At 45.5% G+C, this 124781-nt stretch overlaps 3 protein-coding genes across 3 annotated transcripts; 1 reads left to right on the top strand and 2 right to left on the bottom strand.

Moving 5' to 3' along the window:
• Positions 1-19742: 19742 nt before the first annotated feature.
• Positions 19743-41529, bottom strand: NDUFA9 (NADH:ubiquinone oxidoreductase subunit A9). The gene is made up of 11 exons (XM_052640218.1): positions 41410-41529; positions 35193-35363; positions 34213-34310; positions 32776-32867; positions 31419-31560; positions 28411-28513; positions 27881-27948; positions 26410-26486; positions 24618-24713; positions 22609-22675; positions 19743-20029 (listed from the first exon to the last, which is right to left on the bottom strand). Exons 1-11 carry the CDS (start codon positions 41456-41458, stop codon positions 19850-19852), a joined length of 1143 nt encoding a protein of 380 aa, XP_052496178.1. The 5' UTR covers positions 41459-41529; the 3' UTR covers positions 19743-19849.
• A 10029-nt stretch (positions 41530-51558) lies between these two features.
• Positions 51559-68953, top strand: AKAP3 (A-kinase anchoring protein 3). Its single transcript, XM_052641499.1, has 3 exons — positions 51559-51654; positions 59610-61940; positions 68798-68953. Exons 1-3 carry the CDS (start codon positions 51559-51561, stop codon positions 68951-68953), a joined length of 2583 nt encoding a protein of 860 aa, XP_052497459.1.
• A 3643-nt stretch (positions 68954-72596) lies between these two features.
• Positions 72597-117682, bottom strand: DYRK4 (dual specificity tyrosine phosphorylation regulated kinase 4). Its single transcript, XM_052640633.1, has 15 exons — positions 115884-117682; positions 111744-111837; positions 100388-100468; positions 99216-99332; positions 97784-97925; positions 96111-96274; positions 94146-94282; positions 93288-93428; positions 90149-90287; positions 86983-87064; positions 82546-82718; positions 80360-80420; positions 76376-76505; positions 73980-74155; positions 72597-72841 (listed from the first exon to the last, which is right to left on the bottom strand). The coding sequence occupies exons 1-15, from the start codon at positions 117680-117682 to the stop codon at positions 72597-72599; spliced, it is 3681 nt and encodes a 1226-aa protein (XP_052496593.1).
• Positions 117683-124781: the final 7099 nt, after the last annotated feature.

Consider the following 124781-nt stretch of genomic DNA (forward strand, 5'->3'; position numbering starts at 1 on the left):
CTGTTTCCACTATTTTTAAGTTCATGGTGTTCTCTGGTGGCCATCCTACTCCCACAGGGGGCCATTCGACCTCAGAGTATGTGGAGACAGTTAGGCTTCAACTTCACCCCATAGTCTCCTCCAAATCCCGTCTTTAAATTTTTAATCATGCTCTCTGATACAGCTGCCTTAGATTCACTTCCCCCCATCTTGTTTACCTTGTCGAACCTTCTTCTGTTTTTCCTTTTCGTTCTGTCTCTGAAGTTCTCAGTACCTTATGTACTTCTGATATTTCCACTCAATGAAACACTTAAATTGCCATTCCGCCTCCTTCCTAATTGGGGTGAGAAGAGCCTTACCTGCCAGATCCCAGAGGGAGAAGGGGGAGCGGCATGTCTTCACCTGCCAGTCAGCCAAACAAGAACACCACGTGGTCCAAGACTGTTTCTCCCTTAACTTATAAAGTCCATTCTGCCTTGGTAGGCTTGATCAGGTGCAGATGAAAACACAGATGGGTTAACTATCCCATATCTCAGGCCATCTCTGGAAAAACCAATTCGTACTCACTTACATATCCCCCTCCTTCCAGCCTGACAATTCCGAGGGGGTCAAGAATTTCGCAGCAAAGGGGACACCTCCTTGGCGAGGGCAGAATACGAGCACACAAAGACCAAGTTTCTTCTCCTAAAAATCCCCTGGCGATTGGTTGGTAATAATTTTCCCCAAGATGGCATGGACACCACCTCCTGAATGACATTCACAAATTTCCTTCCTAAGCCCTAACAAGCTCGTCGACATGCATACCAAGCAATCACTGCCACCTGCCTATTCCAGGTTCCTGTGGGTCAGTGCCCCTTTTAGTCCATCCCAGGGAGGTGATCAGGGCCCCTCTTCCCCCTTGCCGGGTGGGTTCCTCCTCACCTGAGCGCTCAGTTCCCCTGCTGCCATCCACTACCTGCAAACATGAAAGGTCTGGGCGTTGAGAAGCAGAATCCTTCCAGAAGGGCGAGGCGCCTCCCCACCTCTAGAAGATTCAAGCTGCAAGGCCTCGGAGTCCCAAATGGGACTTGTCTCCTCAAAGTGAGGAGTTTCCCAGCCCGTGCACCAAATGTTGTAGCCACGCGTTCCGGGAAACAAACTCACTCAGAAGGAAAACGCAGAGAGTGGAGTGCACTTTATTACACTGGCGGGCCCAAGGCAGAGTCTCCTCTTAGCCAAGTTTTTGTGAAAACCTTATATACCCTAAGTTTACGGGCTCAAACCCATCTCCCCAAATTCTCTGAAACTAGTCTGAACAAAGGAAAAGAAAGATACAATCAAAGTTAACCTGTGATTCATATGCCTTAAGCCTAGGTAGTTAACAGTGGACAATTATCAATAGGCCTATGGTCATACCCCAATAAGCATAATAGAATTTACGATTCTATTCGGTTACACAGATAATTAGGGTATTTTTTTTAGGTGACGGACAGTCTAGGTACGAGCCCTGGGGCTCTTCCATGGTGGGGGTGGTCTGATTTTCCAGTTTGTATGTCGTTTCCATGGATACAGGACATATAGCTCAAAGTCCACAGTCCGGCCGAAGATGGAGTCCTGCTTTCAAGATGGAACCTGTTGTGTCTGTTTCCTCCTTCAGAAGGACTTCACGGGTTTGTGGTGGTGGTGGCGGTGGTGGTGGTGGTGTGCGTGACCTCCTGTGTGATGGAATGAGTGGACATTGCTATTGAAACCAGGCCAGACCCTCCGGTGCCTTCCACTGGACCAAAGCCCCTCTGGGTCCCATTTCTTGTTTGTGGAAAAAGGCTTTAGTCTCCTAAGGCTTCTCTGAGTTCGAGAGCAGTCTCAAGCAATTACTGATTAGGGAAATGAGGGGACACAGAAACAAAGGGAAAGCAGTTAAGCAACTAAAGTAATGAGAGCCTAAACAATAGTCCCAGGGTAAAAGAGAGCCCTGGTGCCTCCCCATGGGATGTGCATAGCCACTTGACACCCATCTTTCAGTTGTCCTGAGACTGCTGCCCCCCACCCAGGTGGAAGATGCTAACTACATGCGGACCACCAGCACGGTGACCCCAGATTGGTTGGGACCAGACGTCTGATGATTAAGATTCTCAAAACGTCACCTTGTCAACCCTCCAGCAACCAATCAGAAGAAAGACTGCAAACTGCAACGCTCACCCAAAATAATGCCTTAAAAAACCCTTCACTGAGGACTTCCCTGGTGGTCCAGTGGTTAAGACTCTGCGCTCCCAAGGCAGGGGGCATGAGTTTGATCCCTGGTCAGGGAACTAAGATCCCACATGTCTCTTGGTGTGACCAACAAATTAATTGATTAAAAGAAACCCACCTCTGAAAGCCATCAGGGACTTTGGGTCTTTTGAGCATGAGTTGCCCATTCTGCTTGCTTGGTGCCCTGCAGTAAACACCTTTTTTTCCTTCACCACAACCCCTGTCAGTAGACTGACTTTACTGCAGTGCGGGGGAGGAGACTCCAGGTTTGGTAACACTGTTTCCATGACTCTGGGGAGGCAGCTGCTTCTGGGACAGCTGTTGCTAATGACTATTAACTATTGCTGGACTTCCCTGGTGGCTCAGGCGGTAAAGCGTCTGTCTACAATGCAGGAGGCCTGGGTTCGATCCCTGGGTCAGGAAGATCCCCTGGGGAAGGAAATGGCAATCCACTCCAGTACTATTGCCTGGAAAATCCCATGGACAGAGGAGCTTGGTAGGCTACAGTGCATGTGGTCGCAAAGAGTCGGACACGCCTGAGCGACTTCACTACTCACTACTAGTGATTTCTCTAAGCCATCTGTAATGTTGCCATGATGGGATTATCCTTGGTGGGAGGGGGCGGGCGGTGGGGAGGAAAGGCAATGTTTGAAAAAACTTTATTAGGGATTTTGTCCTATTTCTAGTTCTTTAGGAACAGACTCTCCCTCCATCTCTCAGGAGCTACAAAATAGAAAGTTTCTCGTACCTGGATTTTGCTGGTGGTCCAGAGGTTAAGATTTAGTCTGCCAATGCAGGGGACACAGGTTCTATCCCTGGTCTGGGGAGATTCCACATGCTTCGGGGCAACTAAGCCCATGCACCACAACTACTGAGCCTGTGCTTTTGAGCCCACGAGCCACGACTGCAGAAGCTCACGAGCCCTGGAGTCCATGCTCTGCGGCAAGAGAAGCCGCCGCAATGAGAAGCCGGAGCACCGCAAGTAGAGAGCAGCCCCCCACTCTCCATGGCTACAGGAAGTCCGTGTAACGGAGATCCAACACAGCCAAAAGTAAACAAATAATTTTTTTAAAGGAGCTCCTCTCCTTTAAAAACCTTTTTTTTTTTTCTCACACCTTTTGAGGAAGGCAGCATGACTCAAAGTAGGAGACAGGGTGCACGTATCTCAGTTGTCTGTGTGCCGATGATTGTTATCTCGGCTGATGTAGTGCAGAGTCTAAATCTGGCTGATTTCTTCTGCAAGTAATGGCATGACTTTCGAACTGGTAGAGTGGCTCTTTGAGAGGCTCTGAGCTTCAGGGCGGAGGTGGGTCCTGGGAAACCACTTGGCTCCCCTTCCCTGTGTGTCTCTTCTCTCTCCCCTCCGCTGTGATGAAGTCCTTCTGGCTTGCTCTGCCTGGTCTGGGCAGTTTGCTATCAGCTCACTCTCCTCCCAGCTACTCAGGCTAGTTCTACCTTTCCGGAGCATGGATTTTTTAACTGTATAGCCCTAAAGGGTTTTTCCCACTATACTCTGAGGAGCCCAGGGACCCCATATAGATGCATTCAGGGCTGATTGTAAGACCAGAAGTGGGACAGCAGGCTCGCAGAGGCCCTGACCTTCTATGCCCTTCATGACTTCCTGCCTTCGCAAAGTATGTTTTGCTTTTTGTTGTTGTTTAGAAACTAAGTCATGTCCCACTCTTTTGTGACCCCATGTGCTGTAGCCCGCCAGGCTCCTCTGTCCATGGGATTTTCCCAACAAGAATACTGGAGAGGCTTGCCATTTCCTTCTCCAGGGGATCTTCCTGACCCAGGGATCAAACCCGAATCTCCTGCATTGGCAGGCAGTTTCTTTACCGCTGAGCCACCAGGGAAGCATCTTAGTTTTACCTGTTTCATATATCAGCAGCCAGAGAAGGAAGATTTCTATTGAATAAAGTGTTCAGTTCAGTTCAGTCACTCAGTCGTGTCCGACTCTTTGCGACCCCATGAATCGCAGCACGCCAGGCCTCCCAGTCCATCACCAACTCCCGGAGTTCACTCAGACTCACGTCCATCGAGTCAGTGATGCCATCCAGCCATCTCATCCTCGGTCGTCCCCTTCTCCTCCTCCCCCCAATCCCTCCCAGCATCACAGTCTTTTCCAATGAGTCAACTCTTCGCATGAGGTGGCCAAAGTACTGGAGCTTCAGCTTTAGCATCATTCCTTCCAAAGAAATCCCAGGGCTGATCTCCTTCAGAATGGACTGGTTGGATCTCCTTGCAGTCCAAGGAACTCTCAAGAGTCTTCTCCAACACCACAGTTTAAACGCATCAATTCTTCGGCGCTCAGCTTTCTTCACAGTTCAACTCTCACATCCATACATGACCACTGGAAAAACCATAGCCTTGACTAGACGGACCTTAGTTGGCAAAGTAATGTCTCTGCTTTTGAATATACTGTCTAGGTTGGTCATAACTTTTCTTCCAAGGAGTAAGCGTGTTTTAATTTCATGGCTGCAGTCACCATCTGCAGTGATTTTGGAGCCCCCCAAATAAAGTCTGACACTGTTACTACTGTTTCCCCATATATTTCCCATGAAGTGATGGGACCAGATGCCATGATCTTCGTTTTCTGAATGTTGAGCTTTAAGCCAACTTTTTCACTCTCCTCTTTCACTTTCCTCAAGAGGCTTTTTAGCTCCTCTTCACTTTCTGCCATAAGGATGGTGTTATCTGCATATCTGAGGTTATTGATATTTCTCCTTGCAATCTTGATTCCAGCTTGTGTTTCTCCCAGCCCAGCATTTCTCATGATGTATTCTGCACAGAAGTTAAATAAGCAGGGTGACAATATACAGCCTTGACATACTCCTTTTCCTATTTGGAACCAGTCTGTTGTTCCATGTCCACTTCTAACTGTTGCTTCCTGACCTGCATACAGATTTCTCAAGAGACAGGTTAGGTGGTCTGGTATTCCCATCTCTTTCAGAATTTTCCACAGTTTATTGAGCTCCACACAATGAAAGGCTTTGGCATAGTCAATAAACCAGAAATAGATGTTTTTCTGGAACTCTCTTGCTTTTTCCATGATCCAGCGGATGCTGGCAATTTGATCTCTGGTTCCTCTGCCTTTTCTAAAACCAGCTTGAACATCAGCGAGTTCACAGTTCACGTATTGCTGAAGCCTGGCTTGGAGAATTTTGAGCATTACTTTACTAGCATGTGAGATGAGTGCAATTGTGTGGTAGTTTGAACATTCTTTTGCACTGCCTTTCTTTGGGATTGGAATGAAAACTGACCTTTTCCACTCCTGTGGCCACTGCTGAGTTTTCCAAACTTGCTGGCATACTGAGTGCAGCACTTTCACAGCATCATCTTTTAGGATTTGAAACAGCTCAACTGGAATTCCATCACCTCCACTAGCTTTGTTTGTAGTGATGCTTTCTAAGGCCCACTTGACTTCACATTCCAAGATGTCTGGCTCTATTTAATGATCACATCATCATGATTATCTGGGTCATGAAGATCTTTTTTGTACAGTTCTTCCGTGTATTCTTGCCACCTCTTCTTAATATCTTCTGCTTCTGTTAGGTCCATACCATTTCTGTCCTTTATCGAGCCCATCTTGGCATGAAATGTTCCCTTGATATCTCTAATTTTCTTGAAGAGATCTCTAGTCTTTCCCATTCTATTGTTTTCCTCTATTTCTTTGCAGTGATCACTGAGGAAGGCTTTCTTATCTCTCGTTGCTATTCTTTGGAACTCTGCATTCAGATGCTTATATCTTTCCTTGTCTCCTTTGCTTTTTGCTTCTCTTCTTTTCACAGCTATTTATAAGACCTCCTCAGACAACCATTTTGCTTTTATGCATTTCTTTTTCATGGGGATGGTCTTGATCCCTGTCTCCTGAACAATGTCACGAACTTCCATCCATAGTTCATCAGACACTCTATCTATCAGATCTAGTCCCCTAAATCTATTTCTCACTTCCACTATATAATCATAAGGGATTTGATTTAGGTCATACCTGAATGGTCTAGTGGTTTTCCCTACTTTCTTCAATTTAAGTCTGAATTTGGCAATAAGGAGTTCATGATCTGAGCCACAGTCAGCTCCCAGTCTTGTTTTGCTATTTAGAGCTTCTCCATCTTTGGCTGAAAAGAATATAATCAGTCTGATTTTTGTGTTGACCATCTGGTGATGTCCATGTGTAGAGTCTTCTCTTGTGTTGTTGGAAGAGGGTGTTTGCTATGACCAGTGCATTTTCTTGGCAAAACTCTATTAGTCTTTGCCCTGCTTCATTCCGCATTCCAAGGCCAAATTTGCCTGTTACTCTAGGTGTTTCTTGACTCCCTACTTTTGCATTCCAGTCCCCTATAATGAAAAGGAAATCTTTTTGGGGTGTTAGTTCTAAAAGATCTTGTAGGTCTTCATAAAACAGTTCAACTTCAGCTTCTTCAGCATTACTGGTTGGGGCATAGACTTGGATAAATGTGATATTGAATGGTTTGCCTTGGAGACAAACAGAGATCATTCTGTCATTTTTGAGATTGCATCCAAGTACTGCATTTCGGACCCTTTTGTTGACCATGATGGCTAGTCCATTTCTTCTGAGGGATTCCTGCCCGCAGTAGTAGATGTAATGGTCATCTGAGTTAAATTCACCCATTCCAGTCTATTTTAGTTTGCTGATTCCTAAAATGTCGACGTTCACCCTTGCCATCTCTTGTTTGACCACTTCCAATTTGCCTTGATTCATGAAGAAAGTGTTACAGTTCTCCAAAAGGAGATATTGAAACCAATAACATTCTAATGTTGGAAGATGGTCTTCCTAGAATAATTGTGATGAAAACTGTATTTCCAGAAACTTCTGCTTATTTCTCCAACCATATTGTTTCTCTACTTGTTTAAAGAATATTTACTTATTTATTCTTATTATTTGTTGCAGAAGAAAATGGCAACCCACTCCAGTATTCTTACCCGGGAAATCCCATGGACAGAGGAGCCTGGTGAGCTACAGTCCAAGAGTTGCAGAGTCGGACATGACTGAACTGACTTAGCACACACTTACCCTTGGGCATAAATATTTGATCCTTATCTGAGGAAGAACTTTTGATTAAAGCTTTCCCTTATCTGAGGAAGAACTTTTGATTAAAGCTTTCTTGTAGAAAATACACAAATGTATATTTACATAAAAGCAAAAAATTGCTTATCATTTCAATCAAGGGATTTCCCTGGTGGTCCAGTGGTTAGGACTCCTAACCCCAGTTTTCCCTGCTGGGGCTTTGGCTCAATCCCTGGTGGGGTAACTAAAATCCTGGAAGTCCCACAGAGTTGCCAAAACCAGAGCAAACCAATCTCAGTCTAATGACAAACCTTGTCCTCATGCTTCAGGCTGGTCCTTCCATTTTCAGTTTACCTGGCCCACGCTGGCAACAGTGTTTAAATGCCATCATGCCCTGGCAATGCTCTTTAAAATAACTAAGACAGCTTTTCATAATTAATTTATTTTCTATTATTTATTAGTTTTATTTTTATAAAAATCAGATATGCTTATTGCAGAAATCTTATAAAATAGGGAGAAACTAAATTAAAAAAAAAAGAATTTAAGACGTCTGTACGTCTGTAATTCCAACACCTGGTGAGAACCAGTGAAGACATTTTGATTGCATCCTTGCAATCATTTAATGATAAAAATGGGATCATGTGAAGTTTTAACTTGCTTTTCTTTTCCAATTTAATGATCTATTTGCATATCTTTCGATTTAGCACTCTTCAGAAACCTTATTTTGAATAGCAGAATGCGATTTTACCACAGCCGTTCATTCAAGCCTTGATAGTTGGCAATTATTTCCAATTTTCTACAACTATAAACAATGCAACAATAAATGTCTTTGAAGCACAATTCAATGTTTTGCCTGCATCCAAGATTCTTTCCCCAAGGTAAATGCTTTGCAGTGTTATTTTTGTACATATCCCCAAACTGCTCTTCATTTCATTTTGCATGCCATCAGCCTGCTCTTCCAGCAGTATAGAGTAGCACCCATACCACAGCTCTGTGCCAATTTGGTATAACCATAATAATGCTTATTATTATTCACTGATATGATACACAGGAAATATACTATTGCCACTTACACTTGTATTTCTTTGTTTACTAATTATATTGCCCTTTTTCATAGACAAACAAGTCAAATGAATGTGTGTGTACACAGGTGTGTGTTAACACTTTCCATGTGTTGGAGCTGGGGAGGTTTGGTATTAACTACCTGATGACCATCAGCACACAGCGCCAGGCCTCCTGGAGCCTAAGGGCTGATAATGTTTACCCCTGTGACACCACCTGCTGCCTCTCCATTGGCCCATTACCTTGCCAATAAAGGTGCGTCTAGTCAAAGCTATGGTTTTTCTAGTAGTCATATATGGATGTGAAAGTTGGACCACAAAGAAAGCTGAGCACTGAAGAACGGATGCTTTTGAACTGTGATGTTAGAGAAGACTCTTGAGAGTCCCTTGGACAGCAAGGAGATCTAACTAATCCATCCTAAAGGAAATCAGTCCTGAATATTCATTGGAAAGACTGATGCTGAAGCTGAAGCTGAAGCTCCAATACTTTGGCCAGCTGATGAGAAGAGCTGACTCATTAGAAAAGACCCCAATGCTGGGAAAGATTGAAGGCAGGAGAGAAGGGGACAACAGAGGATGAAATGGTTGGATGGTGTCACCAACTCAATGGACATGAGTTTGAACAGACTTCAGGAGCTGGTGGTGGACAGGGAAGTCTGGCATGCTGCAGTCCATGAGGTCGCAAAGAGTTGGACATGACTGAGTGACTGAACTGAGGTGCTTTAGAGAGGGGCTAGAGAACAGGATGTAGGGAGGCCTTTGCCCCCCTCAAAGGCCCCATGGGCCCTGCTCAGTTACAGTTCCCCCCTTTTCTTTGATACTCCTCAATTTTAGGGCTTCCCTGGTGGCACAAATGGTAAATAGGCCTGCAATGAGGGAGACCTGGGTTCGATCCCTGGGTTGGGAAGATCCCCTGGAAAAGGGAAAGGCTACCCACTCCAGTATTCTGGCCTGATGAATTCCATGGACAGAGGATCCTGGCAGGCTACAGTCCATGGGGTCACAAAGACCTCAATCTTGAGAAGAACAAGTTTTGAACAGGGAAAGGAATGAAGATTCAGATAAGGAGGTTAATGTAAACTTGAGTCACCCACAGGGTCATGCTCGGTTACATTATTCTGCATTCATAAATGGAATATTGCCTGCCATGTCAGTGCGAAATAGGGATGTCATTTTTAACGATTGCAGTCATAGCAGATGGTAAACTGGTGAGCCCTGAGGAAACTAACGAAGGAAAGAATAGCTGCAAGGTAGCAACAGGTTGGATGGCATCATCGATTCAACGGCCACGAGTTTGAGCAAACGCCAGGACACAGTGAAGGACAGGGATCCCTGGCATGCTGCGGTCCCTGGGGTCGACAACACTGAATGAATGAACAACAGCAGCTCCTACTCCCCGCAGTGAACCCCGAGGAAAGCAGGGTGTGAAAACACAGGAGGCCGGCCCAGAATAGTCGAGGTGCATATGAAAGGAATGTTTCAAAGACCCCAGACTCTTGCACTTTCCCATACAGAGAAAAGCACTGGATTCCTTGAGATATCTAGTTTTCTCTTATTAACAGTAATCCTTCATTCCAACTGCCTGTACTTTGTTGCAAAACTCCCATATATCCTAGCTCCCCTTTCACCTCCTTGGAGCGGTTCTCTCAGGCTCACTTGAGATGCTGTTTCCCAGGCTTGAAGTCCTACAACTTCCAGCCGAATAAAACATAACTTGCAACTTTTAGGTTGTGAATATACATTTTTATGGAGTAGGAAATGGCAACCCACTCCAGTGTCCTTGCCTGGAAAATTCCATGGACCGAGGAGCCTGGCAGGCTACAGCCCATAGAGTCGCAAAGAGTCAGATGTGGCTGAGCACGCACGGGTATGTTTTTCATTGACAGCATTGCTGCTGGTTATCTACAGCTTACAGCATCGCAAAGCAGCTCCCTGGAGTTAGAATCAGCTAAACTGGACCTGTGTCTGCTCATCCAGTCTAAAGTCCAGAAAATGCAGCTTTCCACAGAAGCACAGAATTCCCCACGCCCTTCTGCCTCCCCTTGTCCTGTTTGGTCTGGCTGGTCCCAGAAGCGTTTGTCCACCCAGATCCGCCAGAGCTTTCATTTCTCTTGTTTCTACTCAATTTCTTCAGTGATAGAATGTAAAGATCAGACAAGATCATCTCTAAACTATTTTACAACTCTTCAATTCAAATTTCTTAGTGCAGCTTCCACCCAACACCCTCCAACCCACATGACCTGCATAAATTATTCATCCTTATTCACTTTCTTATCGATGAGCAGGAGCTGCCTTCATTAGCGCTAAGGCATTAATGGGTGATGTTTCACTAATACGATACTTCTCTTCTGGCTTCCCTAGTGGCTCAGATGGTAAAGAATCTGCCTGCCATGCAGGAGACTTGGGTTTGATCCCTGGGTCTGGAAGATCCCCCTGGAGAAGGAAAAGGCAACCGACTCTAGTACTCTTGCCTGGAGGATCGCATGGACAGAGGAGCCTGGTGTGCTACAGTCCACGGGGTTGCAAAGAGTCAGACGCGACTGAGCGACTGAGCAGGCATGAGCGTGCTCAAGTAGGTGCCTAGACCTGTTTTCAGCTCTCCCTTCTGTCCCCTCCACCTCCCACTCACCACACAACCTTCTAGAATGTAAATCTGGGCCTGTGTTTCTCCCGAGAATCCATAAGACTTTCCTAGAAGGTCAGAACCAGCTCAACTACTTGCTAATTGTATAAGCTACTGTCATTAAGCTGCTCTTTCCATCATTTCAAAAATAGGGACACTCCCTCCCACAGTAAAGGCGGCTGTTTGTTCACGAAATGAAACATGAGAACTCAGTCATGGCATTGCTACTTAAAGGATTAGAGCTCGCACTTACTTAGAGTTTACTGTGGGCCAGGCTCAGCATTTTAGACCCATTATTTCATTTAATTCCTCACCACAATCCTCTGATGTAGTGTCTGTAGCTATTATTATCATTATTTTTCACTTTACAGACAAGGATATTGAGGTTGAGAAACAGAGGCTGGGAATTTATCCAAATCTCACAGCTAGGGAGTGGAGTTTTGTACAGAGCTTACTTGCTAAATCACAGGGCATCACTCCCAAGGTAAGGGTTAAATTCTTCCCTCCTCCCCTCCCCCACCCCCTAACCCTGCCTACAGCTGTAACCACCTATGCTCCCACACCCCAGGGCATCTCTCCTTCCCAGGGCATTGCTCACACGGTTATCTTCACTCCCAGTGGCTGCTCCCTCCTCACACAAGCTCTTACCTGCCCCCTGGTTATCCTGGAGACAGTTTTACAGATCCATTTCTGGATCTGTTCAGTTCAGTTCAGTTCAGTTCAGTCGCTCATTCGTGTCCGACACTTTGCGACCCCATGAATCGCAGCATGCCAGGCCTCCCTGTCCATCACCTTCTCCTGGAGTTCACTCAGACCCACATTCATCGAGTCAGTGATGCCATCCAGCCATCTCATCCTGGGTCGTCCCGTTCTCCTCCTGCCCCCAATCCCTCCCAGCATCACAGTCTTTTCCAATGAGTCAACTCTTCGCATGAGGTGGCCAAAATACTGGAGTTTCACCTTCAGCATCACTCCTTCCAAAGAAATCCCAGGGCTGATCTCCTTCAGAATGGACTGGTTGGATCTCCTTGCAGTTCAAGGGACTCTCAAGAGTCTTCTTCAACAACACAGTTCAAAAGCATCAATTCTTCGGCGCTCAGCTTTCTTCACAGTCCAACTCTCACATCCATATATGACCACAGGAAAAACCATAGCCTTGACTAGATGGACCTTTGTTGACAAAGTAATGTCTCTGCTTTTCAATATGCTATCTAGGTTGGTCATAACTTTCCTTCCAAGGAGTAAGCGTCTTTTAATTTCGTGGCTGCAGTCACCACCTGCAGTGATTTTGGAGCCCCCAAAAATGAAGTCTGACACTCTTTACACTGTTTCCCCATCTATTTCCATGAAGTGATGGGACCAGATGCCATGATCTTCGTTTTCTGAATGTTGAGCTTTAAGCCAACTTTTTCACTCTCCTCTTTCACTTTCATCAAGAGGCTCTTTAGTTCCTCTTCACTTTCTGCCATAAGGGCGGTGTCATCTGCATATCTGAGGTTATTGATATTTCTCCTTGCAATCTTGATTCCAGCTTGTGCTTCTTCCAGCTCAGCATTTCTCATGATGTACTCTGCATAGAAGTTAAATAAGCAGGGTGACAATATACAGCCTTGACGTACTCCTTTTCCTATTTGGAACCAGTCTGTTGTTCCATGTCCAGTTCTAACTGTTGCTTCCTGACCTGCATATGGGTTTCTCAAGAGGCAGGTCAGGTGGTCTGGTATTCCCATCTCTTTCAGAATTTTCCACAGTTTATTGAGCTCCACACAGTGAAAGGCTTTGGCATAGTCAATAAACCAGAAATAGATGTTTTTCTGGAACTCTCTTGCTTTTTCCATGATCCAGCAGATGTTGGCAATTTGATCTCTGGTTCCTCTGCCTTTTCTAAAACCAGCTTGAACATCTGGAAGTTATTGCTGAAGCCTGGCTTGGAGAATTTTGAGCATTACTTTACTAGCGTGTGAGATGAGTGCAATTGTGCGGTAGTTTGAGCATTCTTTGGCATTGCCTTTCTTTGGGATTGGAATGAAAACTGACCTTTTCCACTCCTGTGGTCACTGCTGAGTTTTCCAAATTTGCTGGCATCTTGAGTGCAGCACTTTCACAGCATCATCTTTCAGGATTTGAAATAGCTCAACTGGGATTCCATCATCTCCACTAGCTTTGTTCATAGTGATGCTTTTTAAGGCCCACTTGACTTCACATTCCAGGATGTCTGGCTCTAGGCAAGTGATCACACCATCATGATTATCTTGGTCATGAAGATCTTTTTTGTACAGTTCATCTGTGTATTTTTGCCACCTCTTCTTAATATCTTCTGCTTCTGTTAGGTCCATACCATTTCTGTCCTTTATTGAGCCCATCTTGACATGAAATATTCCCTTGGTATCTCTAATTTTCTTGAAGAGATCTCTAGTCTTTCCCATTCTGTTGTTTTCCTCTATTTCTTTGCAGTAATCACTGAGGAAGGCTTTCTTATCTCTTCTTGCTCTTCTTTGGAACTCTGCATTCAGATGCTTATATCTTTCCTTTTCTCCTTTGCTTTTTGCTTCTCTTCTTTTCACAGCTATTTGTAAGGCCTCCCCAGAGAGCCATTTTGCTTTTTTGCATTTCTTTTCCATGGGGATGGTCTTGATCCCTGTCTCCTGTACAATGTCACGAGCCTCAGTCCATAGTTCATCAGGCACTCTATCTATCAGATCCAGTCCCTTAAATCTATTTCTCACTTCCACTATATAATCATAAAGGATTTGATTTAGGTCATACCTGAATGGTCTAGTGGTTTTCCCTACTTTCTTCAATTTAAGTCTGAATTTGGCAATAAGGAGTTCATGATCTGAGCCACAGTCAGCTCCTGGTCTTGTTTTTGTTGACTATAGAGCTTCTCCATTTTTGGCTGCTAAGAATGTAATCAATCTGATTTTGGTGTTGACCATCTGGTGATGTCCATGTGTAGAGTCTTCTCTTGTGTTGTTGGAAGAGGGTGTTTGCTATGACCAGCGCAATTTCTGGATCTGTTAGTGTTCCCTAACCCTGTCAGCAAGTCTCTTCTCCACACTCTTCACACTTTTGCCACAGTCCCTTCCACTCTAGGACTTGGAACTGTCCTTAGGATAAGATCAAACAGCCAAGCAAAGCCAAGGGAGATAGACATACAGGAGGCCCAGGGAAGACAGGGCTTTAGATTCTGGTGTAGGAACTTAGAATAAGGTCACAGGGTAAGTAGATTTGTAGCATTAAAGGTATAATGATTCTCGCAGGTAAAGTGTAAATGACACAGGTAAAGACTCATGCAGGTAAATGGGGTGGCTGAAATCAGCTTTGATAATTAAGTCATATGCAGCTTGAACCCAGAGAATGTGGGCTACAAGAGCACCCCTCAGAGAGCAGGATGCCAAGTCCCTTTAGGAAAAGCCCCTACGGATGGACACTTAGCTCATTCTTCTTTGCCATGAAAAGAATCACCCTGGACTTGAAGGTCGAGATCTTGCGCCCAGGGCACATCCCTGGTTGCACGCAATCTCCATGCACTAAGAAGGGAATTCCTGGGTTTCCCTGGTGGCTCAGTGGTAGAGAATCTGCCTGCCAATACTGGAGACACAGGTTCGATCCCTGATCTGGGAATATCTCACATGTCACGGAGCAACTAAGCCCTTTGTAGCTAAGCCCATGTGCCACAACTATTGAGCCTGTGCTCTAGAGTCTGGGAGCCGTAACGACTGAGGCGGTGCTCCGAAACAAGAGAAGCCACTGCAATGAGAAGCCCTCACACTGCAGCTAGCAAATAGCCCCCACTTGCCACAACTTGAGAAAGCCTGAGCGCAGCAGTGAAGACCCAGCACAGCCAAAAAGAAAAAAAAAAAATTTGTTAAAGAAAGAAACTTCTAAAAAAAGCTTGGGATGGAACAATTGTTTACCAAGTTGGTAAAAGTCTTCAACCTCCAGACAACTTAAAATTAAATACATGGAATGAATTCAAAGCTCGATTCATATTTATGTTAAATTTGGGGATAAAATGTGTATATTTAGGATTGAAACTATCTGTAACTTTTAAAAATTTAGCATTTTAGAGTCTAACAAATCCGTCTTAAGATTTCAATTTCATTCCTTGTTTTCTAAGTGATGTCACTTTTGGTCTTTTCAGGTGATTTTGACATCTAGATTGCTCAAGTTTAATTTTATTTGGAATCTTTACTGTTTTACTATTAATTCTAGTTTAAAAGTTTAGGATTGGGGCTACAGTTTTTAATTAAACACTTTCTTTGGGTTTCTATGGAATGCACTTTGTCATTTACAAAGCATCTGTTAATCTGACAACATAAATTATGGTGAAGAAAAATAATTTTCTTTATGTCTTAATGTGTGTTCTCACAATAAACTGTGGAAAATTCTGAAAGAAATGGGAATACCACACCACCTGACCTGCCTCGAGAAACCTATATGCAGGTCAGGAAGCAACAGTTAGGACTGGACATGGAACAACAGACTGGTTCCAAATAGGAAAAGGAGTATGTCAAGGCTGTATATTGTCACCCTGCTTATTTAACTTACATGCAGAATAAATCATGAGAAACACTGGACTGGAAGAACCACAAGCTGGAATCAAGATTGCCGGGAGAAATATCAATAACCTCAGATATGCAGATGACACCATCCTTATGACAGAAAGTGAAGAGGAACTAAAAAGCCTCTTGATGAAAGTGAAAGAGGAGAGTGAAAAAGTTGGCTTAACACTCAACATTCAGAAAATGAAGATCATGGCATCTGGTCCCATCACTTTATGGCAAATGGATGGGGAAACAGTGGCTGACTTTATTTTGGGGGGCTCCAAAATCACTGCAGATGGTGATTGCAGCCATGAAATTAAAAGACAGTTACTCCTTGGAAGAAAAGTTATGACCAACCTAGATAGCATATTGAAAAGCAGAGACATTACTTTGCCAACAAATGTCCGTCTAGTCAAGGCTATGATTTTTCCAGTAGTCATGTATGGATGTTAGAGTTGGACTGTGAAGAAAGTTGAGCGCCGAAGAATTGATGCTTTTGAACTGTGGTGCTGGAGGAGACTCTTGAGAGTCCCTTGAACTGCAAGGAGATCCAACCAGTCCATTCTAAAGGAGATCAGTCCTGGGTGTTCATTGGAAGGACTAATGCTAAAGCTGAAATTCCAGTCCTTTGGCAACCTGATGAGAAGAGCTGACTCATGCTGGGAAAGACCTTGATGCTGGGAAAGACTGAGGGCAGGAGGAGAAGGAGGAGAGGGAGGACAAAGGATGAGATAGTTGGATGGCGTCACTGACTTGATGGACATGAGTTTGAGTAAACTCTGGGAGTTGGTGATGGACAGGGAGGCCTGGCGTGCTGTGGTTCATGGGATCGCAAAGAGTCAGACACGACTGAGTGACTGAACTGAACTGAACTTACAGTTTCTGCCTCTGGGATAAATGCATTTTTCACTGGAGGCAAAGATCCAGGGACAAATAGCTTCTAGCCTCTAACCCTTGCTGGTCGGGTGGCTAGGATGCCTGGTTTTCATCCAGGCTCCCCAGGTTCACCTCCTGGGCAGGAAAAGATGTCGCTTCACACCACCGCTCACTCCTGCCTTGCGGAGATCAGGCCCACCTGTCAGAAAAGCCAAGGAAACCATGTTGTGTTGCATGACTGGTGGGGAGGTCAGTGGAATCCCACACTTCTGCTCAAAGGGTGTCTCATACATTCGCACTAAGCCACAGTCACCTCACCTAAACTCAGCCCCCAAGTCAGATGGCAGCACTCCTTCAAAGGTGTCCCTGGCAGGGGTCATAGCAGTCATTCTCAGGAGTGGCACAGCCTCTGGAGGGCACCCAGGAAGTCTGTGGGTGCATGTTTGGTTATTGCAGTGACTGAAGGGGACTATGGGCATTTGGAGCAGGTGGCAGGGGACCAGGAGTGGTCAACATGGTGCAATAAGTCAGAACACACAAATGAAGACATGAAACACATCTTTCATGACTTAAAAGCCAACTTCGAGTCAACTGAACTGGAAATTTAACTGTTTAACAGTTAAAAAGGATTTCTGGCATATATAGTTAATATATGCTGAGATTTCTAAGAATGCAATTACTCTGTAAATCTAAAACAAATTCTATTTTGTTTTGTTCTGAACTTTATAAGAAGGGCTTCCCTGATAGCTCAGTTGGTAAAGAACCCGCCTGCAATGCAGGAGACCCCAGTTCAATTCCTAGGTTGGGAAGATCTGCTGGAGAAGGGATAGGCTACCCACTCCAGTATTCTTGGGCTTCCCTTGTGCTCAGCTGGTAAAGAATCCACCTGAAATGTGGGAGACCTGGCTTAGATCCCTGGGTTGGGAAGATCCCCTGGAGAAGGCAAAGGCTGCCCACTCCAGTATTCTGGCCTGGACAGTTTCATGGACTGGACAATTCCATGGACCATGGGGGTCTCAAAGAGTTGGACACAACTGAGCGACTTTCACTTTCATTTTACAAGAAGCTGCTCACTGATTCAGAAGCTGATGTCAGGAAGAACAATGAGGCTCCACTTATTTAAGGGGCAGAGTCAGCCTTACATCTGGCCAGCATACCAGTGTGCCTGATTTGGCTGCCCACCGGACGAAAGCTGTTGACCACTTCAGTTTGTCCTTCAGTGCACCTGTGCTCATGTGTTATTACTGGTGAGTGTGTGTTTTACTCACTCAGCTGTTTCCAACTCTATGCAACCCCATGGACTGTAGCCCGCCAGGCTCCTCTGTCCATGAGATTCTCCAGGCAAGAATACTGGATGGGGCTGCTATTCCCCTCTCCAGGGGATCTTCTCTACTGAGGGATCGAACTTGGATCTCCTGCATTGCACACAGACTCTTTACCATTTGAGCTACCAGGGAAGCCTTTTTATTACTGGCAATATTATTTTATTATATATGTTATATAAGATAAGGCATTGTATTTTGATTGCATGTTATTAGATAGGTTGTAATAATACAACTTTCACATAAGGCTTATAAAAGATGCATTATAAAATACAAAAGGGGGGCACTGGGTGTGATAGGAAAGCACGCTCCTATCAACTACACTTCTAGAAAAAGCATGTGTGCAGCATCATGAGTTACAATACAAACTGATGAGCCATAGCGACACTGGAACATGCAGATACCGTACTTAGTCACTGTTTCCAAATCAAAACCACCTTTGTGCCTGCTGGCTGGCTTGTGGCCAGCAGAAATACCATCCAAACCAAGAGCTCTCTCAACTGAAGGAAAAAAGCGAGGTTGGGCTCCTTTTCCTAGAACACTGACTCTCACGTATGCGTGTGCATGAGGATAAATCCATGTGTTTAATACCTGGGCCCTTTCTCCAGATTATTTTTCAGATTCATCATATGTATGTTTAGTCTTAGTCATGTCCAACTCTTTGTGACCCCACAGACTATAGTCCACCAGGCTCCTCAGTCCATTGAATTTCCCGGATTCATCATATATTCTTGTTTTGTTTATCCTCTGGTTTTATTGAGATTTCATTGGCATGCAGTGCTGTCTCCAGAGATTCTTGATTCAGCAGGTCTGGGGAGGGGCTCAGTCACTTGAATGAGTAACAGGAATCACACTCAAGATTCAAGGTTTCTGTAATATCAGTGCTTTTCACACCAGTGTGCACACACATCTCCCAGGGATAGTTTCTAAATGCAGATCCTGGGACTTCCCTGCTGGTCCCATTCATAAGACTCCATGTTCCCAGTGCAGCGGGGACGGGTTTGATCCCTGGTCGAGGAACTAAGATCCAAGATGCCGTGTGGTGTGGTCAAAAAAATTTTTTTAAGAGTTTTAAAAGACAGATCCTGATTCAACAGGCCAGGAGAGGGCCTCAGATTCTCCATTTCCAACAAGCTTCCAGGGGATGCTGGTCCAGAAACCACCTTCTGAATGGCACATTTCTATCCACTTGGGGACAAAAGATTGTGGAGCCTGCGGAGGGCCAGGTAAGAGAGCTCACTTCAGCCCTCATGTTCCTCACTCCACAAGGATGAGACGGGTGTTGCTATAACTGAATAGGGCTTTGCCCAATCCTCCCGCTCCGCAGATGGAGGGCTGCACTGCAAGGGGCTGGGCCGTGTAGGAGGGTGGTGACCAAGTGACCAAGCCTGGGCCGCTGAGAAGGGCGGTGCGTTAGCTTCACCCACAATTCCTAGGGGCTTCTGCTCACACTCCTGAGGGATCTGCAGACAAGAAACCAACTCTGGGTCTGGGTCTTGGCTGCGACGTTAAAGCTTATGCAGTGATCCTAATTCTGAAGCACTGGCCTCCTTTACACCAGGTGAGTGGGGGTGGGTCCCATCCACCCATGTGTCTGAAACCACCTGGGTGCTGTCGTGACCATGGCGGGGTGGAGCCCCTGACAAGTTCAGATCTGAGCAGGGGACTGGGGGATTACTGCGGGCAGATCCATGGCTATGGACAATGTTTTTCTGTGTATGTAGGATATTTTAAGCGTGTTTAGAGAGCATTAAGATAATTTTTTTAAAATACCCAAAGTGTGGATGAATTCGGATTATTTATGGGACATTGCATATTTTCTCAACTACCGTGTGTCAACAGGCAGTCACATATCACATGGGGCCTTCACAATATTCTGTCCTTAAAAAGGGGTTCTAGTCTTCTAGAACATTCACAAGAAGTGGCCTGACGGAAGGAAATTAAAATCCTCCAGCATTTCAGAGAATAAAAGATGTACGTGTATTAAATACATATAACTAAAGAAAATTGTGCTCAAATTCTAGGTGGCTGAGTTTCTCCCTTTGTAAATCAAAAAAAGAAAAAGCGCCCACAGAATTTCATCTCAGGTTTTAATAGAGGCTCTCATTCACTATATACAGGATTCTCCGGCAAAGGTGGCCTGGTGGGTAGCAACCCAACCGACACCAATAGCCACGGGCGGCTCAGGGGCCACTAGCGGGGACCGTCTTGGCCGGCTGCACGTCCTCAATCTCGGAAGACAGCCAGCGGTAGGTGCGGTGACGCCGCAGCACCTCGATGGCCTTGAGCTCCAGGGGCGTGGCCTGAACGCCCAGGTCTTCCAAGCCTGGCAGGTGAGGCAGGGTCCTGTCTGTGGTGTGAATCTGCGGATAGACGAGAGGCACAGAGAGCATTGAGGGCCAGCCTCGCAGACGCTCCAACCCGCGAGCTGCCTGAGTCCCGCCGCTGAGACTTCATTGGCTTCGGTGGATAGTGGGCAGAGACCACCGGAAGCAGAGCAGAGAGAAGTGCCTACGTGCGGAGGGAAAGGCAAGGCCCCACGGGTCAGCTCCAGGTCTATCCCCGAGCACAGAGCAGGGCTCAGGTGAGGGATAAGGAGCAGTCAGTCTGGGATAGAGCAGAGGGACTGTGAGATCCACAGGCTCAGCAGAGAAATGGGACCGGCTGGTTCTCTAAGCATGGCTTTCTGCCTCGGTTTTGCTGAATTAAGATCACTCAGCAATAATCCACGAACCTTGATGCTCCAGCTCTCCTGAACCTGGCTGACTAATGCTGACTATGGATCTCAAAACCCAAACCCACATTGTTTGGAGGGAAAGAGGTTAAGCCTGGAGATTCCAAAAACTCCAGCTCATCCATGAGCAAATGAGGAGGCTGGGTGTTCACCCGCAGCAGCATCAACCCTCTCCAGCCCAGGCACGTCCACCATCCTTCCCCCAAGAGCTGCCCAGTGACCCCCAGACCAAATCTCAAACCCACCAGCCTGCTGCCCCAACACTCCTCAGTGACAAATGTACAAGGTGCAGCCGTCAGACACGCTGGAGCGTCCTGCCCACCAGCTCTCCCGCCCGATCCTTCTTGAACATAGAAAGGACATCTGGAGACTGGTCTTGGATTCCAGACCCAGCCCGTCAGAGCAGGGACAACGGCTGCCTGTTCACATCATTCTCCAAGGACTGTTTCATCTTCTCTTTTAGGTAACATTCAGAGCGAGCTTCCCAGGTGGTTCAGTGATAAAGAATCCACCTGCCAGTGCAGGAGATACAGGAGAAGAGGGTTCGATCCCTGGGTCAGGAAGATTCCCTGGCCACCCACTCCAGTATTCTTCCCTGGAGAGTCCCACGGACGGAGGAGCCTGGCGGGCTACAGTCCATGGGGTCGCACAGAGTCAGACGTGACTGAGCGGCTAAACAACAACACTCAGAGGACAATATGCCCGCTGCTTGTCGTAAGAGGGAACAGGTTTTCAAAGGTAGAGGCAGCAGAGTGTATCTGTTTTGTCTCCTCTCTAGAAACACTTCCACGCGCAGTGGGCAAACGACCAGTGAGGGAGACCGGCATGGAGACAGCGAGGCAGGGCGCGACCAGCGCGCTGCAGGGGACGAGAGGCGCCCGGAGTCGGGCCAGAGGATGGAATGACCTCCCGCCTGAACTGGAGTGGGTAGAGGGGACACAATCCCCCACTTTTCTAGACGTGGAAAATTACCAATACTGTGATACACAGTTCCATAATAAAACGTTGAACAAAAAGGTAGGAAGAAGGAGGTGCGAGCTGGCACACTTGAGTGTCGCCCAGCAGTACCAACAGGCCAGTCTGTGCTGTCCAGAACAACAGCCACCAGCCAAAGCAGTGACTTTAATTACAATTTTACAAAATTCAAATCTTATTTCTGCCGTCACACAAGCCACGTCTCAAGGGCTCCGCAGTCACTGTTGTGGGGGCTGCTTTTCGAGTACACGCGGGGACAGAACACTGCCAGCCCAGCAGGAAGGACGGGGCAGCCCTGTTTACATGGAGAGGGGTCAGGAAAGGAAGGAATCAAGGCGGAATCCTCGACTTGGGGTTTGAGTATCAGAGAACAGTGATACCATCAACTGAGCTGAGAGGGCCTGGGAGAAAAGCAGGTTTGCGGCTCTCCTTTTGGACGAGCCAGGTTTTAGATGATGACTACACAGCTAAACAGATGGGAGGCTTGCTGCTGGGTGGGCGGGGGGCAGTCCAGGTGGGGAATCTGCCGCCATGAGTGCACAAACGGAACGAGGTGAGAGTCTTCCAGAGAAAGAGCCAGGACAGACAAGGGCGGAAGAGAGAGCCCTTGGTCCCCAACACCAGAGACCAGGGACAGAGGGTGAGCCAGGGAGATCGAGGGGGCAGGAGCAGCAAGAGAACCAGGGAGAACAGAGGGGAGTGAGGGCTTCAAGAGGAAGGAGGGCCGCCTCTGATTAGCATGGTTCCCCACGGGTGAGAGGAGGTCAGGGCGCTAACCACCAGGCCTGGCAGCAGAGACCTCAGGTGACCTGGGATGAGCAGTGTTTAGGGGGACAGTGGAGATAAAAACTGAAAGGAATGGATTAAAGCAGGGAGGAGGTGAGAAGCTAGCAGCCCCAGGTACAGCCCGCTCTTCCAGAAAGTCTGACGTACAAGGACACAGCAGCAGCAGATGGGATGGGCCAAGGGCAGGACTCTGGCCTTTAACACAGAGAGCTAGGAAGGCATGTCTGTATGCCGGTGGAGATGATCCAGGGGAGAGAAAACCTGAAAACCTCCAAGGCAGGGCCTGGAGAGGCTGGGCATGGTGAGGTTCATGCACATGGCGGGGCTGACCTGAGACACAGGGACTGCAGACAAGCCCGTGGAGCTGACCCAGGAGGTCCCTGGAGCAAATTCAACACTCGCTCATCCATCACCCACCCAGCAAGGGCTGGTCACCCTCATACTCACCCGCTCCACTTTATCCCTCGTGGTCCAGGGTTCAAATGGACTAATTTCAAAGAGCCGCCCAATCCATCTGGAAGAGGAACAAACAGGGCACATGTGATGAGCATCTCTGCTCCCTGTTCACGCCAGGCACGGCAGCTGCCAGGGAGCCGGGAAGTCACTGAGTGCGTTTAAAGAAACCAACGAGCACCAAACCTCCCGGCTCCCAGCCCGGGAGGTCACCTCTCCTTTCAAGCCGCCCGCCCGCCCGCCCGCCTCGCACTGGCTCTCCTTGGCCCCACCAAAGGGACAATGAATCAGGAAAACCAAGAGAGAGTGCAGCTGCCCCGCCCACAAGACAAACAAAACAGATCCATTGTTGAGTGACGCCTGTCAAATTCAATCAGAGTTAAGCCCCAGATATTCAGATATGTTTCTGTTAAGGGGCGAGGCAGGTGTTGGGCAAGATAGAAAGCGTGAGCCTTAAGGCAGAGGCCCTGAGGATCCAGGAGATCCAAAAGTGAGGAGACGCCTAAGATCTAGGGTTTGAATCAGGAAGCCGAGAGAAAACCCAGACGAGAGGGCCACCTGCCTCCTCGGTGCCATCTCTTCATCCTACCGAAACCTGGGGGATTCCTCATCTGTCACCTGAGCTCCGGTCTCCTGTGTCCTTGGGACAGGAGGCACACGAGGAATTCCTGGGGGCCCCCACATCCCACAGAGGACTGGAGGTGGAGCAAGGAGCATGCGCCCCAGGGGCAACCATGGGGCCAGCTCTACTTCAATGTGCTTGTCCTAAGGGGCCTTTATGCAAAGAGTCATTGAACCCAGGCTTCTGCTGGTTTTTAAAAGCCTGAAAAACATTATTCCAATGGGAGATAAGAAAAAAATGAAAAGGAAGCTGAAGACAGGTCAAAAGTTCTCCAAGAACTCAGCAAGCCTCAGATTCTGTCCAACCTGCTTCACTGGCAAAAAGGATAGTTTTGGCTTAAAACAAAAAAAACAAAAAACACTGCTTACAATCCTCCAAGTCTGCCCTGGTTCTATGCTAACACATCAATGAATCTTACCACCACACTGCCTTCTAATTTTCTATTTTTCTGACACCTGTTAGTGTATGGGCTTTTTGAGGGTTTCCTATAACATCCTGAGCGCCTAGAACATTGCCTAAGACACAGCTGGCATTCAAGAAATGTTTGCAGAGTGACTGAGTGATCAAGCAAATGAAGAATTCAGCTGCCATGCTGGTTCATCAATCTCTGGCAAACTGGACGTGAAAGTGTCCCTAACCATGACCTTACTGTGTGACGTGATCATTCCAAGGTGCTAAACCTACAGAGCGCTTCCCTGGCAGCTCAGGGGTAAAGGACCCGCCTGCCAATGCAGGAGATGTGGGTTTGATCCCTGGGTCAGGAAGATGCCCTGGAGAAGGGTAAGGCCACCCGCTACTATATTCTTGCCTGAGAAATCCCATGGACAGAGGAGCCTGGTGGGCCACAGTGCATGAGGTCACAAAGAGACACGACTTAACGACTAAACAACAGCAACACACCTACACGGGAAAGAGGGAGGCAAGAAGCAGGAAAACCAGACAAGCAACTGCAGGAAGCGGCTACATCAACCAAGGTCCTTTCCCCAGCCATGTGATCAGACTGCCTTGATGAAGGAGGGTCCCTTTCCCACTCCTGGGCAAGTGGATAAACAGGGAAACCTAACTGCTCCTTTATACGATCTGCCAAGCAAGACACTGCCAATGACACCCAGGACTTCTAGTGGGAGAATGTGAAGATCTACAGATTCCATCTTCCACCACGGTGTTTATTCACCCATGAAGCCACACTCCCTTTCTTAAGCTCCTCTGGTTCTTTCCCAGATGGACGTCAAGAAGGTGTCAGGAGCCCCTCCTGGTTAGAGATTCTGAGATTTCACCACAAGGGACACACTCCCTATAACCCCTGGGGAGGGGAGCATCACAAAGGGAACTATCCGGTTAGCTCTTTTCTAGAAGCACAAAAAAGCAGCGCTTTACTTACCGATAGGCAAAGTGTGGCATAGGGTACGGCAGGAAGGGCCTGTGAGCCACAGCAAAGACGTACTGCACGAGGTCGAAGAGCAGGTACCGATTGGGCCTATGAACAGAAGGTTCACAGTTCTTCAGATTACCTGCGCCTCACACACTTCTGTTTTTAGTTTAACAAGATAACATCATTCTTGTGAAAATGGAAAACATGTATGTCCTATAGGAAATACAGATTAGCACAAGGAAAAACCATCAGCCTAAGATGAAGCTAATAAACTTAATATATCCTTCTTATTCCCTTATTCATTTTTTGCTTTTATAAATATAAGATTACACAGGTCATCCTATTCCATAATGTCTTTTTCATTTAACATCAAACGCCCATCATTCTGAGTTCCATTAACTGTGACTCAGAATGGTCTAAGTGTCTCTGCTCACAGAGAAAGGGACACTGAAGGCTGTGTCCTTCCCAGCTTAGATCGCATGGCTCAGCACTGTAGTCACTCCTCCGTACATGTCCTGACAAAACCTCACCCCCGGGCTCCTCTCCCATCCTTGCAGAGCAAAACCCTTCTCTGGTTAATCCAAGTATCTGCACCTGAGCCCCCAGCAAGACAGAGTTGCAGAAACATACTCCTGGGCCTCCTCTTACATTTCTGATCTGAGCTTCAAGGAGCAGCTCAGCTCTGCTCTGCGGTCCTACTGGGTGCTCCTGGGGTTGGGGGGGGGGGTGCTCTTTCCCTCTTTTCTCAGGGGGTGCCTCCTATCTTCCTCTCCATCCTCAAATTTTCCATATACCTCTCTCTGCCACCCCATTCTGCCTTTTAGTTGATGATCTTGTTGTTTCATCCCTTACTTAATGATGCCTTATGAAGCACAAACGTTTTTAATTTCAATGAAGTCTAATTTATCCACTTGTGTCTTTGGTGGAGTATGCTTCTGACGTCACGTCTAAAACATCTCTGCCTAACCCCAGGTCCAAATGTTCCTTCCAAAAGTTTTCTAGCTTAACCCTTACAGTTAGGTCTCTGGTCTATTTTGAGTTAATTTTTTCACGTATGGGGTGAAATCAGAATCTGTGGCATCATTCTGCATGTGGATAGTACCATTTGTTGAAAAGATGATTACTTTCCCCATCTCAGTGTCATGGCGCCTCTTCAACAATCCACTGTCCATAAACATGGAGTCTGGTTTCTAGACTATCAATTCTGTTTAACTGACCTACACGTCTATTCTTATGCCAGTGTCACACTGTTTTGATAATTAGAGCTTCCGAGTAAGTTTTGAAATTGGAAAGCTTAAGTGCTCCAAGTTTATTTCTCTCGGTCAAAATGGTTTCCGCTATGGTGGGTCTTTTGTATTTCCGAGAATATTTAGAATAAATTTGTCAATTTCTGCAAAAAAAGAAAAAAAAGAAAAAGAAACTGCTTGAAGTTTGGTAACATCAAGTTGAATAGACAGATCAATTTGGGGAAAATTGCCACTTTAACAATATCGACTCTTCCAACCCAAGAATGCACAATGTCTTTCCATTTATTTTGGTTTTCCTTCATTTTCCTCCTCAGTGCTATGTGATTTTCAGTATACAAGCCTTGTGTTTCTTTTGTTAAATTTATACATACATATTTTATTCTTTTGATGGCATTGTAAATAAACTTATTTTATGTATTTTCAAGTTGTTCATTTCTGGAAAAGGCAACAAATAAGCCTGTGAGTGACATGTCTAGAAATTACTGTTGTTGTAAGTCACAATCCCTTTATTTTAATAGGCTGTACGATCTTAAAGTCAAACTCCAGTCACTTACCCAACAAAGGCAAAAGTTTTCCCTCTGGCATCTGGGTCTTTAATTGCATTAATAATTCCTTTGGTGACATCCACAATCTACAAGAAATTATAACACATGTTTCAGTAATTGCTGAAAGAGAGAGCAACAGAGAGATGTGGGAGAGAATTTTAAAAAGGGAGGGAGGAAGGAGAGCAAGCCACATCGATCACCACAAAATAATGCCATTAAAATGACATCACTGTCTGCTTTCAGAAAACTCCTAAAAGCCACTTCTCAAGGACTCAAATCAGCTCCATGTGGAAGGGTCACCGAAATCAATACTTTCTCCAGTGGGAGCATGTTTATCTCCAGGCCGTGCCCAGGCCTGTCCCACCAGCTCCAATCTCACCCCATCATCCTCCTCCTTCTCTTCCTTGTCTGTCACCGCGCTGTCACAAACCATGAGGCTGAACCACATGGAACACCCAAGATTCTACCATTTTGACTTTTAGAATAATCTTATGATATATATTCAGGGCTTCCCTGGTGGCTCAGAGGTTAAAGCGTCTGCCTGCAATGCGGGAGACCTGGGTTCCATCCCTGGGTCGGGAAGATTCTCTGGAGAAGGAAATGGCAACCCATTCTAGCACTCTTGCCTGGAGAATCCCACTGAGGAGGAGCCTGGTGGGCTACAGCCCATGCGGTCGCAAAGAGTCGGACACGACTGAGTGACTTCACTTTCACTTCACTTATGATAAATAATAATATATAATATACATATAACATAATAATCCATATGATATCAGACCCCACCGTTTTCACTGGGGGTGATTCGGGCCCCCAGGAGTCTCGCGCAAACGCCTGGAGAGTTTTAATCAGCACAGTTTGCGGGGGAGCTACTGCCATCTGGTGGCTGGAGGCCGTACCACAGCAGCCCCACAACAAACCGTAATCCCACCCAGAAAGTGCAGTGTTCCAGCTGAGAAACCCTGGTTCATCACCACACGGAATCCACACGGTTCTCACCTCTGCTCCCTGACATCTGGTCCCCTCTGCCTGGGCCACTCCACCCCACCCACTGCCTTTGACCAGTTGCGAGTCATCTTCAGGGTCTCTCCTAAGATGTCACTTCGCTGACCTCCAAATTTGTCCTCTGCCATACCTACGTGAAATCCCCTCCCTGTCAGCACTTGTCACACTGCCCGACAACTGCCATGCGGACCTGCCCCTGACTGGGGCCAGCGTTGAGGCAGCACGCATCTGTGTCTTCACAGATATGCCCAGAGACACTGTGAATATCCCAGTGATATTCCTCAAGACACTTCTCTTGAGTGAATGAACAAGTGAAAACGCACAGGGTACCTGGACCTCTCAGGTACACTGAGAAACAGTCAGTCAAAGCAATCTGACAGAGACAAAAATGTCAGAACTTACAGAATTAGGATAAAACCTGAAAACCGATCACTTGAATCTTGAATTTGGCAAAAGCTCCTTTATCCAGGGTACTTACATATACTGGTTGTTTCACAGTCTTCTTGCCCAAGGAAATAAGAGGGACGCCACCAAACCAGCGGATATCTGGCAGAACAAAGGCAACATCTTAGAAGGCCTCACCTGCCTGAAGACCCTCCTCTCTCTGGGTGTCCCGAGCTATTTTGCATAGTAAAAATAAATAAATGCAGCTGACTCTGCGGGAGTTAACGATCTTATTAAGAGGCAGCCACCTTTATTTGTTCTTCACACAACAAACACAGGAAGTGAAAGGACGGTCAAACACTTAGGGACAAGAAGAACAAGGAAAGAGGACCACGGCTTGGCTACTGTCGGCCACTCTGCACTGCTGGGCCACTCCCAAGGCGCAGCTCTACCTGCGCCCCATTCTAATCAACAGGCCAGCAACACAAGAAGCCCGGAGAAAGACGCAGGTGGAACAGACATGAAGCGTACGATCAATGTAGCACCACAGATGCACAGAAAATGGAAGTATTTAACAGATGACACCAAGACGGTCATTCTCCTATTTGAAGGAAGGAAACCTACTTGCGAAATAATTGAGGAATCTGTCCTCTCTGCCAAAGATGTCAGCCGGCTTTATGATGGTGGCTTCTGGAAACGTCTCTCTCACTTCCTTCTCTCCAACAGCCTAGACAGCCAAACACAACAGAGCTCTGCAGTAAGTGAGCGAAAACTTCCATCTTTCCACTACCAGAACGTCCTTCTGCTATCAGAACACCACGGGTCCTTCCAGGTCATGTTTGCCTCCAGGCTGAGGGCACCCTATGATAACACTCAGTTATAGGCACACCACCCCCCGCCCCACCTTATGTGCAGTTTTGCTTCACACTTTCAGTTACCCACGGTCAACTGTAGCCTAAAAATATTAAATGGAAAATCCCAGAAATACTTGCTAAGTTTTTAAAGTGCACGCTGCTCTGAGTGGTGTGGGGAAATCTCAGGTCCTCCTTCTCGGGCCTGCTGGCACATGAATCTCACATTATCACGAGAAGGGTGAGCAGTTAGCAGATGGAGCGACGGACAGGGTTGGGTGTTGCATTCACACCACTTTTATTACAATCTATTATAAGGAAAGCTATGACCAGCCCAGACAGCATATTCAAAAGCAGAGACAATACTTTGCCAACAAAGATCCGTCTAGTCAAGGCTATGGTTTCTCCAGTGGTCATGTATGGATGTGAGAGTTGGACTGTGAAGAAAGCTGAGTGCCGAAGAATTGATGCTTTTGAACTGTGGTGTTGGAGAAGACTCTTGAGAGTCCCTTGGACGCAAGGAGAGCCAACCAGTCCATCCTAAAGGAGATCAGTCCTGGGTGTTCATTGGAAGGACTGATGCTAACACTGAAACTCCAATACTTTGGCCACCTCATGCAAAGAGTTGACTCACTGGAAAAGACCCTGATGCTGGGAGGGATCGAGGGCAGAAGGGGATGACAGAGGATGGCTGGATGGCATCACAGACTCGATGGACATGAGTCTGAGTGAACTCCAGGAGTTGGTGATGGACAGGGAGGCCTGGCGTGCTGCGATTCATGGGGTCACAAAGAGTCAGACACGACGGCGACTGAACTGAACTGAACTGATTATAACTGCTCTTTTTTATTAGTAGTTACTGTTGTCAGTCTTTCTGTGCCTAATTTATACATGAAACTTGATCACAGGTATGTATGTACAGGGTAAGCAAAGCATATACTAGAGGGTTCTATACCATCCTTGGTTTCAAGCAGCCACTGAGGGTCTGGGAATGTAATCCCGGCAGTAAGTGGGGGGATTCATGTACACAGAATTGAAAAAGAAAATGACACACAAAAGAGCCCTGCATCGTTTAGCTCTTTCCATATGGGCTTCTTTCCATATTGATTCCAGGGAAACTTATGCAGAAGGAAGGAGAAAAATCAGAAGAGTTTTTTTTCTGGCCTCCATTTTCCCTTCCAATCACAGATTCTCTGGTTTGTGTCAATTATGAGCAACCTGCCAGAGAAAGGAGGGTGGGATGCAGGAGGCTACAGCAACGGAAGCGGCAGCAGGGCACGCCGGCCCAGAGGAGTGGGCACGGGGCCCTCCTTCCTCACCTCCTCTGCTCCGACACCCTCTCTCAGGATCCCTGTCCCTTCTGAGACAAGGCCCCTTGGTCACTGTAGCTGTCAGCGCCTTGCCTGGCCTTTCTTCCCACCCGTGCCTGCCAGGGGTGGCAACAGAGCCCAGAGGACTCGGACCTCAGTTTCTTGAGCTTCTCAACTCCAAAAACCTCGTCTCCACCCCACTTCCCCCACTCTCAACTTGGATGCCGCAGATCAAAACATCCCCAAGCACCCCTCCTCTGAGCTGCTCTCTGCTGACAAGCTCCTGGGCTGCCAGCCTGCCTGTTCCCTGCTCTTCTGCTCCTGAGATGCAACCCTTCACCTGCCCAGGACCCCAGTCCACTGTTTCTGCCTTCCTCCATACCAACCCTCACTGACATCTGCTCCAGGCTAGAGTCCATGGCCCACCTCTGCCTTCACTCTCCTGACTTTGGGTTAAACCATTGCTATTTAAAAGTTTAATTATTATATTCTGAATTCGAGCAACAGAGTGAAAACCAGCTTCTCACAGATAGCTTTGAAATCCCGAGTCAGGTATTCTTAACCAATTCCTATTTTTTCTTTCCAGGAATGTTCATATTGAGGATGTTTTTATAAGATTCCCCAAACTACTCAGCAACACCTGGTGCATGTGGAATTATTTTCGTCAATGGATTAGAAACTAGACGTGAGCTAAGGCCATGTCTCCCCAGCACCCACTATACCATGGAGCACACGGAAGGTGCTTAATAAATGATTTGTTCAGTTAAAGATCACAGTGGATCCAACAGCTGGAGCCAGTGTCAAGGAACCCTGAGGGCCTTATCAGCCTGACCCCAAGCAGACCCCTCATGGCAGGAACCAAATGCCGAAGGCAGCTCCAGGCACCAGGGCCCCTCCTGCGTCCCTGCTGATAAAACATCTCTGGTTACAGGCCGACTCCAAACCAGGCTGGTCCATCTCCAGGCACAACTGGGATCACAGTGGGGTTTCTGGGAGTCCAGGAAGGCTAACTACAATGTGAACAGCCATCTTCCCTTGCAGATATTTATCCTGCCACCCCAGCTTTCACATCACTCCTCCAAAGGCATAAGGCATGACTATGCAGGGGTCAGAGAAGGAAAGACAGTCCTTGAGCTTTTCTGGGTGACACGGGTACGACTCTGGTACAGGAATCAGACTCTACCTTTTGTGTTTAGCCTGTAATTCTGTTACGTGCTAAGAAACTTTACACTCTTGAGCGCAGGTAACAGGATGAGCCACCCATCTCTGCAGCCGCTTCGCACAGTTCCCTGCAAACAGAAGACACCCAACCACGCCTCACCCACACGACAATCACACCCTGGACAGGAGAACTAGAAATCCCCTAATTCTGGACACGTCGGTGAGAGACCTTTCTCACTTAACTCACGCGCCTAAGGGGCCAAGAAACCCCAGCTCTGTGAACCTCTTTCCAAATTGACTTGTCCTGTACCTTGTTTCTCAGATACTTAGAAGAGCTCTTAATATCAGCATTCAGATGTGAAATGTGAATAAATTTTTCAACTCCAGCTTCTTTGGACACTTGAGCGATGGCTTGGGGAATCTTGACAAAAACATCCTCAAAATCAAAGTTTCTGGAAGGAAAAAACAGGGGGTGGTTAAGAACACTTGACTTGGGATTGCAAAGCTTTCTATGATAAGCTGGTTTCCATATGACTGCTAGGATTCATAATAGTTAAGCTTTTAAATAGCAACGATTTAACCCGAAGTCAAAGGTAACAGTTTGTTTTTTTTAATTTTACAGGCCTGCTCACTGTCATTACCATAATGTCAGGCTGGCTGTAAGTGATCAAATAGCAGAGGTATTGTCCTCTGCCCTCAAGGCTCCCCAAGGCTGAGGCCCTTTAACAACATCTGGCTGCACTGTTTGGGTGGGGAGGGGGGAAGTGCTGGGTGCTGGACGGGAAATCATTTCTTATTCCTGGGCCTTTGTTCCCCTCAGAAGGAAAAAAGGAAACTAAAAAAAAAAAAATACATCACTCACCAATTTGATGCAATAACATAAACTAAGAGCCTGCTCTGTACAAAGGGCTGTGATAGTCATCTCAGGGGCTAATAGGCTGAATAAGGCCCGCAAGTCATCCGAGAACTTAAAAATATGTGACGAGGCAGGCACACCCTAAATACATCCAAGTTAAACTCTCACAAGTGCGGAGAAAGAGCATAAACAAAGAGCTGCAGAATCACAGGATTAAAACCCCTTCAGCTACGCGCTTGAAACTGTCACAACATTGTTAATCGGCTATACCTCAATACAAAATAAAAAGTTAAAAAAAACCCTCAACCTTATCTGTTGATAAACAACATATACAGGGGCTAAAAATCAATTTCTATCCTTCATTAACAACATGGAGAACAGACTGAGAAGACTGCTCACACGAGAAAAACCAGTGTGTAGCTTGTTAGTCTGGGGAACAGGAAAACCCTCCTTCCTACCCTATCCCAGCTGGAAAGATCCAAACATAGGACCCACAGTGGCAAGGCCGGCAAGGTGACGGCACCCACTGCGCTCGCACGATTTATCCTGGATTTTCATGAGCAGCATGTCACAATGTCTGCACACTGGACTTACCACCAACTAAATCCCCAGCTGGGGGGCCGGGGTGTGTGGGAAGAAGGGAGGGGTCAAGTGGGGAGGGTGGCCCCTGGGTGTGAAAAGGCTGTGCAATCAACACTGACGAACTACCTAAAAATGTCACAGCTACAATCCCTGGCATGTTACATGCCCAAGAAATGTCCACTGAGCCCTCAGCCCGTGTGCAAAGAAGAGACAGGAGGCCAAGACTCACTTGGTCTCCCACTCTCGCCCGACCAGGTTGATGACCACATTGCTGTGCTCCACGGCTCTTCGGATTGAGTCCTTGTCTCTCCCGTTCCAGTCCTGTAACACAAACGTTTTTTAAAAGAGCAAAGTGTGTCAGTGGAAAAGTGCAGGCCCAGACAGGATGATGAAAGAGAAGTCGGCTAGTGAACAGCTGAGCCAGGCACCCAGGCCCCGAGTGCTTCTCCACAGAAACTGCAGGCACTGGGATAGCACAGTTCTGCGTGGAAAGGACCATGCTGTGCACTTGAGGATGCTCAGCATCCCTGATCCCACCTAACCAACCATATGGACTCCAGTCACGTGACAACCAAAAAGGGCCACACATTTTTTACCGCTCCCTTGCAGGCTCTCCCCAACCCGCCCCGCTGCCCTGCCCTCCTGGCAACTATTGGCCTAAAGGACAAACCTGAAGGCTGCAGAGTAACAACACTGAACGCTCAGGAAGAAGTGTTTCAAGTGACATCTATGCAAAGCTAGCCAGGTTATAAACCACCCTGTTTGTAATCTCTGTCTAGAGAAACACTGTCCAGGAGAAATGTAACATGAGGAACACATGTAATTCTGATTTTTCTATTAGCCTCATTTAAAAGAATGAAAAGAAACAGGAGCAATTCATTTTAATAATTTACCTTATTGGACCCAACATACTCAAAATACTATTTCAATGTGATAAATGTGAAAAATTACTAACAATATATTGAATAGTATTGCCTTAGCACCAAGTCTTTCATTTACAGCATACCTCAATCCAGACCAAGTGACATTTCAAGGGCTCAAGAGCCGACGTGGCCAAAGGTTACTGTCCGGCACGGGTTAAGAGCAGGGGCTGGCAAACTATGACCACAGGCAAATCCAGCCTGCAACCTAACTTTGTAAATAAAGTTTTATCGGAACACTGCCACTCCCATTTGTTCACACACTGTCTATGGCTGTTTTGGGGGCCTCCTAGGTGGCTCAGTGGTAAAGAACCCTCCTACCAGTGCAGGAGATGCAGGTCAATCCCTAGGTCGGGAAGATCCCCTGGAGAAGGAAATGACAATGCACTCCAGTACCCTTGCCTGGGAAATTCCACAGACAGAGGAGCCTGGCGGGACACAGTCCCCGGCATCACAAAGGGTCAGACGTGACTTAGTGACTAAGCACGCACGTGGCTGCTTTCAAACTACAAGGGCGGAGCTGGGTAATCATGACCTGCACAGCTTAAAGTATCTCCTGTCTGGTTCGTTAGGGAAAAGTCTGCTAAGCGCTGGACTAGGGTTTACAAGAATGGCCTGTGAATGGAGGACACCCTTGGTCCACTTTGGCAGGAAACTGCTGCTTGGTTATACTGCCTCTCTCTCCCAGAAATGACCTTAGCAGTTCACATTAGTCGGCTCCAATGATCAGTAACCCGGGCTCTCACCATAAAGATGATCTGGCCCAGGTCACCCATGGGACGAAGGTGCATGGTGTCATACGGCTCACACCGGTAGGGGACAATCACCTGTGACCCCATGCGACCTAGAAAAGAATGGGTTGAAGCAAGGATCAATGTTAACGTAATACAATTACATTATACAGCAGTGGTTTTGTAAACATTTCAGTTCTAGCATGACTGTCTTTGTTCTTCAGTCGCTCAGTTGTATCCAACTCTTTGCAACCCCATGGACTGCAGCACACCAGGCGTCCCTGTCCTTCACTATCTCCTGGAGCTTGCTCAAACTCATGTCCATTGAGTCGGTGGGGCATCCAACCATCTCGTCCTGTCATCCCCTTCTCCTGCCTTCAACCTTTCCCAGCATCAGGGTCTTTTCTAATGAGTCAGCTCTTTGCATCAGTTGGCCAAATTACTGGACCTTCAGCTTCATCATCCGTCCTTTCAATGAATACTCTAGTATGATACGTGAATCACTTCTATGCTTAATTTTAAAAATATATTTTGCCATTATGCTCAAGATGTCATAGGGCTTCCCAAGTGGCGTAGCGGTAAAGAACCCACCTGCCAAAGCAGGAGACACAAGAGACAAGGGTTTGATCCCTGGGTGGGGAAGATTCCCTGGAGAAGGGCAGGGCAACCCACTCCAGTATTCTTGCCTGGGAAATCTCATGGACAGAGGGGCCTGAGGGCTACAATCCATGGGGTTGCAAAGAGTCAGACACCACAGAGCACATAACCTCAACAGAGATATTGTTAACTTTTCAGGGTTCCCTATTTCTGTATTAACATCCTGTACAAGAAGTCTGTGCCTGCTCTGAATATACAGGAGTCCAAAACTACATAAATCCAAGATAGGAGGAATTCAAAACACTGTGACAATGAAAAGAAACAGAGCTCACAGCTTCTCGGTAGATAAACATAATAAAGAGCTTTGGAGTTTGTTGAACTTGAGGAACTTGACTTACCAAGGTGGTTGACAAGGTAGCGGCCCAGGAATCCCGTTGCTCCAAACACAGTGGCCACAATCCCACTGACGGAGGAACGCCCACCTTTCCCATGTGGTATGACTGAATGATGAAGCTGGCGCTGGGGTGGGCTGTGAAACACAGAGGCAGCTAGGGCAGGAACAGAAGAGCCTTGAAGAAAACCCAGAACGCACATAAAAGTGACCATGAATACAGACAGCTTCCCTTCCTGGAAACGCAACATTATTTTGCTCTCAGTATTTTCACTTACTTAGGTAACAGTGCAAAGTTAACTTTTGAATTACAAGTTATAACTGAAGTGCCAACTGCAACAATAAATACAAATGACTGCAACAAAGAATCCACAGGACATAAGGAAACTGTATAAAGATTAGAACACAAACTCCCTGTCCTATAGGCTATAATTTACCTAGAAAGATAAATCACCGTATGAAAAATAATAAGCAATTACAAATTAAGAGGGTATAAACCTCCCCATGAAAGGAGCAGAAAGAATGCAAACTAAAGGCACCATAAGTTAGATGACCCTGAGGAAGGATTCCTGAATAAAGCATTCTGAGAAAGGTTTGAGGGATTAATGACAGAAAAGATAGATTTCCACGTGAAACACCTAACACATCTAACAACGCAGGAGGAGAAATGAATAAGCCCGGTGCAGGGAACAGCAAAAGACGCGCCTGGAGCAGACTGTGAAACTGATGATGAATGAAAGCAGAGTCGGTGATATGGGCTGGAGGCAGAGATGAAAGATGATTTTTTTTTTTTAAGAGTGCAATTCAGACTGTACCTTTAGTACAACACTACTGAAAACCATCCAAAGTTGATGAGTAAGCTACTAAGAAAGTAAAGCTGTGTCTGCTTACTAGAGATGACTGCCCAGAAACCAGTTTTTCCCTATCCAAAAGTGTGGAATTGGAGAAAGAGCCTAGCTTACCAGACAGGTACTGAAACCACAGACGTTAAAAACAAACACTGCAGATCAGACACATAACAGTAACAAAATAATAGCATCTAAATAACACCTAAACTTACAGAGGCATCTGGCATCCCTCTTAGGTATTATTTTATTTCACATTATCTTTACTGCCACTTTGCAGACCAGAAAACCACAGCTCGGAGAGGTTCTGTGCCTAAACCAAAGAGCCAGCAAAGGAGACTGAAAAAGAGAGAAAACAAAAGATAATGGTAATCCAGAAGTCAAATGAAGAAAGTGATGGATGGAGAGAATAGTTAACTCTATCAAATGCTGCTGAAAAGGGAAATAAGCAGAGGGCAGATAGCTAGGATCTAAAAGATGTTGGCTGTAAGTGGCCTGAACAAGAACAATTTTTCTGGAGTAGGAATGCAGTGGGGAGGTCCTAAGAGGAGTATTGAAAATTCTTCTTGGGGGATGCAGTGTAATGGGACTAAGGAAAACAGGACTAGAGGAACAAGAAGACAAGGAAGGGTTTGTTTAACATGAGCTATTATAGCATATTTATATGCTAACAGAAAACCCCCAGCAGAGGGAAAATGTCAATGACCCAGGAGAGGGAAGAAGAGGTGAGCGGGGAAGAGACCAAAGGCCAAGGGAGGGACCTGACTGCCCTTCCATCAGACCAGGAGAAGCTCATCCACTGTAAGAGGAGGGAGAGCAGAGACTCACCCCAACTCAGCCCTCAGATTTTTACAGTGGGGAAAAGATGCTTCCCATCTGATTCCTTCGCATTCTCTGTAAAGCTGAGAATAGGACAGAAGCATGTGCTGGAAGTCTTAGGAGACTGGCAACATCAACTAGTCATATGGAGAAAGGGAAAGCAAATTTCCTAGAAAAATACGCTGAAAATTAACTTGAGATTTTTATTCATGAATTTAAAATAAGAACGTCAATTCATGTGGAGTGTTCCTTAACTCAGCTCTCCACTGCTTGGGGGCAGGTAGGAAACATGTAGAAACCTTGATTTAATCAGCTTTTTTTTTTTTTTTTCCCCTTTTATGACAAAGGGATACAGACTGGGGAGTTGAGAATGTATGAAAGGGAATGATCAGAAATAATGAGTAAGGAAGTTAGGGCACAGGATAAAGACCAGAGCAAACAAAATCAGGAGAATTACCAGAGTCAAGGTATGAACATCTCCAAGGGAGTAAATGTGTACAAAGCACGTAGCACGTTACCCCGGCACACATGAAGCATTCCGTGAGTAACAGTTACTTTCACTTATTGATACTATTGCTGTGAAAATCCCCAGAAGGTAATGTTACACGCATCTCACACAGTTGTTTGTTTTTTCAACAATTACAGACTGAGCACTCTTCAAGAAACTGTGGCTAGCACAGTAAAAAAGACACAGCCCCTGGCTGCACGGAGCTTACATGTTAGGGGGCTGGCATGAACATCAGTAGCAAATGGGTAAGTGCCTTGCACACGTATCTACCTTGCACTCTATGCATGCTCATGGCTGCTCAGAAGCTCAGCCTGCCTGACTCTTCACGACCCCTGACTCTTCACCACTGTAGCCCGCCAGGCTCCTCTGTCCATGGGATTCTCCAGGCCGGAATACTGGAGTGGACTGCCATTTTCTCCTCCAGGGAATCTTCCTGACTCAGGGATCGAATCGGGGTCTCCTCTGTCTCCTGCACTGGCAGGCAGGTTCTTTACCACTACTGCCACCTGGGGTCCTCCACAAATTCAAGTCATTACCCTCTGACTCCAGGCTCTCCATTTTCTTCCATTTACTGGGAACACCATCAGGGAAATAATATTCTTTATTCATTAAACCTACTTTGGCTTCCTACTTAATATCTAAACCAATAGTCTCCAAAAACATTTGCTGGCACACTGCAGTGGTGTTTTTGTTTTTTAAGTATCATTTGTAAATTACATGCACCTTCTATATAGTTCCAATATGTTATACATGTTATGCAATATATATGAAAGCACTTAGAAAAGTGTCTGGTATATAGTTTGAACTATGTGTTAGGTATTACTATTACAGAAAACATTTTTTTTAAGTCCTAATACTGTATTTTTATATATCATTGGTTCCTCTTACAAAATCCATTTGGATGACCACTGGTCTACGTTCTGCTTGGCTTTCAAAGGTCTCCATTATTTGATTCCATCTAATGGGGATTCCCAAGTAGCACTAGCGGTAAAGAACCTGCTTACCAATGCAGGAGACGTAAGAGACAAGGATTCGATCCCTGGGTTAGGAAGCTCCCCTGGAGGAGGGCATGGCAACCCACTCCTGAATCTTGCCTGGGAAATCCCATGGACAGAGGAGCCTGGCGGGCCACAGTCCATTGGGTCACAAAGAGTCAGACACAACAGAGGCGACTTGGCGTACATGCCAAGGAGGTATTCAACCTCCTTTCCTACTGTTTCAGATCTTCAGGAAGTCATTTCACTACTTCCGAAGAATTCTACATCCTGCTTCCCTTCTCATCCCCTTGTCCTTGCCAGTGCCAGGAAAAAGCCCAGCCCCTCTTACTCTCCAGATCTAAACAAACAAAAATCAGCGGAAGCATTGAAATTCTCCACAAGCCTTCCAATCTTCCCTCCCAACTTCAGATGACCTAAGTGAAAGTGAAGTCGCTCAGCCGTGTCTGACTCTTTGCGACCCCATGAACTGTATAGCCCACCAGGCTCCCCTGTCCATGTGATTCTCCAGGCAAGAATACTGGAGTGGGTTCCCATTTAATCTCTCCCTCTTCTGACTTCCTCTGGTACTTCACAGTCTCTCTGCATTTCACTGTGTTTTACAAAGTTCTGTAGTGTTTTGATTACATTACACACTAGACTGAACTCTCCAGAGTTTACTCAAAAGCTTACTTTGCCAGAGATAACAAAGCCGAGTGGTAAAGAGTATAAGGTATGGCATCAGTTAGGGAAAAAAATGAGTTAAAGGGGAAAAGAAATGTATGTAAATGTCTATGACTGTGGTTAGCCGGTAGCAGGTACTCAATAAATTGCAGTTATTTGATTCACAACCTACATTATGTGACGCCAACGTAACTGTTTAACAAGAGCCAGCAAATGTCTCTGCAAAGAAGTCAGGCTAAGAAACCATTCATTGTAAATGGCGTGCACCAAACACCTGCCCAGTGGTGTGGAGTTGTTCTACCCAAGATGGAAAATAAAAAGGAATCTCCCAAATACTGCTGCTCTCAACTCAGCTAAGCATTAGAACTACCTGTGGAGCTTTTTAAAATGTAAGGTGGAAGAAGCCAGTCTCAAAAGTTCTGATTGAATAGCTCTTCAGTGAGTCCCTATCTCTGTTTAATATTATAAAGCTCTAAGAATGATTCTGACACGCACCTAATTTTGAGAGCAAATGATATTCTGTAATAACCGAAATACACAATGGGAAAATGCAATTTTTGGAGATTGACACAGGGCATATTGGTGAAGGATAGGAGAGTGAAATAATGAAGCTGTACTCCCAATTTCCTTGCCTTTCTAGTCTCTCTTAGTGAGTGGAAGAGCAAATGTGTGCTTTCAACTTGAGGACCACAGAAGATCCAGTCAGAACAGAAGGGACAATAAGCTCTACTTAGACAAATCTTAAGGTATTCCTTTATTCTTCTTCCTTTATTTTGATTCGGAAAAGTACTATTACAAATACTACTTGAATCTATTGAATCTTCTCAGAAACTCCCTGATGTTGTGGTATGATCATTTCCACTGTCATACACAGAATCTGAAGTTTAGACTGATTCAGAGTTTTCACAAAGTCATAAAGTCAATCTTTCCTCCAATATCCCTTTTTCCCCATTCATTTCAGATTCCTATCCTGCCCCTCAATATTTCTTTAAAAAAAAAAATTTATTGTATATTGGAGTATAGTTGACTAACAATGCTGTGTTAGTTTCAGGTGTACAGCAAAGTGATTCAGTTATACATAAGCTAAGCTAAGCTAAGTCGCTTCAGTCATGTCCAACTCTGTGCGACCCCATAGACAGCAGCCCACCAGGCTCCCCCGTCCCTGGGATTCTCCAGGCAAGAACACTGGAGTGGGTTGCCATTTCCTTCTCCAATGCAGGAAAGTGAAAAGTGAAAGTGAAGTCGCTCAGTCGTGCCTGACCCTTAGCGACCCCACGGACTGCAGCCCACCAGGCTCCTCCATCCATGGGATTTTCCAGGCGAGAGTACTGGAGCGGGCTGCCACTGCCTTCTCCGCAGTTATACATATATTCACATCTATTCTTTTCAAACTCTTTTCCTATTTAGGCTGTTACATAATGTGGAGCAGAGTTCTCTGCTCGATACAACACATCCTTGTTGGTTGTGCTGTGCTTAGTCGCTCAGTTCTGTCAGACTCTTTGCGACCCCATGGACTGTGTAGCCCGCCAGGCTACTGTCCACGGGGATTCTCCAGGCAAGAATACTGGAGTGGGTTGCCATGCCCTTCTCCAGGGGATCTTCCCAACCCAGGATCGAATCCAGGTCTCCCACTTCGCAGGAGGATTCTCTGTCATCTGAGCCAATCTGTGTTAAACATAGCAGTGTGTACGTGTCAGTCCCAAACGCGCTAACTATCCCCCGCACCCATCCTTTCCCCTGGTAACCATAAGTTCCTTGTCTATGTCTGTGAGTCTGTTTCTGTTTTGTAAATAAGTTCATCACTTACATTATTATTTTTTAGATTCTACATATAAACTATATCATAGGGCATGTCTCTTCCTCTGCCCAGTATTTCTTATAACATCAAAGTCAAGGCTTCCCCCGTGGCTCAGTCGTAACGAATCCGCCTGCCAATGCAGGAGACACCGGAAACGCGAGATCGATCTCTGAATCGGAAACATCAGCTGGAGAATGGAATGGCGACCCACTCCAGTATTCTTACCTGGAGAATCCCATGGACAGAGAAGCCTGGTGGACTATAATTCTTGGGGTCTCAAAAGAGTCGGACACGACTAAGCAACTTAAACAGCAACCTTACAGCCGTTATCAGTACTCTGAGTCTCTCTCCTCTTTTCTCCTCTTCCCTTCGCGTTGCTCCCGTTCTCTCCGCAAAGGCCCTTTCCCAAGGGCACAACTTAATATATGAGCCGGGGAAGGAGAGAAAGGAGAAACCGTCAGAGGCAACTGCGGACCTAGAAAACCAGGGGGCCCAGGGACTCGGCGCGACCGCTGCAGCACACGGCGTCACTCCCAAAACTTTAGATCTGCATCTCGGATTCCCCATCCGGGGCCGCCGTTCCCGGTGACACTTACGTGACATTGGCAGGGCCCGGACAACTCGGGGGTGAACGGCAGCCGCCATCTTCTCCCAGAATCCCCGGCGGCCGGCGCTCGACTACGGCTACCAGGCTGGGTCAAAAGGCTTCCTCCCGGCCATCTGCGCAGGCGCCAACTAGGAATGAAAGGGGCGAGTTGGAGGGTGGGGTGGACGGTGGCTCAGAAGAGCGCTTAGGAAACCGCGGGAAGGGGTTGAGGGATGTGAGGAAGACCGGGAGGAAAGGCGGACAAAGAGAGGAGTCTTGAGATCAGAATTCCATGTCAGGAGCTGACGGTAAAGATGACGTCGGAGTATCGAGGAACCTGAAGTTCAGAGTAAACCACAGACCGAATCAAGGGCAGCAGCTCAGCTTCCCCAACTCTCAGTTTATCGCTCCCTGAAAGTGTCCGCTGGGGCGGCCCTTGAGCCCTGGAAGCTTTTCCAGGAGAGAGCCGGGGCCCCGAGGACTGGCGTGGGTGGGCACGCGGAGAGAAGAGGTGAGGGAGAGAAATACACGTGAGAAAGGATGCGTTCGTGGAGTCAAAGAGCAGGTTACGTCCCCCGGGGCCTTGGCTCTTGCTGTTCCCTTTTCCGGCGGCGTGTCACGAGCTTAAGTCTCTGCTCGTGGATGACCTCGAAGACGACTTCTCTGACGTGTTGTATCATTCCACCTGTGTTTTAAGTACTGTGATTTACCAAAGCCCTTATCTCACCACCCGACAGGAATCCAGGGATTCTTAACTTGGACTCTGACACAGGAGCGGGCTTCCGGAAGTCTGTGAACCTCCTGAAATGTCCTGTAAAAGTTAGTATGGCTTCCCCGGTGGCTCAGCGGTAGAGAATCCGCCTGCAGTGCAAGAGACCTGTAGGAAACACAGGTTTGATCCCTCGGTTGGAGAAGCTCCCCTGAGGGAGGAAATGGCAACCCACTCCAGTATTCTTGCCTAGAGAATCCCCATGGATAGAGGATCCTGGCGGGCTACAGTCCATGGGGTCGCAAAGTCGGACATGACAGATGGTTCGCACACGCCATCTGCGTATTTTCCTAGGAAGAAACTCAAGATGGCTCTCTTTAGAGCAACGAGTGTGTAGTATTTTAATTGTGGATCCTTGGCAGGAAGTAGTATCTAGAGCTTGACGAAATTCCAGAAAGAGAAGATGAAGACTTGTGTTTTTAAATCCTTTCTTCGTGGCAGCCTCTCAAGATCCCAGAATAAGAACAGCCATCAGCAACATGGCCTGAGACATCTACCTAGAGCATATCAGAAAACAAGCTCCTTTGGGTTTGGGGGAATCTTTCCAGACTTGGTCATTTCTTCAGTGCTTTGTGTTTTCAGGAAGAAAGGAGGGTGCCTTGCTAGGATGAACAAAAGACATGTAGTGAGTGGAAGTGGCTTGTTACTAGGTTTGCAAGGTTGGTTGGTCCCACTCTGCCTCACCACCGCTTAACTGACCTGTCATCTACCAAGTGAATTGGAAGAGGAAAGTAACTTGATTATACCAAAGATGTTTCCTAATGCTGCACTCTTATATTTCAATGCCCTCATCCTGTGTTCACTCAGCACTTATATTTTGCTAATACTTGATTTTGGAGTCCATATGAATAGAAGTTTCCTGGTTCTGGTAAATTGACAGATCCCACTGTCATCAGTCACAATCCTAACACCTGTGTACTGTTGTCAAATATGTTTCATCTCCAAGTCAAACAGTGCCATGTATGCTCAATACTAGTTTCAAGGTGGCATGATACTGTTGAAAGATCATCGACTTAAAAATCAGAATATTAGAGCCCAGTTCTAGCCTACCAGGTATGTGTGGTGAACTGGGTGAGGTTCTACACCTGCCTCCCTGGACGGGAAGAGTGTTTGGGAGAAAATGGATACATGTATATGTATGGCTGAGTCCCGTCACTGTTCACCTGAAACAATCACAGTGTTAATCGGCTATACCCCAATACAAAATGTTCTTGGTGTTAAGAAAATAAAAAAAGATTCTGCACCTGGCGAACAGGCAAAAAAACACCTGTCCTGTTTCTTCAAAATGTTACTATGAGGATCAGATGACACGGATGTGAAGGTGCCTTGTCAGCTACAAAGTGTCATACCTGTGTACATGCTTTCTGTTTACGTACCACTGAAGTGTCAGGATCATAGACTGTTAGAGCTGGAAGGGATCTTAGTGCCATGGTAAAGAATCTACCTGCCAGTGCAGGAGATACAAGAGACTCAGGTTCGATCCCTGGGTTGGGAAGATCCCCTAGAGGAGAAAAGGGCAATCCACTCCAGTATCCTTGCCTGGAAAATCCCATGGACAGAGGAGCCTGGGGGGCTACAGTCCAAGGGGTCCCAAAAAGTTGGACGTAACTGAGCATCTGAATGAACATACAGGATCACAGAATGTCAGAGCTGGAAGGGTTCTTAAGAGATCAACAAACCCAATTTCTTTTAAAGGCAGAGAAACTGAAACATAAGATAAAAGGTCATCAATACATAACTTTGTTGAAGGAAACTTGTAATAACCAGTAAGTCATTTTTAAATTCATTAAAAATTTTAATCTTTACCCTATCACCTTGCTCAGAGAGTCGTTAAGCATACCTAAGGTATTATAACATTCCAAAGAAAATGTTCAACTAACAAAGTCTCCTCAAGCCTAGAAATTTGCCAACTAAATGCTCTTGGACCAATTAATCTCAGTACTGTTTCTCAGGTCGAAAGAGTCCAAGCTGGATTCCACAGAATGAAGTAATTCCATGGGCTTTGCATAAAAAATTTAGTAAACCCTCAATTCTTTTTTCTCTGCACCCATCTGGATATGATAATACCTAATACTTATTGTTCTTTTTAGTGGAATCCCTTGGCATAAACTATGCGTACTGCTGCTGCTGCTAAGTCGCTTCAATCGTGTCCAACTCTGTGCAACCCCATAGATGGCGGCCCACCAGGCTCCCCCATCCCTGGGATTCTCCAGGCAAGAACACTGGAGTGGGTTGCCATTTCCTTCTCTAATGCATGAAAGTGAAAAGTGAAAGTGAAGTCTCATGGACTGCAGCCTTCCAGTACTGGAGTGGGGTGCCATTGCCTTCTCCAAAACTATGCATACCCCTCTCCTATGTGTGTGTGCTCAGTCATGTCCAACTCTTTGTGACTCCATGGATTGTAACCCGCCAGACTCCTTCCCAGGCAAGAACACTGGAGTGGGTTGCCATTCTTTTCTCCAGGGTATCTTCCTGACACAAGGATGGAGCCTGGGTCTTCTGCATTGGCAGGTGGATTCTTTACCACTGAGTCAACCTGGGAAGCCCCTTCCCCCTCCTGTATTCCCTACCAAAAATTAGACACTTAAACAAGAAAATCAATCTGGAGAAAGCAAGTCCAGTTCTTCCAAACTAAGCATCAGGGCCTTGCAGTGTATCTTCACCCCTCCCCTTGTCTGATGACCACTCAATTTCTGGTGGTGTCACCACTGTTGCTATAGAAGCAGTGATATCACCAGCTGTGATTCTGATGTCACTCTCCAGTCCCAGCAAGGGGGAGGTACATGGAAGGCTGGGGGAGGAAACAAGATCTTGAGCTGAGCACGAACATCCCAGCATCTTCGTTGACTTTAGAAGTATCTTCTGGAGCCTTCTGTGGTTCACTCTTTCAGTGCTGCAGAGGTAGGAGATCCCGCTGGATTGATGAGACAGCCCATTTTCTGATCTTCTGTGGTTAAAACGGAAAATTCAGTGACAAGGAATGGGTAACTTTTAACATTCACCCTCATCTCCCTCTTGTCCCAGTTAATGTCATGTCAGAATCTTCTGGAAATAAATGAGCCTCTCCTTCAACACAATGATAGTAGATGATAGCTACCTACCATCTTTGCTGTAAATTTTAATTTTGTTTCAGATGGATTAGATCTCCTTGGCCATACTTTTGCAGACATGAGGGTGTCTGCTTTTCAATTTCATGATGTGACTGGAAGCTTGACTACCTGCTGACTTTTCCTATTCATGTGTGGGCTATTCTAAAAGTTGGGAGTGGGGTAGATTTTTCTGTCTGTTTTTTTGTTTGATTTTTTCCAGCGCTCTAATAGCAAAATCAGATTAGTATTGCTCTGAGTCCCAATTCTCATCCACTTTCATCCTCTCTTATTTCTGACTCCTTGGCTAGACAACAAAGAACTGGGGCAAAGCAGAATATATATAGCTGTACTAACAAAACATCTGTACTAACAGGGCAATGGAGAGAGAAGTTATTAACAAGGGGAAGTGAAAATATAGGAAATCCACAGGAAAGCTTTACACTGAATGGTACCACTGAGAAAAAGATACACACACAGAGAGAGACTCACAGTCTTCTAATCCTTAATTTAAACAAAATCGCATGAGACTGATTTCATCAACAGCCACATTTATGGAGTGTCTATTGTATGCTTCACATTTAGAGAAAGGGAATAAGAGAAAAATAAAACATTAGAATATATTCTTCCTTTTTAAAATTAGTAATAAAAAGTGGTCTAGTAAATTTCAAAACTTGATCAGATACATATCAACTCTGCAAAAGCTTCACATACGCTGCCTGTAATTTGAGTATTTCTGCGAGCTTAGGAACCTTGAGTAAACAGGAGCTCTTGCTTGTGATGAACACAGGAAACTTGTCCTGAGATGGAACTGGGGTCTGGGATACAGCTCCGTAAACAAGCCCCTCTATTATTTATGCCTCCCTGGCTGGACTTCATGGTTTGCACTCCTCAGTTATCACTGAGGTGATAATCACGTTGACATTTTAAAGGAACATTTTAGGTCAGTCCTTCTATTGTTCCATTGGGTCCCCCTATTGGCCATAAGAAAAATTCTTAGCTTACAGAAGGTTAACCTGCAGAGCTGTAAATATCTCAATGAATCTATCGATTGGTTTTAATAGTCCCTTTATGGGTGTCAGTTTCCTTATCTTTAAAACGAGAATGTTACAATAAATGATTCCCAAGGTCCATTTATCTTCACATTGTGTGTAGTTAGCCTTCTTTCCTCATCAAAGTTAATAGATAACAGCGTCGTTTCTCTCATTTATTTTCCATTTAATTCCAGGATATTACTCACCCACTTTGAAGTTAGGAAATGGATGAATCCATTCATTAACTCAAATCTCTAGATTTTCCTTCTCTCTTTTCCATTTCATTATGAGACATGTATACATATTTAGAAGTCTGAATAGCATTACCATCCAAAGGCATTTAAGTACCTTGTTATATACACTATTATCCAGGACAATTTATGGAATTTAAAGTCTAAAACAACTTCATGGATGCAAACAAAAGTGCAGAGGATATAGAAAATAAATAAAAACCTCTGGAAGTGTTTGCTGAATCTATGTAATGAGTAAGTGTGAAATAAGTATAAGAGCACTTTTGAGATAATTGATTCATTTTTATTATTGGGATAGGAGATCCGTTAATAAATCATTAGATAAATATTTATACTTTTGGTAAGTCTCTGGGGTGAGCATATCCTCAAAACGAGTCAAGCTTTGTGAAAGCCTTACCACTCTATCAAACTTGAGCAAGTCATTTTTTTTCTCAGATTCTCCAGTTTAAGAAAGAAAGAAAAATTGAGCTATCCAGAATTAGCAATAGGCAATATTCATATATATTCATTCAGCAGACAATTATAAGGAAGATAATTGATCTGGAAGCTGGTTTTGACATTAACTGTGAATTCCCTTTGTCGCAAAAGGACTCATTTCTCCTGAATCCTCAGAGGAGAACTTACAAAGTGTTTTGAGATCCATGAACTCAGGGCACTTACTCTCTATTCTAGCTACTGAACTTCGGGCTTCCTGTTCAAGTCAAGTTTGAGATTAGGCTAAAAGCTTTCAGTGTCCTTGTTGTTAAATAAGTCTGTCTGCCAATGATTGGAAAGTGGAGGATAACTATAGTCATTTCAGAAATAATTGGTCAGATGATAAAAACCCTTGTTGTTGAAAGGTTATTGCTGAACCACGAAAAGACGCCTAGATTCTTGGCCTCCGGAGGAGAAGAATTCAATCTGGGGCCAGAGACAAGGCTTGATCGCTCAGAGCTTTTGTCCAATAGAGTTTTATTAAAGTATAAAAGGGATAGAGAAAGCTTCTGACATAGACATCAGAAGGGGCAGAAAGAGTACCCCCTTGTTAGTGTTAGCAATGGAGATATATACTCTCCAATTAGTTATTACAATGAGTCAAAAGAATGTCTGGAGGTTGTAAAGACCTCACTAGACCTACTCCCATAATTTACATTTTAAGATAACAGGATTAGCCAGGTTTTTCCAAGAGACTGTCCTCAAGCAGGATACATTATCGTTATATAATCCTTACGGAATGTAGAGGGGGAGAAAGTTTGTCCTTTCTCCCTCCTTGAGAATTCCAGACCCCTCTCTCCTTGGGGACCCCTGGACTTCTTAACAACCCGCCTAGGAAATGACTCTCTCCTTGTCATGTAGGAACCACGAGACTGCAAGAATGATATCTGTACTTTGAGCATGAATATATTTTGTGCTCATCACTTGTGTATCATATGTGAAAAATAATAGGTCAAAATCATTCGTTAATGAGAGCAATAAAGTTCAGAGGTAATATTAGTCATTTTTATTTGTGTCTTTCCATTGCAGATTCCTTATATTTCATGGAAGGAGTGGGTAAACTTAGGAATAGTGAAGACAACAAGAAATTAATCCAGAGCTTTCCTCATATCTCGGAACCTGTCCTCAGTAAGAGTAAGTGACCACACAACTTCCCTACTTTTTGTTCTTTGTTTTCATTCCTGCTTTTAAATTGTGCAGTATAGCCCAAATAGGGCTTTCCAGGTGGCGCTAGTGGTAAAGAATCCGCCTGCCAGTGCAGGAGACACAAGAGATGCGGGTTTGATCCCTGGGTCAGGAAGATCCCCTGGAGGAGGGCATGGCAATCCATTCCAATGTTCTTGGCTGGGAAATCCCATGGACAGAGAAGCCTGGTGGGCTGAAGTCCATGGGGTTGCAGAGAGTCAGACACGTAGCCTAAATAAATCAGTAGATCCTACTGACATCATCATGTTCCATTAGAAGTCATGCATTAAGATGGAATGTAAATTGGAGATTAACAGACTTACACTGTCAACAGTCTAGGCAACCTGTTTCTAAGTCTTTTGTTTCTTTGGACAAGGAACAGTGCCTTCCATTTCTTTATTCATGGTGATGATTCAAGCATATGAATATTTACATGAAACAATGAGCTGCTGAGAGACAAAACAAGGTTTAACTTCATAGACAGTAAAAACTTCATTGTTAGAGGTTTAAAAAAACATTAAAGTAAGGTACCAAGAAGCTTACAAAATCTCAGAAAAAAGTGTTTCGAAGAATAAACAATTGTATTTCTGGAGCTGGCAAGTCTGTTGCAGAGAGGATCTCTGCATATAAGCCCAGGGATTTCCAATTCTAGGTGTCCGTTAGAATCACCCAAGGAGCTTTTAAGAAATTCAGCGCTGTGACTTCCCTGGTGGTTCAGTGGCCAAGATCCTGGGCTCCCAATGCAAGGGGCCTGGGTTTGATCCCTGGCCAGGGAACTAGATCCCACATGCTGCAAATAAGACCTGGTGTGCGTGCGCATACTCAGTCGCTCAGTCGTGTTTGAATCTTTGCAACCCCATGGACTGTAACCCTCCAGGATCCTCTGTCCATGGGATTCTCCAGGCAAGAATACTGGAGTGGGTTGCCATTCTCTCCTCCAGGAGATCTTCCAAACCCAGGGATCGAACCCATGTCTCCTGTTGCTCCTGCACTGGCAAGGAGATTCTTTACCACTGAGTTACCTCAGAAGCCCAAGATCTGGTGCAATCAAATAAATATTAAAAAGAAAAAAGAAACTTTTATCCACTTGTTTCCAAACCCTAAAACCAGTGAAATAAGGTTCTCTGAGGATTAGTCTCTCAGATTCGGCATTTTAAAATAGTTGATTCAGGGTTTTTAAGCAAGATCCTTCTAGGGTCTAATCACAATGTAAAACCCATGGCTTGTTCAAGGAATCTATTATATCACAGTGTTAGGAAGAGTGAAAGCTCTTTCACCAGATCAGTGGCCTAAGTTAGTGATTGGGGTATAAAAACAAGTCCACATCCTTTTGGGAGCATGAACAGGTAGCTCTTGAAAGATCTTATGTTGCTGCTGCTAAGTCGCTTCAGTCTTGTCCAACTCTGTGTGACCCCATAGACGGCAGCCCACCAGGCTCCCCCATCCCTGGGATTCTCCAGGCAAGAACACTGGAGTGGGTTGCCATTTCCTTCTCCAATGCATGAAGGTGAAAAGTGAAAAGTGAAAGTGAAGTCACTCAGTCGTGTCCGACTCATAGTGACCCCATTGACTGCAGCCTGCCCGGCTCCTCTATCCATGGGATTTTCCAGGCAAGAGTACTGGAGTGGGGTGCCATTGCCGTCTCTGGAAAGATCTTTTATTTTCTTTGTAATAATTACCCATAATTTTTTGTGCAACAAAAATAATAAACCCACTTATTGTTGTTCAGTCACTCAGTCGTGTGCAACTCTTTGCCACCCCATGGACTGTAGCCCACCAGGCTCCTCCATCCATGGGATTTCTCAGGCAAAAATACCAGAGTGGGTTGCCATTTCCTTCCCCAAGAGATCTTCCCAATCCAGGGATTGAACTGGATTTTTTTTTTTTTTTTTTTACCACTGAGCCACCTGGAAACCCACATATAAATAAGTTTAAATTGTGTATAATCTGTGTTTGCGTTGTGTTGGTTTTGTTTGTGGGGGAGATGTCTACCGTCCACAAATAAAACCTAAAGTCCTTTAAATCAAATATTTCCAATTAACTGGACGTTAAATCACGAATAATGTTCCATTCATTTCAAGCAATTATTTATATGACATAATTTCACTGTCTAAAAAAATTTAGGATAAGCTTTTGGACTTTATTTTGACAGAATTTTAAGCCAGTGTATTTGTTAAAAACAAGATATAAATATGTATGTCTATTCACAAAGATGTTTTGGGGGCACTGAGGAGAAAAAATTGGCCACCTCATTCCACCTTGTTTATTGAGAAATATAGGCCTAAGCAACATTTACAACAAAAGAAAGGAAACTTCAGTGAGGAGGCCTGATAATGGAATTCTGACTTGACAAAAGAGGGCAAAGAGAAGCTTCTCATACTTGACGGTTATCGGTGGGCAAGTATGATAATTAGTCATGTTTCCAAGAACTATCAGATAAGATGCAGTGTTGCAGAAATTCGATGAGACTAAGCCCACAGTCTAATCCCCCATGGATGAGGGTTTGGTGCTCACTGGTGAGATGAAGTAGAAAAAGCAGTAAGCATAAGCAATTATTTCAAGAAAAATGACTACAAATAAGAAAAAAGAGAAACAGTAGCTAGAGGAAGGCTTGGGATGGAAGAATACATGTGAAATAAAGACCAGCTTTCTGGAAGACCAGGTAGATGGTGGTGCCATGACAGAAATTAGGAAATAGAACAAAGAGTTGGGAGGGTTATGAAAAAAACCAACATCATCCGGGACATCACTACCTCCAAGGCCCTTTGGATGGTGCATAAGACATCTCCCTTTTCTTACCATTCAGAAGTTTGGTGGAACCATGGAGGCTGAGAATTCCCCCAGGACTTTTGACTAACTGGAAGAGGGATTATTCTTAAGGAAGCCATCCTAGACTTACTGCTAATATAAGTAAGTTAGTCCTCTAGAAATTAATTACAATGAAGCCTACATTACTTAGAAAAGTTGGTGGGGGCAAGAGCAGAGAGGGAAAAGTCAGTTAATTCTATTTTGATCAAATTGAGCTTCGAGCATATACTGAAAATCCAAGATGTGAAAGGGTGGTCAAGCTAGGACACAGAATATGCTCAGGTTTGTTCATGAGCAAATCTGTATTAAGCACCTCTAGGAGACACCAGCCTCTGGTCCTGTACTAGAGATACATGTTCTAAGGAAGTCCTTCTGTGGTTTGGAGCTGAGAATGCAGAGGTCCAGAGGTAAGTGGGTCTGAAGTAACTCTCAGGACAGATGTCTGTGGAGAGCATCACTCCTGTTTTCCTCATCTCAGTCATTTGTCTTATTACTCCTCACCACCATGAAACTAGCCCTTTTGATGATTCTTCTCCTTTTTTCTACTTCCAGATGTCGGATAGGGTTGACTGGTTACAAAGCCAAAATGGAGTATGCAAAGTTGACGTCTATTCCCCCGGAGACAGCCAACCCCAAGACTGGAAAATGGTAAGGGTCAGCCTCCTTATAAATATGGACCTAGGAATATGTGAAGTGCCATTAAGAGTAGCCTTATTCTCTCCACCTCCAGCTCTTTTTTTTCCATCATATTTTAGGCCATGCTGCCTGCAGCATGGGGTCGCAAGGAGTCGGGCACCACTGAGCAACTAAGCAACAATAACGAGCAGGTTTATTATTTTTGTTAGGTGAAACATTATGGGTAATTACCAAAAAGAATTAGTTCCCTGACCAGGTATCAAACTCATGCCCCCTGCAGTGGAAATGCAGTATCTTAAACACCAGACCGCCAGGGAAGTCCCACCACCTCTTATTTTTGAAGATGAAATTCCTGGGGGGAAAATGAACTCCTTTAGAAAAAAAAAAAATTCCACGTATAATTTTGAGGGGTAAAAAATCCTATAATATGATACTTAGTAGGAGAAATATGCCACAGTTAATTAAAAAAAAAACAACAACACATGCAACAGTTGTAAAACTACTCTTCTAACAGAAAGAGACTCAAACAGAAATGTTCTCAAAGTTTATAGATGAGTCACTTCAGTTCAGTCTCTCAGTCGTGTCCAACTCTCCGCGACCCCATGAACCGCAGCACGCCAGGCCTCCCTGTCCATCACCAACTCCCAGAGTTCACTCAGACTCACGTCCATCGAGTCCGTGATGCCATCCAGCCATCTCACCCTCTGTCGCCCCCTTTCCTCCTGCCCCCAATCCTTCCCAGCATCACAGTCTTTTCCAATGAGTCAACTCTTCACATGGGGTGGCCAAAGTACTGGAGTTTCAGCTTTAGCATCATTCCCTCCAAAGAAATCCCAGGGCTGATCTCCTTCAGAATGGACTGGTTGGATCTCCTTGCAGTCCAAGGGACTCTCAAGAGTCTTCTCCAACACCACAGTTCAAAAGCATCAGTCCTTTGGCGCTCAGCTTTCTTCACAGTCCTACTCTCACATCCATACATGACCACTGGAAAAACCATAGCCTTAACTAGACAGACCTTTGTTGGCAAAGTAATGTCTCTGGTTTTCAATATGTTATGTAGGTTGGTCATAACTTTTCTTCCAAGGAGTAAGCATCTTTTAATTTCATGGCTGCAGTCACCATCTGCAGTGATTTTGGAGCCCCCAAAATTAAAGTCTGACACTGTTTCCACTGTTTCCCCATCTATTTCCATGAAGTGATGTGACCAGATGCCATGATCTTCATTTTCTGAATGTTGAGCTTTAAGCCAAGTTTTTCACTCTCTTCTTTCACTTTCCTCAAAAGGCTTTTTAGTTCCTCTTCACTTTCTGCCATAAGGGTGGTGTCATCTGCATATCTGAGGTTATTGATATTTCTCCCAGCAATCTAGATTCCAGCTTGTGCTTCTTCCAGCCCAGCATTTCTCATGATGTACTCTGCATAGAAGTTAAGTAAGCAGGGTGACAATATACAGCCTTGATGTCCTCCTTTTCCTATTTGGAACCAGTCTGTTGTTCCATGTCCAGTTCTAACTGTTGCCTCCTGACCTGCACATAGGTTTCTCAAGAGGCAGGTCAGGTGGTCTGGTATTCCCATCTCTCCCAGAATTTTCCACAGTTTCTTGTGATCCACACAGTCAAAGGCTTTGGCATAGTCAATAAAGCAGAAATAGATGTTTTTCTGGAACTCTCATGCTTTTCAATGATCCAGCGGACGTTGGCAATTTGATCTCTGGTTCCTCTGCCTTTTTTAAAACCAGCTTGAACATCAGGGAGTTCACGGTTCACATATTGCTGAAGCCTGGCTTGGAGAATTTTGAGGATTACTTTACTAGCGTGTGAGATGAGTGCAATTGTGCGGTAGTTTGAGCATTCTTTGGCATTGCCTTTCTTTGGGATTGGAATGAAAACTGACCTTTTCCAGTCCTGTGGTCACTGCTGAGTTTTCCAAATTTGCTGGCATATTGAGTGCAGCACTTTCATAGCATTATCTTTCAGGATTTGAAATAGCTCAACTGGGATTCCATCACCTCCACTAGCTTTGTTCGTAGTGATGCTTTTTAAGGCCCCCTTGACTTCACATTCCAGGATGTCTGGCTCTAGGTGAGTGATCATGCCATTGTGATTATCTTAGTCATGAAGATCTTTTTTGTACAGTTCTTCTGTGTATTCTTGCCACCTCTTCTTAATATCTTCTGCTTCTGTTAGGTCCGTACCATTTCTGTCTTTTATCGAGCCCATCTTGGCATGAAATGTTCCCTTGGTATCTCCAATTTTCTTGAAGAGATCTCTAGTCTTTCCCATTCTGTTGTTTTCCTCTATTTCTTTGCATTGATCACTGAAGAAGGCTTTCTTATCTCTTCTTGCTCTTCTTTGGAACTCTGCATTCAGATGCTTATATCTTTCCTTTTCTCCTTTGCTTTTCACTTCTCTTCTTTTCACAGCTATTTGCAAGGCCTCCCTAGACAGCCATTTTGCTTTTTTGCATTTCTTTTCCATGGGGATGGTCTTGATCCCTGTCTCCTGTACAATGTCACAAACCTCAGTCCATGGTTCATCAGGCACTCTATCTATCAGATCTAGTCCCTTAAATCTATTTCTCACTTCCACTGTATAATCATAAGGGATTTGATTTAGGTCATATCTGAATGGTCTAGTGGTTTTCCCTACTTTCTTCAGTTTAAGTCTGAATTTGGCAATGAGCTCATGATGAACCTCAGTCAGCTCCCAGTCTTGTTTTTGCTGACTGTATAGAGCTTTTCCATCTTTGGCTGCAAAGAATGTAATCAATCTGATTTTGGTGTTGACCATCTGGTGATGTCCATGTGTAGAGTCTTCTCTTGTGTTGTGGGAAGAGGGTGTTTGCTATGACCGGTGTGTTCTCTTGGCAAAACTCTATTAGACTTTGTCCTGCTTCATTCCGTATTCCAAGGCCAAATTTGCGTGTTACTCCAGGTGTTTCTTGACTTCCTACTTTTGCATTCCAGTCCCCTATAATGAAAAGGATATCTTTTTGGGGTGTAGTTCTAAAAGGTCTTGTAGGTCTTCATAGAACCGTTCAACTTCAGCTTCTTCAGCATTACTGGTTGGGGCATAGACTTGGATTACTGTGATATTGAATGGTTTGCCTTGGAAATGAACAGAGATCATTCTGTCCTTTTTGAGATTGCATCCAAGTACTGCATTTCGGACTCTTTTGTTGACCATGATGGCTAGTCCATTTCTTCTAAGGGATTCCTGCCCACAGTAGTAGATATAATGGTCATCTGAGTTAAATCCATCCATTTTAGTTCGCTGATTCCTAGAATGTCGACGTTCACTCTTGCCATCTCTTGTTTGACCACTTGTAATTTGCCTTGATTCATGGACCTAACATTCCAGGTTCCTATGCAATATTGCTCTTTACAGCATCGGACCTCGCTTCCATCACCAGTCACATCCACAGCTGGGTATTGTTTTTGCTTTGGTTCCATCCCTTCATTCTTTCTGGAGTTATTTCTCCACTGATCTCCAGTAGCATATTGGGCACCTACTGACCTGGGGAGTTTCTCTTTCAGTATCCTATCATTTTGCCTTTTCATACTGTTCATGGGGTTCTCAAGGCAAGAATACTCAAGTGGTTTGCCATTCCTTTCTCCAGTGGACCACATTCTGTCAGACCTCTCCACCATGCCCCGCCCATTTTGGGTGGCCCCACAGGGCATGGCTTAGTTTCATTGAGTTAGACAAGGCTGTGGTCCTAGTGTGATTAGATTGACTAGTTTTCTGTGATTATAGTTTCAGTGTGTATGCCCTCTGATGCCCTCTTGCAACACCCACTGTCTTACTTGGGTTTCTCTTACCTTGGACATGGGGTATCTCTTCACAGCTGCTCCAGCAAAGCACAGCCACTGCTCCTTACCTTAGATGAGGGATATCTCCTCACCGCCGCCCGTCCTGACCTGAACGTGGAGTAGATGCGTAGGATGGCTCAAAATTCTTGGAAATATAAACTCTCATCTAAGTGATATTGTTCTGCCCTCATCCTTCAACAAACATTTATTCCACACTTACTTAGTATCAGGCACTGTTAAGTCAGAGTCCCATCAGAAAAGGGACACCACGTCAGTTTTTTCAGTATTAAATTACTGACGGCGTAAGAGGTATTTAACTAAGTTAACTACTAAAAGCTGTGAAAGAGGACTCTAATAAAAGATCCAGAAGCAGCAAATGCAGAAAGCTGCTACTACCCCTAGGCTGAAAGAGTGAATGAGGAAGAAAGTTAAGGCTCACGAAGTCCCCTTGCCCTCAACAAAGGCTGCTTCAGATCTCCTTGGAGAGCGTGCCCTGCAGCTGGACAGCAGCCTGCATCCCAGTGGCACTCAAGACACTTGCCAGAGGGCACAGGGGACCAGAAGGGAAGCCCCTCCCTCCTGTGATGACCAGGTAGCGCCCCTCCAGTGCCCTCTGCCAACAAAGCCAGCCACCCAAGGAGAAATGTTTAAAGGGTCCAGCTCCCGACTCACAAAGCAAGACTAGAAAGGGTCGACTTGGATTTGAGAGACAGTAATGAATGACTGGCACCGACACTGTGCTGAGTCTTAGGGTCAGAGATACAAAACTAAACTCCCCTGTCCAGAGATTAAAGAACCCTTCTCCTTCCAACTGGGCACTAAGTTCCACACTGATTTGAGCCTTAAGATGAGCAAAAAATACTAGCCGAGTAGATTTTCTGTTGTCTCTCACCAACAGAGAGTAGATCTCTATAAACCACTAATCCGTTAAAGAAATCACCAAGTGGTGAGATAGTAAAACCAAAATTCTCAAGCATTGCTGCCACCAATGATTGGTGGCTGTGGAAGGACTAAAATGAAAATCAAAAACTAAATTAGGCAAAAAGAGAGGAAAATTAAAATGGTGCCTAAAACACCATCTTGGGGGAGGCAAGAAAGGACACACCAGGTACAGTACTCCCATGATGACCTTCACCTCTGTTAAGCAAATCTGCTGGACATCTTGACAAATTTGCAAAACTGTTAAAAGATCATTTTCAGAGAAAGGTGAAATAATGATTCTCCTATGAACATAAAATAGACTCATGTGAAAGATTTTATTTAACTCATTAATGAGATTTTGTTTAATTCATTAATGGTGCAGTTCTAAGGAGAGTAAAAAAAAAAAAAAAAAAAAAAGCCTGTATGTAGATCGGGAGTATTGGAATGAACTGTGCAAATGGAAGCCAAACTGAAATCTTCCAAAGTGGGCGAGAAAGTCAGCAATTCTTTCCTGGTCAGAATTAACATGTGTGTAGACAAAAATTATACTGCATTGCTAACAGTTATCTATAGTTTCCAGAGTTATCAGGTATTTCCAAGAGAATCAGAATCAGAAAACGTGGAGGAATATGCTATAGATTGTGCAGAGTTTTCTACTCGAGTACAAATTTCCTTATAGTAGCTATTATTCAAATTAGGAGAACAATTTAGAGGACTGTGAACCAAGTTCTGTGGCCCACAAGCAGCTTAAACCAGGCTGTAGAGGTCCAGCTGCTTTTGTCTTCTTCCCAGTTCATCCAGACATTACAGTAGACTGTTGACTGTAGGGGTGGAGAGAACCAATTTCAGAGTCAACTGGATTTGAATCCTGGCCCCCACCATGTGCTAGCTGTGAGATGCTGTATATATGTGTGTATATATGTATATATATATACCAGAGAAGGTGATAGCACCCCACTCCAGTACTCTTGTCTGCAAAATCCCATGGATGGAGGAGCCTGGTGGGCTACAGTCCATGGGGTCGCTAAGAGTTGGACACAACTGAGCGACTTCACTTTCACTTTTCACTTTCATGCATTGGAGAAGGAAATGGCAACCCACTCCAGTGTTCTTGCCTGGAGAATCCCAGGGATGGGGGAGCCTGGTGGGCTGCCATCTCTGGGGTCGCACAGAGTCGGACACGACTGAAGCGACTTAGCAGCAGTAGCAGCATATATACAGGGCTTCCCAGGTGGCGCTAGGGGTAAAGAACCCGCCTCCCAATACAGGAGACACAAGAGATGCGAGTTCAATCCCTAGGTGGGGAAGATCCCCTGGAAGAGGAAATGGCCACTCTCTCCAGTATTCTTGCCTTGAGACTCTCATGGACAGAGGAGCCTAGAGGGCTACAGTCCTTAGGGTTGCAAAGAGTCAGACAAGACTGAAGTGACTTAGTACTTAGTGTGTGTATGTGTATGTGTGTACACACACACACACACACACACACACACACACACCCTCTCCCTTTTGGATCTTCTTCCGATTCAGGTCACCACAGGGCAGTAAGTAGAGTTCTCTGTGCTGTGTAGTAAGTATGTTGCCATCAGTTGTCTGGTTTACACGTACTATCAATAGCGTATATGGTCGATCTCAATCTCCCAATCCCTACCACGTCCCCTTTTCCCCTTTTAAAATACCAAATTATTCTTTAAAGATCAGCGGTACTTGTGGTTATCCTCAGAGAGATGTAACTCCAATCGTTACAGTGATCCCTTACATTTGATGGTAAATAGGACACTTTCACATACATTCTTATTTTAGCCTATGTTCAAGTGAAGATTATAAATTAAGCCAACATATAAACATGTGCATGTGCTTAGCACAGCTAGCATCCATCAAAGACTCTGCATTCACTCAAAACTAATAAATTGTCCCACAGATATTAACTCCTCATTTATACATCAGATTCTTAACCTAAAAGCATCCCCAGTAGTCCACTGGAAGCCATTGAGCATATCAGGATTGTGCTTGCGTAGCCCAGCAAAGGGATTAATTATGCACCACTGTCCTTGAATTTTCTGATATTTTGAAAACTATACTTGTAATGAAAGTGAAAGTGATAGTCGCTCAGTCGTGTCCAACTCTTTGTAACCCCATGGACTGTACCCTGCCAGGCTCTTCTGTCCACGAGATTCTCCAAGCAAGAATTCTGGAGTGGGTTGCCATTCCATTCTCCAGAGGAATCTCCCTGACTCAGCGATCGAACCTGGGTCTCCATCATTGCAGGCAGATTCTTTACTCTCTGAGCCACCAGGGAAGCCCTATACTTGTCATAAGAGACCTAACTAAATAAAACAGATCAACCATAAAAATAGTAATCAATAGCAAAACATGAAAAATCTGATTTAATGCAGATTTGAACTCTGTAGCTGATGAGGGTCAAATCTTAAGGATCTATATCGTTAGAGGTGTCGGAGTACAGTGGCTGAGAGCAGGGGCCCAGGAGTCATTGGTCCAGTTGGAACTCCTCCTCCATCAGTGATTAGCTATCTAACCTCTGGTAAGTAACTAACAGGATCCCTCAGTTCTTCAATTTCCTCTTCTGTTAAAATGTGGATAATAAGAAAGCTAGCATTTAAGTTTATTGCCAGAATAATAGTGGCTTTCTAGGTGGCTCTGTGGTAGTCTGCCTGCAGGAGATGCGAGTTCAATCCCTGGGTTGGAAAGATCCGCTGGAGGAAGAAATGGCAACACACTCCAATAACCTTGCCTGGAAATCCAGGTAGAGGAGCCCAGTCCATGGGCTTATAGAGTCAGACATGAACTGAGCACACATGTGCACACACAGAATAATATTAAATGAGGTCCTCGTTTTAAAGTACTCAGAACAGTGCCTGATACATAGTAGGTGGTGGTGGTGGTTTAGTCAGTCAGTCATGTCCAACCCTTGCAACCCCATGAACTGTAGCCCTCTAGGCTCCTCTGTCCATGGGATTTCCCAGGCAAGATTACTGAAATGGGTTGCCGTTTTCCTCTCTAGGGGATCTTCCCAACCCAGGGGTTGAACTCTGGTCTCCTGCATTGCAGGCAGATTGTTTACTGATAGCCACTAGGGAAGGCTGATATATTAAGCACTCAGTAAATGTTGTTTCCATCTGTTGGGCTGATGGAGGAGTTGAGACGTGAGACGGGCGACCATTTTTGTGACTGCTCTTTGAGGTTGTCCTGAATATCCTGTGTCTTTACTTTGTTATAGTCGGATGAATCCTTGTCTGTTTTTAAGGAAGCCTCACACGATCCCATCAGAGTGCTCAGCTGGCTCCGCAGAGACCTAGAAAAAAGCACAGCAGGATTCCAAGACGTTAGGTTCAAGCCCGGAGAATCATCGCTCGGCAGGGAAATGGTCAGCTCAGGAGACCCACGCAAAGGTTTCTGCGTGGACTATTACAACACCACCTCCAGGGGCAGTCCAGGGAGGCTGCATTTTGAGATGAGTCACAGAGAGAACCCGCACCAGGGTCCCAGCACGCACCCCGGTAATGGGAGCTCCGTAGACGAAGTCTCCTTCTACGCCAACCGCCTCACAAATCTTGTCATTGCCATGGCCCGTAAGGAGATCAATGAAAAGATTGACGGCTCTGAGAACAGGTGTGTCCACCAATCAGTGTACATGGGGGATGAGCCCCCACCCAACAAGAGCCTGAGCAAGGTGGCGTCGGAGCTGGTGAATGAGACCGTCACTGCGTGCTCCAAAAACACCCCATCGAATAAGGCTCCGGGCTCTGGTGACAGAGCCTCGGGGACATTACAGAGCCCCCCTAATTTAAAATACAAAAGCACTTTGAAGATCAAGGAGACCAGCAAGGGAGCCAGGGGCCCAGAGGACAGGCCTAGCTCTAAGAAGTCTTTCTTCTACAAGGAAGTATTCGAATCTCGTAATGCGGGGGACGCCAAAGAGGGAGGAAGGACCTTACCGGCGGAGAGAAAGATGTTCAGAGGACATGAAAGGCCCGATGACTTCACAACTTCTGTCAGTCAAGGGATCATGACCTACGCCAACAGTGTGGTGTCCGACATGATGGTCTCCATCATGAAGACCCTGAAGATCCAGGTGAAGGACACGACCATTGCCACCATCGTGCTGAAGAGGGTCCTGATCAAGCATGCCAAAGAGGTGGTCTCCGACCTCATCGACTCCTTCATGAAGAACCTCCACAACGTCACGGGGAGCCTCATGACGGACACGGACTTTGTCTCAGCCGTGAAAAGAAGCTTCTTCTCTCATGGAAGCCAGAAGGCCACGGACATCATGGACGCCATGCTGGGGAAACTCTACTCGGTGATATTTGCCAAGAAAACCCCGGAGACAGTCAGGAAAACCAAGGATAAGTCTGAAAGTTACTCCCTCGTCTCTATGAAAGGGATGGGTGATCCTAAACACCGAAACGTCGACTTCGCCTCCATGAAAACAGAAGGTAAAGTGAGGGAGAAAGTATGCACCCCCACGCCCAAACCCGAGAAGTCCTGTGTGGAGACTGTGGGGGAACACATTATCAAAGAGGGGCTGACCCTGTGGCACAACAGCCAGCAGAAGGAAGGCATACCTTCATGCCTCCAGGGCTCACCCTTCGTAACTCCCAAAAGACACTGTAAACCTGTGCCGGACTTTCCCCTGGCGTTCCCTTTTGACCCCTGCCACTTCAGCCTCCCTATGCAGTGCCCAGAAAAACCTGAGAATTTTCTGTGCGACTCAGACTCCTGGGCCAAGGACCTGCTTGTGTCTGCCTTACTTCTGATCCAGTACCACCTGGCCCAGGGAGGGAACATGGATGCACAGAGCTTCCTCGAAGCTGCCGGCACCTCCAACCTGTATCCCATGAAGTCCCCGGCCGTTTCCCATGAGTCCACCCTCCGGTCTCCCCGAGTGGGAGCTGACCCAGAAGAAGTGGAGAAGAAGGACCTAATGAGCGTTTTCTTCAACTTTATCCGGAACTTGCTCAGTGAGACCATTTTCAAGAGCGACCATAGCTGTGATCCCAAGGCAGCCAAGGAAGACAGCCCCCAGTATGAAAGACCCGCCACCCCTTCTCCTGCCAAATTAAATGAATGTGATGAGCCTGGGGGTGCTTTTGCAGGGCTCACCAAGATGGTGGCTAACAAACTTGACAGCCGCATGAACGGGCAGATGGTAGACCATCTGATGGACTCAGTGATGAAGCTGTGTCTCATCATTGCCAAGTCCTGCGACTCTCCGTTGGCAGAATTGGGAGACGACAAGTCCGGGGATGCCAGCAGGCCGACGTCAGCCTTCCCAGAGAGTTTATATGAGTGTTTGTCCACCAAGGGCACAGGGACTGCAGAGACGCTCCTACAGAATGCCTATCAGGCTATCCACAACGAACTGAGGAGTCTATCAGCACAGCCCCCCGAAGGGTGCACAGCACCCAAAGTGATTGTCAGCAACCACAACCTGACAGACACAGTGCAGAACAAGCAGCTCCAAGCCGTTCTTCAGTGGGTAGCTGCCTCTGAGCTCAACGTCCCTATTCTGTACTTTGCCGGTGACGACGAAGGAATCCAGGAGAAGGTAAGGCGGTAGAGCCAGGGGTTTGGAGAAGATTGATTAGGGTTAATTAGGGTTTTAAGTGCTTTTTCTTTCTAAATGGGAAGATAGCCCCAAGAAGGGTAGGATGGGAACAGGAAACATTCGAAGCTCAAAACTCATAGCCTAGCCAATGGGTAAATTAAAACTAGATTTTGCCCAAGAGGTGTGTCAAAGGGAAAAGAAGATACACTTTTTTTTCTCTCTCTCTCTTTCTTTCTGTGTATCTAGATGGGAATGCACAAATAAGGAGCCTCCAAGTGAGTTGGTAAAAGAATCAGAGTAAGGTCTGGGCTCAGACTGAACTCTGGGTAGGACAGCTTTGCCCAAAGAATGAGAAGGAAATGCTGGGAAGCGTCCCAGGGATGTGTTTGTTGGCTGGGGGTGAAGGGTTTAGATTCATGGTGTTTTCAAGCCCATCATACCTCTCCTTGCTGGTGATCTAGGAGCCACTGGGGATTTGAAGGGATTCAATAAATAGCATCCACCTTCCCCTCACCCTAAGTTCTGAATCAATTGGTAAGTAAGACTAAAGAATAAGGCAGACAGAAAAATCAGCTTATTATTGTTCTTCCTGATAAAGGTAAGTGTGCTTTCTACCTTCTTTCTTCTCCCAATTTAGGCCTCAAAACTGCTCATGGAAGGGAAATTTTGAGTCTGGGAAGCTTTTGTTTACATAGTTGGTGCTCCATGCTAATGAGGGGGAATTAAGAGGCCACCCCCACAATATACACAGTCTCTCTCTCTTTCTCTCTCTCAGGGTTTTTTTTTTTTTTTTTTTTCAATATTACTTCCTCTCAATTAAGAGAAGTGGAACAATGACATTTACCAATTAAGTAATAGGAGGTGGCACCAGAGGCTGGGGTTATTATAAAAAGCACCCATCTTCTTAGAAACCAGAGGATATGGAGGAAGAGGCTTTCTCTGTTTGATGCACGGGGTTAGTAGCACTTATAACTGGGTTACTTGGTGTATCTGATGACCAGGAAGACACAGGACTGTACTGCACACAGAATAGTCTATACTCGGCTTAAACAAGAAATTGTCTCTCCTGTCGACTTGCTCCTTTTGCAGCAACAGGACTCGGTAGGCTTGTTCCTTGCATGTCTGTACACCAACAGCGTTGCCAAGTGCAGAACCTCAGGCTCCACTCCTAACCTACTGAATCAGAACCTTTAGCAAAACCCCCAGTTGATCTGTGTGCCTGTTCCACATTGGGCCAGAGGACAGAACATGGAGATCCAATCTTTGATTTATCCCTAAGAGTACTTACTTGGCAAGTTCTGTCTGTTCACAGTTTTTCCAGTCTGTAAAACAAATTATTCTGTGTGTGTGTGCCTAGTCACTCAGTCATTTCTGACTCTCTGTGACCCCATGGACTCTAGCCTGCCACCCTCCTCTATCCATGGGATTCTCCAGGCAAGAATATTGGAGTGAGTTGCCATTCCCTTCTCCAGGGGATCTCCCTAACCCTGGGATCCAACCCAGGTCTCCTACATGGCAGGCAGATTCTTTACTCTCTGAGCCACCAAATTATTTTCATAAGTTGCAATTAGCAGAGGTGCCAATATTCAGGAAAGCTTTAGACTAATGAAAAAATCTAAAAAGAAGCATAGCTTTCACATGTACAGTGTGTGAAACAGGCTTTGTTCTGACACCATCTTTTAAGTCTACCTCATCCTATGTAACAATCATAATACATTCTAGTTTTAGATTATTTTGAATTAGAATGTCTATGATACAATTCTCTAGAATGAGACAATAGACTTGCAGGCTTCCTTCTACACACACACACACACACACACACACACACACACATTTTCTTCAAGGAAAAGAATGGGAAACATGGGCAACAGCACATGCAAATGTCACCTAGTGAGTAGATTTGTCCTGAGCAGCAGCATATTTTTAAGAAAAGTTGGATGGCATATACATCAAAGAAATTATGTAAATAAAAAAGTTGCGAATTTTGAGGGGGAAAGAGACTTAGTTAATATAGGCAACTATTTTCATGCTAATGCTGGTGATTAAATCTGGTCATACCAGCATATCCATGAGCCCAATTCCCTTAAACAAATTTGTATCCATTTTAAAAAACTGTTGGTCATGCCCTGCAGCATATAGGATCATGGTTCCCCGGCCAGGGATGGAACCCAGGCCCCCTGTATTGACAGTGAGGAGGCTTAACCATTGGACCTCCATGGAAGTCCCTGTATCCATTTTTGAATCGGTAATGTGTGCATACTTCAAAATCCAAAGGCACACACACACAAAATGCACAATTAAAATTAAGGACTTTTTCTCATTTTTATCTCCCCATTCCATTGCCCTCCCTGGAGAAAACCATTCTGATCAATTTCTTGTTTATCTTTCCAAAAATACTTATGCAGCATACAAGTTAATACATATTTGTTTAGTTGCTAAGTCGTGTCTGAATCTTTGCGACTCCATGGACTGTAGCCCACCAGGCTCCTCTGACCCTGGGATTTCCCAGGCAGGAATACTGGAACAGGTTGCCATTTCCTTCTCCAGGGTGCACCAATTCCAACACCTATTAAATTAAAAGGAGAGCACCTGTTTCCCACATAGTAACTAACCTACGGTCCATGCCAAACTTTTGGTCTTTACCAAGTGTTGCCTTACTTTGCACTTATCTTTTTAGGAATGAGGGTGAATACTTTTTCATGTGTTTAAGAGCCATTTTTGGTTTTTAAAAATATTTATTTGGCTGCACTGAGCCCTTTTTGTGAACTTTTAGTTGTGGCATCTGGAATCTAGTTCCCAGACAAGGAATCGAACCCAGGTTCGCTGCCTTGGGAGCTCAGTATCTTAGCCACTGAGCTACCAGGGAAGTTCCTAAGAGCCGTTTTTGAATTTCCTTTTTCATGGATGAATCATTTGTTTGTAAACTCTGCCCATTTTTTTTCTGCTAGGTTGTTGGTCTTTTTCTTACGGATCTGTGAGAGTTTTACATAATACAAGGAAAATAGCCTTTGTGATATTACATATGATTTTTTAAATCATTTGACTTTTGATTGATGTTTCATTTTGTTGCTTTTGCCATGAAGAATTATTTTAAATGTTTACATGGTCAAATATGATAGTTCATATTTTAGTTTTTCTAGATTTTATGTCATATTTTGGAAAACATTCTCCACTACAAGATAGTAACAAAACTTTCCCGTGTGTTCTTTCTCCTAGCACAATTATGATTTTTTTAAAAATGTTTAAGGCTTTGATCCATTTCAAATTCATTTTTATACAAGGTGTGACATAGGAATTCAGTCTTATTTTTTTCCAGATACCTATATGTCTTTGTTTTTTCCCTAAGCTTTCTGTTCTATTCCATTGAGTCATTCATCTGTTCTTACTAAGTTTAATACTATTTTAATAGCATATTGCTTTAATTATTGTAATTCTGTCATATGCCTTCATATTGATAGGACTAGAGACTCCTTATTTCTCTGTCTCAGAATTTTCTAGGCTATGTTTCTCAGTTTCACCCCCAGCCACTGGTAACCATCAACCTGCTTTCCGTCATTACAGATTTGCCTTTCATTTTAGAAAATAGTGGAGTCATAAAGTATGTAGCCTTTTACATATGACTCTCCACTATTAGCATAAGGTTTTTGAGGTTTATCCATGTTGCAGTATGTGTCAGCAGTTCATTCCTTTTATTGCTGAATAGAATTTCATTGTATATGTTTTCTCTATTGACTCACCAATTAATGGACATTGGGGTTATTTCCATTATTTTGCTATTATGATTAATGCCTCTATGAACAGTCACATACAAGTCTTTGTATGGATATACATTTTCACTTCTCCTGGGTGACGAGGACTGTAACTGTTGCATTTTATGGTAAGTATAATTTCTTAAGAAACTGTTCAACTATTTTCCAAAGAAGCTGTACCATTTTATATTCCGACCAGCAATTTCGTTGATTTCAATTTCTCCATATCCTCATCAACATTATTCTGTTCTGTTTCTCATTATAACTGTTATAGTGGTTTTTGATTGTGGATTTAATTTGACATACATACATTAAAATGACAAGATGTTGAGCATCTTTTTCTGTGCTGATTAGCCATTCATATATAATCTTTGGTGAGTTGTCTACGTAAATCGTAAATCTTTTGTCCATACTTTGACTGGGTTGTTAGTTACAAGAATTCTCGATGTATTCTGGATACAGGTCCTTCACCGGATATATATATTTTGCAAATACTTTCTCTCTCTGGAGCTTTTTTTTTTTTTTTTTTTTTTTTCCACTTAATGGAGTGTTTCAAGGAGCAGAAGTTCTTAACAATGACATCTAGTTTAGTTTTTACCTCATTGCTTGCACTTGAGATATGTCATATCAAATAAATCTTTGCCTAGCTCCACTGTCCTCTGCTGGAGGCAGTTTTGCCCCTAAGGGACATTTGGCAATGCCTGGGAAAGGAGGGGGGTTTAGCAGGAAGAGGCCAAGTGAAAGTGAAAGTGTTAGTCACTTAGTCGTTGTCCAACTGTTTGCGACCCCATAGGCAAGAATACTGGAGCGGGTTGCCATTTCCTTCTCCAGGGGATCTTCCCAACCCAGTGATAGAACAGTTAGTTATGTTTAGCCTGCTTTTCCTTTTATTGTCTTCTTTTGAATTATTTTTAAACATTTTTCAGTGTTCCCTTTTAACCCATCTGTTGTGTTTTGCTATATCTCTTTGTGTAGTTTTTTAGTGGTTTCTCTGGGTACCACAATCCACATACTTAACTTGTCAGAGTCTACTTAGAGTCAACAGTGACCACTTAGGCTAGAATGTAGAAATCTTCCCGCCCTATGGGGCCCTTCACCCTTCTGCCTGAGACTGCCATTATTTTATGTAATTAGCTGCCTAAAATCTATTTAATTTTATTGCCTAAAATCCTTAGGCAATATTATTTTTGCTTTCAACCATAAAATCATATTTTAAAGAATGGAGACAAATCGTTCATCATTTATCCTGAGATTTTTACCATTTCTGTTGTTGTTGGTTTGCTCCTCATGTTCCCAGTTTCTTTCTGATACCATTTTCTTTCTGTGCAAGGAAACAGAACGCATTTTTCTGGCGATGAATTATCTTAATTTAATCTGAAGTTTTATTTGACCTTCATTCCTGAGGCATATGTTTGCTGGACATAGAATTCTGGTTTGACAGTTCTTTTCTTTTAGTGCTTAGAAAGTGCTGTTTCACTCCTCTGTCCTCTCTGGGTTTTGATGAGAAATTCGCTGTCATTGGCACTGCTGTTCCCTCATGTATACTGTGCCATTTGTCCCTGGCCACTTTTAGATCTCTTCCTCTTTTTCTTTCAGTTCAGTTCAGTCGCTCAGACGTGTCTGACTCTTTGCGACCCCATGAACCGCAGCACGCCAGGCCTCCCTGTCCATCACCAACTCCTGGAGTTTACCCAGACTCATGTCCACTGAGTCAGTGATGCCATCCAACCATCTCATCCTCTGTCGTCCCCTTCTCCTCCTGCCCTCAATCTTTCCCAGCATCAGGGTCTTTTCAAATGAGTCAGCTCTTTGCAGCAGGTGGCCAATGTATTAGTTTTCAGCAATTTGATGGTGACAGGTCTTGAAGTGAATTATGGGGGTTCATCATATTTCAAGTTCACTATGCTTCTTGAATTTGTCTGTATGTCTGTTAGAAAATTGGGGAAGCTTTCATGCATTATTTCTTTAAATGTATTTCTGCACTACCCTTTTTCTTCTCTAAGGACATAAATGTAAAACCCTCTGGAACTGTCCCACAGGCCCCTGAACTCTGCTTATTTTCTCAATCTTTTTGAAGGAGGTTTAATCTATCTCTTACACTGTTCAATACAGTTAATTTCTATTGCTCTGTCTTTGGTTTTCCTGTGTTTCCTTACTCATCTCCATCTATTTAGTCTTCATTTTGGATTTGGTATTATTGTTTAGCCGTACAATGACCATTTTTAACTGTACAGTAACCAGCTGTACAATGAGTCTTCGTTCTGTCTCCTCTTTGCGGAGACTTGTCTTTCCATCTGTTTCAAGAGTATCCTTATGCACTTCAGTTTCTGCCTGGAATTTCCCCTGAGAAAGCACCTGATACTTGGCCTGTTAATCTGCCCTTTGAACTTCTCATAGAGTCAGTTGCAGAACTCACAAAATGGAAAGCTGGTTCATTTGTTGCCACACAGATTCCAGATGAATGGCAATATACTGGGCTCATATAGAATTCTTGCTTGGGCTTTTCTCATTTTATGCCTGGTAAGAGGATTAAACATAGGGTTCAGAGACTTGGGTATGAGCAGTGCCTCCGCTGACTTCTGGCACTGTATCACTGATAACTGTCACCTCTCCGGGCAACATTTTCATGGGGGTTGAATGCATCTTTGAGTCACCTTCCTGCTCTATCATCCCAGGGCTCTCTGGCCTACGGGGCTGAGAAAGCAGCATCTACATTATCCTATGGCTCTTTCTCTCCTGTCTGTGTTGGTCTCTGGGCGGTGATGGGAGCCCATTTTATGATGTTACAGTGAGCTTAAGAACTTCAGAATCCTTAGAAGGCATGAACACCACTGACCAAACAGCCACTGGAAGCAGGAAGCTTTAGTCTTTGTGGGACATCTTCCATATCACGGACATGGGGTTGTCCTTTAAATGAAGGGCGATGGAACCCACTTTCTTTTGTCAGACAAGCCAGCGAGTGTCTCGGTTTTGGAAGTAGTCTCAGCATCTCCCTGGAGGCCCTCCAGCGGCCGGGGACCGCCCCCTGCTCGCTGGCCTTGAAGGCCCCGCTGGACCCTCGCTGGGATGCTCTGCCTCCTCGACTTCCGCTTTCCTTCCCTCCCTCAGCTACTTCAGCTCTCGGCAGCCGCCGTGGAAAAGGGGCGCAGCGTAGGTGAGGTTCTACGGTCGGTGCTGCAGTACGAGAAGGAGCGACAGCTGGACGAGGCGGTGGGCAACGTCACACGGCTGCAGCTGCTGGACTGGCTGATGGTGAACCTGTGATGGGAGCCCGCCGCCGCCCCTCTTTCCCGCAGTGGGCCCTGCCCTCACCCCTCCCTCCGTCCTCACTGCCGCAGCCCCCCTTTCCCGTCTCCTCACAGAGCCCCAACATTATCTTCATACCACTTACATCTAAGACACGTCATTGTGCGCTAGTCCCTGGATTTTGCAGATATTCTTGTCCGTGCGAGCAAGGACGTAAAATAAAAATTACAAATAAATGGCTCCGAGTGTTTGGTTTCCTTGGGATCCAATGGGACCAACGCCTGCGTGCTAAATCGCTCAGTCATGTCCGACTCTTTGTGACTCCATGGACTGTAGCCCACCAGGCTCCTCAGTCCATGGAATTCTCCAGGCAAGAGTATTGGAGTGGGTTGCCATTTCCTTCTCCAGGGGATCTTCCTGATCCAGGGATCAAACCTGGATCTCCCACATTGCAGGCAGACGCTTTACCGTCTGAGCCACAGAGCTATGGTCAATTAAGTCTCTTCAAGGAGAATGTCCTTTATTATTTAACCTCTTGCATGCATGCCAAGTCACTACAGTCATGTCTGACTCTTGCAACCACATATAGCCCACCAGCCTTCTCTGTCCATGGGATTTCCCAGGCAAGAATCCTGGAGTGGGTTGCTATTTCCTACTCCAGGGGACCTTCCCGACCCAGAGATCAAACCCATGTCTCATCATGTTGCCTAAGTTTGCAGGCCAGTTCTTTACTCCTAGCGAGACCTCAGTCAGTTCAGTTGCTCATTTGTATCCGACTCTTTGCAACCCCATGGACTGCAGCACGTCAAGCCTCCCTGTCCATCACCAACTCCCAGAGTTTACCTAAACTCATGTCCATTGAGTCAGTGATGCCATCCAACCATCGCATCCTCTGTTTGTCCCCTTTTCCTCCCGCCTTCAGTCTTTCTCAGCATCAGGGTCTTTTCCAATTAGTCGGTTCGAGACCTGGGAAGCCTCAATGGGACAACAAGAAGAAGCAGTCTCAGGAATGAAAAAGAGTCCAATGGTTAGCAGAGTAAAAGTACTGCCTGCCGGAGAGCCCAGCCAAACGCTGGTGGGCCTGTTGTCTATGGATACATACTTCCCATCGACCCATCAGTGACTTGTGACTTCCCTGCTTTAAAGGGGTCCCTCAATAAGCCACCGTTTGTCAAGAGTTATTTCAGCCCTTTGTAGCTTCCCTGCTTTAAAGGGGTCTCTAAATAAGCCACAGTTTGTCAAGAGTTATTTCAGCCCTTTGTAACCATGTACGTACTTTTCAATATCCAATCTGAATCCTTTAAATTAGGCTACCAGGACCTGGCTCCTTGTCCTATCTCCCCAGAACTGTCCATCTCACCTTTATCCTTGGTTGCAGACTCTCGGGGTCCAAAAAGGCCCAGAGGACCTGAGTTCAATGGCTAGTCCTGTACCTCTCCTGATAGAAGACGTGGGAGAAGTCACCTGTTAGGACACTGCTCTGACTTTATGTCCACATCACCCCACTTTAGAAGCACTTTCTGAATTATATGTTCTCCAGCAATTTTACATTCTCCTTCCTTCCTTCTAGAAACTTCCTCCTCCTCTGGCTTCTAGGTTTCCTATTTTTCTGCATCTCTCTGGGGCTCTACTCAACCCCTTACATGTTTCTCTCTCCCAGGATTTGACCCTCTTGACCCTCCACTGTTCTCAATCATCTTCCCCAGGTGATCTCACCCGAACCCAATGGCTTCAATCACCCAATGTCTCCCTTCATGGACTATTACACAGTGATTAAAATGAAAACTGTGAAGCCAGGTATATATCCCAGGTTGTTTCTGACTTGCACACATTTATCTGTACTGTAATTACAGACTGTGGGTTCAGTAGGCAGACTAGAAGGGCAGGTGGTGGGCGAGTGGACACATCCTGTAGCTTGCTCATCTTCCGACCTTCGGGAAACCTGTCATCTCCTGCTCCACGTGGTCTTACAGAAGCATCAGTCATAGGGCTTGTAATCCTGGCTGGCCAACTGGAGGACCCCAATATCTCAGACGCAGTGATGGGTTCAAATCCAATTACTTCTGAGACTTTCCTACTAGCAGGAAAACTGCTACTTTTGATGGGATGATAGTGGTCATCTTAACTCCTGGGCAGAGCTTCTCTTCAGAATGAAGTCAACCATAAATGAAGCAAGACTAAGAGGGGGCGAGAGCATCTGAGCTCCATGATCTTGTCTGAATTCCTGCCGTGTCCCCGTTTACCCATCCTGATTCCCCACAGTCATGAAAACCAATAAATGCCCTGTTGTTTAAATGAGTTGGAACTTGGCTGCAGTCATTCCCAGACCAGAATTCTAACTGGCATAGGTTAACCCGGGCAAGAGGGGGAAGTTGACTGTTATTTAGGCTTCTCTTAGTGATGCTGCTCTGTTAGTACTCTTAGTGATGCTCCCCTGGTGACTCAGAAGGTAAGGAATCTCCCTGCAAAGCAGGAGTGAAGTGAAGTCGCTCCGTCGTGTCCAACTCTGTGCGACCCCATGGACTGCAGCCTACCAGGCTCCTCTGTCCATGGGATTCTCCAGGCAAGGATACTGGAGTGGGTTACCATTTCCTTCTCCAGGGGATCTTCCCGACCCAGCGATCAAACCCAGGTCTGCCGCATTGGAGGCAGACGCTTTAACCTCTGAGCCACCAGGGAAGCTGGCAAAGCAGGAGACCCAGGTTCAATTCCTGGGTCGGGAAGATCCCCTGGAGAAGAAAATGGCAACCCACTCCAGTACTCGACTGAAAAGCCTAAAGAATCTCATGGACAGAGAAGCCTGGTGGGCTACCGTCCATGGGGTCACAGAGAGTCAGACATGACTGAGCAACTAACACTTTCACTTTTACTAGTGATGCTGTAACACTGAGCACTTAGCTCTCTCCCTGAGACAGACCAGGACCTGGGACCCTTAGTTGCGGAGTTTGCACCTGGACACATCTCTCCTCCAGCAACAAAATACAAAGAAACTGTATGGGACTAAAAATAACCATGTGTATGCTCAGTTGGGGGCAAATTCTGGACCCAAAAGATACAAAGAGACCAACACACTGTCACTTTTGAAGAGCCTGGAGCCAAAACAGGGGGTCAGGAGCAAAAGCAGGGTGCTGAGCATATCCCCTGCCCACACCACCACCTAAGAGATGGGCAAGCCACTCCTCCAGCCCAAACCCTGGACATACCCATACCCTGTACCCTTACCCCACACTTAAGGACCCAGGGAGTGAGCAAGGGAATCTGCTGTTTGTGCTCGCCCCCCACTCCAGCAGCAGGGACCCCAATAAAACTTTGCCTGAATTTCCTCTCTGGCCTCCAGTCAATTTCTAGTTATTGGGGAGGGCCAAGAACTCTGGTCAGTAACATCCTCTCCACCCCCCAACCCCCACCCTACCCCATGCACCCATTGTTGATTGGGCATAAGGAAGAAGCCTGGGTGCAAGGTTATTCTTTCCAATCCCTCATCACAGAAATCATGCCAATCAGCCAGGTGAATAGAGGTCCTTTTTTTTTTTTTTTTAAACAAACCTTTATGGGTTAAAAAAAAAAAAAAAAACAACCATCTTAAGTATTGTACAATATAAGCACTGTCTCTAATACAAATCACGGTCGGGGGGAAGAGCAGACACACCCTCCGCTTGGGTCACACAATAGGCGGTAAAGCATTTGTGTTCTTGGGGGAGGACTTTTTGTTCTGTTGTCTCACGGAGGTCTTGGACTCCACGAGCCCAACAGCCGCCTCTGGCTTTCTGGAAGCTTCTGCCAGATGAGGCAGCTGGATCACCTCGGCCGTGTGCTGGCCAGAGCCTCGCTGATTGCCTGGATTCTCATCCTGTTTGGTGGCGCCATCTTTTATTTTGTCTTTAGCCTCTGCTGGGAGGACCACATCTGCCAAGGAGAAGACAGCGGGAACAAGTAAGTGTTCAAACGTGAGTTATGTTCTAACTGTCCAACAGGTTCTGAATCACTTCTGGGAAACCCTGGTGGTAACGATACAAAAACAGTTCATTGGTAAAGCACATTCTACGTGCAAGACATCCTTCTAAGCATGCGTGCTCAGTCACTGAGTCCTGTCTGACTCTTTGCAACCTCTCGGACTGTAGCCCGCCAAGCTCCTCTGTCCATGGGATTCTTCAGGCAAGAATACTGGAGTGGGGTGCCATGCCCTTCTCCAGGGGATCTTCCCGACCCAGGGATCAAACCCAGGTCTCCTGCATCTCCTGCAGGTGGGTTCTTTACCACTGAGCCTCAGGGGAAGCCCATCATTCTAGGCTCTTGACAGTCACTGATTCCTTCACTCTTTCCTGCAGCTAGACAGAATCAGCCTTACTCTCATTCTCATAAATGGAGAAACTGAGGAACAGAGAGGTTAAGTAAATTGCCCAAGGGCTCACTCCCGGTGAGTGGTGGGGCCAGAATTTATCCCAGATATCCTGACTCCAGTGATCAAGTACATAACCCTGAGGTTAGATTGCAGATAAAAGATATTTGCATAATTTTGTAATCTGTCTGGTAAAAATTCAAAAGGTAATTATAGGGTACGCACAGGAGGATAGATTGAAAGAAAAGGAGAGGAAAGAGAATTGAAGATAGGAGCAAAATGGAAATTCTTAATGATGAGAGGGGATTCAAAAGGAGAACCTAGCCACAACCAAGTTTCCTGAAAGAGGAAAATTCCCAAATGAAGAAATGGCAGGCCAGGACTGCCACTGGAGGTCCAGTGGTTAGGACTTTGCCTTCCAGTGCAGGGGCTGTGGGTTAGATTCCTGGTTGGAGAGCTAGGATCCCGCATGCCTCGCAGCCAAAATTCAAAACAAACAAACAAAAAAAGCAGAAGCAAGCAATGTTGTAACAAATTCAATAACGACAATCTTTAAAAAAAAAAAAGAAAGGAATGTCCGGCTGGTGGTGAGGAAACCAGAGTAATTAACCAAGGCTGAGCTCAGAGAAACTGACATGTGGTCCTCCAGAGCCACCTGACTCCCTGGGATTATGAAGACAGAATGGGCTATTCGAGAGGCTGTACCTTTTTTGCCAGAGTGATGCTGTACTTGAACCTTGTCCTTCCTGGATTCAGAGGGGAAACAGAGACTCATTTTCCTCAAGGTCTGAAGCCTGGGCCGAGATTTGAGGTTCCGAGGCTCATGAATCCAAGCATGCTTGAGCGCCTGGTCAGGGGTCATGCGAAGAGAGGGCTCCCAGCTACACACCAACAAAGCCCAGGACCGGTTAGGGCTCTATTTCCCTTTTTAATAATGAAATACTCTCAAAGACCCCAATAAAGAACTTAAATAAAATATAAAGATGGTTCATTTTTACAGAACCCATTTAAGCAATGTTGTAACTCAGAGATATCACAGAACAGAGATTATGACATACAATGTTAAAGTGTGTGTGTGTGTGTGTGTGTGTGTGTCTGACTCTTTGTGACCCCATGGACTGTAGCCTACCAGGCTCCTCTGTCCATGGAGTCCTCCAGGCAAGAATACTGGAGTGGGTTGCCATGCCCTCCTCCAGGGGATCGTCCTGACCCAAGGACTGAACCCAGGTCTCCTGCATTGCAGGCGGATTCTTTACTGCTGAGCCACCAGGGAAGCCCTCATTTTGAAGTACCTGGAAGCAACAAGTAGAAGTGATCTTTTTAGAAAATGTGTATGACAAGCCAAGGAAAATCTCAGAGCCCAAGGCTTCCAGAGTTCCTAACAATTCCCTTACAAGAAATAGTATAGAACATCTAAACCAATGGACTTCAGGATTTAATATACTAAGAACACCAAAATGAAAAGATACTTAATTGCTATTCCCAAACTTTGGAATTTGCACCTCCAAATACATCACAAAGAAAATTAAAGAATGCTAGAATATTAAGATTGTAAGGGGGACTTGGTGATAATCCAAACTTCTAATGTAGTAACAAAATATATTTGACAGAACACCCACCACGGAGTCATCTTGCCTTTCTTGAGTAATTTTAGTGACAAGGCATTAACTCACGGAACTAGCTATTCTAACTTTTAAACACTCCAGTTCTTTAAAAGTTCTTCATTTTGATTGAGCCAAGATCCACTTCTCAGGAACCTTTTCTTATATTCTTTAAAGTTCTTTTTCAATTTTTATTTTTGTGGCCGCACCACCCAGCATGTGAGATCTTAGTTCCCTAAGCAGGGATTGAACCTGCACGCTATACACGGGAAGCGAAGAGTCCTGACCACTGGACCACCAGGGAAGTCTCAACCTCTTTAAAAGTAGTGACAATAGGGATCTTTCCTGGGGTCCTGTAATTAGGATTCCACATTCCCAATGCAAGGAGCCTGGGTTCGATCCCCAGTCCATCCCTAGAGCCCACATGTCACAACTGAAAGATCCTGCATGGTCTATGAAGATCAAAGATTCCACGTGCCACAACTAAGACCAGAACACCCAAGTAAGTAAAAAAAAAATTTTTTTTTTAATAGTGACAATAGCTAGTACTTTCTAAATACCTTCTAAACTAGGTCCTGTTCTAAAATGATTTGTGTGCTGTTTTTTTTTTTTTTTTCCTATGACTTGGCTGAAGTACAGAAGTACCTACTCTCTAAGGTTCAAAATATGCCTAAAGATACTAAAAAACTGTACATATTAAATGTTTTCTAGCTCACCCTTTCCCTAATTCCCTCATATGAGAGGATTTAGATTATAAATCCTAGGGGAATGGGTGGGTAGGGCGCTGCTGCTGCTAAGTCACTTCAGTCATGTCCGACTCTGTGCAACCCCAGAGACGGCAGCCCACCAGGCTCCCCCATCCCTGGGATTCTCCAGGCAAGAACACTGGAGTGGGGTGCCATTTCCTTCTACAATGCATGAAAGTGAAAAGTGAAAGTGAAGTCGCTCAGTCATGTCCAACTCTTAGCGACCCCATGGACTGCAGCCCACCAGACTCCTCCATCCATGGGATTTTCCAGGCAAGAGTACTGGAGTGGGTTGCCATCGCCTTCTCCGGGGAGGGCGCTAAAACCAGCTTATATTGGGTGTGGATTCAAACAGTCCCAACAGGCTCTGTGAAGACCTTGGCTTCAGGTCATGAAGCAGGAGACACGGAGGACGTGCCTACAACCTCGCTGCCAGACAGTCAGGCCAAGGAAGCAGGAAAGCTCAACCCACACGCTGTGTACTCCAGGGCAATCACTTAACCCCACTGAGTGTCAGCCTCTGCGTCTCAAAACAGAACAAGTCACCTGCCCCACTGATCACACAGGACGATGGGTGGGTGGATGCAGTCTGATCAGGCAATGGATGGGGAAGCACCCTGTAAATCCTGAAGCTCTACGGTCTGTGTTCATTGCGCTGTCATCAACTGCCTCCCAGACCTTCACCCGCAGACGTGTGGGAAAGGACAGAGCTGAAGAGGAAGCCCCAGAGTCAAAGACACCCTGACAAACTCACACCAAGCACCGCCTGAGGAAGTCCAGGAAGCTGGTGTCGCAGGTTTTCAGCAACACGGTGAGATCCTTGGAATCCGGGTATCTCTTTCTCCCCCTGTTGTTGGTTATATTTTTAGGAAAACCTTTGGAATCTTTAGAGATACAACATTCTGTGTTTAGTTCCAGGGGTAAATATGCACTGATCACATCACAGCTGTTCGCTTGACCGGGCTGCTTCTTGGCGTGGTCTCTGCAGCCTTCGCCTGCTCCGTCCCACACTGCCCCCTCCCCCAGAACCCCCACACAAACACATCCCGAAGCCCCAGCCAGTGTGAAATAACCACATGTAAACCAATCCAATGAACACAATTTACAAACAACGTTTCCTACTACTCCATATGTTCTGAGCCTCCTTCCCACCACCTCCTCTCAGAATCAATTAAATGATTTCAATGATTTAACCTCAACCAATGCAAAATAATGATTATGATGATAATAATGATGATGATAATAATAATAAAATAATAAAACATTTAAAAGTAAATATGAAAAGACAGAAACATTCAGCTCTGAGCAAAAAGGATACTGTCCATTCTTGGCTTATCTCTGCCCCTGTTCCTTCCTTCACTTACCCCAAAATGTGAGAATTTGGGACATCCATGGAGAATAACAAGAAAGTCATTTTAGGAGAAGGCATTTGCTCTTAGAACTCATGTACAAACCACACGAGGAAATTAATTTCTTTTTTTTTTTTTACAGTCATGTGAACATTTTGTCCATAATTGCAATGATCAAACTTGGCTGGTGACTTAAGACACAGCTTAGAATGCCTTTCTTCAGCCATTTCCACCGTTTTTAAAGCCCTCACCAAATGTATGATCTGTCATTGCTGAAAAGCAGCCCTGGAGACAGCTCCAAAGGTGAGAAACACCTAGTGCGGTGCTTTGCAGGTGAGACCACGCGCTTGGACATCCACCAGTGAGCACATTCAGAAAGATCACCGTGTATGCTCATACCTTACAAACACGCATGCAAAAGGGTGGATATATAGAAACACGGACTTCCCTGGTGCCTCAGAAAGTAAAGCCTCTGTCTACAATGCAGTAGACCCGGGTTCGAGCCCTGGGTTGGGAAGATCCTCTGGAGAAGGAAATGGCAATCCACTCCAGTACTATTGCCTGGAAAATCCCATGGACAGAGGAGCCTGGCAGGCTGCAGTCTATGGGGTCGCAAAGAGTCGGACACGACTGAGCGACTTCACTTTATATAAACACACACACACACAATTGACACATTCCATGGAATCCTCACAAAAACTCAGTGGGGTTCATACAATGAAAGGTACACAATGAAGTGCTTCCAGCTATGCAATCCATGCAATCTCAGTGTGTCCAACAGAACACCTGCTCTTTTTATTGCATTCCTGGAAGAGCCCACAAATGTGTGTTTGTGTGTATACACATGTGGGTATCTCTATGTGTTTCTACAGATACAAATGGGCTGGGGGTACTGCGTAGGGCATGGGTCTTGTTTTTGTTGTTGTTCAGTTGCTCAGTGGTGTCTGACTTTGTGACCCTACGGACTGCAGCACACCAGGCTTCCCTGTCCTTCACCATCTTTTGGAGTTTGCTCAAACTCACATCCATTGAGTCGGTGATGCCATCCTACCATCTCATCAAATCCCCACTTTCCTTTTGACTATGGCACCAGGTTCCCACTTTATCCTATGCTGTCTTTTCACAGATTATCAAAGAAGAATCAGAATCACAGGCTTAGAAGAACACAAACCCTACAGTCACCCTTATGTAACTGCTTTTGTATAAGTTTTTCCCGCCTCTCTCTTCTCCATTGCCTCATTTTCCTCCCCACCTCCTTCTTGCTTGCCTGGACCACCTACATCTCTTGCTATCCTTAAAGCAACATCACTTTGCTCCTAATTAGAGATATTAACTTGGAGTGGCTGGGGCGGTCGAGGACCTGGTGACATCCCGAGAGACAAGAACTGAAATTGGCAGTGTTTCCCAAATTCGCCTCATCCTAAGCTGCTGTAACAACATACAGACTCCTGACCCCCATCTCAAAGCCACCACATCATAGGAGGATGATGGGAATTAGCACTATTCCCAAGAACCCAGATGATTCTCATAGTCAGATAAAGTTTGGGAAGCATAGAAGAAGACGAGGCTCCCAATAAAGTCCTTTCTTGTGCGGGAAGGGAAGATGCATGATGCTGCTACCAAAACCACGTTGCTCATTCTGAAGCCTGGTGCTGATGGTAAAAGTCAGGTTCCCGATGAAACGGACATGTGTGAGCCTTTGCTATCCTCTTACCAAAATGCCCTCTATTCCCTTCCTTCTGATTCCCCCAAATACAATCTCCTGACTTCAGGGTTATAGGCTTGAGAGGTGAGTCTCTCCACAATGTCTTTGTCAAGCAGGTGGGAACAGCACGAGCCTACTCATCTTTCCCTAAAATCCTTTGACATTCAAAAGGCTGAGTTAAAAGCGGTGAAGGGGAAAAGTATATTTGGCGTCAAACAACCAGTTCTGTCGTCCTGAAGTTACACCAGTGAGTCAGCCAGCCCTTCTTTCAAAGAAGGTATGCTCTCATCAGACCACTTTCAAAGAAGCTCTAGCCTGTGGGCACTTCCCTAAGCAGCCGGGACACCAACACTGACCCTACTCAGAGAGGCAGTCTTTACGCCTCTGGCCATGACTACATGCTGACGTTTAAAAGATGTAGTCATTGGGATGGCTCAGGACCAACCAATCAGAGTGGACGACAGCTTTGGTATTGGAGGGGGATCCTGGAGGACTCTTTCTTGCCAGACCTTAAACTTTTAGTTTCTAGCTCATGGGCTCCCCAGGAGTGCTGGGAGAGATGCCAGAGAACCTGTGGCTGTGGCAGGGGCTCAGGGCCATGGCTTTTTCACCAAATGATATAGAAATAGACTACATTTTAACCCCCCACGTGGCTGAACCAATATACATGGACTGATCATTGATACGACTGCAATCTTTTTGTCCAGGAGGATCCCCCAGGGCAGTGTTTGTTTTGACTGTGCTATTGATGGGACAAGATGTGTTATTCAGATGGCGGGGAGTCCCTTCAAGGAGCCGTCTTCCCTCACACCTGGCTTTGCTCCTGTTGGCTGTCATTAGGGCCACTACGGCTTTTGCTCCATGGGCATCCCTTAGGAAAGGGACTGCAGACCTGGGACTGGCTTCACCTTCTGGTTCAGAGTGGCCCAGAAGCCCTGCCTCAGTTGCACCTCGTTCATTCATCTGTCTGTCCCGCACAGCACGACTCGGCTGGAAGGGCAGAGAAGCCTAAAATCCAGAGCCTGGGAACTATGACGGGGGGGCAGCCTAGGGACCATGGATAAGGCTGAATTCCAGCAATTAGACAGATGTCCTGTGCATAACTGACAAGCCATCGCATATCCACAGCAAAACTGTACTGACAGCCCTTGCTTATCCATTTTATAGCAAAGTCACAGTGAACCTGGAACAGTAAGGGCCTGGGCAATTAAGAAAATTTCAGCAGGAAAGAATAGGGCTCCAATAATGATGAAATGGAATGATGGAATTTTCTGCTGTTCTTGCGAGGACTCTTCTGCTCTTTGATTTCCCTTCACAGTGCATTATGTGAGCGGGCAGGCAAGCTGCTAGGGGAGGTGGGGAGAGTTTATACAAGAGGGTAGAGTTCTAATCTTTGAGGGTTTGAGACCCACTGATGGGTCTTCTAAGCAGGAACCTGGTCACTCTCAGGCACCTGCCAAGACCTCATTCCTGGTATGACTTCCCCACCCACCGCCATCACACACCTGGTACCATTCTCAGCATCTTTTCACTTTTCTGAATGAAACCTCTAAGCACAGCCTGCCCTTTGGGGTGGGGCCAGAGGAAGAGCATCGCATGGGGTGTAGGGCATGGAAGGTGTCTTTGAGGGCTAGGGAATCCTATCATTCACTGTGGTAAAAAGAGAGTCAGACCCAAGACTCACCAAAGAACACCTGTCTCCTGGAGGCCATCTGGATGAAGCGGGATGGTGGCAGGCCCAGCACCTGCAATAAGGGCAAAGTGGTGGATTCACACTCCTGGGGTCACACTCGCCAAGACTGTTGGAAGCGGGTGGGACTTTGGTCAAACTGGTTTCTCCAGACAAGGACCCGAGATATGAAGTTAATACGGCTTCCCTGGTGGCTCAGCGGTAAAGAATCGGCCTGCCAATGCAGGAGACGCAGGTTCGATCTCTGGGTCAGGTAGATTTCCTGGAGGAGGAAGTGACAACCCACTCCAATATGCTTGTCTGGGAAATCTCGTGGACAGAGAAGCCTGGTGGGCTAGAGTTCACGGGGATGCAAAGGGTCAGACAGGACTGAGTGAGTAAAAGACAAACAGCGGCATGAAGGGATGACCTCAAGCGAGTGGTGGAGCAGTACCACAGCCTGAGGCTCGACTCCTAATCCAGGGCCGTTCCAGTATCCTGAGAATCGATCAGCATTGCCCATGTTACCCTAAACAGGCATCAGCACTAGCCAGGTGGGCACTCAATGTGACTGCCAGCTCTCACTGCCAGAGCGAGTAAACCAGTGCAGCTGCGCACCACCCGTGAATGAAGGAGTGACACCTCCCAGCTCAGAGCATCAAAGGGAAGGGGAGGAAAAGCAGAAGGAAACCACCAGATGGACATCAGATCACAGGATGACCTTCTGAAAAGAAAAGAGCAGCGTCTGCCTGGTCACCTTATCTGCACAGCAACCTACAGGGCTGCACAGAGAGAAATGAGGGGTGTCCCCATCAGCCCTGGGTTCCTGGCTTTCCAGCCTGGCTCCCAGCCATGTCCCTTCCCTTGTGCTCCTCAGCTTGAGATCAAGAGGAAGCTGAATCAGTTCTGGGGCAGTGGGAACCTCCACTTGGATCTGTTGCCCCTTCCCCAATTCTCCTGGGAACTGGAAGATGATTGGCTCAGGGATGCTTCATTAAATCATCCATCATCAGCCTCAGAAGCCATGGACTCTGGTCCCCTCACTTTACAGAGACCCAGAGCACAGAAGTGAATTGTCAAAGAGACAGAGGAGTAGCTTCCAGGTTTACTGATTTCCAGGGTAGTGTTCATCCCACCGTGGCTATCATCATAGCACCAATACCTAAAGCATTTGAATACTCTATTATTAGTTTTAACCATGAGATGAATCTGTATATTAATTCTCAAGGCTATATGTGTCTTTCCAACTATCTTTAAGAAAATCTAGAAAATACAAATTTGGAATGGATGGATAGATAAACAGGTAGACAGTGAGAAATTAGCTATACCTTTGTTCACAGTCAAAATATCACTGGGAAAATCCTAAATGTGAAATTTCCACTTTGGGGGATTACTTTTTCCTGTGCTGTCTAACTTGGCTTCATAGTGAAAAGAAAAATTAAGTGTTAGTCGCTCAGTTGTGTCTGAATCTTTGCAACCCCATGGATTATAGCCCACCAGGTTCCTCTGTCGTCTAATTTGGCTTCATAACAAGATACCTTTAAGTAAGAGAATAGCAGGCATAATACATGATCATATGAGAGTCTTGGTGAAACCTTTTCATTGGGAGATATCTTCCCAGAATGTTAAGATGATAACTAATGACTGAACAGTATGTAGATTTTGTTGGGTATTGTGTCAATCTGGTTTTTAGATTCTTTTGAATATATAGGAAAGTTGTTTAGTTGCTAAGTTGTGGCCAACTCTTTTCCAACCCCATGGACTGTAGTCCACCAGGCTCCTCTGTCTATGGGATTCTCCAGGCAAGAATACCGGAGTGGGTTGCTATTTCTTCCTCCAGGGGATCTTCCTGATCCAAGGATCAAACTTGCATTTCCCATGATCCTGCACTGACAGGAGTAATTTTTTTTTTTTTTTAACTACTGAGCCACCTGGAAAGCCTGGAAAGACTGCTATACCAGTCTTATTTTAAACATCATGATTCATAATATGCTGGAAATTACATCCTTTGCAACTAGTTAAATTTCTGATAAAAATGTTAGATGTCAACTCAAACGTGTACATAATTTCAAAACACGCAACCCTCCCCTGTTAACAGATGCCGGCCACCACTCTACAGTGAGCCAGATGCCACTTGGTGTCTGAGAACAGAAGTTACCCGCCCTGAGGGTGTCGGCTGGAAGGCAGCCCAGCCCCCTCACCTCCATGATGCAGGCCAGCTGCTCCACCTCATTCTCCCCAGGGAACAGTGGGTAGCCCGTGTATAGCTCGGCCATGATGCAACCCAGGCTCCACATGTCAATGGCCATGTTGTATGGATGGCCCAGGATCACCTCTGGGGATCGGTAGAACCGGCTCTGGATGTAGGTGTAGACTGCATGGGAGAGAAGAGAAAGCTCACATGGAAACCTCCCAGAGCACACGGCACCACATATCTGCAGCACTCATGACTCATCCATCATTCAGTCACCCTGTCTGACTCTTTGCAACCTCATGGACTGCAGCATACCAGGCTCCCTGTCCTTCCCCATCTCCTGGAGTTTGCCCAAACTCATGGCCATTGAGTCGGTGATGCCATCCAACCATCTCATCCTCTGTCATCCCCGTCTCCTTATGCCTTCCACCTTTCCCAGCATCAGAGTCTTTTTCAGTGAGCCGGCTCTTTGAATCAGGTGGTCAAAGTATTCGAGCTTCAGCATCAGTCTTTCCAATGAATATTCAGGGTTGATTTACTTTAAGATTGACTGGTTTAATCTCATTGTGATCCAAAGGACTCTCAAGAGTCTTGTCTAGCACCACAGTTCAAAAGCATGACTTATGAGTCTATCCCATATCTGACTCATCACATCATCACAGCAGCCTGATTATCATGAGGGGTTGTTACCCTCAAGTTGTTGATAAAGAGCTCTAGAGAAAGCATTGTTCTAAGGAAGTAAATTTGTCAGGCAAGCTTTTTAAATGATCTCTTATTGGAGTATAGTTGCTTTACAATGTTGAGATAGTTTCTGCTGCACGGCGAAGTGGAGCAGCTATGATGTTATGTTCAGTCGCCCAGTCATGTCCCATTCTTTGAGACCCCATGGACTGCAGCATGCCAGGCCTCTCTGTCCCTCACCATCTCCTGAAGTTTGCCCAAGTTTATGTCCATGTGAATCAGCTATACATATACATATATCCCCTCTCGTTTGGATTTCCTTCCCATGTAGGTCACCACAGAGCCCTGAGAAGAGCTCCTTGTACCATACAGTAGGTTCTCATCAGTTATCTGTTTTACATCTAGTATCAATAGTTTATACGTGTCAGTCCCAAACTCCCAATTCATCCCATTGCCTTCCCCCTTACAGAGTGAAGTAACTCAGAAAGAGACAAATAAGTACCGTATATTAACATGTATATGTGGACTCTAGAAAAATGGGATGGGTGACCTTATTTGCAAAGTAGAAACAGAGACACAGATGTACAGGACAAATATATGGATCCCAAGACGAGCGTTTAAAAAAGAAAGCGTAAGGCAAATGTAAAGCTAAGTTTTCAAACTGTTTGATTAACCTGGGGTAGACATGCTCTCAAAATACTGCAATTTGGCAAGGGAAGAGGTGTATAAGAACCGAAAAAGTAGCATGCAAAATGCATAAGTTTAACATGCATATTCAATATATTATGTGCACTGTGTTGTATAATGTAAAGTATAGAAAGAAAAGCTTAACAAAATCTCAGCAGAGGAGGATGTATGAAAGGTAGTACTGTAGGCAGCCTAGATTTTATAGTTGAGAAGACTGAGACGAAGGACTGGGACATTACAGTTTTTTGCAAATGCTGTTAATTGGTTACCTAGATGGGAGCAGGGCAGGGCTTTTGTAGTCAATTCACTCTGTGTGTGTGTTTTCTGGCATGTGGGATCTTAGTTCCATGACCAGGGAACAAACCCAGCCCCTACAGGCAGGTTCTTAACCTCTGGACTACACAGGAAGTCCAGTCACTTCTCTATTGTTTGAACCAGTTACAGTAAGGATGTAATAATTTTTGTAATTTAAAACAAAGTGATGATCTAATGAAAACGACTTTTATGCCCTGTCTGCTTCCAAAATGGACTTGAGGCACTTTGCAATCGAAGTACAAATAGACGGGAAAGTAGAGCGAAGGGGTGAGGGTGGGGTGAATGAACTAGCTGAAGGGGATCAAGAAGTACAAAGTTCTAAAATGAATAAGCCACAGGATGTAATATACAGCATATGGAATATGATAAATAATATTGCAATAATTTTTATGCAGACAAATGGTTACTACTAGACTTATCACGGTGATCATTTCGTATACATGGGCAAAAGTCAAATTAGTATGCTGTACACCTGAATCTAACTTATACTGAAGGTCAAGTGTACCTCAATGAAAAATAAGTCAATTAGAGAGAAAAATTAAAAGTAAATCTAATGGATACTCACATGATGCTTCCATGTGTCAGGCACTGTTCCAAGTGATTTATATGGATTAACTCTTTGAATCCTTACAACTACCCTACAACAGTTATAATTTTATTTTAGTTGTTTTCAATTGGAGTCTAATTCTTTTACAACACTGTGTTAGTTTCTGCTGTAGAACGTGAATCAGCCATATGTGTGCATATATCCCCTCCCTCCTGAACCTCTCTCTCGCTCATGCACCCCACCGCACCTCTAGGTCATCACAGAGCACTGGGCCGGGCTCCCGGTGCCGTACAGCAGCTTCCCACTAGCTCTCCATTTTACACACAAGAGGGCATATGTGTCAGAGCTACTCCCCCAGTTCGTCCCACCTCTCCTTCCCCTTCTGTGTCCACAAGTGTGTTCTCTGCCTCTACATCTATATTCCTGCCCTGCAAACAGGTTCATCACTATCGTTTTTCTAGATTCTATGTTTCTGGGTTATTACATGATATTTGTTTTTCTCTTCCTGACTTACTTCACTCTGTATGACAGGCTCTGGGTCCACCCACATCACTACAAATGACTCAATTTCGTTCCCTTTCTATGGCTGTGTAATATTCCATTGTATACGGGTACCACATCTTCTTTATCCATTCCTCTGTTGATGGACTATTAGGTCAAAGCAGGAATTATTATCATACCCACTTTAAAATGAGGAAACTGAGGCATACAGAGATTCAGTAGATTCCCAAGGTCACTCAACTGCAGGTGGCAGAGCTGGGATTTGAACTCAAACAGTTCTAACTGAGCATCCGTTCTTTCTACTGTTTTGTGGTTAAAATAAAGATCAAGGGAAGTCAGAAAACATAAAAGTGGGAAAAAACACCTAGAAACCAAGGGTAAGATCATTACAAGTTCAGTTCTGAGCATCTTGGCAGCCAAGATAAGTCTTAAGTAATGGGTTACAGAGAGTTCATCTCCAAGGAGGGTGAGCATATTCTTTCTTTCTGGGAGAAATAATGTTTTCTAGGTGGAATTTATTATGGCTTCCATACGTAAACAATAAAGGACTTGCGTCTCCAAAAATGGTTTTGGAGAATATTCGGAAACATCCATTTAATAGTCTTTCCTTCAGCTTCAGGGGACTTCCTCTGACTCGCCCTGCCCCCATGAAGGCTAGTTCCAAAGCCCCTTTCATATGCCTTAGCTCAGTCCATATATACACTTCTCATCCTTGCACACATCCTTGTACACATCTTCCTGTCTCCTCCATTAGGCAGTAAGCCTGCAGAGGACAGGAAATGCTCATTTCTGGTTGCTGATACTCTATAGAGGAGGAGGGCATGGCAACCCACTCCAGTATTCTTGGATGAAAAATCCCTGTGGACAGAGAAGCCTGGTGGGCTACAGTCCATGGGGTCACAAAGTTGGACACGACTGAGGAGACTTGGCACACAGCACATGCCTTAGACAGCGACTGACACACAGCAGACACTCAGCAGACGCCTGTGCAATGCGCATGCTCTTGACATCAACAAACCTGGCAAAAGCCAAAAGAGAAGACTCGACCCAAGTCCAGTGACAGCTGCAGGAATGGATTGGCCAAAAGGTTCGTCCAGGTTTCTCAGTAAGATGCCATGGAAACACAAGAAAGAACTTTTTGGCCAATCAACACTCTAGGGCAGCTTTCTGGATTCCAGCTTGAAATAAATATATATATATATATATATTTTGTTTTGTGACTATATACATATATAATATATATAACATATATAAATATATTACATTTATATAATATAATAACCTGGAGAATCTAGGGCCGTGAACCCCAAACTTTAGAATGGCTATGTTTTCTAAAGTACAGCCTCCCAGGTGCTGTCCCAGAAATCTCGATTTGGGACAGCTGGGGTCAGCCTTCAGAAGCTGTCGTTTAGCAGAGGCCCAGTGCTCTCTGGACCCCAAAGATAATTTGGATAAAGGTCTTTGGATAATTCCAGAGTCACAGAGTATAAAAGCAGCAAAGCAGCCTTACCGTATTTGAACCACCCTTCGCATTTTACAGATGAGGAAACTTAGGCTCAGAGACGTGAACTAGCTTGGTTCAGAATCAAACCAGCAACTGTGATGGCTGAGCCCAGAGGAGAACCCAGGTGACCTCGTGTGGGAACTGTTTGTTTCAGGAAAGGAAAGAATAGCACTGGGGAAATTCGGACAGAGCGACTGGCATGGCCCTACCTTTCTGGTGTTCATAACAGCTTGATCCAAAGTCAATGACTTTAACAGAAACTTGGCCTTTCTGGTACAACACGATATTCTCCTAGAGGGAAGACAGACACAGGTCGAGTTTTAACAATGTTGGCTGAGGCACGCTATTTACCTAACTGTCCACCAATCTTCTGGAACCTCCTTTGCCAGGGTCCAGCCCCGGTGGATCCAAGGAATTCGAAGCAGGGACGGCATTGGCGAGGAGAAACTTATTTATTTATTAATATAGAAATATAAGAGTAGATTAGGAAGAAATAGTATAGTAGGAAATTTAGGTGGAGAAAAGGAGGCTGAATAACTTGGTTTACGGGGAAAACCAATAAAACCTCGAGACAAGAGGTTTGTACCATCTATGCTAGGCCACCGGTGCCCACTTGAATATCGGGGGGGGGGGGGGTGTGCCCCGCCTTGGGCTCTCCCTCGTGTGGATCTTAAAAGCCGGGACAAGTAAGTAGACATGGCGAGCCTCCCCGCCCCAGATGGGAATTCAGCCGAAAAAGGGAAGAAAAGAACGACATGGGGAAGCCCAGCATCGGTGCAAGACTCTGAAGACTCCACTTTCAAAATCAGCTTATATACCCCAAGTTGTACATAAACAAATAATGGAATATGCAAAGTTATGCAGGGGCAGCAGTCCTGACCCTCACTGAGACCAGGCTTTCTTTTTGCATATCTTCCCGTATACAAAAGGTCTCAGGTGGTTTACATTATCTTCTGGCCAAGAGGCCTGTTCACATTCTTATGGCTCTCTTCCTGGATAATTGTCTATCAACTAGAAAACTCCTTTTCCCTAGAAGTGTTTTTTCTTTACTCTGCCTCACCCTCAAAGTACTAAATAAAGTTGTATTCCTGTAGAACAAAGGTGCAGTGGGTTATAACAGAGAAAGTACTTAACTCAAAGATCTAATGTTGCTAATGCCAGGGCTACTACCTGTTTTTCTATATACCAGCTATCTCTACAAATAAAAGATATGAAAATTTGGCAGCAAGTATTGGCTCAACAAATGAAACCTTTAATCAGTCCTATTCTAATGATTTTGACTCCTCGGAAGGCCCTACATTCCTTGGATGTTTTAAGCTTCCTGTGCCTCCTGCGGTGAGGAGGCCTCAAACAATCACATGCGCAGCTGTACGAGTCCTGCACGCAGGCTAGAAAGCCATCAGAGGGGTTTTTGGATTGAAACACTTGTATTATGACCAGGAGATTTATTATCTAAAAGCTCTAATTTTTTCCAGAAAAAGGTGGTGGGGGGACAGCCCCCTGTTAATGACAGAAGAGTAGGAGGAAAGCATAACACAGTAAAGCAGGCAGACTCTGGTCTTGGGGGGTGGATGCTCAGGAAATTCCAGGAGGAACCCCTGAAGCCTGATCACGTCCTTGCATTTTGTCAGGCTTCCTTCCGCATGGCCTTGTCATGGGCGGGATTCCTCACGCTGGCCCCCGGCACTCCTTCAAGTGGGCTCCTCCCACATCTCCAACCCCACTCCGGTCTCCCTCCTCTGACTTCTGCTTCCAGGGTTGCATCTCTTGTCTGGCCCCAATATTTCCTGATCTCCAGTATTCCTTTTGCATCCATACTGACTCTTTACTGATATAAACGGTGTGACTCCTGAAGATGGTGAGTTTCTTTTTATCTCCTTGGTACCTGGTTCCATGCCTTGCTTGCATAAGGCCTTAGAAATATCACTGGCTGGGACTTCCCTGGTGGTCCAATGGTTAAGAATCTGCCTGGCAGTGCAGGGGACACAGGTTCAATCCCTGGTACGGGAAGATTCTACATGCCGCAGGGTAACTAAACCCATGCACCACAACTGCCAAGCCTGTGCTCCATGCTTTGCAACAAAAGCAGTCACTGCAATGAGAAGCCTGCGCTCGCCACAACTAGAGAAAGTCTGTGCAGCAGTGAAGACTCAGTGCAGCCAAAAATAATAAATTAATTTAAAAAGAAAGAAAAAGAAATATCATTGCCTGAATCGGATGCTTCCATTAAGTGCCCCAGCAACATACTGGTATGACAATTGAGGACCAAAACAGAAACAAAAAATCCCCCACGGCAATTTGTTCGGAGTTGGGACTGTTGGGACCATTGTGCTGACTTTGCAGACACTGTGAAGCCAGGTGTTCCAACAGAATCCTGGATGAGAAAGCAGAGTACTGGGCTCTCCTCTCAGAACATGAGCGTGGCCCACCTGGGGCTGGAAGGTTAGAGTCCTAATCGTGTTTCCAGGAATCTCAATGTCAGATGACTCAAGGGATAGGATGCGTGAGGCCGTCTCAGCTCACTGATACTAACCACAAAGTCCACAGGAATAACTGCCTGATTCTTGAACCCACACTCACCAAACTCTCCTGCGTGTATATCTGCTTTTCTATTGAGCATGTATACTCCTGTCCACTCAATCTACTGCTCAAGCAAATCCATTTGCTCGTATCTCAGCTATCACCTATCTTGTGGGTTCCTGGCTGAGAGTCAGTCCCCTAAGCCCAAAGACCACGGTCCCTTTGGAGGTGCAGAGTGGAGAATTAGGAACTTGGATGTGGAGAATAAATCAGTGTACCACTGTCCTTGTTGGGGCTCCACCAGTCAGCCCCAAGAGAACATCTCTATCTTGACAATCTCCAATTAATAGAAGTATCCCAGATCTGGCTCAGTGATAAAGAATCTGCCTGCCAAGCCAAGAAACTTGGGTTCAATCCCTGGGTCAGGAAGATCCCCTGGAGAAGGAAATGGCAACTCACTCTAGTATTTACGCCTGGAGAATCCCATGAACAGAGGAGCCTGGCAGGCTACAGTCCGTGGGATCACAAAGAGCTGGACATGACTGAGCACACACAGGACCAACTTGAGGACAGGGTGGATTTAGGACATCCACCTCCCTGCCTGACACATGTCTCTGAGTAACCTCCCCCCCAACCAGGGCTCAGTCGTCTGGGTCCTGTCTGCCTTGATGACACCACATCTCTTTATGTCCCAGTACCCGTCTTATCCTTGCTACATCTCACGTGGTTTACACAACCTGCAAACACTTGGCCTCCATCCTGGAGCCCTTCTCAGTTACCACTGGGGATGGGTACTGGGCAAACCCTTTCTGAGGGTGGAAACCAGCTCCCCGACAGGACAGAGGCTGTACTCACGGGCTTGAGGTCACAGTGAATGATCTTCTCCATGTAGAGCATCTGCAAACACTTCAGGACAGAGAGGGTGAAGCGCCGAACAACGGAGAGACTGAAGCCTTGGAAACTGTTGTTCTTCATCAGCTCGTACAAGTTGATGCTGGGACAGAGGGAGAGAAAGCGACATGAAGCAGTGTAGAAGGTATATGATGGCGAGTCTGAACCTGCAACATCAATCCCCTTATCACCGGTTGCCCTCTGGCAGTGACAAGACTAGGAGGTGGGGCTTTCGTGTCCTATAAACTTGACTTTTCTGTTGACTAACAGGCTGTATATTGTCACCCTGCTTATTTAACTTATATGCAGAGGACATTATGAGAAACGCTGGACTGGAAGAGCACAAGCTGGAATCAAGATTGCTGGGAGAAATATCAATAACCTCAGATATGCAGATGACACCACCTTTATGGCAGAAAATGATGAGGAGCTAAAAAGCCTCTTGATGAAAGTGAAAGAGGAGAGTGAAAAAGTTGGCTTAAAGCTCAACATTCAGAAAACGAAGATCATGGCATCTGGTCCCATCACTTCATGGGAAATAGATGGGGAAACAGTAGAAACAGTGTCAGACTTTATTTTGGGGGGCTCCAAAATCACTGCAGATGGTGATTGCAGCCATGAAATTAAAAGACACATACTCCTTGGAAGAAAAGTTATGACCAACCTAGATAGTATATTGAAAAGCAGAGACATTACTTTGCCAACTAAGGTCTGCCTAGTCAAGGCTATGGTTTTTCCAGTGGTCATGTATGGATGTGAGAGTTGGACTGTGAAGAAGGCTGAGCGCCGAAGAATTGATGCTTTTGAACTGTGGTGTTGGAGAAGACTCTTGAGGGTCCTTTGGACTGCAAGGAGGTCCAACCAGTCCATTCTGAAGGAGATCAGCCCTGGGATTTCTTTGGAAGGAATGATGCTAAAGCTGAAACTCCAGTACTTTGGCCACCTCATGCAAAGAGTTGACTCATTGGAAAAGACTCTGATGCTGGGAGGGATTGGGCGCAGGAGGAGAAGGGGACAACCGAGGATGAGATGGCTGGATGGCATCACGGACTCAATGGATGTGAGTCTTGGTGAACTCCGGGAGATGGTGATGGACAGGGAGGCCTGGCGTGCTGCGATTCATGGGGTCACAAAGAATTGGACACGACTGAGTGACTGAACTGAACTGAACAGTTGATTCGGGCTTCCCTGGTGGCTCAGAGGTTAAAGCGTCTGACTCCAATGCAGGAAACCCAGGTTCGATCCCTGGGTCGGGAAGATCCCCTGGAGAAGGAAGTGGCAACCCACTCCAGTATTCTTGCCTGGAGAATCTCATGGACAGAGGAGCTTGGCAAGCTACAGTCCACGGGGTCACAAAGAGTCAGACACGACTGAGCGACTTCACTTTCACTTTCAAGGTAACATTTAAATGTGCTGGCCTCTCGGATGTTTGTTTCTTACATGCAGGATCTTTTAATCATTTTGCTGCACAGGTGTGTGTGTTAAGAGGTTAGTATATCAAACTTCTGATAAATTCACGGTTCTTCAGCCCCTTGAGAAGGATCCAGGGAGCCCTCCAGTTACTCAACCAAGTGACCAACCCTGCTCACACAGAATAAATCTGTCTAAAGACGGCAACTTCCTGATAGATGAGGGGACAAGGGAGTGGGCAGACAGGGCCTGAGGGAGGAGCCCTACCCCGTCTAAATGAGCCTGCCTGCCTGGTCCCACCTCTCGCCTTTCAGAAAGGACTGAGGGCTGGCTCTTGCCAGATAAAAGAAATATAGAATCTTTATATATAAGGAATTATATATATATATATATATATATATATATATATATATATATAAAAGAATCCTTAGTGTCAGTTCAGTTCAGTTCTGTTCAGTCGCTCAGTCGTGTCTGACTCTTTGAGACCCCATGAATTGCAGCATCACCAACTCCTGGAGTTCACTCAGACTCACATCCATCGAGTCAGTGATGCCATCCAGCCATGTCATCCTCTGTCGTCCCCTTCTCCTCCTGCCCCCAATCCCTCCCAGCATCACAGTCTTTTCCAATGAGTCAACTCTTTGCATGAGGTGGCCAAAGTACTGGAGTTTCACCTTCAGCATCATTCCCTCCAAAGAAATCCCAGGCTTGATCTCCTTCAGAATGGACTGGTTGGATCTCCTTGCAGTCCAAAGGACCCTCAAGAGTCTTCTCCAACACCACAGTTCAAAAGCATCAATTCTTCGGCGCTCAGCTTTCTTCACAGTCCAACTCTCACATCTATACATGACCACTGGAAAAACCATAGCCTTGACTAGACGGACCTTTGTTGGCAATGTAATGTCTCTGCTTTTCAATATGCTGTCTAGGTTGGTCATAACTTTTCTTCCAAGGAGTAAGTGTCTTTTAATTTCATGGCTGCAATCACCATCTGCAGTGATTTTGGAGCCCAAAAAATAAAGTCTGACACTGTTTCCACTGTTTCCCCATCTATTTCCCATGAAGTGATGGGACCAGATGCCATGATCTTCGTTTTCTGAATGTTGAGCTTTAAGCCAACTTTTTCACTCTCCACTTTCACATATATAGATATACATACAGGAATCTTATAGCTCTGTCTCTGTATATAGAATGTATATAGAATCCTATATATATAGAATATTATACAGAGAGAGAATATATACTGAATCCTATAGAGTCCTGCTATATTAAGTGAAATACGCTGACCTGTAAATGTTGAAAGCTAACATAAAGCTGTTTAACCAGAAAAGCTTGTGTGCAGGTGGCCAGTTCATGGGCGCTTAGTTGCTGAGTCGTGTCTGACTCTGTGCGACCCCATGGACTGTAAGTAGCCTGCCAGGCTCCTCTGTCCATGGGATTCTCTAGGCAAGGATACTGGAGTGGGTTGCCATGCCCTTCTGCAGGGGATTTTCCCCACCCAGGGCTCGAACTTGCATCTCCTGCATCTTCCACACTGAAGAATGATTCTTTACCCCTAAGCCACAGGGGAAGCCCCTCCACGCCATTAGATAGTCACATACAGACAAGTCTAGTGCTCTGACCTCCAAGGCTCCCTTTGGTCACTTACGCAACTTATCAACACAAAGTGAACTAAAGAGAGGAAGCAGCTGACCCCAGGAGTTCAAAGGTGATGCAGAGGTGATTGCGGAAGTAGAAAAAGTCCTTCATGTGCACCACGTTGTAGGTGTTGTCTTTGTCCTTCCGTCTGAGAGCTTCCAGGATCTTCAGCTCCACCAGGGCCTGGTGGTGAAATCTGGAGAGGTTGGGGAGTGGTGGGGAGGGTGCGGGTGGGAAGAGAAGACACGCTGTCGCATCAGCTACAGCAAGTAGCCCTCTTCTCAGTCCTCCCCATCACGCGCACAGGACAGGAGGTGCTAAACACTCTAGACTCTTGCCTCCTCTCTGCGCCATCATGGAATCCAACAGATAGAGAGGGAAAGAGGGAAAGAAAAGGAAAAGCAGAGAAAAAAAGCAGAGACAGGAAGGGCTGGCATCAAGGAGCAGCTGATGTCACACAGAGTGAAGAAAGCCAGAAAGAGAAAAACAAGTAGGGTATATTAACACGTATATATGCAATCTAGAAAAATTATACTGAGGAACCTATTTGCAGGGTAGCGATAGCGACGCAGACGTAGAGTACAGACTTGTGGATACAGCGGGAGAAGGAGAGGGTGGGGCGAATTGAGAGAGTAGCATTGAAACATACATTACCGTATGTAAAACAGATAGCTAGTGGGAAGTTGCTATATAACAGAAGGAGCTCAACTTGGCGCTCTGTGACAACCTGGAGGGGTGGGATGGGCTGGGAGGCAGGTTCAAGAGGGAGGGGACATATGTATACTTATGGGCGATTCACGTTGCTGTATTGCAGAAACGTACACAAGTTAATTAAAAATAAAATTTTAAAAAAGAATGGGCCAAAATCACGCAGCCCTTCCTCCACAGCTGCTGCCTTCCACCAAAGCCACACCTCGTTTTGTTCCTGATGATTTTCAAGGCCACCAATTCATTGTTTTTATGATCCAAGCACTTGGCCACCTGTCCAAAGGACCCTTTTCCAATTATCTCCAGAACCTCATAGCGGTAGGCGATGTGGTCGTGCAGGACCTGCAGAAGCCAAGTAGGGGTGAGGGAGGAAACCATGGTTTCCAGGTCACTTGGCATTTGTGCATTTTTTGCACATAGCATCAGTGTGGCGGTGTCATAACTATTCACTTGCATGTCATCATTCACACTGATTGTGTTGACTTGAGGCCAAGGGCCGGGTTCTATTCATTTCTGATAGCTCCCTCTGTATTTCAGGAGTCCAGCAGGTGCCCAAGCATACAATAGGCTCTCAGTAAATAGGTGTTCCATGAACACTTGCTGACAAAATAAATGTGGAAGTACAGCTGTGTTGGGGATGTAGCTCTGTGCACTGCGTACTGTGCATTTGCTGAAACACAAAGAGGATGGAGATTCTGAGCGTACAGAAAGCAAACATCCTTCCTCTGCCCCGTGGTGCTCTAAGAGTTGAGATGGAGGAACTAGGTTGCAGTGAATTAACATCCCTGGGGAACTTCTCAGAGACTCTAGACCCTGGTGGGAGGGAGATGAGAGGAAGGAGAAGTTGACAGCCTCTGGCTGAACTGAAGGTAAGGTTTAGAGCGGAGGTTCTTAACCAATGGCCCGTGAATAATCCCTGCCCTTGAAATTTTGTGTATGTACAGTCTCTTCTGGGATAATGATTTTATAACTTTTATCAGATTTCCAAAGAGATCCTTGACCTAAAAATGCTAAGAACCAGAGCTCTAGACCAGTAGTCCCCAACCTTTCTGGCACCAGGGATCGGTCTCATGGAAGATAGTTTTCCACAGACCGAGGCGGGGGGAGATGGTTTGGGGATGATTCAAGTGCTTTACATTTGTTGTGCACTTTACTTCTATTATTATTACATCAGCTCCACCTCAGATCATCAGGCATTAATTAGATCCTGGAGGTTGGGGACCCCTGCTCTAGACAGATGTGTGCCAGAAACTAAATCCTTGCTTCTCAAGGTCTGGTCCAAGGACCAGCCATGTGGGCATCCCCCGGAAGGTTTTTAGAAAGGTAAAGTCTCAGGCTCCACCCCAGACCTGCTGGCTAGGAATTTTCGTTGGTAATGCGACTCCCAGGTGATCTGTGCACACCAGAAAGCTTGGGAAACACAGCCCTGAATTCGATTAAGAAAATCCACTTCTTTTATAAAACCATCAAAGATCAATTGTGTCTCCTAATCTAAGAGGAAGTGTCTGAAGGAGGAATTTCCCAGCAGTCTGCAGGGCTAGCGGACTAAGCGTTACCCATCTGGACATCCTCAAGGTAGAGAGGAACATCTTGTAGCCTCCACACGCCCCCTGCAGACTGGGGAAGAGGCAGCAACCCTGGGCACAGAGACAGGGAAAAGTTTCTGGCACCTTTAGGAAACTGAAGGGAGCACTGTGCACGAGGGGACAGTGGGAAAATGTTTTTTGTCTGTTTGCAGGAAATGACCTCCATTATAAAATAGAAAAAGGTGCATGGGCTTGTATGGAGGAAACAAACAAAAAAAGGGAATCTTAGAAAGATTGCGTTTTAGTCCATGGTCTGGCCTTCCCAATGGGTCCAGGCGGCACTGGAGAGGAACCTGGGAGAGGGAGGATTCATCCAGGATGCAAACCTGTCACCTCTAATACTCTTGAAAATCAATATTCTGTGAACAGAGTGCTTTGTGTACTAACTGCATGTTTCTCCCCGTTTTTATACCTGGTATTTCTTTGATTTTAGCACCAAACAGAATCCTTCAGGACACCCAGAATTTCAGATACATTGGCACCAAATGCTGTAATATACCCCACGCTCTTTTCCTTTCCAGACTATCTCTTGTCCCTAAGCCCCAAACCCCAAAGCCAGTTTCCACAAACCCCTGCCCCATCACCTTCATGTAGGAGCCATGTTCATCATCGAAACTTGTCTTGCTGAATTTTTCCGGAGCCATGTGGAGCTTCTCGGCTTCCAGACCCAAGAACCACAGTTCTGTGTAGCCCAGGATCTCGCTTTGCTCATAAGAAGACAGCTGCTTCTTAAAAAACTTTAGGGCCTCTGTGTGAAAAATACTGCAGATGTTACTTAAGATGCGGTGATGTGAGGATGTGCCCAGGTTTAGACTAGAGCATCCTTTCCTTATTCATGAGCCAGATGGCTCTTTCCTCAACAAGGTGGCTAAGAACCTCACTAAGGACCATACATCCTGGATCTCACAGGATCCAAGTGGAACAAGGATGGATGTGTCAAAGTGTAGTACTGATTTCAACCAAGCAGGAAGAAAACACACCAGAAGGGTAGGGAAGGGGATTTCCCTGGTGGTTCAGCAGTTAAGACTTCACCTTCCAGTGCTGGGGTGCAGGTTCTATCCCTGATCAGGCAGCTAAGATTCCACATGCCTCACAGCCAAAAAAACCCAGAACATAAAACAGAAGCAATATTGTAACACATTCAATAAACACTTAAACAAATAAGGAAGCAGAGGGAAGATTTAGTCCCCAAAGAGCTATGGGTGCAGCAGCGTGGGTAGAAGATTCCAGGAGTCAGCATTGTGTCAACAGAAGCGTATAGTTAAGGCAGAAATCACCCAAGTTCATCTGGCATTGGGCCACACCAAGTCTATCCTGAGAGAGTTCGCAAACTACAATGCCTTCTAGGGAGCAGGCAGGTGGCATAAATTCGACTTTCAAGTCCAGGAGGTCTTCCTGCTCAAATCTGCAGAGAGCCAGGAGGTCTCAGTCTGGGAAGGGATGTGTGTTGTGTCTTATCTGCTATACTGGCCACACTGCATCGGGGGCCAGTGTCTGGTCTGGGGCAGACGGGGTGGGATTCAAACTTTAAGAGAGACTGTGAGGGGCTTCCCTGTCATGCTTCCACTGCAGGGGGGATGGGGTTCAATCCCTGGTCACAGAATTCAGATTCCATATGCCAACTGATCCCAAAGCAGATATTAGGTAAAACCAACAAGAGCTGAAGCATCAGCTACAATGATGCAAAGCAATACAAAAATACAGCCACTTGGAAACAAACTCTCTCCCCTAAATCTTGGATCAATGTGAAATCAAATGTGTAATTACAGAATGTTTGGAAGAAAAAATATATGACTATTTCATATTAAAACAAAGCAATTTGGTGGCATTAAATTGTGTCATATTAAAAAAGAGAGAGAAACAGTGTTAAGAGCAGGTGAACCAGGATGAGGGATGAGGTGAGGGGACATCACGTTCTTTGACAAACTGCTGAAGAGTCGGAGAAGGAACTTCATGAGGAAATGAAGATGTGTGTGAGACCAGGCCTATACATGAAGTGCCCAAGTTATCTCTGCTCTTTGTTCTTAATAAATTCACCCCCTTCTGAAATGCTCTGTGTCTGGAAATTCTTTTCCAACCCTCACTCGGACTGCCCTGATGTATTCAGTTGGCAAAAAAGTTGGTGTTTTTCCATAACCTCATAGAGGAAAACCCGACCTAATTCTCTGGCCAACCCAGTACCAGCACAGTAAGTGACAAGGCCCGGCTGGACGTCGTGACCACCCCGCCCCAGCCCGCCGCTGCCCCAGAGCCACACCTGCCGCTGTCAGAGGCACCTTGTGTTTGTGCTTCTTCGGCGGCTTCTCCTCTGCTTTGGCGTCTTGGGTTTTCACGTTCAAAGGGAAGACCGTCTCAGAAGGCTTGAGCTCAGAAGACTTCTGACGGTGAGCTGGACTCTCCTGTTCAGGGAAAGACACACGCAATCAAGGACTCTCTGGGCCACTTCTGGGTGTCCTAAACTATGGTCCTGACCAAGAATAGCCCTAGCTAGCCAGACTCTGTTTTTTCTCTCCAGGGAGAAAAATGGTGATTGCAAGACAGTAGGGGGACTTGCCTGGTGGTCCAGCGGTTAAGAATCTGCTTGCCAACGCAGGGGATGAGGGTTTGATCCCTAATCTGGGAAGGTCCCACGTGCCGCAGAGCCTGTGCTCTATAGCCCTGGAGCCACGGCTGCTGACGCCAGTGCACTCAGAGCCTGTGCCTCGCGACAGAAGAAGCCACCGCAACGAGAAGACGGAGCCCCACAAGGAAGAGCAGCCCCAGCTTGCCACAACCGAAAAAAGCCCTTGCACAGCATCGAAAACCCAGCACAACCAAAAAATAAATTAATTAAAAAGAAGTGACAGTAGGTTTTCACAATCTTTCTCTCCAAGGAAGGACCCATCTGACTCTCCATATTCCCTGTGAAACTCCTGTACATTACAGTTTGCAGCGGACAACCCCAGGGACATCTTCCTGCAGGAAGGATGGGAATGGTTCTTTCCTACTGACCTGGAGAAGGCCAGTTCCTAACTAGATACAGTGACCTGCCCAAGGGCACAAACACTTGAACGTTGGTGCATATAACAGCTCTTTAACTCGGCACTTCCTCACGTGATCTCATTTGGTCCTTACACAAAACAATTAGGAGACACGGAAGGAAAATCAACATTTTGTACTGTTTATACATGCTTCTGCCATTAATACACTCGACACTTAACTTTTCAGTGAATCCTCATGACAGTCCTGCCATGAGTCTGTTTAATACAGAAAGTCAACGACTTACTGTTCAAGTTTACATTCATTATAAACATTACATTCATCACTTCTCAGCCTTTTGGCTAAGATCAAGTGTAGTATGGGAGTTTCCCAGGTGGCACAGTGGTAAAGAATCTGACTGCAATGCAGGAGACTCAGGAGATGGGGGTTAGATCCCTGGGTCAGGAAGATCCCATGGAGGAGGCCAGGCAACCCGCTCAAGTATTCCTGCCTGAAGAATCCCATGAACAGAGGAGCCTGGCGGAGTACAGTCCATGGGGCCACAAAGGGTCGGACACATTCCTTGTAAAGAAGGTGAACAGGACCGGAACCCGACTCTTCAGCTCAAGATGGTCTTTTCCCTCCATCCTAGACCTCTCTGAACTCAGACTGAAAGCAGAAAGGTCTTTTCACCTGCCTGCCCCAGGCCACACCCACTGCTCCCAACTCACCTGATACAGCAAGGGCTGCTTTAGTGGGAGTTTACTGCCGATGTGTGGGAGGTTCACCATGGTCTTCTTCCCCTTAGTGTCCACGAAAGGCAGTGACGTGAAGCTGGTGTTAGTGTTCTATAGGAGAAGCTGGTAAGTTACAGAAACCTTGGGGGACCCAGTGATCCAAGCATCCTCCCCAGAGCAAGAATGAGCCAAATCCGAGGCAAAATCTGCCTTTGAAGTTCTTGGAGAGAAAAGTGGAGTGGTCCTGCAGATGGGCTCTGGGTTCAAACCCCTGCTCCTACACCTTCTAGCTGCAGACCCTGGACAGTCACACTGACCCCTTCTGTCAGCTTCAACTATCTCAGCACTGCCATGGGGATAAAACTGGGACTTACTTCACAAGGCTTCTGTGAGATAAACCAAACAATTTATGTAGAATATTCCAGACACATTAGCCATTATTATTATCATGTCAAGATCTCACCACCCTGACCAGGGGAAGTTCTTCCTGCTGTACAATGCAAACCTTCCTCGGGGCAGTACAAGTGCCCAACTCCTCTAACAAATATATATACTTCTTATGGCCATGCCAGGCAGCATGTGGGATCTTAGTTCCCTGACCAGGGATCAAACCTGGGTCTCCTGTATTGAAAGCTCAGAGTCTTAGCCACTGGACCCCCAAGGAAGTCCTCTAGCTCCTCTACACTACTGACTTGACCTGTCCATCTGGATCCCTGCTCTCCCCCGCACTGACTGACTGATTAGGAGAGAGATAGTCTGATGTTTGAGCTTCCCAGGTGGCGCTAGTGGTAAAGAAACTGCTTGCCAACAGAGGAGACACAAGAGACGCAGGTTCAATCCCTAGGTTGGGAAGATCCCCTGGAGGAGGCCATGGCAACCCACTCCAGTCTTCCTGCCTGGAGAATCCCATGGACAGAAGACCTGGTGGGCTACAGTCCATGGGGGCGCAGAGAGTCAGACACAACTGAGGTGACTCAGCATGCACGCACAAAGTCTGTCAGTGAAGCAACATTTAAAATTGGGCAGAGATGGGGTGTGATGATGCGGGTAGAGCGTGTTCACCATGCTCTGCTGAGTGGTCCAAAAATGCCTGTTAAAGGCCATCCCCCACCACCCACCTCTCCTCATCCTCTGCTAGGGAAAAGACCTGAAGCATCACTTCCTACCTGATTCAAGAACTGGGTCACCCTGAAGTTCTTGACTTTGAAAGGTGGTTTCTGGATTTGAAGCAAAGGCTTACTCTGAACCTGGACCCAGTGAGAGAGAATTGGAATAACATGTGACTTGGTGTCATCGTCAGTGCCCAATGCTTATTTTGCTTCATTACAATAAATGGAATACAGACAAAGCCAGCTCTCCTGACCCCCAAGCTAGGAAGAGCTGAGAGAGGCTCAAACAACAGAATGAATGAGTGAATGAACAAATACCCAAACAAATGATCTTTCCACCAGTGCTTATCCTGAATTGACTTGCCCAAGAGTTTTCACACTTTAAAAAATTTCACAGAATGCTTGCTTCAAATAAAATCTTAACCAGGTGCCTTGGACATGGGAGGACATAAAAGCAGAGCTGCTCTTTCTAAAGAGAAGAAAACTGTCTATGATCTTGCCCAGAACCTCTTTTCCCCTCAGAGTGGCTCTGAAGGTACCTTAGCAGAGTGAAAGTGAAAGTGAAGTCGCTCAGTCGTGTCCGACTCTTTGCGACCCGTGGACGGTAGCCCAACAAGCTCCTCCGTCCATGGGATTCCCCAGGCAAGAATACTGGAGTGGGTTGCCGTTTCTCTTCACCTTAGCAGAATTTACCAGAATATAGGAGTCTGGACACCAATGACCTGATCAGAGTGTACTTCACCTCTAGAAAGAGGTGGGGTGGGAAAGACCAAATAGCAGAGCTGTGACCCACTAAAGGGCAGTAAACTCACAGTGCAGGGGTGTGACATAACACATTTTTGTTTTCTTAGTTATTAAGTCGAGTCTGACCCTGTGACCCCATGAACTGTAGCCCACTAGGCTCCACTGTCTATGGGATTTCCCAGGCAAGAATACTGGAGTGGATTGCCATTTCCTTCTTCAGGGGATCTTCCTGGCTCAGGGCTTCAACCCATGTCTTCTGCATTGGCAGGCAGATTCTTTTACCACTGAGCCACCAGGGAAGCCCAGCATAACAGATCTCAGTTACCTAAAGGTTATGCATTTACTTTAATATTCATTTAAACAACTATAGCACATTAAACCTGTAATTTGGTGGTTGTTATTATGTAGGACAGAACTAACATTTAAGTGAAAAAGGGAGTGTGAGGACTATGTAGATGTGGCAAAAAGCATGACAGCGGCACCAAAACGACTCAGGTTTAGCAAAGACACATTACAGCTTGAATCTGGGTCCTGCTCTTTGAGCCCACGGCTTCTGTTTCCAGCTCTTTATTCAGTTCAGTTCATTTCAGTTCAGTCACTCAGTCATGTCCGACTCTTTGCAACTCCATGAATCACAGCACGCCAGGCCTCCCTGTCTATCACCAACTCCCGGAGTTCACCCAAACTCATGTCCATTGAGTTGGTGATGCCATCCAGCCATCTCATCCTCGGTCATCCCCTTCTCCTCCTGCCTCCAATCCCTCCCAGCATCAGGGTCTTTTCCAATGAGTCAACTCTTCGCATGAGGTGGCCAAAGTATTAGAGTTTCAGCTTCAGCATCAGTCCCTCCAATGAACACCCAAGACTGATCTCCTTTAGAATGGACTGGTTGGATCTCCTTGCAGTCCAAGGGGCTCTCAAGAGTCTTCTCCAACACCACAGTTCAAAAGCACCAATTCTTCGGCGCTCACATTCTTTCTTCACAGTCCAACTCTCACATCCATACGTGACCACTGGAAAAACCATAGCCTTGACTAGACGGACCTTTGTTGACAAAGTAATATCTGTGCTTTTCAATATACTGTCTAGGTTGGTCATAACTTTCCTTCCAAGGAGTAAGTGTCTTTTAATTTTATGGCTGCAATCACTATCTGCAGTGATTTTGGAGCCCCCCAAAATAAAGTCTGACACTGTTTCTACTGTTTCCCCATCTATTTCCCATGAAGTGATGGGACCAGATGCCATAATCTTTGTTTTCTGAATGTTGAGCTTTAAGCCAACTTTTTCACTCTCTGCTTTCACTTTCATCAAGAGACTTTTTAGTTCCTCTTCACTTTCTGCCATAAGGGTGGTGTCATCTGCATATCTGAGGTTATTGATATTTCTCCCAGCAATTTTTATTCCAGCTCATGCTTCTTCCAGCCCAGCGTTTCTCATGATGTCCAAAACTGAGACACAGCCTGTGCCAGACCCACATCCATAAAACTTAGTATCCGGGCCACAGTGAAATAGAAACTGGGTATGATACTTCAACTTAGTATTACCCAGCACAGCTAAGCCCTCCAGAGACTTGTCATGATGAGGACTACTTTTAAAAAAAAAATTTGGCACAGCATGTGGGATCTTAGTTCCTCATCCAGAGACTGAACCTCTGCCTGCTGCACTGGAAGTGCAGAGTCTTAGCCACTGGACCATCAGAGGAGTCCCCAATTTAATTTATTATTATTATCTTTTTGCCACACTGTACAGCATTCAGGACCTTGGTTCCCTGACCAAGGATGGAACCCAATGCACCCTGCATTGGGAGTTCAGAGTTCAACCCCTGGACCACCACGGAAGTCCCTGATGGGACTATTCAGAACAGTCCATCTTGATTTCCTAGAAAAGGGACATAGTCTAAAGAAGTGGGGGCTACATAAAGCATGGACCATGCTGCTGTCTGAGCAAAAACTGCAGTTGCAAATCTGAGTCCCAACTTTTCACGAAATAACTTTGTGGGGATTAGCCATCAATGGTGACAAGTTGGCTTTGAGGATGAGCTGGGGAGAAGACTGGACAAATTAAAAGAACATTACAAGGGCTTTCCTGGTGGCTCAGTAGTAAAGAATCTGCTTGCCATCTTAGGAGACACAGTTTGATCACTGATCCAAGAAGATCCCACATGCCTCGGAGCAACTAAGCCCAAGCACCACAACTACTGAGCCTGCGCTCTAGAGCCTGGGAGCTGCAGCTACTGAAGCCTGAGTGCCCTGGAGCCCATGCTCTGCGACAAGAGAAGCCACTGCGATAAGAAACCACCCACCGAAATGAGAGAGAAGCCTGTGCAGCAGTGAAGACCCAGCACAGAGAAAAACAAACAAATAAAATTATCTTTTAGAGTACATTACAAAACACAACCAAAACCAAATGCCAAACAAAAAGCATGGGCAGTGAGTGACAGCAAAGCAGAAAGCGACCGCTGTGAATGCAGTCCATCCAGGAAGATGTCCATCCAGCGGGTGGCTCTTGGAAAGGGGTGTGGCTTGACCTGAGCCTTCATTGGAAGGGAGGGTATGGAACATGCTCATTGGGTGAAAAAAACAGAATCTGGGCATGCTCTGAAGGTCTTCACGGCTCACGCTGGTTAAGCTGGAGCAGAGTGTGGCCTGTGGAAGGCACTGAATAGCCAAGTTAAGACACTTGATTGTTATCTTAAGGAGACGGAACTAAATGTAATGTGATATCCTGGGTGGGATCCTGCAACAGACCAAAGACGTAAGGTAAAGAAAAAAAAAAAAAAAAAAACAAGGAAATCTGCCCCAAGTATGGATGGAGTTTTGTTAATAATGTATCAATATTGGCTCCCTGTTGTGACTAGGTACTATAAGAATATAAGATAATAATAGGGGAACAGACATGGGGTATGGAGTGGTATAGGGGAACTCTGTACTGTCTGCTTAATTTTTCAGAAAATGTAAAACTGCTCTTTAAAAAGGCTATTAATAAAACACCCAAAATCTCGGAGGGGAGTGACAATATCAGAAGGATGGTTACCTAGGACACAATAAAAGCTTGTTACATGTGATCCACAGGACAGAGTCAGGTCAGTGTGTGGAATATAGAGGGAAGTCGTTTCTGGGATAATAAAAGGAAGGATTTTCTAAAGTCTAGAGCTCATGAGCTAGTGAGCGCCCCATCACTGGAAGGACAGAGTCCCCCTGGTGAGCATTTGTGAGAAATTTGCACGGACTTGGGGTTGGCTGGGTAGGTGTAACCTCCAAAATTCCAATCTGTCTATAAGATTCATTCAAGCGGCCGCTGGGAGTGTGTCTTAAAGCAATCCTTCATTTTTCTGTGGAACCAAGACTCAGAACCGCTGCACAGAAGAGGGCTTCTCAATCTTTGTCACAGTACTCCACACATAAAAAATGGTATTTGCAAGACAAGCCAGGTAAAGAGAGGAGGCAGGTCACAGATGCCATCCACCCCGGGTTCCAGCTGCTCCAGGCCTGACCACCCTGAGGACCGCTGGCATTCCTATACACCTGCACCCACTCACAGGACCGGCAGGTTGCACAAATATATGAACTTTCTGCTTATTTGTCTCTGGAAGTTTCCCCAAGAGGCACCCATCACCCATGACAACCCTCATTGTACCGCAGCATCCCCAGGAGGTAGGAAGAAGAACATGTGATCGCCTGCATCCACCAGGGCAAATAGAAACTTTCCTTTAAGACTATGAGCTTAATGCATTATTCTGTGGCCCCTTACTGATCTCTGAGCCAATATAACAGGAGTCTCTTTAACAGTCCTGAACTCTGAGTCCAGATTAGGAATCTGCAGTGTAAAACAGATTTTATTCAAAGGGTACATGGCATTGGAGAGGATTCCTGTGTTGTTTGAGACCTGGGCCCTGGCAGGTGGCTGGAGAAAGCCTCTGGACGGGTATGGGGTGGAAGATAAAAAGATGGGGCCTTGGAGAAGGCCATCAGGCAGTTTTCAGGACCTCCTCTTATTCCATCAAAGCTCTAGGAGGCCTGCTCAACAGCCAAAACTCATCTTTGAGACTCCCTTATCTCCCAAATGTTTCATATGAACACAGGCTGCTTTTATAATTTAAAAATACCACTATTGGTAAATCGGTGCAGCCCATGTGGAAAACAGTTGGGAGGCTTCTCAAAAAGCTAAAAACAGAACTAACATATGACCCAGCAATTCCACTCCTGGGTATTTATCCCCAAAAACAAAAACATTAATTCAAAAAGATACATGCACCCCAGCATTCATAGCAACATTACTCACAATAGCCAAGACATGGAAACAACCAAAGTGCCTATCAAGAGATAAATGGATTAAGAAGAAGTGGCAAATATATGCATGGAATACTACCCAGCCACTTAAAAAGAATAAAATTTTGCCACTTGCAGAAACATGAATGGATTTGGAGGTCGTTACGTTAGGCAAACAGTGTTTTCTGTGCTGAGTTGTTCAGTCATGTGTGACTCCTTACGACCCCAGGGACTGTAGCCCACCAGGCTGCTCTGGCCATGGAGCTATCCAGGAAAGAATACTGGAGTCAGTTGCCATTTCCTATTCCAGGTATCGGCTGCACATATAACTATTCAAACTACTGCACAATTGTACTCATCTCACATGCTATCAAAGTAATGATCAAAACTCTCCAAGCCAGACTTCAACAGTCAGTGAACCATGAACTTCCATATGTTCAAGCTGGATTTAGAAGAGGCAGAGGTACCAGAGATCAAATTGCCAATATCTGTTGGATCATGGAAAAAGCAAGAGAGTTCCAGAAAAACATCTACTTCTGCTCTATTGACTATGCCAAAGCCTTTGACTGTGTGGATCACAATAAACGGTGGAAAACTCTGAAAGAGATGGGAATACCAGACCACCTTACCTGCCTCCTGAGAAATCTGTATGTAGGTCAAGAAGCAACAGAACTGGACATGGAACAACAGACTGGTTCCAAATAGGAAAAGGAGGACGTCAAGACTGTATATTGTCACCCTGCTTATTTAACCTATACGTAGAGTACATCATGTGAAATGCCAGGCTGGATGAAGCACAAGCTGGAATCAAGATTGCTGGGAGAAATATCAATAACCTCAGATATGCAGATGACACCACCTTTATGGAAGAAAGCGAAGAAGAACTGAGAGCCTCTTGATGAAAGTGAAAGAGGAGAGTGAAAAAGTTGGCTTAAAGCTCAACATTCAGAAAACGAAGATCATGGCATCTGGTCCCATCACTTCATGGGAAATAGATGGGGAAACAGTGGAAACAGTGTCAGACTTTATTTTTGGGGGCTCCAAAATCACAGCAGATGGTGACTGCAGCCATGAAATTAAAAGGTGCTTACTCCTTGGAAGGAAAGTTATGACCAACCTAGATAGCATATTAAAAAGCAGAGATATTACTTTGCCAACAAAGGTCCGTCTAGTCAAAGCCATGGTTTTTCCAGTGGTCATGTATGGATGTAAGGGTTGGACTATAAAGAAATCTGAGTGCTGAAAAACTGATGCTTTTGAACTGTGGTGTTGGAGAAGACTCTTGAGAGCCCCTTGGACTGCAAGGAGATCCAACCAGTCCATCCTAAAGGAGATCAGTCCCGAATATTCATTGGAAGGACTGATGCTGAAGCTGAAATTCCAATACTTTGGCCACCTGATGGGAAGAATTGACTCACTGGAAAAGACCCTCATGCTGGGAAAGATTGAAGGCAGGAGAAGGGGATGGCAGAGGATGAGATGGTTGGATGGCATCACTGACTTGATGGACATGAATGTGAGCAAGCTCCGGGAGCTGGTGATGGACAGGGAAGCCTGGTGTGCTGCAGCCCACGGGGTTGCAGAGTCAGAAACGACTGAGCGACTAAACTGATGATAACTGGCAAAGGATTAGTAAATACTTTAAATAGTTTTTATGTATTAAATAAATATATGTATATTTTATTTCTATTTTATTCACGTTTTATATATTATATATAAATAGTCTACAAATCAGTAAGAAAAAGACAACACAAAAGAAAAATTTAAGCAAAATCAGGCACAGCCAGGCACTCCACAGAAGAAGAAACACCAATGGCCAATAAACATATGAAGAGAGAGAGGTTCAATCTCATGATAATCATCAAAATGCAAAGTAAAATAGAAGAAAATATTGTCATGTCTTCTAAACTGGCAAACTAAGAAGCCACACTGTATCAAGGAATAAAAAGAGTGTGTACCAGCAGAAACGTGTACATCCTACAAGAGGCCAGGTACATTCATGCTGATGCTTTAGAAAATATTGGTGTCATCTGGTAAAGTGAGGCATTCACATACCCTGGCACCCAGCAAACCCCTCCTAAATTCACGCTCTAGAAACCCCTGCATGTATGCACCAGGAAGACATGCAGTGTTTTTAATGGCAAAAACATAAGGGAAAAAACACTCACCCATCAAAACTGATAGGAAGTGCAGTACACCCAATACCACTGAATATGGCAGTGAAATTGGTCCATAAGCAGGTTCCCAAGAACAATATTCACATATCGAAAGGGCAGGCACAGGCACTGATCAATCAGTGTGACGACCTGATCAATCCAAGTGAAACCAGTCAAATGCTGTCCAGTGTTTGTGAGTACGGAGCTACAAAGTGTGCTTTAAGAGAAGACTGAGCAGTACCATTCAAGACATATAAAAGCATGCAAAATTAAACAATACACGGTTAATGGAATGATAAATGTAAAACTCAAAAGACTGGTTATCTCAGGGGGGTCAACGGACAGGGTGAAATAAGATGGGGAGGGACACACAGGGGCCATCTTTCTTAAACTGTGCATTGGAAACATGCAAAAGTGCCTACTGTATACTATCCTTTAGACCTGACACATATACTTAAAATTTCTTTTTATTATGATTTTTTAAAGATTTTTTTGATGTGAGCCATTTTAAAGGTCTTTATTGAATCTGTTACCATGTTGTATCCGTTTTATGTTTTGTTTTGTGTTTTGAGCCACAAGGCATGGTGGGATCTTGGCTGTCTGACAAGGGATCATCCCTGCACCCCCTGTATTGGAAGGTGAAGTTTCAACCACTGGACCGCCAGGGAAATCCCTGAATATTCTTTTATACATACTCAACATTTAATAATAAAAAACCATTTTTTAAAAAGCATGAATGAATTATAGAATAAAATCTGAATTCTTATTTCAGCCTTTATTAGCAGAATTACTTTATCTGGTAACTTGCTTAATCTCTTTAGTTCTTAGTTTCCTCCTCTGTAAAATGGGGGTGCCGACTTGCTCAATGTTGTTGAGAAAAGAAAATACAGAAACACATATGGGGTTGGGGCTGTATTTCTAACATCAACTCATCCCACCTCCAATGTCAAGCAGATGGATGCTAATTTTCATGGCCTGAAGAAGTATTCAACAGGAGTTATCTACCTGCTCTGACTAATTCTGGTACTCAGAGACATGCCTCCATGCCTGCTTGCCCCATGTCCTTGTCACAGCAGTGGAAAGTAAACTCCAATCTTTGACCTCCTCTCTCCCCAAATTGAGAGCACCCTGGGAATGCAAAACAAAACCACTGGTACTTACTAAGTAGATCTCAGGAGGAAGAGTGGGGTTCTAGGAGAAAAATGGGAAACAGCAAGTAAGCACTGTACTTCAGAACCCCAAGTCCACCCAAACACAAATATTATGTTGTGTGATGTGCTGATGTTTCATGGAACCATCAATTCTAGATTGGCTGCTTATGGTTATATTCAAAGTTCACCCCATAAAAAAATCAGTTCACTCCATAAATATGAGTTCACTCCATAAATAATGGTGAAAGTGAAAGTGTTAGTCACTTAGTCATGTCCGACTCTGTGACCCCATGGGCTGTATCCCACCAGGTTCCTATGTCCGTGGGGTTTTCTAGGCAAGAATACTGGAGTGGGTTGCCATGCCCTCCTCCAGGGGATCTTCCTGACCCAGGGATGGAACTCGCATCTCCTGCAGCCCCTGCATTGCAGGTGGATACTTTACTACTGAGCCACAGGGGCAGCCCAAGGGTAGAAGAGAAGTAACAGAATGGGTGCCTACTCTCCCAAGGCTCAGCACGTGTGCTGAGATACTCTGTGGCACCCAATCACTTGTCTGGGAAACTGCAGTTAGCAGAGCTCCCTTGCCCATGCCTCTCCCAGGTAACTTCCCTGGGACAGCCCCACCTGAGAGCCCAGAGTTCTGAATCTGCTCCGGTCCCAGCAGCGGCTGTGAGCTTGTTTTCTTTGAAAGGAATGGACATGAGTTTGAGTAAACTTCAAGAGTTGGTAATGGACAGGGAGGCCTGGCGTGCTGCAGTCCATGGGGTTGCAAAGAGTCAGACACAACTGAGCGACTGAACTGAACTGATTACTATCTAGAGCATCACCCATTTCTCAAAGACAGCTGAAATCAATTTTCTAAAAAAATTATTGGATTATAGTTGATTTACAGTGTGTTAGTTTCAGGTGTACAGCAAAGTGATTCAGTTATACATATATTTCATATTATATATAAACTTGGTTGCTTCCCTGGTGGCTCAGACGGTAAAGCGTCTGTCTACAGTGTGGGAGACCCAGGTTCGAGCCCTGGGTTGGGAAGATCCCCTGGAGAAGGAAATGGCAATCCACTCCAGGACTACAGCAAAGTGATTCAGTTATCCATATATTACATATCATATGTGAACTTACATTTACACATATACATATATTCATTCTTTTTCAGTTTCTTTTTACATATGTTCTTTTCTTATATAGGTTATCACAGAATATTGAGTAGAGTTCCCTGCGCTATACAGTAGGTCCTTTCTGGTTATCCATCTTATGTATAGCAGTGTCTGTAATTAATCCCAAGCTCCTGATTTATCCCTCCCCCCTCCACATTGTCTGAATTCAATTTTAAAAGCCACATTTTAAAAAACTTTCTTGACTGAAATATTATCAAGATCCACATTGAAAAATACTTACATATTAAATTATTATAATGCTACTTTTATAACATAATATTAAATATCATGAAATAAATATAAATTATTATTAGTTTATTTAAATATGTGAATCTTTTCAAGACTTGTTCGCATCAGTTGTTAGGCTACCCTTATAAGTTATAAATTTAAATAGTATTTTTAAATGATGCTGTCAATCTGTGAGTTAACAAATGACAACATATGTGAGTTTATCTTGAATGTGATTTTTTATTTTATTTTTTGACTGTAATTGCAGCAGAATTTTCTTTCCTTAAAATTAATTTAAATAAATATGTGAAGAAACACATAACAGAGTTGCCATTACTCATCAAAGAGGCATGGGATAGACTTGTTGAGAATATGGGTTTGAATTTTATCCTCCACTCACTCGTTTATGGCCATGAAACTTACCTGAGTTAACTGAGTTAACTTCACCTGAATCTTAGTTTCCTCGTCTGTAAAATGGAGACAATAACAGTACTGGCCACTAAGATTTCTTGGGAGCTATCTAAACACTCAACAAGCTAAATACTCAAGCAGCTAAAACAAAAAATGTAAACTGCAAAACTCACGACGATTTTGCCAAAGTAAAATCACAACCAAGATCATTCTGTTTGCATATTTTAAAATGTGAACAGAATGTTACCTTTCTTATAATGTCATATTTGCTGTAGATTTACTATTTCAAATATGTTATATTAATTTTTGTTTTATCAAAGGAGATGTTTCGGTATTCATAAATCTTTTGCAAATGTATACACTGCAAGATGTTTTTTGTTGTACATGATAATAGTAGAGGTAGGGATGGGGAACAATGGATTTTCCATTAGGGTATAATTTTATGAAGTATAATCCCAAGGGAGGAAGGCCAAGGTTAAATCTGGAAAACTGCCTGGAGGAGGGGGCCTAAACGTAAGAAGGAGGTAGTGATGACCTGCAGAGGAGTTTTCACTAGGCCTTGGGTAGATGCTGGACTCGCTCTTCTCACTCAGTGATGCAGGCAGGGTTCAGGAAGTCAAACCAGAATGCTCTGGGATAAAGTCTGCTGCAAATTTTTCAGAACAAAGATCCCAGGCAATATGACCTTGTGAGTAAGTGATAAAATCCATACTAAAGGCATTAGATTAGAAAATACACCTGATTTAGAAGTTGACCTTACAGAGGGCAGGCACAGTGTCACCGCATCACAGTATTGGTGCCGTGGCATTTTGCTAGCTTTCAAGGCAGAGTAAAACAAAAAAACAGCATGACCGTGCTAGGAAAAACAGAAACAGACCTTTTCTGAAACAGTTCTTGGCTATTTGATCGAAACCAGGACACTTCCAGTACTGAGCCCAGATAAACAGGGCAGGGCTGCAATCCACGGGGTTGCAAAGAATTGGACACGACTTAGTGACTAAACAAGAACAACACACAGAGCAGAATAAAAGCTGCTTCGGAAGCGACATTAACCCAGGATTCCTCACATGCAGGTCACCTGTTAGATTATTATCCTGAAGTCCTCAAGTTCAAGAAACCATACGCTGGCCATCCAGCTTGTTTTCCCTCTGGCCCACCCAGACCTGGCTCTGCCCCTTCCCTTCCCCCTGTCACCACAGATGCTTGGGGCACAACAGTCCCACTGGGTCCTGAGTTCCCAAAACTTCACAACAAAACCTTTCTTCTCCCAAATGAAATGCAAGGGTCCTTACCTTCACAGAGGTGAGATTTTGTTTCTTTGTTGCTTTCAAAATTGGGAAGGATGTCAAACTGCCTTTCCTTGGCTTTTTAGCATCCATTTCAGTCCTGCAGAAGGAGACAAAAAGATAAACCAGTATTAGAAGTAAAACACAGCAAGTGCCCTACACACGAACCTTCAAGTCGCGAATTCTCAAAGATGCAAACGTGTGTTCACACGTCCAATCCCGGAAGTTAGTTCATGTGTCTGGTGTCCATTGTCACGTGCATGCAGCCTCTAGAGTTGGGTGTGCTTTCGTGTACTTTACCTTACAGAACTGTTGCTTTACAACATGAGAGCCTTACTAATGAAGATCTGATGGAATTGGAGGCCCAGGGAAAGGACAAATGTAGACAAGAGGGAGATGAACAAACTGAAGAACAGAAGAGATACACGACGCAGGAGATGACAAAGGGACTGTCTTTATTTCAGGAGGCACGGTTAGTTTTGGGGGGCTTAGGACCTGAATGTCAAACAGGGCACAAAGGCTGCAGCAGCCGTTCAGAACAAAGTCCAGCGCTACCGCACCATCTATGATGAGGAAAAAAAAGAGCTACTTCCCAGAGGTCACTGGATCGTTTTTCCAAGAGGGGTGATAGAACTGAATCTGACAAGGAACCAGAAGCTGTGCTGTCAACATCAGGCGCGAGTGAACTGGCAGCTTGCCCTCCGTCTCCTGTTGTTGACCATCCTTCAGCTCCACCCTCTCCCGCCTCCTCTGCCTCCTCCAGTCAGTAACTCTTCTTGCCTGGTCACTCGATGCCAGCCCCTGTGTGCCAGCTGTTGTGTTGTCCTATTGTACTTTTCAAGGCACTGTACTGTAAGCTTAGAAATGTTTTATTTACTTTTTGTTTGCCTTTTATGTGTTATTTGTATGGAAATATCATACAGCTATTGCAGGGTAGTACTATATAGTCGATTGTGTTAGTTGGTGCCTAGGCTCACTTTGCTGGACTTACAAATAGGTTGGACTTAGCGAACGCACTCTCGGAAGGCAACTCGTTTGTATGTAGGGGACTGACTCTGTAAGTAATGGTCCCCACCCCAGGATGGGAAGAATGCCGGGCAGCCTTGGAGAAGAGAAAGTGGCAGGTCTAACTATGGCTGAGGCACCACTGTTCCTCTTGTCTCCCTTCTGGTGGCCTACGTGGACACTGGATAACCTTACGTGCTCATACCAGAGCCAAGGCAGGACGAGGAGCTAGGAAGGAGGTTAGCAGCTCAGGACATCAAGCAAAAAGCCCCACCTCTGTCTGCTGACTGCAGAGTAAACCATTCTCCAGCCGCCGGCATCTTTCCCTCTAAAATATGGACCTACTCATTAGCTTAAGTGATCCACGCTTCTTCTGGATTCACTGGGTCACATTTGCACCTTCTTCCTTCCAAGCACAACTCCCTAAATAATTAACTCATGGCAAGATGAAAAACTAACTCCCATAAGCTTATGGACTCTAGCTAAAGTGGTGACTTGAGGAAATGGATGATCGAGTCTTAGAGGGTTGTCACGCCATCATCAACCTCCCGTCACATCAGCAGACCTCCGCTGAGACTCCACTCCATCTCTTGGAAGCCCCCTTTTCAGCCCCTCACTCTAGCAAGAGCCAAGGGAGTTAAGAATCCACAGAATAGGAGCAGATCAGGCACAAAAGCAAATGTTATCACAGCTTCTGCAAACCACGCCAGCCATAAGTTCTTGAAGTGTTAGTCACTTAGTCATGTCCAACTTTTTGTGACCCCATGGACTGACTGCAGCCCACCAGGCTCCCCTACCCGTGGAGTTCTCCAGGCAAGAATCCTGGATTGGGTTGCCATTTCCTTGTCCAGAGATCGAACTTGGGTCTCCCACATTGCAGGCAGTTTCTTTACCATCTGAGCCACCAGGGAATAAGCTCTTGGGGACACGCTATAAGCGGTGACAGCACCATGATTGAGAAGTTATTCAGAGGAATACTGCTTTGAGAACTGAGATTTTAAGTTCCTATTATTTTTCATGGGTCAGAGTTTTCCTGCTTCTACAGCCCATTACTATCTCCTTCCTCTGGATTTCAACACTTCTGTCTATAGAGATCATTTTGTCACTTGGTCAACAGCGTTAGTGTTAATTATCATGTGTTAGAGCTAGTGCTAAGTCGATTCAGTTATGTCTGACTCTTCGCATTCTTATGAACCATAGCCCACCAGGCTCCTCTGTCCATGGGATTCTCCAGGCAAGAACACTGGAGTGGGTTGCCATTTATGTGTCTGTTTGTATCTTGCAAATCTCCTGGGGACAGAAATGGTGAACTGGTATTTTATGTTTTATATTTATCATGGGGACAAGGACAGCAGCTTGCATTTGAAATCTCTTGGTACAAATTTGCTGAAAGGAAAGACATCTAAAACAGCTTAGGTTAATTTATCTGAAATGTTCAGATCACCGTGTGCCAGACACTGTGCCAAGCATAGAAGAATCACATATAATAAACCAGAATCCTTGCTTTTAAGAGTTCAGAATCTGGTGGGCAAGACAGACTGTAAACAGTGGCACCGCGTTATTGCAAGCACAACAATCTTATACATAATGTTTCCTCTATGTATGAAAGCGGAAGTGTTAGTCACTCAGTCCTGTGCAACTCTTTCTGACCCCACCAGGCTAATCTGTCCCTGGAATTTCCCAGGCAAGTATACTAGAGTGGGTTGCCATTCCCTTCTCCAGGGGGTCTTCCTGACCCAGGGATCAAACCCGTGTCCACTGCATCAGCAGGCAGGGTGCTTACCACTGAACTACCAGGGAAGCCTTTATCTATCTAGACCGAACTTCAAACCCCAGAAAGAAAAGACATCTTTTGAGATTCGTCTGTTGTAATTTCAGGATTTCTACTGCAGTAGATCTTTCTGCCTGGGGACCACATTCAGGGCAGAGACTGCGGCAAGATACAACTTGCAGGGAGTCCCTTTACAGTTCTGGGAACAGGAGATGGTGTATTTAACATGCTGCTTCTGCCAAAGAGAACTCCTTAGCTTCTATGCAATTCTCCCCGATACTTTCCATGGTCCACAGATTCACAGATGCTTAAGAGCTGGAAGAATTTTTAGAAGCTATCCCCCCGCCCCTCATCCCACCACTGGTGTGAATAACCTTCTCAAGAGGATTCCAAGTAACCACTCATCTCTGCCTGAATATTTCTGGAACAAAACTCACTGTTTTCCCAGACAACCCATTTCACATCCAGCTGTTAACCTTCACATGGTTGGACCTCCATCAATGTCAATTGGAGAAAATGATCTTGAACAGCATCCTCTGCTGACACCTGTTCTCCGCTGCAGATACCTATTCCCTGCCGACAGCTGTTCTCCTCTGCTGACACCTGTTCTCTTCCGCTGACACCTGTTCTCTGCTGACAGCTGTTCCCCTCTGCTGATACCTGTTCGTCTCCGACACCTGTTCTCTGGATGACACCTTTTCTCCTCCGCTGACACCTATTCTCCTCTGTAGATACTTGTTCTCCTCCTCTGACACCTGTTCTCTGCTGACACCTGTTCTCTGCTGACACCTATTCTCCTCTGCTGACACCTGTTCTCTGCTGACACCTGTTCTCCTCAGCTGACACCTGTTCTCTGCTGACACCTGTTCTCCTCAGCTGACACCTGTTCTCTGCTGACACCTGTTCTCCTCTGCTGACACCTGTTCTCTGCTGACACCTGTTCTCCTCAGCTGACACCTGTTCTCTGCTGACACCTGTTCTCCTCTGCTGACACCTGTTCTCTGCTGACACCTGTTCTCCTCAGCTGACACCTGTTCTCCTCCACTGACACCTATTCTCCTCTGCAGACACCTGTTCTCCTCCACTGACATCTGTTCTCTGCTGACACCTGTTCTCTGCTGACACCTGTTCTTCTCCACTGATACCTGTTCTCCTCTGCTGACACCTGTTCTCTGCTGACACCTGTTCTCCTCCACTGACACCTGTTCTCTGCTGACACCTGTTCTCCTCTGCTGACACCTGTTCTCTGCTGACACCTGTTCTTCTCCGCTGACACCTATTCTCCTCTGCAGACACCTGTTCTCCTCCACTGACATCTGTTCTCTGCTGACACCTGTTTTCTGCTGACACCTGTTCTTCTCCACTGATACCTGTTCTCCTCTGCTGACACCTGTTCTCTGCTGACACCTGTTCTCCTCCGCTGATGCCTGTTCTCCTCCGCTGATATCTGTTCTCCTCCACTGACATCTGTTCTCCTCCACTGACACCTGTTCTCCTCCACTGACACCTGCTCTCCTCCACTGACACCTGTTCTCCTCTGCTGAAAACAGCCTGTTCTCTGCTGACACCTGTTCTCCTCCACTGATGCCTGTTCTCTGCTGACACCTGTTCTCTGTTGATACCTGTTCTCCACTGATACCTGTTCTCTTCCACTGACACCTGTTCTCCTCCTCTGACACCTGTTCTCCTCCTCTGACACCTGTTCTCTGCTGATACCTGTTCTCCTCCACTGATACCTGCTCTCCTCCAGTGACACCTGCTCTCCTCCACTGACACCTGTTCTCCTCTGCTGAAAACAGCCTGTTCTCTGCTGATACCTGTTCTCCTCCACTGATGCCTGTTCTCCTCCTCTGACACCTGTTCTCTGCTGATACCTGTTCTCCTCCACTGACACCTGTCTCCTCCACTGACACCTGTTCTCCTCCGCTGACACCTGTCTCCTCCACTGACACCTGTTCTCCTCTGCTGACACCTGTTCTCTGTTAACACCTGTTCTCCTCCACTGACATCTGTTCTCCTCTGCTGATATCTGTTCTCCTCCACTGACACCTGCTCTCCTCCACTGACACCTGTTCTCCTCTGCTGACAACAGCCTGTTCTCTGCTGACACCTGTTCTCCTCCACTGATGCCTGTTCTCCTCCTCTGACACCTGTTCTCTGCTGATACCTGCTCTCCTCCACTGACACCTGTTCTCCTCTGCTGACAACAGCCTGTTCTCTGCTGACACCTGTTCTCCTCCACTGATGCCTGTTCTCCTCCTCTGACACCTGTTCTCTGCTGATACCTGTTCTCCTCCACTGACACCTGTTCTCCTCTGCTGACATCTGTTCTCTGCTGACACCTGTTCTCCTCCGCTGATGCCTGTTCTCCTCCGCTGATATCTGTTCTCCTCCACTGACATCTGTTCTCTTCCACTGATATCTGTTCTCCTCCACTGACACCTGTTCTTTGCTGATACCTGTTCTCCTCCACTGATACCTGTTCTCCTCCACTGACACCTGCTCTCCTCCACTGACACCTGTTCTCCTCTGCTGACAACAGCCTGTTTTCTGCTGACACCTGTTCTCCTCCACTGACATCTGTTCTCCTCTGCTGATATCTGCTCTCCTCTACTGACACCTGTTCTCTTCCACTGACATCTGTTCTCCTCTGCTGATATCTGTTCTCCTCCAGTGACACCTGCTCTCCTCCACTGACACCTGTTCTCCTCTGCTGACAACAGCCTGTTCTCTGCTGACACCTGTTCTCCTCCACTGATGCCTGTTCTCCTCCTCTGACACCTGTTCTCTGCTGATACCTGTTCTCCTCCACTGACACCTGTCTCCTCCACTGACACCTGTTCTCCTCCGCTGACACCTGTTCTCTGTTAACACCTGTTCTCCTCCACTGACATCTGTTCTCCTCCGCTGATATCTGTTCTCCTCCACTGACATCTGTTCTCTTCCACTGACATCTGTTCTCCTCCACTAACACCTGTTCTTTGCTGATACCTGTTCTCCTCCACTGATACCTGTTCTCCTCCACTGACACCTGCTCTCCTCCACTGACACCTGTTCTCCTCTGTTGACAACAGCCTGTTCTCTGCTGACACCTGTTCTCCTCCGCTGATGCCTGTTCTCCTCCTCTGACACCTGTTCTCTGCTGATACCTGTTCTCCTCCACTGACATCTGTTCTCTTCCACTGACACCTGTTCTCCTCCACTGACACCTGTTCTCCTCCACTGACACCTGTTCTCTGCTGACACCTGTTCTCCTCTGCTGACACCTGTTCTCTGCTGACACCTGTTCTCCTCTACTGACATCTGTTCTCTGCTGACACCTGTTCTCCTACACTGACACCTGTTCTCTGCTGACACCTGTTCTCCTCTGCTGACACCTATTCTTCTTTGCTGACATCTGTTCTCCTCTACAGTGCTACAAAGAGCACACTCACCCCCTCTTCTACTCAAGAGCTCTTAAATATTCAAAACAGTGGCTTTTTGCTTCCCCAGCACCTGCTCATCTTCAGGCATCTGTGCTTTTACATCAAATCTCTCCTCATTTGATAGAGTATCCAGGCAGGAGAGAAAGTCTGGACTAAAAATGACCTCCCTTAAAAAGCCTACCGTTTGCTGGAATTAATGTTCTCTTCTAATCAACACTTTGTTGGGCAGCCAGAATTTTGCATCCCTCACCAGGTCACTGATTTTTTTCATTTTTCTTTTTAATTGGGGGATAATCATTTTACAATATTGTGCTGGTTTCTGCCTTATATCAACATGGCCACTGATCTTCAATTAAAGCAGACAAAACCAGTACTGGCTTTTTTCAGCTGTTACAACACATTCATGTTGGGTCTGTGGTCAGCACTGGTTCTCCACACGCTGAGAAGTGTGCATTACAGTTCAGGTGCTGGCAACAATAGCAGTTGGAAAGTGGCTGACATACCAGAATCCCTTCACATTTATCATCATTCTCTTTGATAAGGTCCAAAACAGAGAAGGGAACTAACAGACGTAAGTCTCAGAACCAACTTGGCAGAGTCCATGTTTGGAGAATTCCTTAGAACACCTAGATTTTATGTACCTACGTGTAGACAATTAAATCCCTCAAGCAAGACCGGTGACTGAGGACACTTCCACTGCTCTTTTGTAGTCTGAACTTCCTGTTTAAACAGCCTCACACTTTCGCCAAGTCTCCTTTTAAGCCTGAACAGTGAAACCTGAGTTAATAACATTGTTGATCATCAGTCATCCAAAACAGGTCAAAGGGGCCGCAGGTTACTTAAGCCCTGAATTGGCTGATGGAACATTTCCAATAGCACAAGTTAATTACAGACTTTAAAAAAATCCCAAATTTTGCACTGTTCATCTCCTTCTAAAAAAAAAAAAAAAAACTTTGCTAAGCCTGGCAATCACCCCCGAGTGGCAGGTGTCCCCTAATAGGATGGCAGGCACGTGGGCTGCTCAGAAGAGGTGGGTATCAGCCAGAGATCCCTGGACATGAGCTGTGGGGTTGTGGGCCCACTTTTTATGACCAAGTCAGATGAGATGTGTGGTGAAGACAAGAAAGGGAGCAGCTCACACAGCTCTATATCAAATAAACAAGGCACCCAATCAAAAATGAGTGGAAGACCTAAATAGACATTTTTTCCAAAATAAGAGATATAGATGGCCAAGAGACACATGAAAAATGCTCAACACTACTAATTATTAGAGAAATGCAAATCAAAACCAGAATGAGATATCACCTCACCCTGGCCGTCATCTAAAATCTACAAACAATAAAGGCTGGAAAGGGTGTGAAGAAGGAACCCTCCTACACTCCTGGGGGGAATGTAAGTTGATGTAGCCACTACGGAGAACAGTGTGGAGGTTCCTTAAAAAACTGAAAACAAAACTACCATATGATCCAGCAATCCCACTCCTGGGCATTTTGCCTATTGAAAACCATAATTCCAAAAGATAGATGCCCCAGTGTTCGTTCACTGCAGTGCTCTTTACAATAGCCAAGACGTGGAACCAACCTAAATGTCCACCAACAGATGAACGGATAAAGATGCGGCACATATAGAGTGGAATGTTACTCAGCCATGAAAAGGAATCAAACTGTGCCATTTGCAGAAGCATGAGTGGACCTAGAGACTGTCACCCAGTGAAGTAAGTCAGAAAGGGAAAAACAAATATTGTATATTAGCATATATGTGGAATTGAGAAAAATGGTTCAGATGAACCGAATTGCAAAGCAGAAAGAGAGATACAGATGTAGAGAGCAAACACATGGATACCAAGGGAGAGTAGAAGGGTGGGACGAATTGGAAGATTGGGATTGACACGTATACACTATTGATACTAATAGATAACTAATGAGATGGCTGGATGGCATCACTGACTCGATGGACGTGAGTCTGAGTGAACTCCGGGAGTTGGTGATGGACAGGGAGGCCTGGCGTGCTGCGATTCATGGGGTCGCAAAGAGTCGGACACGACTGAGCGACTGAACTAAACTGAACTGAATGGGAACCGACTGCATAGCCCAGGGAACTCTACTCAGTGCTCTGCAGTGACCGAAATTGGAAGGAAATCCAAGGAAGAGGGAATATATGTATACATGTGGCTGACTCACTGTGCTGCACAGCAGAAAGTAATACAACATTGTAAAGCAACTATATGCCAAGGAAATTTTTCTAAAAAAAGAAAAGAAAGGGAGAAGAAAGCTCTGGGCCCCAAGGTATTGGGGTCAAGGCTGGAAGCATGTCCAGTAGGTCTTATGAGTTCTCTAAAACCCACCTCTCCCCATCCTGCACTCAGTCCAAGCCAGTGATGCAACATTATCTTAATGGAAAAGTAAAATATATTGCTTAGGGCTGTGGGGGTACAGATTTATTAATGTACACACCTGGGCCGACGGGAGAAGCTCCAATCAGAAGAAAGCAGTTGATAATCAGGAGGCCTTGGGCAAGTCACTTAGCTTTTCTCAATAAGAAAATGGGAATAAAAATTCGACTCTCCTCACACCCAAAATTTTTAAGAGCAGTTAGTGAGACTTTCAAAGAGCATTATACAAAAGTTAGTAAGTCTGTAAGGAAGCAATTAAAATAGTGCACATTTAAGGTTTTTAGCTTAAGAAATACATGTCAGAGGTACACAAGGCTAAATTTAAAATGGATAAGCAACAAGGATCTACTGTATAGCACATGGAACTCTGCTCAATGTTATGTGGCAAGCCTGGATGGGAGGGGAGTTGGAGGAAAATGGACACCTGTGTATGTATGGCTGGGTCCCTTCCCTGTTCACCTGGAACTACCACAACATTGTTTGTTTACTGGCCATACCCAGGTCTCCCACACTGCAGGTGGATTCTTTACCAACTGAGCCACCAGGGAAGCCCAGGAATACTGGAGTGGGTAGCCTACCCCTTCTCCAGGGGATCATCCCAACCCCAGGAATCGAACTGGGGTCTCTTGCATTGCAGGCGGATTCTTTACCAGCTGAGCTACCAGTTCAGTTCAGTCCAGTCGCTCAGTCGTGTCCGACTCTTTGCGACCCCATGAATCGCAGCACGCAAGGCCTCCCTGTCCATCACCAACTCCCAGAGTTCACTCAGACTCACGTCCATCGAGTTAGTGATGCCATCCAGCCATCTCATCCTCTGTCGTCCCCTTCTCCTCCTGCCCCCAATCCCTCCCAGCATCACAGTCTTTTCCAATGAGTCAACTCTTTGCATGACATGGCTAAAGTACTGGAGTTTCAGCTTTATCATCATTCCTTCCAAAGAAATCCCAGGGCTGATCTCCTTCAGAATGGACTGGTTGGATCTCCTTGCAATCCAAGGGACTCTCAAGAGTCTTCTCCAACACCACAGTCCAAAAGCATCAATTCTTCGGCGCTCAGCCTTCTTCACAGTCCAACTCTCACATCCATACATGACCACTGGAAAAACCATAGCCTTGACTAGAGGGACCTTTGTTGGCAAAGTAATGTCTCTGCTTTTCAATATGCTATCTAGGTTGGTCATAACTTTTCTTTCAAGGAGTAAGCGTCTTTTAATTTCATGGCTGCAGTCACCATCTGCAGTGATTTTGGAGCTGCAAAAAATAAAGTCTGACACTGTTTCCCCATCTATTTCCCATGAAGTGATGGGACCAGATGCCATGATCTTCGTTTTGTTGAGCTTTAAGCCAACTTTTTCACTCTCCACTTTCACTTTCATCAGGAGGCTTTTTAGAAGCCCCCAATATAAAATAAAAAGTTAAAAAAAAAAAAAAAAGGAAATACATGTCAGAGAAGGGTTATGTATAGGTCCTACACTCAGCAATGATGATCCATGCTTCTTAGAGACATGCCTATTATCTGAGTACTTTGTCATCAAGGCGATAATGGGGCCAAACTTTGATACTATGATCTGAAAATGAAACGAGTCCTAAATACACTGAGGTTGGGTTCTGAGGATGCAGCTGGGCTCGGATTGAAATCTGAAATAGTACTTGCCTTCTCCGCGCATTCACACCTGCCTTTTTCTCCTCAGACCCGCAGTCCTTCTCTTTTCCCGCATCCTGTCACTCTCGCGCGCCCCACCTTCCATCCCCATGGCCCCGACGTGTACCCCCGCCCCTTACTTGACGCCGGTGTGGGTGGGAGGCGGGAGGAGCTGCATCGGGCCTGCGCAGACCGCGGGCGCTGGTGGAGGGCCACACCCTGCTCCCGTCGCTATAGAAACTGTTTCCGCCCTTTTTGTGACTCCTGAGCTGAAAGGCTGGGGCTCTGGGCCGGTCCCAAACCACCTTTCACCTCAGCCGGGAGAGACAGCTCTTTTCCTCCTGCTCCTGTATTCTTGCCTTCCTTCTCTAAAGTTTGGGGAAAGAATTGAAGGACATTCTGAGGTTAGAGAGATTCGAGTTGATGCAACAGGCTCGTGAAGCGACCCCTCACTCTCTCCCCTTCACAAAAGTGTGGGGTTATCAGAAAGTGAAAGTGAAGGCGCTCAGTCGTGTCCGGCTCTTTGCGACCCCATGGATTGTAGCCCACAGAATTTTCCAGGCAAGAGTACTGGAGTGGGTTGCCATTTCCTTCTCCAGGGTATCTTCCTGACCCAGGGATCAAACCTGGGTCTCCCGCATTGCAGGCAGAGGCTTTGCCCAGAGCCACCAGGGAAGCCCTGGGGTTATCAGAAGCACATAGTAAAGGTTCCAGATAGGATTTATTCGTCAGAGGAACATTCTTCTGTGCGCTTACTCTGCACCAGCTTTTAAAAGCAGGAAAACCAAATAGCTGAATGACAGCAGAGTTACCTGGAGAAATACAATGTGGTCCGTGGAGGAAACAGACATCCAAATAAAGCTTTTTGAAACAGCTGAGTTGGATATGGGTCTTCTAGCACAAGAAGGAATTAGCAACGGGAAAAAGGCAAATAGAATAATCCAAAAAACCCAGAGCCACAGGTGCCAGCACCCAGTGTGGTGTGGCAAGGGTCAAAGGTGCACATGGGTAGCAGGGGACAAGGCTGAAGGAGGGGACAAGGGGCCAGCCTGACTGCTTGTGAACTAAACAGGCTGAGTGCGGATTTTAAGCAGAGGGGTGTTCTGCTCAGATTTTGTTTTAGGAAACTCCCTCTGGCTCTAATGGGTTGAAGGGAGGACAGAGTAGCTTGCTCATCAAGGCAAGGATGCCGCTTAGAAGTAGTAAGTGATGGGAGTGTCAGAGAAAGGGTGGCACCTGGAAAGAGAGCAGGAAATGGACTAGCGCTTGCTGACTGTACGGGACGTGCAGGGCACAAGTGCCCCAGGTCCCTCCGCTGACTGATAATGATGCTGTTTACTAATAGGAACTACAGAGGGAAGACGCCTGGGCTGGGGGGATGTCACCAACTTAATGACATACAACCAAGGGGCCAGACAACACAGCTGCGTAAAGAGCAAGTTCTGGGCCAAACAGCCTGACTGGAAGGCAGCAGTCACCTAGGTGACCAGGGGAACTTGAGGTTAACTCACGTTTTGAAAGAAAAAAGGAGCAGGGGGAAAGAATGGACTCACATGGAATATGATAGGGCGGTGAGAGCAGTGGGTGTGGGTGACACCGAACACCAGCAAGCTGCAAAGCAGTGAGGAGTAGGCGGGGAGAAAAGTACCAAAGAGTGGTGTCCTATGGCCCAGGAAACAAAGCGTGTTAAACAGGGCCCGATGAGCAGGGTCTGTATGACAGTGAGAAAATGTACCCTGGGTTTGACACCAGAACGGTCATGAATGTTTTCTGCAAAGCCAGTTTGGGCACACTTTAAGTAATTTTCAATAGGTGGGTTAATGCCCCACACAGAGATAACAGGTTCATCAAGCTGGCCCAGGTGATTAATCAATGACATCAGTACTAGCACAGTATAGCTCTTAGTGTTTATTGTTAAACTGCAGTATAGAGAGTCCCTCAACCCCATGTTCCTGGAAAGCATGCTTCCGGCCAGGGAGGGGGGAGTGGGTTGGGGATGCACCACAGTATAAACTATATACAAGAAAAGATATACAAAGCAGCAGTAGGCAAATGCTCACTTTAATCATAAGTCTGAATTACTTATTTTCACATTAACATATTTCATAAACCAAGAACTAAGTATTATATACATTTTTAATGGTTAAAATTCAGAGAATTTTATTAAAAAGTGATCAGGAGCTGGTTGAAATTTTCACTGTAAATAGAAAACATCTATTACTACTTTTATTCACAGTGAACTCATATCTAAGCTTCCTGAAGAGCTATGCTAATACAACAGGGATGACAACCTTGACAGCCACCTGTTAAACATGGGCTTCACGTACAGTGATGAATTTAAGAAACAGCTCTTCCTCTATTTACAACAAAAAGGATAACTTTTTTTTTTTTTGCAGAGCACTTATTTTATCATGAAATGTAGACAGTTAGAGACAGACGGATACAATGGTATTAAGGCAAAGTGCATATTAAAACTGTTCCACTTTTATCAAAGGCAAGGATGCCCCAAGCAATCAAGGCTTCATGAAATGTCACAAAATTTTATTTGCTATAAGATAACCATCTTTAACATCTATTAATACTTCTGGGTAGGAGACATACACTATAATACAGAAACTGTTTTAATGTGGAAAATAATTCTGAATTCTCATTATAAAAACATTTGGCTAAAATATGAAACATCGTGGCAATAAAACTGACAGTGTAGTTGCCAGTGTAGAAACATCCCTGGGAGAAGTGGGAATCTTCCTCTTGCGAGATAAACTCTGCACACGAAGTTCAGGGGCCATCAACTTGACAAAGGCAGGAAG

The sequence above is a fragment of the Budorcas taxicolor genome, chromosome 5, assembly GCF_023091745.1.
Source record: "Budorcas taxicolor isolate Tak-1 chromosome 5, Takin1.1, whole genome shotgun sequence".
Lineage (NCBI taxonomy): Eukaryota > Metazoa > Chordata > Mammalia > Artiodactyla > Bovidae > Budorcas > Budorcas taxicolor.

What these genes read in the sequence shown, in the direction of transcription:
- NDUFA9 (XM_052640218.1), bottom strand. Translation starts at nt 41,458, where the DNA reads ATGGCGGCTGCCGTTCACCCCCGAGTTGTCCGGGCCCTGCCAATGTCA. An exon ending in CTGTGAAACAACCAGTATAT is followed by an intron (nt 26,487 to 27,880) that starts GTAAGTACCCTG and finishes AATTTCTTGTAG; the next exon opens with ATTGTGGATGTCACCAAAGG. An exon ending in ATGCCACACTTTGCCTATCG is followed by an intron (nt 22,676 to 24,617) that starts GTAAGTAAAGCG and finishes TTCCTCTTCCAG; the next exon opens with ATGGATTGGGCGGCTCTTTG.
- AKAP3 (XM_052641499.1), top strand. Translation starts at nt 51,559, where the DNA reads ATGTCGGATAGGGTTGACTGGTTACAAAGCCAAAATGGAGTATGCAAA. An exon ending in AACCCCAAGACTGGAAAATG is followed by an intron (nt 51,655 to 59,609) that starts GTAAGGGTCAGC and finishes ACTTTGTTATAG; the next exon opens with TCGGATGAATCCTTGTCTGT. An exon ending in ACGAAGGAATCCAGGAGAAG is followed by an intron (nt 61,941 to 68,797) that starts GTAAGGCGGTAG and finishes TCCCTCCCTCAG; the next exon opens with CTACTTCAGCTCTCGGCAGC.
- DYRK4 (XM_052640633.1), bottom strand. Translation starts at nt 117,682, where the DNA reads ATGTCAGTGGAGGAGAACAGGTATCAGCAGAGAACAGGTGTCAGAGGA. An exon ending in CTGTTATGAACACCAGAAAG is followed by an intron (nt 82,719 to 86,982) that starts GTAGGGCCATGC and finishes TCTCCCATGCAG; the next exon opens with TCTACACCTACATCCAGAGC. An exon ending in GCATCACTCTGGCAAAAAAG is followed by an intron (nt 72,842 to 73,979) that starts GTACAGCCTCTC and finishes TCTCCTTGGCAG; the next exon opens with ATGTGGTCCTCCCAGCAGAG.